Raw genomic sequence first — 113,390 nt, 5'->3', positions numbered from 1 at the left:
TTGGTAGCAAAATCATTAACTAGTCCTGCAAAGCTTTTCCTCAGTCTGAGGATAGAGAATAAAATACCTTAAATCATTAATGACAAATAAGCTAAATCAATACAACATATGCTTTGGCGGCTACGTTAAACATATTGGTTCCAAAAATTTTCCGCCTTGTCTCATAAATGGTTATTAGCTAACCAACAAGTAATACAGACAACTTCTGTTTGACACGCTTGACGTGCCCAAAAGCGATTCGTTGAACATGATACTGTTCATTGTTCTGACACTGCTTGTTGGACGTTGTCTATCATTATCAGTTTGAGCACTAACTTTGATCAAATGATGGTGTAGTACAGGGATGTCCAACCTTTTATTATAGTGGGCCGCATTGTCACTTGAAATAATTCAATGGGCCGCAGAACCTATTAAATTTCAAGAAAAATGGGTACATAAAGAGCTGACTGGTACATTTTAATTAGGCTAAGATTCAAAGTTCAAAATACTACTTGGAGTGAAAATGACTAGCGGGCCGCACAAAAATCTCAGGTGGGCCGTAGGTTGGACATCCCTGGTGTAGTATATCACAAAGGGAGTTTGATATACTTTATTGAACTGTTAACTTTACGCTCGTTGGAACGAACGCGACTTCACATGGTTTGGAAAAAAATTGCCAACTTTAGTGACTTGGTGCACTTTCTTAGTCTGTGTAGGAGATGAAACGGGTTTATGGAATGGAGTAATTTAATTTCATTGACACATTAGTTTTTGGCAACCATTCTGTTCTAAAATTATTGACGGAATGACAAACGTGTTGATGGATGGATCGAATCAAGATGAAAACTTCATAACGTGACGTACATAGCCATCGGGTTTTTCAGGACTTCATCAGGGTAAAGTTGTTTCAGCTGGATTCATGAGAACTTGGAGTTAATTTCCAAGGACATGAGCAATTAACTTATTTTCCTATTCATATACAGTACACAGCTAAAGGATATTGGTAAACAAATTAACAACTCATAGGTGATATTGAATGTATTTATTTGAATGTACTCATCACAAGCTTAAAGAGTAAGATTTCGAAAAGCACTTTCCTGTCGGCACAAATGACCACTCATACAACCAAACAACTCACTACGCACTGAAACCGCATCCACAGCCAGCAATCGAAGAAAAAATGCATGACACACACAGGAATTCTACCCAAAGCATTTCTACTATAACAAGGGTCAATATACGAAACGACCAAGAAAAAGAATTGGGAATTTCTTAAGCAGAATGTCTAATCTAACGAAAGCAAACGAAGCATGTTTTTCGCCAATATACCACACAAGAAGATTGCTACAAGTGCTGTACCGCAAAATTAAATAATACAATGTAAACGCGACTGCGCTCAGCCCAATGGTCTTGGTTAGGGCCACAGTCAAAACGGGACGGGAACGCGCAATAAGCTCGCGAGGCTGGGGCCAAGCGGTTAAAACCAGTCTATGGGCTGCTTTAGATATATACAAATGCTAGGCTATCAGCAGTTGACAATACAACACAGAGATGGATTATTCCACTCTTCTCAGCTCCCCTTCACATCAAATTTTCTTCACAAAAAACATTGCAGATAAACCCTATGCCGCCTACCACCAGTTGGAGGCAGGTTGGGGCCAATCGGGGGCCACTTCACGGAGGAGACTTGTCGCGGGTCAGGTGATGCTGCTGTTGCTGCTGACGTATGAGCTGTTCAAGAGCTGACGGTCCAGATGGCACCATGGGTGACGTCCAGAAAGATTGTGACTGAATATCAGTTATGACTTCAGTTAATTTTATGTAAATATTATACAAGTATTATGACTGAGGGTTTTTTATTTGCAAATCTATGCAAAGTATTATGACAGGCAAAAGGTTGTTGTTGTGTGAGAATGGTGTTGAAAAGAGCGAGTTAATATGAAGTCAAAATGCTACAGCCAGCGTCGATGCAAACATTTAAATTTAATTGCAGGCATTTGTTGTGTTAACTTAACACATTATCAATGCAGAAAAAACGTTCAGTTCTTGTGGCAATGATGAGTTTAGCAATTTACTTGATATTTTTGTAGTATACTTATCACTCAATCAGATATATTATACAGGTTATATCCAAAGCGTGCTAATTTTTACACAAAAATAACAACAACTTTGCTCATGATATCCCTTCTAATGCAAACTATTAAATATCACGACTTTATGCAACTAAACGATAATCTCCTACAACAACATCATACAAAAGGGACCCCTTTCTTACCCCAGGAAATCCTTCCGATCGCCGTGGATTCATCTCGGCCTGTTTCTGAAGAGATCTTTCCAGTTTGTTGGGCAAGCTGGTCATCACTGAGGTGGGGGGCTGATTTAAGGGCGGCCCACCCCACGGTGAATTGTAGCGTTGGCTGTTTTGGGCCGCGGCCCTCTCACTGCCAATTGGAACCAAACCTGGCACACATTTTAGAGATTTAGATTGCAGCATTTGTTTGTTAGCTTTGAGAATTTATATTTACATTTGATGGCCGAATTTAGCTTGGATAGAAAAAAATGGGTTCATGAAAAAATAATTACAGCTAAACTTGAATTGAATTGAATACTGAGCATAACATTTAGTAATAAGTCGTAAAACAAGTGCGATTGAAATTGAGGTTGCATACTGTTGTATGATCTACTTCAAAAGTATCTTTGCTCATTGCTAGAGGACACGCTATTGTACGAGAATACCTCTGCTTGAATGGGACGGAATGCCCCAAGAACTGTCTGTGTCAGGAAAGAGTTTGTAAGAGTCCTTGTCTTCCTTGCTTAACAACGAGTCATGAAACTAAAGTGAAAGTGAGTCGTTAGAGCTGTTGAACATGGTTCATGAATAATATTGGTTGGTTTAACTCCATACCTTATCTACAGATGACTGGCTAACTTGCAAAGAATCCATTGGACTTTTTCGCACTTGGGTAAAACTTTTGTCCGTGTTTGGGTCTTCAAATATTGCCTAGAATGTAGTAACATTTATTTATACTGAAAGTGGAATGGTATGTACTGTTGTACTTGTAGTTCCAAGATGCAATAACATGTGATAAGGCAGCAAATGAAAAAATACCAAAATCGGAGAGTTGACGATGTAATGTGATGTTAAGGCACACATTTTTATAAATATTTCATAAAAAAAAAAACTCAGTTGGAAAACTGGCTGCTAATTAAGGCAAAAATAAAATCTTGTTTACCTTAACCCTATCCTGCGGCATAGTGTAAGTTGAGAAATTATCAGCAGTGGGAGATTGATTCACAGATTGCTGGCCAAGTTGCATCAGATCATCATTCTACAATAAATTAATTAATAAAACTATAATTAGTAATTAAAAGTAACTTTTAATTAATTAAACTTAAAGCAGCACGAGAAAGAGACAGACATACCAGGTGAGAAGAGCTGCTTGGTGATATCCCAAACATGGATGCAGTAGAAAGAGTGTTGCCTTCCCTTGAGTAGTCACTCTCTGGCTGCTGCTCCAGATGAGCAAATGTACCAAGGCCGGTTGGAGTTAACTGCGAAGTACAAGTAAGAGTTATGTTTTCAAGACGTTTTATACTGGACAAGAGCTGTGGCTTACAGACCAAGATAATTACCTTTTGACCAGGTGAATCAGAAAAGCCAACAATGTTGCCATGCTGCATAAGTGATTGGTTTGGGAGTGTGTTGGGCCTTCTTTGCATGTTAAGCTCAGAGTTAATACCTGCCTGATCCTTGAGCATTGATGAAAAACCATGGCTGAGCATGTTACTGACACCTGTTAAAATTTACATTGTTAGAAAGATAACAAGGTAAATCATTACTATTGTAAAGATTCAGCTGTGACAAGTGAATGCTAATTACACGACAAGTGCAATACTTAATATTAAATCTAAACCTAATCTCACGAAAAGTTACTGGTGGCATACATTAACAATCAGTCCTGGATGTTAAGCAAAATAGCTATTCATCAGAAATTCTATGCTATTAAGCAAAAACTCATTGGGCTAAATACAAGTGACCTCAGAAGAAAAAAATTGCGATAATCAAAGCAACATTAAATACCTCCGTAACTGATATTACTAGCATTTCCAGCTTGCGAAGAAGAGTTAGAAAGGGAAGCCAGCTGGTTATTTAGGGTTCCTGGAGTAGGAGAAGATGTAGAAGAAGTATTATTACTTCCTCCAGTTGCATTGGTAGAAGGTGGGCCCATGAAGTTTCGTTGGAAATAACTTCGAGCCAACTCCGACGGTGTACGAGCGAACTCACTTTCCATTGTTTGGAGATGACCAGACGGAGGAAAAGTGCTTTGTCGGGATATTTCTTCTGCTTGCTGCCTCATGATCATCTGTGCCTGATGCTGATTCCCACCGAATGCTGAAAAATCTGGCCCCGAACCTTGCTGCATGCTCTTCATCATATTCGAAGCTTGAAATCCGATCCCAGGATTGCTGGATGGATCCATTCTTGGCTTGTTACCAGACTCTGGCATCATTCCTGATGCATTTCGGGCCATCTCTTGCAAGCGGATCTGCTGCATTGTGGATATATTCATGGCAGGAGGTCGATTAAAATGTGCTGCCATGGTTGGTCCAATAGGTCGTTGCGTAGGGCTGGCATCTTGACTTATGGGAGACATCCCACCGACATTTTGGGCTTGATTCTGAAGAAGTTGGAAATAGCCGATGTCGTTTGGACGAGACATCTTCCCGATTTGATCAACATTGGCATCAACGCCAGAAGGGCCGGTTAGCTGTGTGTTTGTAGCTCTTGGCCTGTAGCTTTCGGATGCCCCAACTGGGTTATAGAGAGACCCCTGGAACACTGGTTTGGGGAGATCAGCAGGATGAGGTGGGGTGTTGCTTGGGTGCATATGCTGAAATGGGGGGATCGGGACATGGGGCCTAGTTATCACGTTGTGAGTGTAAGGGTATGGGCCCATCCCTCGTCTTGCATAAGGACCTGTTAAAATAGGGCTACCTACAGGTGGGTGACGATAGATTGGCCCCATCTGCTGAGAAACAACATGTATATTGGGCAGGTAAGCGGGTTGCACCAACTGTGACCCAGCATCCTGGTACATTGGGTTGCCTTGAATCAAAACATTTCCCTGCTCCATGTAACCGGGAGCGACAGCTGGTGGGGGTGTATCCTCCTTAAGATATTGTGTCGGGGACATCTGTTGGGCAGCAAAGGTCACACGATGACCGCTGCGGGTATGAGTACCAGCTGCAGGGGATATATCACTTTGTGATGATTCTGTGCTGGCTGCTGACTCTGACTCAACACCAGCTAAAGCATTATCACCACACGAACCATCTTCCTCTTTTATAGCCTGTTTGAAACACAACAGCTCCAGTGAAAAACCTTTCATAAAAATGCAAACCATCCATAACCTCGCACAATATTTAGTGACATGCCACATTGATAATAATATATATAAATGCTTTTCCTACTGGCGAAAAATTTCAATTGTAAAATGGCTTTGAACTTTATGTTTAATTACTGCAGTAGTACTAAGTACAAACTACCTTAAGTTTATTCTCAGGCTTTATTTGCACAGCAACATTCTGCATCCGTGGAGCTCGATTCTTTTTCCTCAGTGCGCTGGGATGTTCATCAGTGGCAACTTTCAGGACACCCTTTGTACGTGGCTCTCTTTTTGTTGAGCTCAACTGGGTTTCCGGAACAGCTGTTTCCTGTTGCTTTGCTGCAGACGGACTCGATGATGCTGACAAATTCTGCGCAAGAAGTGAAAAGATCAATTGTTTGTCTTAAAACTAAGTATATAAGGTTTAAGAACAAAGTGAAAACACAACATCATTGTCAGGGAAAGACTCACATTGTTTTCCTGATCTTCATCTTCCTCCTCCATTTCTTCCTCGCTCATTTCTTCCACCCCGTTCATGTTTGCTCCATGCTGAGGAGAGGGAGATATGCTGCTACTGAACAGTGTGCCGGAGTTATCCTCAACAAATGACAGGAGGTCACTGTTTGTGTTCGAAATACTCACGCCAAGACGATACAGCCTGTCAGGAGAAAAACAATCTTTTAAGTGCAAGTGTAGTGCACAGCAAGTTGGTTTGGATACAAAGTATACATTATTGTAAAATATCCACACATACTTCAACTTAAAACTCACTCAGCTGAGAAAGAAACATCGCCAAACATGGAATTTTTTACCTTATAAAGTGCTCATTTAAAACCACAGCGTTTGAACTTCATGTTAAAACATGGTTGAACATATTAACTGAACATAACACAAATAAACCTCATTTCCATTAGGACAAACTTTTTTTAACCGTGCACTTAAAATTAGGAAAGACCATTGAAAAATCAACTGGACATATGGTCACAGTTAATTAAAACAATTTATGACACAAAACAGCCAACTCAATAAATATACTGCTGTGAATTTTTGTCAATAAACTGTGTATCTATTATCTATATTTTCTGTATTCACACGATTTTATCAGAGTTGGTCATGTGTCAGAGAAAGTAGCACCTGATGCAAATATGGATTTAAATACACTTACACACAAACGGAATACTGCACCTGTAACAACGACATGCGTGTTTCATGTCAGCTGGTATCCCTGATTCAGCCTCAGTTATAAAATCCAACTTAGACAGGGCAACCTTCAACCCAATAAAACCACGCACATCTAAATCTTCAGGTAAATATCGATCTGAACGACAAAAGAAATATAATAAATATCAATTTACAATAAAGATAATAGGTATACTGTAGATAATATGTTTATGTGTAGTTAGCAAACTTCAAACCGCATTGAATGTTGCTTTAAAAGCACTCACTGTCCATGTTGTTGGCTTTGTCTTGATTGCCAAGCGCATTTAAAACTTTTGCCAACCTTGGCCAAACTCTAAATCAATAAAAATGTTGGAGATTCATAAAATCCAGTAAGCTACATACTGTAAGTAAGTACATTATAAATAAACCAAGAAGTGGAAATGACTTTAACACACATTTTTTAAATTTGTTTCCACTATGTTCATCTACCTTGAATTTTGTGCCACCTCTACACGATGTAGAGCCGCAACATTTGAAGAAAGCCAGTCTAATGTGAGTTTAATAGAAGGTAAAACAGGGTGCTCCAAATCGGATATGTCATCACTATGCACTGGTACACAAGCCAACAGTCCACCAAGCATATGCACTAAACAAAGGTATTTCTGTCATGATATATAATTATTTCTATTAAAAGTGATTAACAGCATACGATATGTCAAAAATCACAGTCAGTATACTGCAATGATTACTTGTAAAATTGAGCATGCTGCCCCATGTTATGTTTTCAAATGGGGGGGATTTCTTGGCTGGTGAATTTTCCGAATCGTCGCTCTTTCCTCTTCCGGAATCAGTTGAGGCATCCAATGGGTCACCCGCATCTTTGGAAAATTTAGTCAGATCACATTTTGTAAATTTAACTACCAATATGCTGTAAGATATTGTCCCATGAACAATAAATCTAACTTGTTTGATTTAGCTGACAATACACACCCAGCAGGTACAAGGACGTGTTTAATTGGCTTACCAGTCAGGCCGTTTGGTGATAAGTGATGTAACGAGAAGAGGTTAAGAAAAGTCATATATGTTATTTGTTGACGTGACAAAGAACCAGCTCTTAAGTGGGCACGAATATATCCAGATAACTTCTCTACCAACCCTTTAAGTTCTTGTTCATCTGAACAGATGTACATTGGATATGTACAAGAATTTTCAATAATTGTCATTTCATGTTTGACATAAAACCAGTGTGCTTTAGTATTACAATTGTATTCAGACATTTAATACAGGCAAATTCCTATCTTACTTTTCTTTAAGTAAATGCATCCATGGAATTTCAGGCAAAATTTTACTAGTTCACTTGTGGAAATTTTGGTATGCCTTGGGTCATCTCTGTAACATACTACCATTTAATGCATATTTCTTCTGATAAAAATATATAACCATACTAGATTGTAGCACAAATAAAGCAGATATACAATTACGCATTTGTACACTAAAAGATAATTAAATATATTACTAGTTACAACAATAACCAGTAAAAAGCACTTTTGTTATATTTTTGCAACTAAGGTTATGTACTTACAGTTGCAAAAGCAATGCACATTACATTTATTATCAAGCAGTTTAATTTCCTTTATAGAATTTAAGTCTGATATCAAAAAACTACAAACATATCCAAAAAGGAGTAATTTACAAACATACATTATATATATAAACAACCTGAAACAACATACGATCAAAAACTTTTAAGTAAAAGCTTTAGGACTGGCCATTATTATGACCGGATAACATTGGAAGGAAGCTTACCCAGCCATTATTTTGTTTAATTGTTTTCGTAAATTTGTATCAGAGCCAGGGAAAGGACACTTCACAGCAAGACTACGGCAGTAGTAAAATGCTGTGCTCAGAACATCACCACTTGCTGAGGCCAATATCGCAAGCTGATTGTATGGCTGGCCATTGCTGGGAACAAGATGGGCTGCGTAACGATAGTACGATTCCGCCTGTGACAGAGTAATCATGAATATAAACAATAGGAATTGATCTTTGCAACAATTAACCAAAGTACGTCAATAATCTCACTTGGGTGATCTGGTTTCTGTAGCGAGCAATATCTCCAAGATGCACCAAACAGTGCTGGCACATGTACTGACAGGATGGGCGTTCTGGTTGGGTAACAGAGCTTCGTTTGACAGATGCAGACTCTTAAAATCAGATCTTAAATTATTTCTAGTGTCAATCACATTTAAAGTTTAAGAGAAGTGAAATTTTAAACTGTGTCAGTGGTAGTAAGGTAATAAGCTGCTGTACATGGGTATTGGTGGCTCTATCTCATTCATTTTAAGCCAGCTACACTTAACCCTGATAATTTATTTTTGACTATGACACATATTATTTTGCACTGGGTGAAGAAGCAGAAAACATTTTAATAAGCTGTTTAAAAATCAATCAGCAATTTTTAGAAAAAATTAAAAACCTGTAATTGGCATAACACAGTTACCTTTGAGAAAAATTAGTTTGGATGAGGACACTCTATAAGGGATATTAACATGAAAGGTTTGACAAAGATCATCCAAAAGATGCAGGTAGAAGCCACTAGCAGCATCCAGAAAAGAAGTCAGCTGACTCTGAGCTTCAGCACGATAAGTGTTCTTAAATAACAGAACACAGCAATAGAAATTAAGTAAGTAGTCACACTGTACAAAGCATGGGTAATCACAAAAAATGTGGAATTTATTAATTACATTCAGCACCCATTTGTTGCAGTTGGGATTAAGTGGCTAACATTTTTATTTGTAGGTGACAAGGAATATAATATATGCATGGAAAAGCTAACCACTGATGTTTTTATTGATCATTGTACTTTCTAATTCAAATACTATGCTATGCGCCACGCAACTGCATTTGAACATTGTATAAGAGCAAGTCTCACGTAAAGACTCAGTTTAAATTCCTTGATTAAACTTCCATAAGCATGCTGTTCTAAAAGATTAAATGTTTCAAAATATATACAAATGTGTATGAAAGTGCAGTGCTTTCTATTGTGTAAGGAGATTATGCTGGAGTAGGATGTACCATAAAAGTACGTGGTCAAGGGCAAATTTTTTACTGCTTGTTTGCACATGATCAATTCTAATAAAACAATAGATCATCAAAACAAAGTACCAGACAGTTTTCATGTAAGAACATCATACAAAACAAATACTTATGTTTAAACACAGGTAATTACAGATTTGTCTTTGACTTGTTGCTGAAGAGCAGTAATATGATTCTTGAAAGCGAAATTCCACCTAAAAAGACAATACAGGCAGTGCAGTTTATAAAAATAAGTCTTTTCTGGAAAAAATTTCAAGGCCTAAGATCAAGAAATAAACATATTATGAAACAACTGACTGAGACAGCATGTTATATTAACCAATCCCTTTCAACTCTAATTTCACCGAACATGTTTTCGTATGAAACGTTGTTCTTTTACTGCAATTAGTGGGTACAAATTCATACAGAAGTTTCCAATCACTTACAAATCTTGTTCTATTTTTTTATCCAAAGCATATTCAAGATTTGTGATTAAAAGCTGACGATAAACATCTTGCAAAGAAGTACGACTTGACACCCATTCCCCTTTCCCCGATCCATCACTGCTCAACCCATTTCGGCTGTTACTCAATTCTTTTTTTAAACTTTCTGCTTTCCTAGAACAAGAACTCTTCGGTGTGAAAAAGTATGTTTAACATTAAAACTGATGAAATACATACAATGGTACATATGATATGTGTTTTTTTAACCAAAACATAACGTACACTAATTTTATCAGCCTTAACCTCAAATGCACAATGTATAATCAGTATATATATATATATATATATAAATACTTACTCTAACAACTGATTGCAACTATTCATTATACAAAACGTTGACTTCAGTAAATTTCTTCGTCATTTCTTAGCAATGTAGCCACTACTTCCAAGTTTCACCAATGGCACAAGTTGCACTAAAACATGTCTACAAAAGCAAACCAACAGTTGAGTTAGAAGTGTTAGCCTACTAGTTTTCACAGTGCAAAAGTTCAATAAAGACTCTGAAAATGAAAAAAACAGATTTACTTTTTCAAACCTGATTAATATTCATTAAAATCAGTTAAACAAGATTTATAGGGTATTAGGTCAAAAATACGATCCCAACTTGATTAACTGAGACTTTTACACCTATTTAAAAGATTTTCAAGTGAAATTAAACTCCTATATTCTACTTAGAGGATCCTTAAGGATGAAAAAGTAACCAATATCAGCACTTAGCTATACATATATAAATGTAACTTGCTGAATTATCGTAGCCTGCTATTATATCACAGCTACAGTCATTCAACCTCCGCAGGAATGTGCAGTACATTCAACTAAATCTAAAAGTAATTCCACAAAATGTTTTGGGTTATAGTCAGATGATAATTCTTAAGAACGGGTGGATAAATGAGATATCTCTCTGTACATTAGAGCTAAAATAATGATAGCCACCCAAAGACATATAAACAGCATAATGCTTAGTCTTAAGAATCATACCAATGTGAAAATCACACAATTAGTTTCACACAAAAGATTTTCAACCTTACTGGCTAATATAACTATCTTATTTGCATGAACATGCACCATTTATTTTACTCGTGCTTATCCAGGATGGCTCCAGGATATACCATCTGACAATTGTGACTCCGTGACAATCTACATTCTACTTTTTCGCCACATATTAAAGTAAATTACAAGACAAATATCACAGAACCCTGATTAGATATCAAGGAATAAATGATTTCCTTACATTTCAAAGTATACATGATCCAAAATATGTAACTTGCTGCCATTGCTGTAATGTTAACCTCTTTCTACAAATAGGCATAATACCTAATCAATCCACAAATAGCCATAATACATTATTAATCCACAAATAGCCATAATACCCAGTATAATATTCAATTAGATACAGACTATATGTATGATTCTTGTATAATGTCTATACCTCTACTTTCTATAAACTTGTTTTCTTTGCTTAACTGAAGGCTGCAGCTTAGTTTATCAGATTTTTTAGTTGGATCATATAGCACTACAACGAAAGATGCTTATTAAAACAATTAATTCTCACAACATCTGCTGTAGTAAAATGCACAAAAAATTCTTGAAGAGACTGCAGTAAATTACGATTAAAACTAGGTAAGGTTTATGATAACAAAAGCTGTTAGTATTCCCAATTCTGGATGGAATTACACAAATCAGAGTTTTTATTGGCAAAATAACAATCCAAATTACCATTTATTAGTTAGTAAACACATACATACAAGTGCTATTAATTGATCTTGGAATCTGCAAAGCTGTCACTATTCTTATGCTTAATGCAAGACAAGTAATGTTGAATGGGTAAGCTCTATAGCAAAGATGTTGTAAGCAAATGGTAACACACGTTGGCCAAAACTGGGAGGTATTTATTTCAGCAGGCACTATCTATTGACATGTAAACTAACTATAATTAAACTGATATCTACACATTACCCCGTAGACTAAAACACCTCTTTGAGTACAGTAGCAATGCATTTACACTAATCCTTTTTCATTGTAAGAGCAAAAACGCATTCAATTATAATTATGTTGGTAAAAATAAAACTGCCACGCACAAGTAGTCAAATTTTCAAAAACTGAAAGCCACAAATTGTCGTCCAGTGCCAAAAAAATTCACCCTGTTCACCCATGTTCATGGGTGAAGGCTGACTTTGTTCAATGTGATAAGCTTAATATACGTTAACTTAGCTGACCTTATTTGCTATTACACATTGTGGGCTGACTTTGTTTGTTTTTCCCGAATGAGAACCAACTTTATTTTCATGTAATGCAAAAGGACTGACTCCATTTTTGTATTACATGAGGGTTAATATTAATAGGGTTAATATTTTCATATTACAGTGCCAAATTACATAAAAGAACAAATGGAATGAGATGAGTAAAGCAATCAGTCTTCATTGCCCATAATATGAACAAGTCAATCTAAGTGCACTACGCAACGAAAAAAACTTTGCTTTGGCAGTTTTAACAAATGAAGAACGTAAGCCTAATCCCAACTGCCACTTTTCCCGTTCGTTGATTATTTGCGAGGGTATTCTTGTTTGATCAGTCTACAAGGTTAGCAGTTAGCACTATACTTTTCGCACCCCATAGTCAATGGCGAATTCAATAATACAAATAATAGTCACATATTCACCTGCACTTCAGTGATGTGCGACTTATACAGAGCTGCATCTAATGTAATGCATTTGAATCAAACCTAGTTGTATTTTGTTAACACCTGCGGTTGTTGCTTTAAAAAAATACGGTGTTCTATCGAAAATGCTTGCGAACTGCATGCCAGGGTTTGGGCTACACTGTATTTCATGGCACAGGATTCACTGAGATCTTGAGTGTGGTATCCACTGACTCAGGTGAGCAGGTGCGAAATGGCTTGCTACGTGTGCAACTATTCAATCTTTCTCCAGTGCATGACTAATGCTTGGGTTATATAAATTTATCTAATAGCTCATCAAAAAAACCTGTGGGCTGGATAGTTCTTATCAAAATTTGGCTTATCAATAAGGCTAAATTGATTAAGCTAACCTTGCTCATTTGTCAGACTTCTATAATTCTAAACATTTTCGTAGTTCGTTTTACATTTTCACTGCTATGATTATGCCTTTACTTTGTATTTTGTTCAAATGGTTTTTGGTAAGGATTACTGTGCACAAAATGTGTATTCAAAATTTAGGTCTAGTATACAAGTGTACAACCACAGAATGCCTTTGTGTACTAGACCACAACTACTCAAATTGTGACGTTATCTGGTTGTACACTTTTATAACTACACCCCAAAATTTATTTCAGGTATGTAGCTGACACAGATCGGACACTCGGCTTTACATAAGCCTTATTTTTGGGGCTAAAGAAATATCCACTTAATAGTCTAAATTTGCCCATTCGTAAGATTTTGTATTAAGGGCAAACTCATCAACTATTCTTGTGAGTTGTGAGCAGTATGTTATTTATTAAAAATGCTACATAAACAAAACACAAAGTAAGGACAAAGGCTAATCACTGCAGCAACAAGTCAAAAACAAATTGAAGTTGTTTAGAACCATCAAACATGATGAATGAGTAAGGAAGACTGCATCCATAGCATTTAGCTATAATGATTAGCCAAATTTCAATAAAAATTGATGTAGGCTGTTACAAAAATCTATGTTTGAAAGTGTTAGCCTTGTAGGATGACTACATTATATACACTCTGGAGAAATTTTGAATAAATGCACACTCGATGTGCGAGTGAACTCCTGAGCCGGACTACAGAATATGGCAGTTTTCAGATTCCGGTGTGCACTGCGAATTTAGGCCCAAGCCTGCTGTCCAGCGTTTTGAGGTAGGTAAGGTACGGCTTGTTGATGAATATCGTGGTTGCATGCAGATATCATACTTCTACTATGGGGCTTATCCCTGTATTCCAAATGCCATACTTACAATCATTGATGAAAAAAAAATATTACTGTGTGCCTAATGCGAAAAGCACAGTGAATTTTTGTCTGTTTTTGATGAAAACTCTACTAGCCTATAGGCCTACTGCTATAAGCTAGTTATCAGTACATATGGGCAGACAGGACTCATTATGTTCTTATGCAGTTCGGTATACGGTCAGACGGTATTTTGGCTAAGCCACCGTTATGTAGCCAAGTATATATATCCCAACATGTTAGGGTATAGGTATCTGTCTGCCTGTTATAGGATATCTAAAATACATTTCAACACATAGTCACACACGTCCAATGGCTGAATGGACATAATTTATGACAAAATCAACTTTAGAAATTATTCTTTTTGGGTAAAGACAAAACAAACCATCTGACCTTGCACAGAGCTTTGGAAATAACAGCACTTATGCCTGTAAATGATTTTACCCTACTGCTTTAAGTCGCTTACCTACCACTGCCATACCAGTCTGGTCACTGGTGGTTCGCTTGGTCTTGGGCAGAAAACGGCTGTTGATTGGTAACCTTTGACCCATCTCCTCATCTACAGCAACACAGTGGCTTACTCAAAGAAATTATAGTGTTTTAATCTCTTTAAGTGTGTTTAATATTAATGTGTGTTTTAACCTCTTTAGGCCTACTTGTCGGTCATAAATATTTTCCAGTGGTTTTATGGTGGAAATACGATAAATGACAATTTTGTTTGAAATTTTTACCTCAAGTTTAGTTTGTTGTTAAATTCTATTCACATGGCAATGGGGGGTAAATTCTAATGAGATATTTCTATAGTATCGTATTGTTTATTTCCGCCATCATATGACACAATGCCATACGACACATTCGCATTCTTTTGGGCTTTGGGTTTTCTTTTTAATTGATTTTAAGATAAAATAAATTATAGTAGATCCTGCCTTGGAGGACTCATTTACCGATCCGGAATTGGAATATTTTAGTGTCCCTTTTTTATGAAGGTGTCTGTGTCCAATCATCCGCAGTAGAACTGGACACCCTCCATTTCACTTGTACATTTGTAACTTTAACACCTTGCGGTTTTGTTCTGTTGAAAGCAAAAATCAAGCCACGAGGATTGTTATCTGATGAGTGAATGAAGCAAAATATTTGATATAGATTCAAAGCAGACAACGTTTTTTTTTCAACCTAGCTTAATCTGTAGGCTGCGCAGAGATCTGAACAGAAGAGTAACAAAGGTACCAGTACCTAAAACCTTTCACTTTTGTTTCGTGTACGTTTGTGACAAATTACTTCCGTCAACATCAATGTTGCAAATGCAACCAAGTCTAACTTCAGTCAAGTCGGATCTATTTGAGTTGCTTCTTGAGTCAATTTAAACGGAGAACCGAGTCAAGCCAAATCTGTGCATTAACTTAAAAACTTTCCTGACGTCGCACTATGCGTTAATGTTGTATCATGTCATGGCTGTCTCCAAATGTGTCCAAGTTCATATTTTTTTTCAGAAAAGTGTTATTTTATAGAAAAAAAATGATTTTGATACCTTACGCTTCTTTTGTTGCCACCACTACTGTCATAATGCGACTCGAGTCAAGTCAAATTATTCCAGATGTTTGACTCGAATCAGATTTACAATGACTCGAACCTTTACAACACTGGTCAATATCGACATTCTTTCTTCATTAACTGAAAAAAAAAATTTGTCCTAGAGAAGACACAAGGTAGTAAGATTTTTGACCTATTGAACGCCAAAAAATCCAACCAAGTTCCTACTTCAAGTCAAACTCAAACTTTACTTTAGTTTACAATCATATAACACGCCATTTATTGTTTACGCCGAACGTAATACAGTTGCATGGATCAAGTAGCACAGAATATATTCCAAAAAAGTATAGATATCAGTTAGTGCCGCGAGCGGTCCAGCGTACAGATCAAATATTAAAGATTAAAAATTATTCCGGTCACTTCACGGCATTGACTGGTCCGTTTCATATTGATTTCACAAGCAGAAAGTACTTGACACTCACAAGGTGCGATACGTTGACACAACAAGACGAAATATAAACGCCACTGATATGCAGGACACGATATGAGGGCCCTTAAGAATCAACACATTTAGTTGGCGAGTAAGTGCTATAGGCAAATTATTTAAATCTGCGGGATGAAGGTGTGAAAGGACGAATACGTTCGATATACAAAGCAAATTGTAATATGTATAAATTGAGAATTAGATATTGTACATACGTTTTGCTGGTGTGCTTATTAAGCTTTTTACCAACTGTATCCTACAAGTGCGAAAATAAATCATGACCAGTGTGAGAATACTGGGCAAAATATGGGCCAATACTGTTTGGTTTCAATTTAGGCACAAACTCAATAGTTTTAGCACTGAGAACAAAAATCAACTGAATGCAGTTATCCAACGACAGTACGCCAAGACTCTATACAAAAAAGGATAGTTATGTACCGATGTTGCATGATTAACAGCAGCAGCAGAAAGCTAGTTCCAATCAAGTTTATGAATCCACATGACAATGTTTATTTTAGTTGCACCTGTGAGGCCAACATGCCACAAGAAAAACATGACCTTTCCTGATGAAAATTTTTCACTATTTTACTGTCACAGCAACACATACTACTATCGTGTATTTATTGATATTTACATGATTCTAACTGTTAAGATTTTTAACTTGTTACATATTATAACATACGCGAAATTAAAGAATGGATAACTGCTGCAACAAATTGCTTCATGTTTTAAAGCATTTCATGGCTATCAGCATCACAGCAGCAGTAAACCTGTGAAATTGGTGAGCGTAAAATTACAACAACATTAACCATACTATCTAAACTGGTTGATTACTAAAATAATTGGCAAAGCAAAAGCTTTGGCCTGATGCCATCTGGATTTCATAACAGTGGAACTTTAAGACAAGCAATTGCACTTCATAATCTGACCGTGTTAAAACTGTCTATAATTAGCTTTATTGGTTGGTAAGAATTGACCAAAATTTAGAGGATTCATTAATAAAATTATTCTTTATCATAAATTGATGAATAGCGAATACCCAGTCTAGCCACAATATCTGGCAGAAAAATTAAAATTTGAACAATGACGACAAAATAGATACACTACGGAGATAAATTTGGTTTAAAACAAGAATCAAATTCCTCTACAGAATAGAAGAGAGAACACAGAGAATATTAAATATATATATGTAACGTTTAACAACGTTGCCTAACTATGCCTGACACACAGGCAAATAACATTGCGCTTTTAGGATCCATTCGGGCCCTGTACGCATAGTCTTTGGACTTGCAAAACCAAAAAGCACCAAGCGGTCAGCAACTACAGTTATTGTCTTTAGGAGGTTGATCATTGGAGATAGTTTGTCCTGGCTTAGCGGATGGTTTATGCTGGACACCTGATTCTGCAGCATTCAAGTCCAAGCTGTAAACAAAATTATATCATCATTATCAGTTTTAAATCTTTTTTTTTTGTGCTAATTAAGCAAAGTAAAGTTTTGATATATTGTTGAAATTGCACATTAAATCTAAACAGCAGAATGAATGTACAATACCTTCCGTCTTGAATATTCTGATATATTTTCTTTGCCGTTTCCAAAAACACATCTTCAACATTATCACCACTAAAATACACAAGTAATATATTAGGTGCTTCCCCAAAAAATAACAATAATTTATAAAAATCATTAAAGTGTGGATTTAATTAAAGTATTCCTGATAAAACTTCTATGCACTTAAGTTCACTTTAAACGAAGCTCCGTTATTACAGATTGACAGTACATTACCAGTAACCTGGTAACGGTGTGTACACAAAATCACCAGATTACTTAAAGACAAACAACAATCTAGGAAAAAGATGGACGAGGAGGTGTGTACACAATTGCTTTATTTCCAATATAATTATTGAGGCTAGCTACATAACCATAAGACTGACTGTTCAGAAGTAAGTGTAAGGAAACACAACGTTTAATGATAAAACTTTAATAATTTGGTGATTCAGGGAGGCTATGTTATATAATATTCCAAAGATAATATTTATAGGTATATATCAGTGGTCGGCAAACTTTTATTATGATGGCCCAAATTTTCACTTTATTAGTAAATGAAGGCCCAGCATTACATGAGAAATATACTTAATGCAGTAAATATTACTAGCTTACTAATAATTTTAATGTGCTTTTCTCTTTTTCGCAGTAGACAAAATTTTTAAGCTATTACTATTAGGATAAGTTCAGTTAAATTTTAATCTAGTTATGTGTTTTCCACAGGTTTTAGTAACATACGGTAACCTGCAATTAACAGACAGTTAGCAAATGAAAATACACTCGCATCACTAATGTTTAGTTGTATTGTGGCCTAAAAACTAAACTGTGCATTGGTTTGTGCGAGCGTAGGTTGAAGTTCCGCTAGCTGAATGTAGCAGTCAGTTCTCACTACCCTAAATTTAACAGTTTAATTATGAAATATGAAATTTAGATTCAGCTTTTACATTTTGTTGGAGATTATCTGGCTGATAGAAAAAAGCTCTGAAACTATCACTGAGCCCACATTTACTTGGTTACAGGGTACGTTTACTTGGTTACTTGGTATGCGGCCCATTATATTTTGCTTGAAGGCCCACAGTTTGCCGACCACTGGTATATGTAATTAAATGCTATATGTCACTGCATGATCTATAATGACTTCACAAAGTATATGAAATAACTATAATTATTGCTATGGTTGTCTGAAACCATTTAAATCAAGTAATACAGCCACACATGGTTGTAAGAAAAAAAATATACCAAATATTTCACAGCTTTTCTACAATACCAGTAATTTGCTTAAATTACAAAAAATCAACAAATTAATACAACAAAACCCCAATTAATTTCATTTTAACATTTTACTGACGTTTTAGCACTTGCTTCAAGAAATAACAACCCATTTTCATCGGCAAATTGCTTTGCTTCTTCATATGTGACATCACGTTGTGCATCCAGATCACCTTTGTTGCCAATTAAGAAAATAACCTGGAGAGTAAGCAAGATTAAATTTCACCTAATTTACGTCACATAGACATAGGTTGATAAAAAGCATATTAGTACATTATTAAAACAACACCTATGTTTTTTACACCAATAATATACTGGGAAAATGTATATACTAATATTAAAAGCCCAGAAACTTAGCAAAGAGACTCAGCAAATTGTACAACTCAACAGGAAGTTACCTGATTACTTTAATAATTAATTACATTCCATCTACCAGTTTGCATGAATTACTTTCAGGACCAACTTACCAAATTATACCAGTACTACTGGCACTTAATGCAAAGTTAGTATTTGTTGTTAGCTTTATTTAAATAACTCAATGTGACTGACTGTTGAAACAGTCACATAGTTAACAAGAAACACGATTCGCAAAGTTTTAAGTAAATAAATAGGCAGTAAAGGAAAGTTAAAATACAATTCCCACAATATTTGTAGTTTCAAAGTACCTGAGCACCTTCATGTGAACAAAACATTACATTTTCTACTTTTCAAATCATACATTTACGAAAAACAGCTTAATTACAACTTAGCATGCAACTTGAATCAAAAAGATAGTTGTGACAAAAAAATTATAGTAAAATTTGCACTCACAGTATTAGGATTTGTTAAGTTCCTTGCATCTGTAAGCCAGCTGCTTAAGTGATTATAAGTGCTACGTCTTGTGATGTCATAAACCATTAAGGCTCCTGCTGCCCCTCTGTAGTAACTTCGAGTCACAGCTCTAGGCATGAAAAAGTATCATGAATCTTGATCATACATAAACTTTTCATTTCCTATCTAAACTAGCTTAGACCGTACAAAAAAACACATCAAACCTGAAACGTTCTTGTCCAGCAGTATCCCATATCTGCAGTTTTATCTTTTGACCGGACACCTCGATAATTCGGGTCCCGAATTCCACACCAATAGTGTGAGGACAATCGGCCATGACTGCGATACAATTTTATTTCAATTCATCTTTGCTAAATGTATACATAGGGGGAAATGATAACACATGATGCCTGGTGGGTAGGATCACAACACAAAAACATCTAATCTAAAGATATAGGATTTCAACAATTTCGCAATGAAATATTAACAATTCTTACACTTTTTCTCGGTAAACTGATGCAAAAGACATGACTTTCCAACACCCATGTCACCTAAAGAAAAAATATATATTTTAATATATATATATATATATATATATATACACATTATAACTTAAACACAGTGCCCATCATATGAATATATGTCATTAAAAAAGGATTAATTGGTCACAGAAGAAAATTTAAACAATAGCATCAGTCTACTAAAATAAAACATGCCACAATTGGAAACATAATGGTGATTTAATAACTTAACATCACACGTCACAACTTTTGATACTTAAGTAATTAGCTAGTCTATGATTCATACCACCATGAGTACACAGCTATCACTTGCAGTACTATTACTAAACATAGGATAAGATACACACAGTTGGTGAACACTTGCCAGGTACTACATATGTATTACAATCTGCACTTACCAATAATGATATACTTGAAAATGTAGGAGTAGTTGTATGGACCAGCTGCCATTATCCCTGTACAGCAAAGTATTTTAACAGATAAACAAACTAGGAACTACAGTTTATACACCAAAACATTATTCAGGAAATTATGTCTTTGAATGACCCAATAACAGCAACATTACAGATTTTGACAAAATAGAAATGGTGGCATGCTAGTAGTTCTCTCTATATATCAATTAAGTGAAATCAAGTTTGCATTAAAATCAGTTTTAATAAAGCTGATGCCTGTTATTTGGCAATGTTTTAAAAATCTGAATAAAGCATCTTGCCAAACTTACCTTCTTTGATGTTTCTAATCAAAAAATAGATGTACTTTGTATTGATTTCAAAATGAAAGATTGGAAACGCCAAGCACTAACTGCACCTTACACATTAAACATCAAATAATACCTGGAGTAATAGCAAAACATGGAATTCTTTAATGAGCTCAAGTTTTTCCAACAAAATGCTCTAAACAGAACTATTGACTAAGGTAGCAAAAATTCAAGTTATGCATCAAGGGACAATTTACAAACCAGAGAATGGCCGGGAAAACAAGTAGTGACCAAGTAAAATGTCTAACAATGCAAAACTAGGCAGTGAGTAGAAAATGAATGTAGTAGGTCGAAGTGTAGAATAGGCTATGTTTGTTATTAAGGGTATAACAACGCAGGAAATGTACAAAGCACAAATTATCATTTATACCATTACCTATGGATAAAAACAGGCTTAAGTTTAAACAAAGCACTTCAAAAAATGTTTAGACCTAATTACAGAAAGCATAAACTTGTACTGTTGAATCCCATAACCTCAGTTTTCACAGCACAACTAAGGATGCAAGTGACCTAAGTATTTTTATTGTGGATATAAGCACACTACACACACAACACATTAATATGCACAGGCCTATACAAACTTGAGTACTAATTATTTCTGTGAAAGTTGAACATTACAGAAACGTACTTTTTGGGTTACTATACAATAATGTATATATACACTATATATATATATATACAGTCGAATCCGCTTAATTCAGACACCGGATAACCCGGACAACCGCTTTATTCGGCCAAAATGCTCGGGAACGGAACAAAAGTAAAAATTGAACGTAAAAAACTCCCGTTAATTCGGACAATTCTCCGCTTAATTCGGACACAGGTTCGCAATTCCATCGTTAGGTTATTAGTTATTACACAATAAACAGTACTTCCTTCGTTTTAACACAAGATGCAATTGCATTATGAGTGATTATGGTGAAACAATGACGATTGATGCGGTAACAATCGACAATGAACTCATATAAGGCCATGCCAGCTTCATAGTCGCTTTTACTTCGGTACAATTGCGTCCATCTTGTAGAACAGAATGGTACAGAAAAGTTTAGCAGAGAAAGTGAAATTGCTCACTAAAGTAAACAAAGACGTTTTATGCGATTAATGCCAATTACTGCAGTATAGCGCAGCTGCAATTCATTTATTACGCAACAGTACAGTATTTTAAATGCGTTTTCTGCCTTTATGCATGACCATGAAACGAACAATTGATTTTCCGCTTAATTCGGCCAAAAGTGAGCGGAACCAAAGTGTCCGAATTAAGCGGAGTCGACTGTACATGTAGCGCAGTTCATTATTTTACACTCTCAAGATGTAATATTGTTCCCAACTCAGACAATTTATATGTTGCTTTTTTCGCATTGCACTGATAAAAGCAGGGTGAAGTGACAAAACAATGCTTTCAATTTCATAAATATACATTGTGGTGCACAATGGGGTTAATGTTACATCAGCGAAAATCCTGAACAGCTAGGCTAAACAAAAACACTATCTATAGTGTATGCGAAGCAGATTAAAAGTTTAAATTATAATCACGAAGGAAAATTTTTGGGTGCCACAATCGACAAATTATTTTCCTCGTAGTCAGCAAAATTGGTGACGAGCTAGACGGAGACAACTTAGTGCCTTGGCCAACTTGATGAAATAGAAAACCTTACAATCACAGCTGGGATGAAGCATTATTTGGCGACTTAAGCGAGTTTTGCTGTACAACAGATAGCCTAAAATTGTGGTGAGTAGGCCGGTACGACTTTTTCCATCTTTTTGTTTAGTTTAGTTATGAACTAGAGCGGTATGGCTGAAACAACCTATTGTGAGTTTATTGTACAATGCTAATATTTTTATAACACCTACATTTAAGTTTTCAAAGAGTGTACAGTTTGCAAAACCACCAATGCTAAAAAGTTTAAAGTTAGTTGTATGCGAGCTCCACTTTTCAACCATGACAGAGGAGAGGACCCCAACTCGCGACCTTGCCACAGGCCACAGGTGACTTGTGAGACAAATTTGTTAGGGGCAAACTGTGACATTGAGCTCATAGGCGCCTACTTCTGAAAATATCTGGAGGAGCAAAGCATTAATAATATCAAGTTAGTGACTAGTTTTAAAGTAAATTCTTTATGAGTGAATTTTAAGAATTGAAAGACTGTCAGTTTGCAAACCATAACTTATCATAACAAGCTGATTTATGGTTGACATAAACTGTCTTCATTTAGTCATATAAGCCAAGAATATGCTTGCATTGTTCAGCTTATGTCTCAAACGATTATGACGTCATATCAGGCATTGTTCGTTCCCTTCTGCTTTCCTAAAACAGTAGTTTTGAAATTGTTATTAAACGTCTGGTTTGTTGCACTTAGTTACATCCTTGACATTTTTAAAACGTCAAGATCACATTTATATGTATATCTTAACCTCCAGCATTCATTTGTAAATTAATACTCCAAGCAAAATCAAAAATGCTACTATGTATATCATATGGAACTATCGGGCTATATAACATTAAACAAGGGTAAAATGAAACATGCTTCATTAAAAACATTTTTTTTCTGGTAAAGGTCTAATGATTGCCATAAAAAAACACAATTTATTGGATTTGATGGCCACCTTGGGTCTGGTTGCCTTCCTAACCTTCCTTCGTTATAGCACAACTGTATATAGTTAACCACTCACATTTTCAGCTTTTTCCCATTTGTTGATTGTCTGTGAGCATATTGTCTGTTATGTTTTGCTAGAACAAGGTTAACACCAATCTATCCACTCTCCACAATCAATGGCGAAAAATTAAAATAAATTATGTAATATGGAAATTCAATATTGAGTAATTACTTGGGTAAGAGTAATTATTTAGTAATTACCAAAGCAGCTTTGCTAATAAACAACAATGATACTACAATATTGTCATAAAACAATGCCTGAGGTTAAATGGAAAAAAAATGTAATTACTTATGGCAGCGTGATACAACTATAGGCCATTTGTATGTACAACTGTGAGCCATTCTGCTTTGCTCGCGAGCGTTTGTATCATTCAAAGAAAAACTTGAATATAGCCAGCAAAGTTTGTAATAATGAGGACAGTGTAACTGTTACCTGATTTTGAGTTGCTGCTTAAGCATATAGATAGGCATAACATAACAGCAACACATAGATAAAACAGAAAATTGGCACCGGCAATCAATCAACTGCAATCTCAGATAGGGGTATTGTTTCTTCTCATTTGAAAAAATGTAGAAGTGCATTAAAAATAATTATGTATTCACGATGAACCGTTTATTCTTTTAGTTTAGCAAAACGTTTGCAAGTGTTTATCAAACCCACAGTTTTCAAAATATGTATTCTAACTTCCGTCATTCTTTTTTTGTGGTGGCTGGATTAATTACCGTTTTATTTAAAATAATTTAAATAGAGAGATCCCTCTTCTCCTGCTAAAAAAACGGACATGTCATTCTAGCCTACTGGTGTGCGATACTGTTTCGGTTGAAAAATCTTTGGTGTGCTCTTGCCACACGGTGCAGTCTGGCCGAGCTGGCATGGACCTAAATATATACAACTAAAGATTAAACAGCTATCATAGCTATGAAGCTATGATTATATCATTTTTTGATGCTATTGCTATTTATTTGACAAATTACGACTTAGGCTATGTCGAGTCAAATGTACCAAAACTGTATTTAAATATTGTGTTGGATGTGCAGCGAGCAAGCAGCTACCCCAAAATTTGACTAGCAAACTACTACTACAAAAATTATGGTACTGTGTAAGCCTAAGATGGTTTCAAATGTTTCAGTGCTGTAAGATTAGCCTATAGGTGAAATTCTATGTGTGTTTATGGAATTGTGGAAAGCCTACTGATTTAAGTCCAGTAATTCTTTATAGAAAAAGGCTGGGTTGTGAGCATCTAAACTGAAAATGAGTTGACTGTTAAGTCACATTAAAAAAGGTTGAAACCTCGGGTCTACTATACAAGTGCACAACCAGATGATGTTATAATTTGAGCAGCTGGGGTCTAGTGTGCAAAGGCATTCTGTGGTGGTTCACTTGTATACTAGACCAAAAACTCCTGCTGTAAGTCCTTACAGTCTTATAGTGTTATATGCACTTTGAGAGCCAACGTACAGTTTATCCTATCATAAGTAAAAAAAAGGAATTGAGACTTCAAAGACATTTCAACATGTGTCATTGCCTGTACGAATTCTCGTCGAAAACTGACCTATGATGTATGGTTGGGCAAGCCTACTTTCCACTTTGCCAGTTGCATAGTCAGGGGAGTAATTGTGAAACTAATTGACGTCGGCCCATACTGTAGAGAATGGCAGTTTTTACTGAGATCTCGGGGGGTCTAGAAACAAATTCAAGTGTGCAAGAAAGCAGCAGGTGTGCACTGTGACTCGTGGTCCAAGGCTGTCCAGCGTTTGTGGTAAGTAGGCCTAAGGTACGGCCTTTTTACAATAGAAAACGGAGAATAAAATTAGTGTTTCCTATTTTTAGTAAGATCGCTTTTGTCCTAATACCGGTACCATACCATAATCTTTATTCTTAGAGTGAGGAAAGTTTTTGCACAACTTAAACAATTTAGCGGCTCGGTAGCCGAGTGATGGCCTCACAATGAATGCGACTTAAGTTCCGAGTTCGATACCCAGTGGCGACATACCGTCGTAAAACCCTTGGCCAAAGCATTTACCACACTTGCTCCTGTTCAGTGGACATGGTGGACAGTTTTAAATTCGGGCAGTACTATAAAAAAAATCAAGAAACCAAAATAAGAAATGTGGCAATCGGATCTTACAAAGACTAGCTTGGATCCAGAGCTTGAGCGATGAGGATTCAACGCCAAGTTTAAGTCGTTCAAAGATTCCCCGTGTCTAGAACACAACAGGAGCAATTGCACAACCTTATGTCGTCACTATTTGAGTAGCTTGGGTTTAGCATACAAAGGCATCCTGTGGTTGTGCACTTGCATACTAGACCCGATTTTCTTCAGTCCGAAGAAAAACATTACATGTATCATACTGTGATAATATTGTGATAATAACCAAAGTTAATATACAGATTATGTAGGATTTACAATTCTAATACTAATATGTTGTTTTAGCAAAGAGTAACACGAGACACAATCATTTCCTGTACTATTGTTGTGACGTAATATTTGTACCTTTCTCGCATGCGTTCAGTTTGTCGAAAATAAGTTTGTTAGCGTATAGCAGTACGAGTTAACAAGTCTGGGAATAATCAGCAATCAGCAATTTAATGCAGTTGTATATAGTTAAGCCAAAATGCTATTACATTGACTGTTGAATGAAGTGCTGTTGATGTGCCAATGTTCTGTCAATTTGTAATCGTATAACGAAGAAACAATATAACCAGTTTATACAATCAACAAATTTGTGCAAACTACTGAACAGTACAACTTAAGATAAGCTCAGTGTTAAGTCAGACAACTTTGCTTGTCGTCTTCACAAGACAATCAGCTTTTAGCTGAACAATCGAGTCTAGGATTGATTAAGCAAACAACGACCTTGAGGCTCATTATATCGAAGACAATAAACATTCAGACAATCAAAGATTGTATTGGAGTGACTGGTACAGTCAAGTTCAACAACAATAACCAATCATTTCATTACAATACCATCATCATACCAAACCAAATGATGATTCCTCATCGATCGAGCTCCGGACTCGCTTTGCAATTAGCCGAATGGATCTGGCAGTACCTATAGTAACTATAAAAGACGTTACTGTTTTCCGCTTCATTCAAATCGTCGAGGCTAGTATAAGCTTGATTTCTTGTGGTCAAAGACTCTGCATTTGGTTAAGCTCCACCACCCACAAACCTTTGGTAAGATTTCGATGAGCAAATTTATTAATCTCAAAGCAGAATATTGTCACGTGATAAAGCTAAATTTCAGTGGTCATTACGGAGCTGAAGTCGAAAATATGGGTGCTCCGCCACTCCGGCTGGAGTTTGCATGTTTTACCAGAGCCGGAGTTGAAAATATGGATGTGGGCATTAAGTAATTGGTAGAGAGGTTGGTAGAAACTAGTTTGCAGGTGCAAAAAAATTATAAATGACTATTATTTCATAGTAAAATAATGTTTTAAGCTGGTAAACGCTACAGATGAACGTCTAGTTTGGAAGTTCAAGTAAAAGTTGGATAAGAAGCTATCATAATTTTTCGGAGTAAAATTAGGAAGCGGAGTTAAGTTAATTGAATCTGGAGTTGAAGCAGGAGTCGGAGCAGGAGCAGGAGTCGGAGATCACCTCCAAATTCTGTAAGATGAGTCTTTTCAAGTTATCAGATAATGGAAAAATTAATGAGATACAATGACAATCGGATTGAATTTCTCACAAACGAACGAAAACGTTTGATGTTAAGCCTTTATATATAATTGATAAAACGTTTTTCGAAGTCAATATTTCTTTGAAAGATTTGTCTGTGTGTGATGGGATGGTCGGTTTGGAGAAATGAGACAATGGGCGGTAAGGAAAATGACAGTAGCCTACTTGAAAATAACGGCAATCAGTGTTTCAACATACTGTATATGTAAATAAAAACATCAACTTTTGTTCAGACTTGTGGAAAGTTTCTCTATTTCATGGTGGTGTAACTTCTGTAAATACTAACATGAAGGAAATTCAGAGGAGCAATAAAAGCTATTGCTTATAAAGTTATGCAGGCAAATATGGTAATTAACGGTTTTGCCTGACTCAGATGAGTCCAACTATAGGCCTATACTTAATGATTATTTCCTTTATATTGAAGATCAAAACTGCTTGTGGTAAAACAAAAAAAATCATCAAACTGAATGTATATCAACAAGCCCGCATTCTCACGTTGACACCTGACGGTTACATATGGTGGTTACACTATCATTGTTAGTCATCCCTCATCAGGCATATTCTTTCTATTATTAGCGTAGGTGGGCAGTAACGCGGTACTTTTTTCATTAACGATACCGGTACCGTCGGTACTTTTAAAGAAAAGTACCAAACCTCTGTACCGAATTACTTTTTTCAAGAAATTTCAGTCGGTCCCGGTACTTGGTACTTTTCACGTGATAATTTCAAACTTTTAACAAGTATGTTTTCAAAAATACATATTAATTAATCCTTAATACTAATTTTAGCAACTGCTGATCTTTTTTTAATCTAAAATTGTCAAGTAAAATTGCAAGCGATTAACGTCACATATGTTTTGACCTGGAGTAACAGTTACCTGGGGCATAATAGCGGCAAAAATTGCATTTGCCGCAAAATTTTTTACACAAAAAGTACCGGTAGGCTACTGAGTACCAACAAAGTACCGAACTACTTTTTGAAAATAGTACCGAATACCGGAACCGTCTGTACACTTTCAAAGTACCGATTGCCCACCTCCGATTATTAGGTTACGGTATTACATTCCGTTGGTTTGTTATTCTTATTTCAACAATGAACACTATCCAATATTGCAATGGATTACTTCTAATTAACGATTTCTCAAACACAGGCTTATGCAGAAAATATTGATTCTCGATATTTCATCGGATTAAGTGTAAAAAAAACATAGTGCCTTTAAGGTGGAGTGTTACGTTAAACATCTTGTTAAAAAACCTATTTACATTTCCAAGGTTTTAAAAAGTTTTGGAAATGGCTATATAAGTAATGCCCATCCGTCTACTTTAAAATCTTGCCTTCATCTTAAAATCATAACCAATAAAAAGAGCATAATCGCGATAAGTTTTTTTAAGTAACTTACTCAATCCACGAGTTTGCGTAGTAAAGAAATTGCCGTAAGTTTCCCTAGGCATCAAATTAGTGAACACAATAATAATAAAAAATACCTTCTCGGTAGAAATAAGTTAGAAGGATATCCTTGCTCATTAAGAAAGAATCTATTGACAACAACTAAACACATTGCTAACCGTGGTACACTTCGGCTAAAGATATTTATTTTCAGTAAAGCAATTTCGTGCAAGGTCGCTACTTTTCACGCAGTAGGCGGTGACGTAATTAAACTTAAAACTTTATGCAATAGAGTGATGTTAAACATGATACGAATCAAAAAGTAATAATTCTATTGAACAGTGCAGGACGCAACAGGCATATTATCTTTGGCAACCATGCAGTAATCTCTAAGCATGTGCAGTGGTAGGCATATGGTATAAGTATATGGGCAAACAGTGCGTTGACAAAGGAATAGCAATTAAACAGTGACGCAAGCTTGATTTCAACTGTAAACAAACAGAGCAAAATATACAGCTTTAAAGGCCATTGCCGCAAGGAAATTTTTTGGAACTACTCTTTAAATTAATGACAAAAACACGATAATAAATTTTGTATGCATCAGCATCACGAGATGAAGAAACGACCAATTGATTTAAGCGGTTAAGTTTTCCCCTTCCATCACCCAGCGGTAGTTACCACGACGTCTTCGCAACCGCACAATAGCGCTATCTATACTTGAAGCCACTCGTTTATCTCTGATGTCGTCACCCAAACGAAGTCGAGCAAGGTGGAGAAGAGCAACGTTTCGACTAGTTGCTCTAAGTGACTGTGCCAGACCCACGTTTCCCTATAACACACAAAGTGATGCAAAAGAATATTTTCCGGTTAAATATTTATTGCAAATATCCGTGAAAGCGTCTTTAAATAAGACTGACACACCACAGTTTCGAAGTGTAATAGTGTTTTGTTAAAAATGCAATTTTTGTTAAAATGCATTTTCATCATCAACCTAGCACATATAGACCTACGGAATGATCTTTATGGTTATTATTTATGTAATAATGATCACACGTGTACCATGCAGTGTAAGTAGTAAAACAAAGAGACTCACTTCAATAAGATTATGAGCTTCCGGAAGCTGCGTCCCAGGGTGGCGTTGATAGACTTTGACAATTGGCCTGTTCAGTCGCTCCCTAGTGGTCAGATCGTTGTAGGAAACAGGGCCAAGCGTGTAGCCTTGAGCTTTCTCTGTTAGATCATAATGACGTTGTGATCTGTGGATCGCCGCACGATTTTCTCCATGGTTTACTTGCAAGTGTTGCTGCAAGTGCAGAAAAATGATATACAGTCAGTAGAAATACTTCTACTTTACAGTTACAGCTTTGGAGTAGTTATTCACATTTCTAACGTCGTTGAATACATTGAATGTTTTGAATTGTTAACTCTGAAATAACTTTATTGATATAACAATAATTGTTTCTATATATAGGCCTACCGTTAATGTGACGGTCTCCGCTATCTTTTGCGTCATTCCATTGTTAACAGTCATATGGGCCATTTTTTGTTCTGACTGGCATCTAAAGTATTTTCAAAACGGACTAATATTATCACAGCTCCGATCTGTGAAACAACAATTACCTACGTGGATAGTTTGACCTTTGACTCTGCAAACACTCACTTGTCTATACACTCCTTAATTTCACGACGCAAGGACGCTGAACTTTGCCTGGCATCCGAAGCTGATTGGACGGCTTCTGCCGCTTCCGGTGTGTACGGGCCAATAGGATCTGGTTCCGGCGTCTCTGGAGGTTCGTACATTCTATAAAATGAAAACAAAAACTTTTTAAAAAATCTTTCTACCAATTTGCAATACAGAAACACCTATACTCGTGTGTGATTCTAGGGCGTTTGACAACACCGGATTTAAATGTTTTAAAACTATTTAGCAGCTGTATTTCTTTTTTACTAAATGATGACGTTATCAGATGAACGACTATGAATAATTCAAATTTAATTTTATAGGAAAAGCGGTTGTTGGCATTCTTTGTACAGACCACAATAAAAACGTATAAAAGCCATACATTTGCCTTTAGCGTTACTATAGGAAAGGCACTTGGCGCAATTGTCTGCATGAAAGCTTCAGTCGTTTAGACAAGTACACTTAAGTACAGCTGAAAGAGGCGTCTCTTTATTGTAATCAATAGAGGCTTAATCGTTTACGCTGTTGAATCATACAAACGAATATAACGACGTTAAATCATACACAGCAACAGCATTCATTAGCTTCTATGTTTAAAATTTAATTTAAATTTATGAATATGAGCATTACCCTGTAGAATTCCTTCCATTAGCGCTTGGTGGTCTGGGAACAGACTGGCGTCCGGATGAAGGTCGCGCTGAGGACATAGCGTGGGTGACAAGATCTAAGACTCGGTTTCTTTCCTGCAAGTTTTCCGAAAGTCTTTTCCTGGCATTGGCCAAGACCTACAAAAATACAAAATTACAATAGTCAATGTTTGACAAAATGATAATCGTTTTGACATACTTGTGAGTTGACACCTAATTAACAACATAAAACAGCAAAATACTTTTCCCGTTTAAAGTCAACTACGAGTATTAAAACTGAATAAGCTTAAAGTTTTTCTAAATTCCAATAAAACTCATACTTGAAGTTGTTTTTGCGTGGCTCGAAGTTCGCCTTCCAAAGTTCGTTTTATTCTAAGTAAACTAAGTTTTTCCGTATTGAGTAAATTGTCTGCTCCATCGGCTACCTGTTAATCAGAAGGCACAATTACAAACATTACGCGGTCACTTGTAAAGAGCGTGGCATTAAAATAATATTTTCATCCAGCATGCACAAAATAGTGGTTACTTACAAAAAAATGTAAGGTAAAGGAATAATATTTGATTTGTTTTTTTCATAAATTATGTCTTTTAATAAAAAAAAAGTTTCTTTCAACAGCGCTTCGTCAAAAGTTATGTTGAATCTTGTACCAGTCTGACGATTACATCTGACATAAAAGAAAAGTACATGTTTGTAGCACGAAACAATGTCATCCTTTAAACTCTGTTTTATGTATATTCTCGTAATCTATCTTCTACTTTGTATCATTGAGAAGTTTTATAATGTTATTCCAAAGCAACCATGGGTGATCGGTCGTGTTACTCGATTAAAAGATTAAACCAAAGCAATGTCCTTTGATTTTGTGACCTCAAAATAATTTCACCGCGCCAGTAAACAATAAAGTGTGCCATCAGAGTCGGATAATTTAGCGTAAGGAAATATAGGTAACAATGCCATTTAAAACTATACAGGTAATTTGAGCATGAAATACAGTTTGCTAAAGAGGATACACAAAAGGCAAATTTTAAGTATAGAGACTAAGTAAAGAAAGCAATAGATTACGAAGCTACATTCAGATAAAATGGTATAAAATCTTGATCGAGGTAAAGAATGTATGAAACGACGTCCTTATTGGCGCATGAAGAATACTTACGGTATAATTACAAAATAAAATCACATTGAGACAAAAACGTTCAAATAAACTGCAAATTTTTATGTAAACTTAAAACGTTTTCGAACTTTTTGCTTATTTCAAGCATAGACATATGACGTGTTCAAACTTGACATGTGGCAATATCCTCAAATACAAAAATTGACATACCTTTTCTCTGGATGGTCTTGATGATCTAATAAACACGCTTTGCTTATTAAGAAGAACGTCTTTTCTGATGTGTTCCAAAGTCTTCTCCAGTGCTTCTTTTCCTCTAATGAGGGATTTTATTTCATCGTTGGTGTCCAGGAGGTTTTCTCGAAGTTTCATTACAACCAGTCGGGTCTGACGCACGTAACTGTGAATTTTTGCATTGCTCTGTTGCGCACAATTATCACGCAAGGTAGGAAGGGGATCTAGTTGTTTTCCAAGATCAGTTCCCTTGTCACTTTTGTGAATGACATTTTGGGAAACTTTGATATTTTTTACTGTAGCGTCTCGCCATGATTCAGGTCCTATTGTTGCCGTGGCAAGGGGGAGAGTGGCCCACGTTCCAGTTGCCATGTATGAGAGTTACTGAAAGTAAGGGTTTGCAAAAAACATGTAAACAAGAAACGATGACGAACTAAAATGTTTGATGCTGGTACGGTACTGACACCGTAGGTTAGGCTAGCTACGGTTAATATGCAAAATTACCGCAGTAAACTTTATAGGATTTCAGTCCATTCAGTGATCTGGTCTATATGGAAACACGTTCAGCATGACAAGTAACTTCCTGCTATGCACCTGTACGATTACCAGTTTAGGCTAGCAAGCACTCACTATACCCTAGGCCTAATTTAAAGGCCAGATCACGGCAGTCAAGGCTTTGTAAACATAAGAACTTATTAAATTAAACTAAGCTACACATAAGCAAACATTCAACAAAGAAAACACCAATAAAATAAAACGTTAAAATGTTGTAGGTTTCTCCAACTTTTGAACAAATAATTTCACCAGTATATTATATATGCTTTCATCAGCTGATGTGAAAGCGTCTGGGGCGGTTGCTAAGAAACGTTCTGAGCGATTCGCTTCAATAACTTTGCGAATTTTATTTGTCATAGACACATGCTATTTTTAAATTTATTAACATTTTTTTCTGCACTGTCAAGGGTCATAACAACTGCATTACAAAAGTTTGTAAAAAAATAATAAACGATTTATTTAAACTGCAAAAAAAGTTTTAAAAGAGCAAACTTCACAAAATAACTTTTCGAGTGTTGCACAGTTTTCCTTGCGAAGAAGAGCGTAACTCAACTTCTAAGCATCCATGCAGCGCAACAGGAATGACTAACAGGATTCAAAAACGGACTCAATTCATTCTAAAAGCCGGAAACACAAACCCGCCAGTAGAATAACCAACAAGTTAAAAAAAAATTTTGCTTTAAAAAATCTCGCAACCCAAAAAAATGGCGTTGATGCCTTGGAAAGGATCTATTTGGCCTACCGCCAAATACCATTTTAACGCTATACATAAAACAAATTCTGCGCCAGTAAACGCGTTAATCTATTCTTCCCAAATACAGTAACATTCGCATTGAGCAAATACCCAAATGAAACTGTAAATGAAAATCTAAACAAACAGATTACTGTACCAAGAATGATCGACAGTTGTGTGGTTACGTCATAACAATATTGTTGTAGCGATACTTCCAGACTTGCGAGAATGAGTTATTAGAGTGTTTTGTTTTATCTCCACGCTATAGCCTAATGCAGCTTTTCCCAAACATTTTGATTATAATTATCGGTACCCTTCAGGCTCAGGCCTTCTCATTTCTTTGGCGAGGAGAAAAACAAAATAGGCTATTTAAATGAGTTGTATTTTTAGCAAACGTATTGCCATACTAAATTTTAATCATTTTTATCCATGCACAAAGGTTCTTAGGCTACAATATTTATTAATAATAGTCAACATCTTCCCTGCATAAGCACAATGGCGTCATATTCATTATTTCACGCAAATAATTTCCACACAAGAGATTTTGCAGAAATAAACGTTGTAATTTCTGTCTTTTATGCTCTTTGCTGTGACAACACACAATAACAATTTAAGCAACTTAATTGGGCCATTTAGTTCAAAGCTGTAAAGTTTATTCAGGTTTAGTAAGGTACTTTTTTTATGCAACAAGATATTTTACCACTGCGCCTTTCGTTTTTTTTTTCACTTCGCCGTTTCGCTTTATCACTGCACAAAACGGTGATCACTGCAATCTAAAATTCGGTATGCGTACTATCGGCCTATACTCAGGGCCGGTTTTTAGCCATTTTCACCAATTTTCTAGAATTAAGCCCCGCACACTCACTCAAGCGTAAAATGAAACGATTCTAACTTGCCCTTTTTATATCAGAGAACTTTATTTGTCATTGCAAATCACATGATAAACGAGTTCTACGGCGTTATCGACTTGTTGCATACGGCGTTTCAAAATTGTATGCCATTAATTAGGAACTTCCTTGCCTGACTTTGGTATGATTTATTACACTAATCCAATTGTTTGAAACGTGGTAAAATAGAGTCAAGACGTGTTACTTAGTTTATTTTGTCACTTTAAGAAAGATTAGATTAAACTTTTTTTTACACAGGCAGCAGTCAGGACGTCATCATCGTGACTTAACAAAGCGAAGTTATTCCACTTTTTTCAGTTATGTAATGACATAAAAAGTGAATACTAGGGCAAATCAACATGCCAAATGCTAACACAGGAAAACATTACTGTATACCGTTGCGTAAATTGCGATTTGACAAAGAAAATAGCCCAGTATTATAAAATTTTCCGTTCACGTTTAACTATGAAGTTTAATTTCAAGACGTTTATAAGCAGCTTTTGGGGCGTAAAATTACAGCATGTTTGGACTTCGTTTCTCAACGTAATCCTAGCTAAGGTGGTTTAGCGTATTTTACACCATAGTAAAAATAAAATAAAACACCAATCTTCGTCTATTTTAATGTGGCATGCAGCTGATGGTTACGAAATTGGGACCTGCACTGAGCAGCGCTGGCTCTCGTCGTCTGTACTGAATGGATTCAGTGCCAGGATGTCGTTTAGTATCTTAGTATGTTGATGCGTACTGCGAACCAAACTAAACCGAACTAACTAACTAACCAAACCTATCAAACTATGCCTGAAAATATATCTGGTATTTTTGCTTCCATTTATTCGATCTTCCCCACATTTAGCTCCCATTCCTTAAAACACGAACTTCAAAGAACTCCAACTTTTTTCGGATGGGGCCAAGCCCACGTAATTATATGGGTCTGTAAACCAGTGGTTTTCAGCATATTTACCACAAGTATATTTTTATAGTTCAGCGAAGCTCAGCATAAAATTTTCCTTAAAACACTCTTTCATTATTCTTTCACATATACATACACCCAGTGCATTTATACATACCGGTACACACATACAAACCAGTTTTGTAATGATTCGAGTCACGTTTTTAAATTACCTGACTTGACTCGAGTCAATGCTTGAAATGACTTGACTTGACTTGACTCTCAGAAAGTAATTTGACGCAAGACATTAAATCTCAGTTGTTAATTTATTGACCAACTGAATGACAGACATTTGGTTTCGTGCCAATGACTTGACTCGATTTGACTAGCGTAATATTTTAACATGACTTGACTTGACTTGACTTGACTTGATCCAATTAGTAATTTGACTCGACTTGACTTAAGTCAACATCCCAGATGACTTGACTTGACTTGAGTCTTAAAAAATGATTTGGTAGCAGCATTTATACAAACTAACGTGTATAATGTACATCTTACAAACTTAGTCAACTTTCAAGCTTTTTCTCATTTGATCGTAAAATGCGATTTTCATCGGTATTAAGCTACATATCAACACTGGGCTTTAATCGTACAAATATAATCCTAAAAAGAAGTTCATGTTTTTTTTTTAATTAATTTTAGATATTTAGGGTTTAATTGTGAAGTCAGACTTGGATTAGAAGGTAAATTTAGGTTTACGTTGTTATGTTTCTTATAACATATAAGTTAGGTAATTAACAAGTAACTGTGAAAAATAGCTTTTAACGTAGAGCTTTTTCCCCGGTAAAATAGTGACTGCCTATTCTTTAGCGTCCGCTAAAATGCCGATTGGTTTTGGCCATACCTGCCTATTTTGGCCCTATTTGATTGCCAATGCCAAGTGATACAAAATTGTCTTGGCAAACTGAATAGTAGTTTGAGTAATGGTCAGATACGCATTTACTTGTATCCCGCGTTTATTGCACTAATTGTATTGTATTGTTTATTTTTCGCCATTAACTGTGTGGAGCGAAAGTTACGATGCTAACCGATGTAGTTATAGCACAATAAAACACATGCTCACGAACAATTAACGAGCGGGAAAAGTGGCTAAGTCCAAGGGCTTAAAACATGCGATATAGTAATACATTCCTCCCAATGATATGTCTAGTGTTTTCTAAATTTTTCGTCAACAATATGCAGTTGACAAGGGTGAATGCAGAATTTCAAGAAACAAAGAAGCAGTGGGTCACTGGTCTTGCATGCATGTAATTTATTTGGAATTGCGTGGAAATAAAAACAATAGCTTGGTGCCAATATTTGCTCAATGAGATATAGGCCTAACGCAGAAATAATCGTTGAGCCAAGTTAATATATTAATTGCCCAACAAAGGCGTGTTCTATGACACTAAATTCGTTGTTGAAAAATAGGCTAATGTTTTGTGTTATGTATTTTAACCGGAATAGGGAACTTTGCAATACGCTAAAGGGGTTAAAAGGCTATAACTTACTTGCCCGGCACAAAATCAAGTTTCAGGAGCCTGGTCTACCGTAAAAAGCCTTGGAGTGTTGTGTATTAATTTGTAACGTTTATCTCTAGGTTAGAAATTGGAACAATTTCTAGGTCAACAATCAGACCAATGTATGTGAACAGCCACTTGACATAGTTTTACTTATAAAGAGGTGAATGGATTAAAAAGGGTGAATCGATCTGAAAAAAGTTAAAAAGTACTGATGTAGATTAAATAGTGCACACTGCAGAAATTGGAGGAACCGGTTTATACACAGAAATAGGTGTCTTGCAAGAAAATTTAATTTAAGTCAGTTTTTAAGATGTGAAAAAAGTTGCTTACGTTTCTTCCACACTTCCGCTCGCCGTATTGAAATAAGTTAGTTCTCTTTAATCTAACTCTCGCCTATCGTGAACTAAGAAGTGCTGCAAAATATTTTGACATTTATATCAATGGCAAAACGTTTAAGGCTTAAACTACAAATGTTTTTAACTTGATCTGTAACTCAGGGCTTCTGGAAGACAGTTGAAAACACTGTAATTTATTTTATCCTCTAGTTTATAGGCCTACTGTGCTTTTAATTCACCTTACCCAACATTGCGTTAATTGTCGCCAAAGGCATCATTAAAAGGTAAAGGCAAAAAAACGTCATAAAGTATAACGGTAATTGTTGTAACGAACATTGGGTGTTTAAAAACATGTTTATGATGTCAGGTACGGCATATTTTTTCCTCTCTCTCTTGGGCATGAAGCACTATAAAAACAAAACTAGTCGATCAAAATAAATACCTTTTCTTTGAGTGTGTTTCAGAAACCCTACGCTATCTACTGAGTAAATTGCATTTGTAATTTGACCTTGATATTTTTGCATTTGGCAAAAATGTTGCGGTTGCATCTTGTAGTGTTTCGTTGTTTAAATAAGCGAGCGAGAGCCAGATCAGCCCAGCTATAACAAATAGCCTAGGTGCGGCTATAACACCTAGAACAATTTCGGCAGTGCAAAAAATGAAATCTGTTGTTAGATTCTTCTATTGTAGGTAAGCATTTTTAAGCTCGCTAACCAGAAGGTCAACTAATTGTTTGTGATGTAATAAAACGACAAGCACGTGACGCAGCTCCCGAAAGAGAGCTTTTTGTTTACGAGTTTTATGGAAGTGGTAAATGTGATACGAGGACATGGAGATGCAAGCGCACATGTGGTATTTGTGGTTAAAGCTGGGCGACTTTGAAAGGACGGAAAACAACATCATGAGATGTGCAGTGTGCGCATTTCTTTTGATTTTTTATGTGTGCTTTTGTAATGGCAACCTGTTGAGATGGCATTTACATGAACAACATTCGTTGTGAACGTGCTTTGAAGCATTTAAAGAAATGTTGAGCACATTGCAGTAAATAATGACATAGACCTAGTTACGATATTCAATGTTTACGCATGATTACCACCAAGGATAATCAATACAACCAGGTAAAGAAGTTTATGCTTTGCAAGTTGCAACGAAAGTCAGTTTAGCTTATGCAAGTCAATATTATGCAAAACCTTGGATAGGCCTAGTTGCATAAAGTAAAAACTAAAAGGCAGTTTCACTTCACACGAGGGTTATCGTTTGCTGACCTAAATTACATGGCATTAATTTTTTAAACTAATCCGTTATAACCCCTACAACCTAAAGAAATTTAACTTTTGTGTATAGACTATAGTTTCCATGTATTTCGACCCCTTCCCTACACCTCCATTTTTTACTGCCTTGTCATATGGTATGACAGTTACCACAAGTTTGACCCCCTAATTGAAAATATACGTGTAACTTTGTTAATTTGAAATTTATTAAACAAAATACCCGTTTAATCTGCTACACATAACACACGACACGAACTCATGCCAAAAAGTTACCAAGTTATGTCAAATGATCCTTGGAAGATAATTTATGTTGATCTTGATTATTATAAATCTGTATTCTTCACAATATTGAATCCATGTATATTTTTCAGGGTTTTGCTATTGAGTTGCTTTTTTTTATTGTTAGATCAGTATTATGTCTCACTTGTACATTCTCATATTCTTTCTCTCTTTGCTGATATGTATGAGTTGTAAATCTGTCACATTTAACAAAAATGTCCCATTGGAGCCAACTTTTGAAGAACACCACTTTGACCAGCGCATTGACCACTTCAACTTTCAAACTGTAGGTGAACAAAAGTACAAGCAAAGATATCTCATTACAGGTAAATAGATTTGGCTTAAATATGTGAATAATATTTCTGAGTAAGATTTATTGATATGGTGGTTTAGGTTTTTTATGTTGACGTTTTCAAATTTTGGGAAACTGTTTGATGAATAGTTGTCGCATGGGCTGTATTGTGTAGGTCAGGGGTCGGCAACCTGCGGCTCCGGAGCCGCATGCGGCTCTTTCATCCTTCTGATGCGGCTCTTATTAATTTTATTGCTACAGTAGAAACAAACAGAAGAACACTCGCGTCTTTATCTTACTGAGCACATTATAGTAAATGAAAGCATAATCATTCTGGTTGTGACGTCATAATTAGTCGATTAACATAAAGGTTGTTTTTAGCAGTCTACTAGCAGCAGTTAGACTAGTTATTATATTTTCGTTTTATTGTGAAAATAGTTTTGCGGCTCCCAGTGATTTTTATTTTGTGGAATATCGGTTAAAATGGCTCTTTAAGTGCAAAAGGTTGCCGACCCCTGGTGTAGGTGTTAAAGAGCAGATGACGTGAAGCTGTTTCTTTGCTACTAACTTTGTTTTGTCTTGAAAGGTGATATATAACTTAATTAGTTGTATATACATACCCGACATGTACCGGTAGTAGACTTGCAATATAGTAAATCAGTAGAAACATTACATTGAGTATGGCACTTGGCATGTTGTATGAGGCTTTGTAGAAATTTCCTGTCAAGATGTATGAACACCTCTGGTGGGCAAAATGCTGTGTTTTTGTTAAGCATATTTTTCTACAACTTTCGCAAACTCTTTGACCTATTTTGTAGTTAAAGTCAGTTGCTTTTTACTACTGTATGACTTGAAGTTTTCTGCCGATTTCATGCATTTAAGCCTACTTGCTTATCGAAAATTATACTTTGCTTTTTACGTAACAGGCCCGCTTCACAAAGCTGAGAATAAAAAATGCCATAGTTTTGATTTTTGAACCCAGTGTCTGTGACACATTTTTCAATGAGTGGTGCACATGTTTGTCCCTTTGTCTCAATTATTTTCTTTTAAAATCATTTTTGTTTTTGGACCTTTTAACATGTGTCCTGCAGTATGTCAGGCATTGATTGCAGTCTATCAACTGGAGCAAGACATTTTGCTATCTAGGTTGCTCTAAATGAATATTATGTTTTTAACTAATACACCTTATTTAAATTCTGTAATTTTTATTAGACGTTACTCATGTTTCACAGAACTGGGTACTAATATAATGTCACGATAGAAAAGCAATGTAGATAGTTGATAACAATGAAATAACTTAAACTTGAAATAGCAAATTAGCTGATCCATGCTGTGTTTCAAAATATTTTTTGCTGCGTTAATCATTTATCACTTTAACCGGATTAATGCTCAAGTTCAAATATGTGCTAGCTCTTGTGTAAGACAATAATGAGTTACTTCATGTAAAAGAGTTATTGTCTTTATTGCTACTTGAATGAAAAACTTTAAATTGAGCTTACCATTGATATTCCGCCTGGGATTTTTCCACATCGGCCAAATCAAATTGTGGAAGAGTTTGGGTGGTTGCAAAAAAAAAAATTTTTGGTGGAAACACTGGCAAGGCGGCTAGCTTTGATATACGTATCCCCGATATACAGTTTCATGGAATACTTCTTTAAAGCTTTTCTTTCTTTTTTGTCGGCTTAATTTTAATCGAATATGTTTTCGATAACATTAAAAGTGATTTGATACAATCTATATCATACAATAACTTAGTATATAACTTTATAATTAATTTTAGTTAAAGGGTTTTGATGCATTATATTTATGCTGTTGTATCACTTGTTAGTTCAGTACTGGAAAAAGTCAGAGGGTCCTATATTCTTTTACACTGGCAATGAAGGAGATATTTATGGGTTCCAAAAAGCTTCTGGTTTTCTCACTGACTTGGCATCCCAAATGCACGCCATGGTTGTATTTGCTGAACATGTAAGTCCATAATAGTTCTAACATTAAATGCTTAGTTTGGAAAATTATTTTACTGTCTTATCGTAAAAGATTTGAATGCAGGATTGGTTATTTATTATTCACCGATTCTTGAAAATTGAATCGAATTCATATATACAGTAAGCTGTTTTTATAGTAAGTGGAATCCTAAAGTAAACAGAATCAAATTTACACTAAGCTAATATGCTTACCCAGTAGCTGGTACGTAGATAGGTTAACAAGTCATAAACTTACAAATACTTTTCAGTCTCGGTTGCACTGATTAGTTGACAGATAGTCGGTTTAGGCTTTGTAGTTGCTTAATTAGTTTTAACAAGTAATCGACCACTTGTAAAAGCGATAGAACTCATATTTTGTATAACGTTTGTCGTTCATTTCTATAGCTAACAAGACATATTTAATAGTAGTCTGTAGCAACCGCACACACATTATGGATAAAATGCAGCAGGCATTGTTATAATTATGCACACATTTAATTACAGGTCGGCTTCCATATAAGTATTTTTGCGTGATCACTCAAGTACTTGTTAAAACTTGTTAAAAAGGACGCTTTCTACCACAGAATCCAGCTCTAAATAATCATCAGCCAATTGATTGCTATCGGCCAATAGCACAAGGCTTACTTTAAGATTCAGCTAATTTACTTATATTGATATAACTCTGTCTCACTCATTGATGTTTGATATACTCGTTACAGAGATATTATGGCACATCCCTACCATTTGGTAACGATTCTTTTACTGACGATCATGTTGGATTTCTAACAGTTGAGCAAGCTTTGGCTGATTATGCTTATCTTATAAAATACCTCAAGCAACAATATGATGCTTTGAATTCACCAGTTATAGCATTTGGCGGAAGGTAAGAAAAATATACATTTGTGAAGACTTTCAACTTGGATTATTTGCTAAACCAGATGATGTTGTCTCAGCTATGGTGGACAATTAGCAGCTTACATAAGGATAAAATATCCAAATCTGGTCGCTGGCTCACTTGCTGCAAGTGCTCCTCTATATTGGATAACAGGCTTTGGGGACAGACATGGGTTTTGGAAGTCTGTGACAGAACAGTTCGGAAAACATAGTGATGCTTGCGTAAATAGAATCAAGGAAGGATTCGCCGAAACTGCAAGGTATGCTTAAACATGTTTCATTACAACGTTACTTTAACTACATTCATTTTATCCAAGTAAGTACCAATTTATTAACGGCAATATAAATTGATTTATTGTTATGACATGTTAACTAGTGTTTAATCAATAAACACATTAGTGTCACGCTTTCTAAACACATGGAATTTTTGCTGTTTAATGGAAGTTATTATAATTTATACAGTCATGCCAGCATGAACAAGTTTGCTGAAATTAGCCAAGCCTTTAAAACTTGCCAACCAGTCACAAGCAAATCACTTAATCACTTGTATGGGTGGGTTAGGAATTCTTTTACTGATCTTGCCATGATGAATTACCCTTATCCAACAAGCTTACTTGCTCCTTTACCTGGATATCCTGTCAATGTGAGTTAACAATTAAGAAGCATTTTCTATCAAGCACTTGCATTTATTTTAACAATCATCTTAATCCCAGATAATTACCTTCGCCCAGAAGGCTATGTTTTGTTGTATACATTGTTGTTTGTTTGGGTGTCTGTCTGTTAACAATTTAAATCAAACTTAAATATCTCTTATCCAATTTTGATCAGTTATGTAGGAGATCTTGGAATGATGCAAAAAAAATTGATTAAATCTTGGGATTAAATCAGGGGCCGCGCTTAGTGCAAAAAAAACAGTCCCAACCTCCCAGGCCATGTTTACTTATCTTTACTTAAACTAAGGAAAATCCAACCCTGTGAAAACAATGCGAGTAAAAAGAACATGTAGATATGTGAGGGAAGTGTTGTGTGAATGATAATATGGTTGTAAAATATGTGGTCACTCATGACAGGTTTATTCATTTCATTTTTAAAAGGTTTTTAAAAAATGTTTTATCCCTTAAGTTTGGAAAACATAAAATATTTTTACTATCTATTTGGTTTTATGCTGACTACCGGGTTAAAGAAATACAATTATAATATACCATTTTCCTCTTGATAAAAGTTAGTGTAGCAAACAATTATTAGTGTAATATAATGCATTTTTGTGATAATATATGTCGTTTTAGTTTGTAGGCCAGCCGAAAAAAGATGACACAAATAATTATGGGCCCCACTTAAATATCAGTCAATCCAAGAAATTAATGAATGTAAATATGACGTGACTATATCCATATTTCACCAATTTTACACCAAACAGATTGTTAAGGATAGGCATGTATCTTTGGGAAAAGATCTATTGGTAACTTGGATTCGAAACTTAGTCGACATTAGATTTTTCATTATTCGATTAAGTGTACGTTAAAAAACAGACATTGCTATAATTGTTAGCCATGAAATCAAGTCACAGACTGTGGTGAATAAATGCTGCATTATATGACAAATACCGCTAAGGAGTATTCTGCTACCTTGCTATGCACTTTGACTTTTTTCCTTCAGGGTTCCTTCGTTTCCAACTTCTGTCTAGTTTTAACATTTTGTGGTACGAATTCTTAGTCTGTGATACTTTTTAAGACTGCTTGTGACATGATAAATGCTGGAAAAACTGCAATGGAAGGCTTGGCTGCTGGTGCAAGTTTGTTCTACAATGGCAGTGCATCCGCCGAAAACTCCAATGCAGTTCAGTGCTTTGACATATACAAAGAATACATTGAATGTGCTGACCCAACAGGATGTGGTTTAGGCAATGATGCCAAAGCTTGGAATTATCAGGTGACTTGTCATTTGTTTGTGGTAGTATTTCAAAGCCTTGACTTCGGCTCCAGACTGCTACATTGTATTACTGATGTTTCTAATGCATTTTGAAGGAAGCGCAAAGATTAGAGGAATTGTAGAATATACAAATTGTTGTATTGAATGTGTATTTAATCTTTACTGTCTATAAAAGTAGCTTTTGAAATGAACCATGATAAGTCAGTTATGATCTGTCTGATATATATTGATCCATAGGCATGCACAGAAATAATTCTTCCTGGTGGCAGTAACAATGAAACAGACATGTTTCCTTCTTTGCCATTTACACTTGAGATGAGAGACCAATACTGCAAAGAAAATGTGCACACGACACCACGAAATGACTGGCTGGCTATAAATGTAAGTATATTAAAGATAATTTTTCAATCTCTTTTGAAACTCACACGTAAACGTTGTTATTGAAATAATGTGTTAATTTTTCTGTAATTAAAAATTGCTTAGTACTGGACAGAGAACCTTAAACTTGCTTCAAACATAATCTTCTCCAATGGGGACTTGGATCCCTGGGGTAATGGTGGAATCCTTCAAGATCTTTCACCAACTTTGCAAGCAATCACTGTTGTAGGTGGAGCCCATCATCTTGATTTGAGGTGCCATTTTGCTTTTTTGCTCTTGCTTAGAAAAACAGTTACGTTTTTGACATATCTTTGACATTGGTTTTATTTGTTCCAGAGGGTCCAACCCGAAAGACCCAGAGTCTGTTATTGCAGTTCGACAGAAGGAAGCTGCGATTATTTCAGAATGGGTGCAGCAACACTGGCAGCGACTGTCGAAGAAACTTGAGCTGTAAATAGCACGAGTAAAACATGATTTGTTTGTGCAATTTTTATCACCTTTTTACTCTTACTAATTTTGCATGTAAAGCCAAAGCATTTATCCTTATATTTTGGTGACCACTGTGCTTAACTAGTCACAAGATTTAAACATTTGTGCATTTGTTGTGCAGTAGATATTGACTGATGTAATATGTTGCCTTTCATAATTACCAAGAAAATGTGTTTTGTTACACACAGGATACCTCCAAACTAAATGATCGTGCTGTTATATGGTGTGGTGGCTTGACCATAAATTTTCCATTGTCATTTTTCATATGTCATATTATATTCGATGTTATTATGCAAATTATACTGGATTAAAAAGCTATATTCAAAATTATGCCAGGCATGAAGACATCATTATTGTTTCATACATCTAGAAAAATGCTTTCATGAATAACCTTAACGTCTTAAACTCACTAATCAGTATAGACAGGCGTTTGATTCAGCACATGATTGTGGTGTTTGTTTTTAAAATTTCATGGAAATGGTGACGCAAACAGAGGCAGTTGAGTTATTTTAATGGAGTTGTCAGAAATACTTGATTGATGTTGAATTCATGATGCATTGATTGCACATACCAAAGGTGGGCAAACTGCAGCTTGACATGTTTTTTGTGACGCTTCTAGCTGAATAGTAATATCCCAAATTGACTTCTAATAATATGTTACATTATTATAACCAAACTGACAAACACTACTGATTTTGCGGCTCGTTGGTGTTTGTAGATTTTTTGCAAGTGACTCTTTCGTTGAACAAGTTTGCCCACCCCTGGCATATACGATCAGATAATCGTAAGCAACTGTTCCAGATGACAGGCCCTTGTTGTTTAGTTTTGTTAATGAAGCCAAATAGAACTAGGTCATAACCTACTTTCTTTTCAATTTATTAAGCAAATATTAGAGTTGGAGGTTCGTCCTCCTTTCCTTTGCATCTGATGTGCAGTGGTAAGGTTGGTACACTTACTTGTACTCTTAACATTTAGGTTGTAGTAATTAAAGTTGTTTTTATATTACCAGGTTTTAGCTATTTTTTGGGTCATTAAAATGCCTCGCCTGTTGTATATTTTATGTTATTTTCCTTTACTGATGTTTATTAATTGTAAATCTGTCACATTTAACAAAAATGTCCCATTGGAGCCAACTTTTGAAGAACACCACTTTGATCAGCGCATTGACCACTTCAACTTTCAAACTGTAGGTGAACAAAAATACAAGCAAAGATATCTCATTACAGGTAAATTTAGCATGTTAATTTGTGAATAAAACTTTAATGATAACTGGAAAGCTTGAAACATTAATACTGTACTTGTATTTTTTGGAGTAGATCAGTACTGGAAAAAGTCCGATGGTCCCATATTCTTTTACACTGGCAATGAAGGGGATATTTATGGTCTCAAAAAAGCTAGTGGTTTTCTCACAGACTTGGCATTTAAAATGCAAGCCCTTGTTGTATTTGCTGAACATGTAAGCCCATTCTTATGTAATAAAATAATTTGCTGTTATAAAATTGGTGTGTTCATTGCACACAGTGTGTGTAGATAGTTACCAAGTAGATTAATTATCAGGTAAAATAACATAACTACTGCTTCTCTTATGGACTTAATTCGTATGATATTTTACAGAGATATTATGGCACATCCCTACCATTTGGTAACGATTCTTTTACTGACGATCATGTTGGATTTCTAACAATTGAGCAAGCTTTGGCTGATTATGCTTATCTTATAAAATACCTCAAGCAACAGTATGCTGCTTTGAATTCACCAGTTATAGCATTTGGCGGAAGGTAAGAAAAAAACATACATTTGTGAAGACTTTTAACTTGGATTACTAAAACCAGATGTTTTGTTTCAGCTATGGTGGACAATTAGCAGCTTATATAAGGATAAAATATCCAAATCTGGTCGCTGGCTCACTTGCTGCAAGTGCTCCTCTGTATTGGTTAACAGGCTTTGGGGACAGACATGGGTTTTGGAAGTCTGTGACAGAACAGTTCGGAAAACATACCGATGCTTGCGTAAATAAAATCAAGAAAGGATTCGCAGAAACTGCAAGGTATATACAAATGCTTCATGACAGTTTTTCAATAAGCATGTTAATTGGTTGTGATTAATTAGATGTTAATTTTTGATAACACATTGATTTGTGAAAAATCATTAATTTTCCATTAATCCTATGTTGTTTTAGCTTATTGAAGTCTTATTCACAATAGACAGAATTTGATTACTATTTAATTGTATAGACATGCCACTACGGGCAACTTTGCTGAAATTAGCCAAGCTTTTACAACTTGCCATCCGTTAACAATTGAATCACTTAATCACTTGTACGGGTGGGTTAGAAATGCTTTTGCACAACTTGCCATGCGGAATTATCCTTATCCTACAAACTCTCGTGCTTCTTTTCCTGGATATCCTGTCAATGTGAGTTGAAAACAAGAAAGTGTTGTGAAATATCGGTAATTATTAAAAACGTTAAAACTAGCTCTAGCTCTTTATGATGGTAGGAAAGCATTATACTTCAAAACCTCTTAATTTAATTGTTATTTAATTGTAATTGTTATTTAGTTGTTTATTTTTTGTGTGATATGGTCAGCATTTGGCTTACAAAATATTTCAAGCTAGCATAACTTATACAACAATATGCATTATGATGTCATGTCAATTGTTACGTAATTCATGCTGGGCAAAAATACCATTTAATGATTAAGCAATGATGTAACTCGAGTATACAGTCAGTTGTTACATGAATATTGTTGTCTATTAAGCAGCATTAACCTTCCACATTAATTATTTTAATCAATACTGCCTCTCCTTTATTTCAAATCCAATTTTTTTGATATAGAACATTTCAAGACGTATTACTGTAACTAAGACAAATTATAAATTGTCGGGACAGTCTTAGTTAAACCCTGATAAACGGTAAGCTTAGGTCAGAAGATAATACTCCGTATTTCTAGGTTGCCTGTCAAATTATCTTGGCTAAAGAAACTGCAATGGAAGGCTTGGCTGCGGGTGCAGGATTTTTCTATAACAGAACTTCATCTTCTAAAAACCCCAATGCTATTCAATGCTTTGACATATACAAAGAATACATTGAATGTGCTGACCCAACAGGATGTGGTTTTGGCAATGAAGCTAAAGCTTGGAATTATCAGGTGACTTGTTTGTTAGCGTGATGTTGAGTGTAAACTGTGATACTGTATCTTGTGATTTTGTGATGTGACCACAAAATCATTTGTGGTCATTTAATGTCATTTTATTTTGCAGGCATGCACTGAGGTAATTCTTCCTGGTGGCAGTAACAACGAAACAGACATGTTTCCTTCTTTGCCATTTACGCTTGAGATGAGGGACAAATACTGTAAAGAAAATGTGCACACGACACCACGAAATGATTGGCTGGCAATAAATGTAAGGAATATAAAGGAAATGTAAGGTTTCTTGCCAAATGCACAGGTGAAGCTTTGATTGGAAATACAATAAAAAGTATTTAATATGACCATCTTGGGACTATGTGTGGCTGTGGTATTTGGATCAAGTAAGAAGATAATGTCTCCTAAACGAGACAAGAAATAATTACACAGTAGTTTATGTGTTACTTGTTAATCGGTGTTGTATGGTACGATAATTTAATCTTTATCTTTGCACGACTTAAACCCAGTGATGATTCTTTACTGCTTGAGTCACAATTTTCGAGTTGGTCTTTGAGCAAGTTTTGATAGACACACACATTTTTACTTGTTTTTTTTTTGATATTATGTTTCTCGAATTTGAAGCTGCTCACCAGGAACACTAAACCGAGCAAGCATCGTTTCTGCCTTGCCCAAGGGTATTACATCGGTAACTTGACTTTTGGTCCATATTTATTGTAAAGACACGATAGCTCAATCAGTAGCTTATATGTACTGCAACTTATGATATTTATATGCTAAAAACAGAATTTCACTTGCATATAAACGCAAAGTTATGAGGCCGTATACAATCCAATTGCATTAGCTACTGCCTAAACCAGGGGTGACGAACCTATTCGATGACGCGGGCCACTTTGTCAGTTACGGCTGAGCAAGCGGGCCGCACAATTTTTTTAACATTTTGCATAATAATTAGCATTCAAGCACAACCGCTTCATTTGGCAGATTTTTAGCTGCTCCCGCGGCCGCAAAAAATACATCCATTGAGTGCGGCAATCTATTGAAGACATACTGCTGCGACTCAATTGTGCTATCAGCTTTTGATATCGCATTGCGCAAAGATTAGAAACAGGTGAAAGAAAGTTCAAGACTGCTGGTCTCACCGGAGGCTTCGTTCAAGACTGCTGGTCTCCCGGACGCAAAATTTAACCCTAAATTCCGGACATGTCCGGAATTTTCCGGACGGTATGGCAACCCTAATTCCTATAAGTCCTATATGCCTTGCATGTATGGGCGTTTGTCAAATCGTTTGGTGGGCCGCACAAAATTGTTTGGCGGGCCGCAGGTTCGTCACCTCTGGCCTAAACCTTCGTTTATACTTAATTCAAATGCCAGTTGTTTCCTTTGATTTCGCATTGTGATGTCATAATTGCTGCCTTCTCCACCAGAATTAGTGAAAAATTTGCGATGCGTTTTTAAAAAGAATGGCATAACTGCTAAATATTATGGAAATATTTTTTAGTTGAAGGTTAATTGGCCTTACTTGCCTTTCTTGCTTTCACTTTAAGTAGCTTCTGCTGAAATATACTTATTAACTCATGTTTAATGCTTTCTAGTACTGGGCTGAGAACCTTAAACTTGCTTCAAACATAATTTTCTCCAATGGTGACTTGGATCCCTGGGGTAATGGTGGAATCCTTCAAGATCTTTCACCAACTTTGCAAGCAATCATTGTTGTAGGTGGAGCCCATCATCTTGATTTAAGGTACCATTTTGCTTTTTTGTTCTTGCTTAGAAAAACAGTTACATTTTTGACATATCTTTGACATTGGTTTTATTTGTTCCAGAGGGTCCAACCCGAAAGACCCAGAGTCTGTTATTGCAGTTCGACAGAAGGAAGCTGCGATTATTTCAGAATGGGTGCAGCAACACTGGCAGCGACTGTCGAAGAAACTTGAACTGTAAATTGCAACAACATAAACATGAGAAATGTTGTTGGTGCAATCTCAGTTATCAGTTATTTTGCCATAAGTTTTTATTCAGGACCAAGGCATCTATCTCATTGTATTGGCACCCACTATTTGTATAATTAGTTACAAGAAATTATACATTTTAAATGATGATGTACAGGAGGTAATACACTGCTACTTAGATGTATCAAAAGTTATTTATGTGTGTAACATGCACGTAAACTTTGAACTATAAATGATGGCACAATTGTACGATGTGGTGGCTTTTTCTCATTTTATTTTTCATGTCGAAATTGATATAGTGTTGAAATATATGTCCTTGATCAGGAAAAAGGTTCTTGCACGACTTAAATTCATTGAAAAATCTTTAATATGTTCTTGTTGAAACCCTAGTAAATAAACTTGTTTTGCATTTTTGTTTTATATTGATCTTTTTTGAAAATGCCATTGTTTGCTAGAAGCATTGAGCAGCAGCAAGTATCAATATTGTTTAACACAAAGCATTACATGGACAATATAGCATGACCAAGTATCAAATCCATGTCACAAAGTTAGGAGTTTGTTACTTTAAATTTGGTTAACACGGTTCAGACAACATCAACAGCTTTTATGTAATCTTTATGCAATTTTTCAGGTTTGAGTTATCTTTTAGTCATTATAATATGTCCCGACTGTTGTATGCTATTTATATGTTTTTCCCTTTTATTGATGTTTATTCATTGTAATTCTGTCACATGTATCAAAAATGTACCATTGAAGCCAACTTTTGAAGAGCAACTCTTTGACCAGCTCGTTAACCAACTTCCAGACAGTACGCGAACAGAAATACAAGCAAAGATATCTCATTACAGATAAATAGGTTTTGTGAGTTTAAGTTGTTATTAAATTTTATTTTTTTTCTAATAGCTAGTTTACAATTTTCCTACTTTATAAATTTGTAGAACTTATTCATGTTGTTTTTTCACTATTAAATCAGTACTGGAAAAAATCTAAGGGTCCTATATTCTTTTACACTGGCAATGAAAAAGCATAACATCATTCATTACCTAAGTCTCCATAAATTTTTGTTCAAGGGCAGATAGTTTCTATTTTTTCACATTGGTAAACGCTTTGCTTAACTGGTCACAAGAGATAATTATTTTGGTCTGCTTGCTGTGCAGTAGATTTTGAATGATGGTAAATGTAATATTGTATGCTACTACTAAATTTACTCAGTAAGGATATCTCTGTGTATATCACATGATGGGGTTGTTTACTAGATTTTTAGTCTCGTTTTTCATATCTTATTTAAAATTATTCTGTAATAAACAAGTTATCATGCTGGAGTGGTATGTTTGTGGCTACTAAACACACACAGAGCTTATGTATCTTTTAAGTCTATTGACCTGATGGTACTAAACTAGGGTTGCCATACGTCAGGATTTTCCCGGACATGTCAGGGATTTTAATGTTCAAACATGCGTCAGGGATAAATGTTAAAAAGTGCTTAAATGTCCGGGTTTTTGAATATTGTATTTTATGAAATTTAACTGGCAATATTTTCACCATAAGAATTTGTTTAGTGCGAAAGATTAAACTTTGTTATTGTTTTACTGTTGAAAATGTAAATTGACTGACGAGATGCAGGCAAGATCTGAAGAAATCTTTTTGACTTATGAGGGTATCTTAACTTAATTTACCTGTTGAATTATTTGACTCTATTGTTGTGTGCGGTTAGAATACTCTAAGCTTTTGCCGGCCGAAAGGTTTTGGTATTACATCAGAAATAGCTTACAAGAAAAGGTTTTTATTATAGGTGCTGTACACTTTCTCAATATAACGAATAACCAAGAACATAAGTAATGCTACTGCTAATAAGCTGGCTATTGTCTATTAAACAGAAAGTTGTTGGACTAAGCAAAAATAAGCGTTTGGATTGGTAGGATGTACGAACATACTGTAAAATGTCGTGTAGCGCTTGTTTGGTGTCGCAAAAGTTGGTCATTGAGACAGTGAGGAATTTGGCTTTTTCTAATATGGTAACCCTATACTATACATCTTTGGTACATTGAATGTTTGACATGAGAAAATAAAATATTTTTCTGCAGAAACTATTCCGGGGTTTACCATTAGATTATAAGCACATTTAACTTTACTGAAAGCAAAACATCAGATAATTCTCAACTGCTAGCAAATGAAATGCCTGAATATAGCAGACGTCAGCACCAGCGATGTGCAGAATCCATTCATTAAATCCGAAATGCATGTAACACATACTGCAAGGCAGGGTATTCAAAATGCACAGTTAGGAGTAACTTTAGAACAGCTGAAATTTCTCAACTAAAATTGTTTGTAAAACAGTTACCTGCAGTTGTTAGTTACTACCGCAGGCATAATTGCAACTCAAATTTCGGTTGCGACCCATGGTATCTATCAGCCTACCAGGTATGGTTAAAAACGACAGTACCATAACATTATTGTCATTTAACTGAATGAATGAACCTAAACACTGGGGAAAGGACGTATACAGCAGGATGACCAATCGCAGGTTCGGAACCATGCTGAGGTATTTTAGTTCAACAATAAAAGTTGAAGGCGCTTAATACCGCTGCCGGACATTTTCACTCACAACAATTAAATTATGCTGTAAGATATACTCTCCTCAATAGCGAGTGCACTTAGTATTACATAACATACTGTAATACAATAATGAATAGATCTGTTATAGACAACATATCTTTCATTGTGATGTTAAGGAGGGATGAGGGAATTTATCTGTTGTAGGCAAAAACGAATCCATTATGTCTGCACTGGAATGCATTAAATAGGATAAGAAACCATCCAGAAAGACTCCATGCAGTATTGTACACACATCCACTTTATGCAAGGTATATTTTAATATCATCAACATCAATAACTTCGGATAACTCAAATCTATAGATGATAGATTACTTCAGCTTATCATACAGACAGAACAGAAGCAAGCTTTCATATTGACAGTTTAATGAGTATCTTGGTCACAACGAAGACTCCTTACAAAAAAACTAACCACAAGTGCGCATGAATGCAAAAATTATAACCAGTTGACAGTAGCAAGAAATAACAAAAACTTTAAAAACAAACATAATCAGCAATGGTTGTAGCTACTGTATGATTTCACATTTATGAATGAAGTAGGTTACAATGTGAGGATGAAAGATATTGCCCACTACACCACTGACCGTTTACAGTTTATTGCATTTTGATGTTATTTGGCATCATTGCTATTACTCTTATTACATCCTTACATGTAGCAGTTTCCTTGAGGCAATAGTTCTTGGCTGAACTAAAATGGGAGAAGCACCGACGATAATAAGCATCCAATGTTTTAAGAATGCTGATGGGGATGGCACTCTCAAACGTTTCGATCATTATTCACCTAATTTAAAAGTTTTAAAAGTCACTTTTCCATAACTTTATACTTCTATCATTTTCTAATGAGCCGGTTACAATGATGTTTTCTGTTGGATGGCAGGCATTACAGAGAACTACATCTAAAAAAGAAACAGAAACCAATCAACACCATAGATGGTAAATAAAATCAAAGTCTGCTGCAATAATAAGAGAATACTATATCGTGTTGCAAGTACCTGTGTGTCCTTGGAGGGTTTGCACAATTTCTTTTGTTTGAAGGTTCCATATGTAGACCATGTGATCTTCAGAACCACTAACAATCCACTTTCCACCAGTGACAGAGAAGTTGGCAAAAATGCAATACTTTTCATTCACATGTCCTGTGTATGTTTTCAAGCACTGGCAATGATTGCAGTAAAATAAATATTTAATTTCATAAATTTATATCATGAAAACTCATATCATGAAAAAGTATAAAATGCATTGGGTTCAATACCAATTTAAGAAAATCTTTCAAATTTTAACAAAACATGTAAGAAATTCAAATTAGCCTTCTTACTTTGGCTTTGGTGTAATCCCACAACTTCAGTGTGCTGAAAACAAAAAGAAATGGTTATAAAGACGCGCAAAAGGAAAGATTTAAACGAAAATTTAACAAATGCCCATCCAATTTCCTAAAATACAACATGAAGATTTGAAATGACAGTTAGTAAGAAGACCTACTTGTCTAAAGTGGCAGCAAGGATATATTTTCCATTTGGGGAAAATTTTACGAAAGAAACAGGTGGGTTGTCGTCATCTATTAAAGTTTTCAGACACTGCCCTGATGCGGTATCCCAAATACGACACAACCCATCATAACTACTTGAAACAATTAAAGCACCATCTCGATTGAAGTGTACCTAAGTGGAAATTATGCAAATTCATCATTACCAAAATTGTTTATTACTTCCAACATTACTTTTTCCACGGTGAATTTTGATCCATTTTAAAGTCACCTATGGCAGTATATTTATCCATACAATACTACAATGCAACATGAGACATACTGCAGATACAGGATCTGAGTGAGCTGGTAGTGTTTTTAAGCACTTCCCTGTTCGAACATCCCATATACGTACACTTTCATCAAACTGCAAAAAAAAGATAAATGTTGGACTGAATAATGGAGTTTGTATCGCATTCAGTTATAGTTATAGTTAAGAAACCAAACAAAGTATTTTTAGAACAGATTTTTAACTACGTGTTTTAAAATACTTACAGATCCTGAGACAATTAGGTTCGACTGTGGATTGAAATTGCAACAGAATACGTAATTGCTGTGCCCTTTTAAAGTCTTTAAACATTTTCCCGTGGCTACTTCCCAGATTTTTAAGGTTTTGTCATCTGAAGCTGAGCATAGTAAATGAGAATCCGAAGACCAAGCGACATCAGATATTCCCTAGAACATTGTATTGCTTGCTATTACACAGAGCAGAAAAGTTTTCACTTTACTAAGAAGCACAGAGTTATAAAATCTCAATTGGTAGGTTTGAAGTAAGTTAGTGCGTACAGGTTTACATTGCAAATCTTTTGTTCTTACCAATTTATGCCCAGATATGGTTTTCTCATATTTTCCATCATATGCACCCCAGATTTTTATCAATTTGTCTGCCGCTACAGTGAAAACATAATGACATGTTTATTGAGAAACTATATTTAATTTCGTATATCTTATACACTATGAATCAGCAGGCCCCGACAAAAAATTTAAAACCACAATAAATACACAGTTATATAAAGTTAGAATTGCAGAAGCATTATACATCTAACTTTGTAGTTTATGTTAAAAAATTAAAGAAAATAAAAAATCTTAAGACAACTTTACTGACATGAACTTGCCAGCCATTGTCCATCTGGACTAAACTTGACAGAAGATACTGCTTTGGTGTGTCCAGCCATGGTAAACTTAAGCGTATAGTTTGGTTTATGTTGCTGTGATTTTGTGACTGTGGTGCTTTTCGGTACTGACTTCATTGACACAGTATTTGCAGCATTTGTTGTTGCAGGTGGTGCAGGTTGTTCATTCACTTGCTTGAACTTGTCTTCAGTTTTGTTCGATTTATCTCCAATATTTGCTCCATTCTCAGTCATTTTTAAGTCTCTCAGTGACAAAGAAAATACTATATATCCCTAACATGTGCAGCAATTTTACTTTTAGTCTTTCAGAAAAAAAGTGACACTAAAGCTCCTATTTTGCTGGTATAGTTTAAGTTAAATCCTAGCCTTGGTACTTGGTTAAGTACTAGCACACTTGTACTGCTTGAAACTCAGCCTCATCCATGATTATGCATGAGCAAACACTAAACTCTTTGATTAGGCCTAATTCAATAACCTTTTTCACAGCCTTTAATGGCACATAGTTGTTTAGGTTTGTTAATTTTAGTACAGTTATCTTTATCATCACAATTATATGCAGGATGTTTCAAAAATATGGTGCTATAAAATCCACTAATAGTAATAAACATAAACCAATCAATTAAGACAATAAATCAAGTGATTGGCAAAAGTTTTCTTCAAGGATTCATGAATACCACACATTCCTTATAGACCTCGTCATTTGCACCTGAAGCAGTCTTCCTATAGCGACTGAAGTACCTTCCTTGTTCTAGCCTAGATGTTAAACAAATAGAATAAAATACATTGATAGCATTTTGACCTCCTAAGGAGTTGTTCAGTTGCAGTTTTGGGAAAGGCAGTTATTTCACCCACCACTTGTTACATCCAACATTGACTGGTCACTAGGCGGATGTATTAACTGAATTCTACTGTAACATATAACTTTCTGACACGACTACAATTTGCATTCAAACAGTAAACACCAATAAAGTAGTAGCCATAAATCGAACAAAGTAGCCATAAATCGAACTGCCAGTTATTGCCTTCTAGGATTATATGACAATGTTCTGCTCTTTACAACAGTACTTCCAATCCAATATTCTTCATTGATTAAATGCAAAATCCCTATGTATATGTTGCTGCCCTGAAGAAGTGCCGCCACCAATGACATTGCACTGTCAAAACTATTGACTTTAACCTTTGAACTAAATGAATAACTTTAATTAGGCCCGCTTACTTTGACGCATTGATAAAGTGTGATGTCACCATTGCATTGTGCATCAATAGATCATGTCTGTATGGCATACTGTGTTAAGCCTATTATAGCATGCACTGCAGGATTGTAAAAAAAATTTTTCCATACGAATGGGACAGATCAAATCAGCTTTTGTGTGCAGGAATTATCTGCAGACACATGCAAAAAGGAAGTCAAGCTTCATGCTTTATCACTGTACAGTCAGGTTAAGTGATAAATCACTAAAGCATCCTAATGGTTTAATGCTGCAACAATGAGGTTAAGCATCAAAAATCAATATGTTTCATGCAAAATATGTTGCAAACTTTCTGATATCAAAAAATATATCCAACTTTCCACTACATTCAAGTACGACAAACACTTGAAGCAAAATGTTTCCTATAGGTAGAGCAAATGGTACACTAAGTATTAAACACCTTTTTCCTGACTTTATGGACAACGTTAAAGCAAAAAAAGATATATTATACTCTTTATATAAAAAGTATATGTAGACTTATATTTAATCATTGATTCAGATCAGCTGATGTCTGGCTTTATCTTCATAGCTCTATCAAGAGTCTATCATAACTACAATGTGTGCTTCTAGAGGAGGCACAAAAGCCTTTTCAAGTGCGCTTTAAGCATTTTACAAGTTAAGTTATTTCACTGGTAAAATAAAGCGATTAAATGAGGTTAAGCTTGAATATCACACCGAGAAAAGACATAGAAATAAACTATTAAAACAAATCCTCTGAAAAAAAAACGCTTTATGGAAGTTTATGTTGCTTCATGGTGTTGTTAAAGCTTTAATAGCAACAGTGAACACTGAAAAGAGTATTTGATTTGTTTCCTATGTGAACACATGCAGACAAATCAGAGCACATTTTCTAAACAGCGATAAGCTAACTTAATTCTAATCAATAAATTTTAAATTCAAAAGTCAGGGTATGTTTGCATTCCTAAAATTTAGCCTGTGAAAGCAGAATTTCTTATCAAAAGTGTAAGGTCACGGCAAATTGAATTTGTGCAAAACCGGCACATGCCACACATGTTCAATTTCAAGACTCGTGAAGTTGATGGTTGAAAATTGTTTCGTTAAACTCTAGTTTTCACTCGTTGGCCTTATGGTACTCTTCAGTTTCAATAGCTTTGCCAAAACATCTTTTTAAGTATGATATATCATAGGTTTATTTATCTTAGTACTTGCCCCTCACTGCCTGTATTATAGGAAAAGGTGCCTGATGTTATCACTAGCCTACAAAGGTCAAAATAAACTACACAGTGAAGTATCAGTTGGCAATATCATTACCCTTCTACCATTCCATTCTTCACCTTCTGTAATCTAATGTGATATGTTCAAAAGTGTAAAATTGTTTGTTCTAAATGTAGTATAAAGGTGAGTAAGTTCTATTCACAGTGTGATCTTACCACTTTATGACCTTAATCTTATAAGTTCACCCCAGAAATCCATGTGGGTTATAATGGTCAAATCTGCTGGATACGTCATGCCCACAGAGCGGTAGGCCTATCAATCTGAGGTGGTTTAATGACACTCAATCATGTCAAGGGAGATAAATATCAAGAGGAAGGGTGGGACAGAAGAGATGGCAAACAGGTCAAGGCAAGAGTAATATTGGGTGTGACACCCAAGCATCAACATGTTAAAGTGGGCAACCTTGAGTTTTTGCTGCATGCTTCATAAATGGGTGTTGAGACTAGGGATGGTAAGCGCTGCTTTCTCAAAGTCATTCCTGCAGTAGAGGGACCCTTTATGGTAGTAAACAAATGTTGCTCTTTATCTGCTATTATGCAGCTTTTGTGACACAGGAAAAGATATATTTACAGAATATGTAAGTTATAAAGATGCTAGGTGAATTGCAGAATGCAATTTTCTGTAATGCACAAGTTTTCTTTTCCCTGAACAGGACAAAATCAAAAAAAATTACAATTGACTAAAGCGACTTGGAGCTTGCGCGATGAGTCACCAAGTTTAATTCGTGCAAAGACTCTCTTCTCGGATAAAGATTGTAATACTGTAGGACCATAGACCATGGTACTGAAAGATTGCTACCAGTATTCCACTGTGTGCAAATGACATAGGCTATCCAGCAGGGCTTACCATGGCCACATGGCACAAGAGTGGACTTCCTGATCATGTAAACCCACTAGCCTAGATTAGGGTGGCAATTACCCGCTGGGCCTGTGCTAAATAAAGACATCTGCCAACATGAACAGCTGTCACCTATTTAGTGCATGGTATGGTACATTACAGAGGGCCAGTGGCCCATTGTATTGTATTGTTGTTTTATTCTGTTGTAATGAATGAATGCTAACCGTTGTAGTAACAGCACAACAAAACCCATGCTCACGAACAATAGGGTTATCAGTGGCTTATACAGTAGTTTTTTTTTAGTTTGATACAGCTCTAGTTTGAGAGGAGAGTTGCCTTATTGCCTACTGCAACTAAACGGCCAGTCAAAAACAATCCAATATTTTACATATTCTTCAGTTCTTTAGTCGTTGTTATCAAGTTCGCCGAAACTTGCAGTGCCATGCTTGCATCCAGCCTAACAAGTGCCTATATATCTATAATCAAAAATTTGCCTAAAAAATATACACGGCTATATACTGGTATAGGCTTATACGTATAAGCTATACGCCAAGCCTAAGATAGTAAGACGTTGGTCATGGCTCATGCTGGTGCAAACAGTTTGATATCAACAAAGCAATTAATCATTACCGGTACTTTTCCAACGTTGAATTGAACCTGTCTAAATTTTCCTATCATGCGAAATCTCGTGTCATTCTTTTTATAACTGGCGATTCCTCGCCAAGTATCTACCGGCTAACATGCTTGGCTAAAAGTAAATAAACTGAAACCTACTTCATTCGCAGTTTCGCACCATGCTCGCACGAGTAACAAAAATGCACACATTTCACGCTCCAGCTACTATGTGTTGAGTCATAACTGCGTGAGAGAGCGTTCTACCCATAATGCTTTTCGGCGTCAACTCCATGAATATTTCTCTCCGACAGAACAAGAAAGACAAAGAGCTGGATAGGTGTGGTTCAGGCTGTGAGCAGTTTTTCGATTTTCTAGTGATTGCTGATCAACAGCCTTATTCAATAGTTACATTAAGTGCCTATGACAAAATAGGATTCGGTTGACACAAAAAACAGTCTGCATGTATTTTGCACTACTTAATTTATAGTGTGTGAAACTTGTTGTAGTTATCTGAACTAGCTGGTCTAAAATCAATTCAAGCGTGACGTCATGCATAATGGCGGAAAAGTTTAATTTCAAAATATTTTTGATAATAACATTTCCTCCTTTTTCTGGACAGCTACAAAGATAAAATCACAAAACCTCAAGAACATGATTTACATATGCCAAACACTTCACATTTGTCTTGTTTTGATTTAAAACACGTTCTGATTTTACGCAATAAATAATGACGTAAAACCTTCTTTTGTCACGTGATAGATCTTGGCCAATGAGAAGCAGCGAGGCTGGCATACCGTATAAAAACGCCGCATCTTCACCTTTTCCGCGGTAGAGTGCGCAGAGAAACTTTGGGAGTAGGTCTGTATCAAATCGATCCGGTAATATTTATATGTGTTCAAAAGAGGTGTAACGTGAGACTAGTAAGACAAAGCATATTATTTGTTCTGATGTAATTATTAACTCATTTCATTGCATAGATTTGATATTGTTACAGCCGAATCCGTACTGTTATTTTCAGTATGTAAAATGTTAGCATAATCTCACATGAAACAACTGCTGGATTTATGTAATGCATGCTACTTTGGACACCGACTACAGCTTTAATATGTGTATATAAGCCTCTAGCTTGCACCAGCATGTACCGATTGTTTCCAGTTTGAAGATGTGGTTGCATTTTGTGTGGTTAAATGTAGATGCAGTTGTAGCACCCAGTTTCAATTTACTGGATTCCTCTTCTAATTCGCTTTTATCTTCTGCTTTTATTTATCTGCAGTGTACTTGGGTTTACAACGATGTTATTAAATTTCACTATCAGTCTTTGTGGTTTGTATTTCAGTTGTGAGATGCACATTGAATATTTGCACTTTTACAGAAGCTGCACTTCACAAAGCAATTATGACAGTAGGAAGTCACCGTTGAAGTATAGATCATAGGCTTCCCGCTTGGTATTCTGTATGTGCGATGGAACTTCTCTGCCAAATCCTGTGATAAACTTTTGGTTTTTCAAGAATTTCTTTTCCCCCTGAAAACTGGTTAAAGTTTCGTTATGGAGCACTATTTATTGTTACCTACCAAGTGTCACATTAATCCTTGCAGGATTAGTCCAGCTAGTTTAACCCCATGCTCCAGTCATTTCACAAACTGCCAGTTCCTATTGTAACTAAGCAGATGCAAACAATTGATAACCGAGAAGGCATTTGAAAAATCAAAAGATAGTCTCCCAATTTACTTATGAACAACTAAACATTAACTTGCTTGCCAGGTTACAACCTTTGCAGCTACAAGAAAATTTGAGATAATTTTAGACACAAGGTTTACATATTTGTTAGAATTCAGCAGTAAATTAGTTTTCGTTTAGTCAAGCAAGAAATTGAGCATTACTTTGTGACATTATATTGAGCAAGCTGTCGTAGCATTGTTATATCTTTATTCCATTTCCTTAGTTGATAAAGGCTGTTATGGTCTGAAATTTGGTTATAATTTTTAATTTTAACAAACCTTAGTCCCTTGCATAGCATTTTTGTGTCTTATACCACAAATATGGGCTTGGTGGTCGTGCTAACCTTGTATTATTATAGCATCATTGTAGTTACTGTCTGCGGCTTGTCCTCATTTATTTCTTGTAAGTATACTCCTTGATTTGTTTTTTTCTACAGCAGATGGCGAAAATAAATGATGCAATATCAATGTTGTTAACGTAATGTGAGTGGAAATATTGTTGGATGAATAACATGTTAAAACTTGCTTTCCTTTTGACAGTTTTGTCCATACACTAAAGACACAATATTGTTCACCAGGGAGAGTTGCAGGGTTAAATTTCTCTGTTTCATTGACACATTACATGTAAAAAGTGCTGTCATTAAATGTGTCATGTGGCCTCCCCATGAAAATTTTCATGTACGCCAATAAAAGAAAGACAAGACTTGATCACAACACTCGAATTAGTTGGCTTACTTTTTAAACTGCTCTTTCCCTGGCGCAGAATAAACCTTGTACAAAATGGTGTCATGGAAAACTTTGCCGTTTTGCTGCAGATGATTGTATGCCAAAATTCAAATTTTTCACAATTGAATGGCCAATAAATACAATGTTTATGTGACTTTTCTTCAAAAAGAGGAATAGTGAGCTATTTCTATATAAGAAACTACCTTCAATCTTATTTCACAGGCCATTTCTATCAATATTGCTAAGACTTTTCTCATAAAACTGTGGTAAAAGAAACTGGCTGCATTTACTATTCTTCACTTTTGTAGTCTTGGCCGTGTTGGCAAAAGTGTTGTGTGATTTTCCCTGCTGCATCTGTCACCATGGTAAGTGTCTGTACAGTTGTAAAATAATATATTTTTCCGTTGTGTAAATTGATGATAACTTGTATTTTGCAATTTCTAGTCTGGCACAACTTCTCCCATTGATGCATTGGGTGCTGGCGCCGGTGCAGGAGAAAAACCAAAATCAGGTAGGATGACCAATCAACTACAATATCTTAAAAGGGTTGTCTTACCTGCTCTTTGGAAGCATCACTTTGCTTGGCCATTCCATGCTCCAGTTGATCCGGTTAAACTGGGCTTACCTGTGAGTAGCAGAATGTAAAAGGGTATTGCTTAGAAACCATTTGTCTATTTTTACTCTAGTCTTGAAATCACCTAACTAGCAATGATTATTTTGACTCAGTCAGATGTCAGCGTTATTTGCTTTTTGAGTTGGTAAATAAGCTTTTTTATTCTGTTGATTTGAAATAACGTAATTACCAGGGAAATTGTTTAGGACTATTTTGATATAATCAAGCATCCAATGGATATGGCACTTATTAAGAAGAAACTCGAAACCTTGCAGTATTACTCAGCAAAAGAATGTCTGCAAGATTTCAACCTGATGTTTTCTAATTGCTATATCTATAATAAAGTAAGTCTACATTAATATTGCTGTAATCAGGACCAAGGTAAAAAAGCAGATGTTATTATATTGAGATGCTGATACTCCTTAATGAATATTGTAAAAAAATATATGTATACCCTCTGTTTTGTTTTCAAGCCCAACTGTTATTGACTGATCTTACTTCTATGTTTCCATGTTAGCCGACAGATGATGTGGTTTTGATGGCACAGACTCTGGAAAAAAATTTCTTGCAAAAGATTAGAGACATGCCCAGCGACGAAATAGAAATACAACCCCCGTCAAAGGCAAAAGGAAAGAAAGGCTCTAAAAGAGTGGGTGGAGCAACTATGACTAGAAAACAGACAATGGATGCTCAGGTTATAACCTGCAAGTGTTGCAACTGTAGGCAGTGTAATGTGTTTACATGTGTTATCAAGCTTATAAACTAACTCAAAAACTAATGCCTTCAACAGCCGACCCAGTCACAAACAGCTCATAGTGTTACCTCGAGCAATGATGTTGTGCCAATGCCACATCCTGCTTACAAAACAGAACAGCAAACAACAATACTTCCTCACTCCAATGGCCAAAAGAGCCTCCCTTCTTCTGGTGTTACGTCTGATCCAGTGGCACAAATTAACAATTCTCATATGCAGGTTTGTACTTACATTGTAATGTAACGCACTATGAAACATCACATCGCATAACTTAAGAAGTAAATAAGTTTTGAAAAAAGTGTAGGTCATAATTATAAGCGCTTCCATCTCATGCAGAGTGCCCCTGCTGCTCCTACCTTGCCTTCCAGAGCGAAGAAGGGAGTGAAACGAAAAGCAGACACTACAACTCCAGTTATCACAACAGTTGCAGGGAAAATACCCACTGCCGCTTCCCCTGAACATGAAACCTCACACAACGAAGACTCTTCAATTGGAATGGATGATGTGATAGATCCAACCGAAACAACAACCCGGGTACCTGGCCGTGTTCAATCTTTAGGACGTCGAGAAAGTTCTGGAAGAACTATACGTCCACCACGCTCGCGCGACCTCGACTCTGAAGAGGGCGTAAGTGGCCACTGTTTAAATTTGCTATAATAAGCAGTATTTAAGCAGAAGGTGGTGTAAGAGAGCAAAAGTGATGGCATTTTTCAGTATGTGTGTTTTATTGACAAGGAACAAACAAGTGCATGTTTTACTGCATTATTGTTAATGTGAAGACTGGAGGGTTGTTGTGTATTACTAACATTGTGTCTAATTAACAGCTGGAAGCACACACTAAAAGACCAAAGATGACCAAATTGACTGAACAAATGAAGTATTGCAATAACATTTTAAAGGATTTTTTCTCAAAGAAACACGCGGTAAGTTTAAAAAACCACAAATGTTGCATGACGTAAGTTTGAGCTGGACATTGTAGACATAGGTTATAATAAAAATTTTATGTAGGTTAGCAAAGGGCTATGGTGATGGTTTTTGCTCTTTAATGAATAATTAACACTACTAAAAGTGAGAGTAACAAATGTTACAATCTCATACTTTAACAGACAGCACTTTTTGATATTACGAGTTATAACACTATTTCAGTTATGTGTCAGCATGCATTCTTAAACCAAACGTTTAGGAAAATCATCAAGAAAACATGCAATAGTGACACATTGAAAATAAGTTCACAATAGTGGGTATGATCACCTGGACAACTGTGTAGTTTAAGAATATTTATAATTTGTAACAGGGTTGTTAACTTTTATCACAGAGTTTTTCTTGGCCATTCTACAAGCAAGTGGATGCAGAACTTCTCGGTTTGCATGATTACTACGATATGATCAAGCAGCCTATGGACCTTGGCACCATGAGAAAGAAAATGGATGCTAGGTTTGTACCATTTTAAATGTATCGGCATGAGTTAAAGATTAGGTCTAATTACTGTATATTAATTGCACCATACTTGTCATTGCAGGGAATACCTCTCGCCAGATGAGTTTGCATATGACATAAGGCTAATAGTTACCAATTGTTTAAAGTACAACCCGCCTGACCATGATGTTGTTGCGATGGCAAAGAAACTTTCCGAAGTGTTTGAAACTAAGTAAGCATCCTAGCACATTTTGAATGACTGATGAAAGGCCTTAGCCCAGTGGTTTCTATACTTGGTCCATGGCATCCCTTTCCAGTAAAAAAATTCTTAGTACTCTAAATTGCATATAAATTTTGCATTGCTTATGAACAAGCTGGTTATTTGTTACGTGAAAAGGGTCTACATTGGCGCTTTTAAAACTTAACACAATTGCTTGTAATGAAGAGTGTGCTTGTCATCCCTTGTCATTCCCGAAACGTCATTGCATCCTTCTGTGCCTTGGCATCCCGGTTGGGAAACAATGCCTAAAGTTTTTCAATTCATGCAAAATAGACCAGCACTTGCTTGATTGCTTCAACATATGTGATATCTTAATAGGTTTGCAAAAATGCCAGATGAACCTAAAGTTGCTTCTCATTCTCCTACACCTCACCACGTACCAGTTAGCAAACCTGCACCTGTTATCTCAGAAAAATCTAAGAAAGATAAACGCAGGAAAAAACATCGGCACCCATCTCCAGCTGAACCTGACTCATCATCTGATTCCAGCTCTTCTTCATCTTCTGAAAGTGACGATGATGAAAAAACAAAAAAGCTTGCAGTATTACAGGAACAAGTAAATAAATCGTTGCAGATTACAAGATTTTATTGAAGCTAGTGAAATAAAATGTTTTTTCTCTATGCATTACAGCTCCGACTTGTTCATTCACAACTGTCTCAGCTAACTGAACAGCAACAGACATTATTAGACGGTAACCAGAAGAAGAAAAAGAAGAAGGATAAATCTAAGAAACACAGACAGGTAACGAACTACTAATGTTTAACTACTAGTAAATGATCAGGTTGCTACATGCCAACTCAAGTCATTTGTTTCAAAGCATGTCTTCAAACAAAGCTTTCTTTTTGCAATTTAGGAAACTTTGGAAAAACCCAAAAAGAAGAGTAAATCCATTAAAAGTGAAAAGAACATGGCTTCAAGCACTGTGGCTGCCTCAATGTCAACAACAACGTCTGCTTCTGTGTCATCAAGTAAACCTACACCTAAAGCTCAAGAAGCAATAAAGAAAGGGAAAAGGGGGTTTGTAAATTTTTATTTTGAAATTTTAATTATTTTACATATACTTTCCAAACGTTTACTCACATATTTGTTTTCAGCAAACCTGCAAAAAAAGGAAGTTCAGCGGCCCAGGGTGATGTCTATCAATATGAAAGTGATGCTTCTGAAAATGAAGATGCGAAGCCCATGACATATGACGAAAAGCGCCAACTCTCATTGGATATTAACAAACTTCCTGGTGATAAACTTGGCAGAGTGGTGCATATCATTCAGGTGTTACATTATGATCATTGTTCAAATTGACATACTGCTGTAAATTTTTTCAAGTGCGTTGCATGACTTTCTAAATTCAATTCATGTATAACCAGTCTCGGGAGCCATCACTAAAAGACTCCAACCCAGATGAAATAGAAATTGATTTTGAAACATTGAAACCATCAACATTACGTGAACTTGAAAAATATGTTATGACATGTCTAAGAAAGAAACCACGTAAACCATATAGTAAGTATCTCCTTTTAAGTAAACTACACTGAAAAATATCAGTTAATACATGATATTAGATATTTCTGTCTGTTTTTAAAATCATTTTTTTCATTATATTCTAGCCAAGAAGCAGCAACCTGCAAACAAGGAACAAATGACCCAGAAGAAAAAGGAAGAGCTTGAGAAGCGGCTAGAAGACGTCAGTGATAAACTTGGCATGCCAAAGAAAGCAAAGAAAAGTAAGTTTGCTATCTATGAAGCTATGTTTATTGTTTGAAAAGTTTAAAGGTTTTCACCAATTCAGTTCTGAAGAACTGTACTTCTTTCAAAAGAACCACACCTTCTGATACGCTCTCATCAAAACTGAGTTGTTATGTTGTTTTTACTATGACCAGACGCCTACAGCAAATTTATGTTGTGGTTTTGCTTTATAGTCCAGAGTTTTGACCTCACACATTGATTTTCCCACAAAATTTCACAAACACGGTGTTTGACCTGACGTTAAAAAGTTCTGTTATAGCAACGGAATACAAATCTAAACCTGTAATTTTGTATGATTAAATGCAATAATATTGTGAAATGCAGGATTTCCCTACAGTTAACAGTGAATCTAGTGATCCACATCACGGTATATTTGAATAAAATTCAGCAATGTTTTTCAAATCTACCATACAGTTTTTGTTTTCTGAGAAATATATCTTTCGTCCTTTAATGGCACCTTCAATTATTTTTTCATACACTCTGTGCCAAAAATAAATAACACCATTCTTCAGTTTGGCATAAATTGGTGTTGCCTTGTTTAGTATTTTTAGCAACAGCCACAATATTCAAGAAATAGGAGTGATGTCTTACAATTATATTCTATTTATAGGCAAGTCAAATGCGGTCACGACTGGTGGAGGAAGCCGTTTGTCAGCAAGTTCTAGTAGTTCCTCGGATTCTGACGACTCCTCATCAACAAGTTCTTCCGATACTTCTGATTCGGAGTCAGGTAGCTGAAAATCTTGACAAGCAAGCTACTGTTGTTAAAATCCTCGCGAAAGGTTTGATTTAAATGTGGGGAATGTCACCATGTTGGGTCGTTGACCACTCATGTGTGGGTATATGGGGCTTGGCACCGTCGAATGTTTAGTGATTGTATGCTACACTAACGCTGATTCTAAATTGTGGTATATGTGAGTAAGGCATCTGGTTATTGCTATCTATATTTCGCAACGTACTACTGTACTAGTAGTCGGAGTGTAGCATATTTCTGTTACCTTGTACTGTACTATGTTACCTAAAAGAAGGACAGTTAGTGTAGTGAGGTAGACAGCAAAAGGCATGTAGCTTACAAGGGGCTCTTTGGCACACTCTGTTGGCACTTTGATACAGTTTACATACTTATGCAAATTTGTTCTCATTTCTGCACATTGTGACATTGTATATTTTACATGCATACTTCAAAGTAAATAATTCTTTTTGCTTTGAGTAGTAAAGTTATACAGTGTAATGAACATTTTGTTTATGTGAAGTATAACTTCCTGAATTTGTTTACTTGTTATGATGAGCTACTTGTCATACTGCAAAAATTTTCCTGGCGGCAATGTTGATTAACATTATGTGTATCCACGTGCAGCTGTAATTTTATTAAAACTTAACTTTATCTAACAAAACTACCATCAGGAGCTGTTTCTTAATGTAACTGTCATTATAGCTCTGTTCTGTTTGGATAAGCAAACGTTCACGCAGGAATGTCTTGCAGAAGAAATTTTCACAAAAAAGGACTTGTGCATCTGTATCAATTGCCAAGTAGTGTGCCCAGAGTCTCCAACAAGCTTTACACTAACATACAGCTGCTAACAGTGACTGATACCAACTTGGTCAAGTTTTAATTTATTCGGTCCACTGTCTAATATTTTGTTACCTCTTCACCAACTAGAATGCATTTACTGTAATGATTTACACTTGAAACCTGCAGTTACTCAAATTTCTAATGCATTTTATAAATGTGTTTTGTTACATTTTTAGTTGCTAAAGTCTCACATTTAATGACAGCTGTTAGTAATAATACCAGCTATCCTTGTTTACATAACCAATATCTTGTTTTTATACATAGCCTAAGTTTTATGTCGTTTTGTATTGGAAGCAAAATCTTTCTGTGTATAACTTTTCTTTTTTATTTGTTCATGAAATCCTTCTGTTTTGTCACAATGTGCATCAATTGTTTTGCAAATGCTTAGAATACATTGTTTCGTTAATCTTAAAATTGTGTGTGCTAAAGAGCCTTTGGATGCATATGTAGACTAAGGTGGTATTTAGCAATTAAGCAGCTAAGTGGTATTGTACTTAAGCATGAGCTATTGAGAAATCTCTAGGCTAGTTTGACCTTCAGTGAAACAATAATTGGTAGACCTTGCAAGAAGCCAATATTCTACACCTACAGTGTAATGCAATATGCTGCTATCATGCTTTTTCTGAAAAGTCTGAAGTTGCCATACTTTCTGATTGTCTGTAGACAAGTTGAGTCAAAATACAGGAAAGTTTTTTACAGCTGCAGATGTATTTGCAGTGGGTAGAAGCATTACAAATCAATTGGAGATAATATGGTACGGCAATGTCGGAATTTGTTTGCTGGGTGCTTGTGGCTAGTTATTATAGGTGCCAATTGTCAGGAGTGTTTTTCTAAATGGAATAAGGTAAGCGTTGCTTGTTTGAGTAAAACATGTCATCCCGGACAGTAAAATTTACAGGTCCTGCCTCCCTTATTCAAAGAACATACTACATAATCCTGATAAAATTCAATCTCGACTGTATTGTAACGATATTAAATCCTGAAAATTTAAAATCTCATAACAACATAATAAATCTGCAAAATCCCAAGCTGCTAACTAACAAAGTACCAGGGGTTTATTATGGGGGTAATTATAACAAAGGAATCCTGTTATTTGGGATTTTTTGTGTTGCATTTCATAAGAATCATATGCATTTGGGTTTCGGAATGGTTCTTACAATTTTTGGATAGTGTCGATGACGAAATGTTCATTATTTGTGTCCATAATAATGTCCAGTGCTTCACGGAAAAGTGTTGTAGACCAGAAATTGTTAAGAAGTCAAGATGTGAAAGCATATTAAAGTGTCACTATTGTAAAAGAGTAATGAAAATGCCATATATAATTAAGCTTATACCAAGGAGCTTCTTAAATGTATGCTTTTTATGGGAAATACCAAAATACAGTAATAATGTTAACTTTACTAAATCTGGGTGTTTCAAAGAGGAATGGACGAAAAAAAACAATTTTATAATCATGAACATTCAGGCAGAGTTATGATGCAGTCAGACTTCATTAATCTGGACTACTTTGTTTCGTCGAAAAATTTCAGTTTAACAAGCTATTCAGATAATCAAAATGGGAAGAATATCACAGTAAAATTGATCTATGTAAAATAGCATGCGTTTAGCACTACACTAGATTAAGACACGAAAGAAGAACTATATTGAATATCCAACTGCATCTAAAATGTATCATATAATTCAAGTGAAAGAAGTTAGAAAATTGATCAATGTGGGTGCCTAATACAAACATCGATATGTGACAAGTATGAAAAATTGACATAAAAATGTGTAAAATTTGTCATAATATGGGTCGGTGGGTGTTTTTCCTGTTGAGTTGGCATATCCACTTCAAATTTGCAATGTTTGAGTCAGATAATTAGGTTTCCAGATTAAAGGGGTAAAATGCATGGGAATAAATCTGTTCTTTGCAGTTTCTTATCGGGGATTCCGGATCGGATAAACGAGGTCTGACTGTACTTATACTTTTAATGGGCTCATATTATGCAAAGGGTATAGGATAGCAACTCTTACTCCATTTTGGATTCGATCATACTCTTTGACATCAACCTAATTTTTGCTTTATGCTGCAATTCGATATTGCGTGCTTTTGTCAATGATATTTCGTTGACGTTAGTGATTTATTTTAGCATGGCAGTCAAGAGAACAGTTCAGCTCTGCGTTTACCTCTATAACATAGCGCATGACACCTTATTATAAGTTTAAACTGTGTATTGACTACGGCACCCTCTGCTGCCTGAGAACATGCAAACTTATGAACCAAGTTAAAGGCAGATTACCTTGTCTTTTATTATGGACGTAAGGTAAAAAAAAACTTCACATCATTAAGTGTGAAAACTTCGTTGATTCTATGTGAAGCCGGATTCCATCAGTCGTCACCTTACAGCAGTATTCTCATCAAGGGCAATAAATCAATTTTTACTGTCAAGGTTCGCCAAAACGTAATTGTAAACTACAATGCAAATTCAACAAAAAAACTAGAAATACGAATCTTTCTGGCTAAACTAATATGCAAATGCTGGCAACAAATAAAACATTAAAATTTACTAGCTGGACCACAAAAAATTAGGTTTCTAATTGGGCTGTTGTTTGACATATCTAGTTCAACTCATGATTTCAAACGAGTCAAAGTAATTTAAGTAGTCTTGGCAAAGTGCTTATTAAAATACATGTTAACAAACTCTAAATTGTTAAGTTCAAAATTTTAATTAATACGATACTAAGCATTTTGTGAAACCCAGGGAATGAACAATGCTCATTATCTCAAAATTACCTTGAAAAATCACTTATCTTATCTAATCTTAACGAAGTGTATACAGCAATACTTTTGTGCATACAAAAATAGGGTTTAGTTGTTTCAATTGTAGTGGTACAAACTAAATGTCAGGTCACTAAATTTGTTTTTCCTGACATTTATTGCAATTTTAACTAAATTCAAATAACTAAAACTTTTCAATGATGTGAACTAATTTAAGCAAATTATTTTAAGGAACTAATTTCTTTTTAGTTTCTAATTAACACACTTTCACTGTTACCATCGCTAACAGCTATAAGTGAGATAAGTTTTTCCAGTCTTTGGTATGGTAATCAAACTAAATGTTCTACATATCATATTCGATTCCTGTAGAAATGTGGAATGTCAGTGTCATATCTGCAAATGATATTTGTAATAAATCAACAAAGTTCTATGTATTGCACTTTGATTTTTTTTATTTACTCACAAATCCTAAAAAACAGATTTTAATTCCAGTATCTTCTTGATACCAAAAAGGCATCGTAAGTCTAAGCAGATTGCAGAATCAATGTGACCAAAGTTAATGAGCTGAGAATACAAATTTGCGATATATTGTTATAGCATAACATCAGCATGTAGATAAACAACGGCAGCAATTTTAGGAAAAAAAATTGAAGAACATGTAGTTTGTAAACATATGTTGCGATTGTATGTTTAAGATGGGCGATTTTTCAGTTAGAATATTTATTTATCAGAAACAGAAAAACCAACTAAACCTGCTTCTTCCAAAATTCCATCAACACCTGCAGCACCACCAGCTACAGTGTCTGTAAGTACAATTCCATTTCTTTCCAAAGAATTTTATTATTGCAGTAATGTAACATAATTATCTTGACTGTAATTTTACATGGTTGGGTAATCTGGGTTTTGTATAGCTTTTTCTAGAATGTTTGGCTTTTTACTAAGTCAGGTGGTAATGAAATAGATTTTAATCTTTTGACTTTTTTGTTGACTTACTAATATTATTTGGTCTTATATTACAGATGACAACTGCACAACGTAACCTCCCTTTAGGCACCAAACCTACTGTGCCTGCACCAGAATACAATCTACCTGTACAAAAACAAGTACATAAAGCATGGAACAATATTTTCAACTTTATTTTAATTTTTTTGCATTAATTTTTACTTTTATTTTGTATAATAATAACATAACCCTCTTGATAACGTAACTTTTTTTTTATGAAAGTCCTTCTCAATCACGTAGATTGCTTCCATCCCTTCAATAAAACCCCCCAATCCTCAGCAGCATGAGGTGGCAATTTCATCTCGTCCTCCAGTGGATTCCAACAAGCCAATGATTCCCCAATCGGTGCTACCATCAGGTGGACAGGGGATGCCTCTTGTTCAAAAACAACTGAATATGAGTTCAACTGTTCATCACGAGCCACCACCAGGGAATCCTTCAGCCCAGACTGAAGTAAGTTATTTAATAGAGGCCTATTGGTGTGTTGATCGATACACAGCTACAACTTTGGTTGTGAATTTGTGGCTGTTGATCTTTTAATAAAGGTGATTCCTCAAGCTTCTCAAAACGTTAACAGCAACAATATGATTTCAAGTGGAATGGCTTCAAATCTGCCAACCTCCTCTAATGTGGTTCCGGAACCACAGATCGCCAAACCTCACCTCTCTACATCAGACTCTCAAAGTGCCTTGAAGAAGGTTTGATTTTTATTCTTTTCTGCTCTCTACAACTCAGATGCTTTTTTCTATATTTATTGGTAATTTTCTTGACTTGTTTGTTTCGTTTCATGGTGTGGTGCAACCATTGAACATGAATGAAAGAAACAATTTACCACATACTTGCCTGGTATGCCTTCCGTATAGTTTGTAGCTGCCTCAGTTTCATTTCAAACCATTTCTACTTGTAATGTATAATTCGATACTGTACCAGGAGGGAATAAAAATGAAGAATCGAAGTTCATGGAGCAGTCTTGCACAGTCATGGGGTGCCAAGCCTAACACTTCCAGCAATCAACAAGCATCGACTGGACTTGGCCAGCAAGCTGTTGCACAATTACCTCGTCCGACAAATGCTGCTGGAAGCTTCGAAACTTTCCGGAAGCAAGCAGAAGAGAGGAAGCACATGATGGATCTCTTAAAGCATCAGGAGGAGCAGCGGAGGATAGAGAAAGAGAAGGAAAGGACAAGGATGGACAGGGAAAAAGAGAGGTATTTGACAAGTTCTTGTATTGTTTGGTATATTAAAGCACAATAGAGTGACGTTGTTTGCGCACCTTTTTCGCTATAACTTCTCATTCATGTGCAATAGCAGACTTTGATACCTTAAGAAAGTTACTGAAACCAAGTGTTCCTGTGTTTTTAAGTATCATACAAGAAATTAGTGACCTTTTGTGACTTTCAGCTGTGTTAGTTAACCTTTTACCTAAACAACTTTTCATTCTCGATTCAGTCTTTTTATGTCACAAACCGTATAATATACAGCTCGTGTTGATATCATTAGTTTTTCTTTATAAACATCATGTCTGCTTGAATAGGGAAAGGGAAGAAACAGTGGAAAACACTCGCAGCCAACCTCCAGTCGTGCCTTCTCCATCTCCTGCAGCATCTGAAGCGTCACGTCAAAATCAAATTGCGAAGATGAGGGAACAACAAAGACTTCGACGAAAACAAATGGCCGGGCAAATAGACATGAATCAACAGTCAGATATCATGAAAAAGTTCGAAGAAAATCTGCTCTAGGATGAGAAAAATATTTCTGAACTCGTGTTATTTATGTTGCCTCTTCCCCCAAGTGAGTATGAGCCTCTTTTATTTCCAATTAAACACTGTACAGGAATGTGTAATTCATGTTGCAGTTGTTTGGTTCATTATCGTTCACCGTGAAGGGGAAAAATTCCTACCATTTTTGTCAAAAAATGTGCTTGTATATGTATAACCTACAAAGATACTCCAGATTGTTTGTTGACGAAACCAAGCTCAGTATGGCTGAATGAGAAACTGCAATTACAAGGGACGATTTTAACAGGTCTACGTGTAAACTAAGGCCCAAGTTGTCAATTAAACGTGTAAACGTATGCAAAAAATTATAGAAAATGTTTATCAGTCTCTCAATTACTAATACTACTGTGAATATTTGCCACCGCGTGCATTTGTTGCTTTCAAATTTCTCAGCTTGCTGTAATTCCAACATTTTGTGGTAAATCAATCACCATTGTTGCTAACATTGGGATATACATGGACTAAATACGGTACTTGGCAATGTGATGGTGACTGTGCAATATCCGCATTGAAACTCATAAGATTATTTCTGTAAAGTAAACGATGTAATGGCAATTGCAAACCAGAAGTCACCAGCTTCGAAGGAAAGCAAACTTGTTGTTTCGTGTTTGTTTGCGGTGTGACTGTCGTTCTCTACTACTGCCATTTATTTTCTTGAAAATTTTCTTACATCGGTTTGTCGTTTTCGGGCTTAATCAGTTTGACTTAAAAGTGTTCGAAATGGAAGTCGTCCAAATTTTGGCCGGTCTTCAAGAAAACCAATTTTTTACCGACCGCGCTGTTATGTGCTACCGTTACCACATCTCAAATTTCGCTCTATTTTTTAATTTTGCCTACGTCATTCACTTAGGCGCATGCGCACTATTTATTCCACATATTTGCAGTTGCTTGCAAAGTTTTTGTTTTTCCTTTTTTCCACCGAAGCGTTTTCCGTTTTATTTCTAAACGTTCGTTGCCAACCTATACGTTTTAGTTAAGACATTTCATTTTACAACCGATACGTTTTGAATATCTTTTTTCGGAAACGCAAGCGACCTTATAAACGTGATTGTCATTGTCAGCAGATTTAATTTGCAAGCTGCTTCACTTTAAATTGCAAATAACACGGCGAAAAACGAAGCGTGGGCAAAATTATGAAAGGCATGAAAGCGATTGATAAGAAAAAATAAACTAATGCATTTCCTTGACCATTGCTCGTTTTTCTGAGAGATCACGGTGTTGTTTGAGGTAGATTTTGCTGCAACAGAAAAGTTGGTTATGAAGGCTTACATAAGTGACACCATTTTGCTTCATACGAGGCAGAAGCTAACCATGAATGCTTTCCGTCATGGTGGCCAGCACTCAGCAGAGTTCAATTTTAGATCCGCTGTATGATATAAGTGGCTACCTTTATGCGCTGAATTAGGCGTGATTTCTCTATCTCGGAGCTCAATTCAGGAAGTACAACGATTGAATGACTTGAGGGATGCAGCTGAATACAGACGTCGACTTACTCTTCCCTTCTCAGATTTTGTTCTTTCGAATGGTCAATAATCAGACTAGATCTAAACGTTTTATGACAAAGACATGAGAATGATGAAATCAGAGTGAAGTTATACTGTTTCTAAACAAGGGATACTGACCTTGTAATCGAATATGCCTACTTGAAGTTTGTCTTGAACCATTTCCAACAGTAGCAAGACCTCAAATGGAATCCATTAAGCAACAGCGGAACATTTTTAATACGTACCTCTACTCCTGGATGTATCCACTTAATCCATTACGCCACGTAAGTCATGATGCTTATAATTTCCCGTTGACGTACGCAATAAGCAATCAAAACATCGAGTTGGAATTTAAAGTCTTTAGCTAATATTATTGTAGGCCTAACCTCATCTAACGCCTTTTTTGGAGTGTATACACGCCTGAAATCATTTCCGATCGGCCTAACTCTAAATATTACTGACATCAAAATGAGCTTATCAGACTAGCAGTGAAGCGAATATCCCATACTCTCATACGAACACATCCATACAAACCAGCTCAATGCTTTTTCACTTACTTCTGACATAGCGGTGGCAAAGCCAGTTTCAGATTGTCTCAGTAGGTTCGAACTGTTTTTCTTTGCTCCACCTTAAATTGTATAAGTACCTGGACATTACTTTTTCATATATACAAAGAATTATAACTTTATGTAATTAATTTTGCAGTAAGGATACCTTCAAGTACTCCGCTTATTGATAGCTGAAGAGAACCCACCACTTGATTAAGCTGATCATAGTCTGATTGTGTAAAGATCCGGTCGTTTGATCCAGTGATTATCTGTTATAGTCTTCGATTTAAATTGATAAAGAGGCTCTAGCGATGAGGAATCACCGCCTGGTTAAAGTCGTGCAAAAAATTTCCTCGGTCCGAGGATAAAGATTATCATACCATATCAAGCGCAACCCGATCTTTATAACCTGTATTTGTTATAACCGGATCTGTAATTGTACAAAAAAGCTGCCAATAGGAAATAACAATAGGCTCATGTAATAGCCTACCTCCAATTCTTCTCTGACAAAGTCTGCAACGCCTACAGCAAAGATAGTAATACCCAACGATCGTGCATAAGCTGCGCTTGCAGCCAAATCTTGACTGTCACTGGACCTGAAAAAAAATAAATAAAAAATTTTATGAAGCAGTGAAGATTTAACTACAGAATACATAGCCTAATAAAGTAAGCATGAAGATTTAATAAAGTAAAGAAAGTGTAAATTTGAGCAAGTTAAATTGTACCTTCCATCTGTTAATAGAATCATAACCTTTTGGTTTGATTTGTCACTATATCTACTTCCGCTCATAAAGTCGAGAACAGTCTTATTGATGGCATGGGCCGTAAAAGTCGTAAATGAATGATATGAAATGTTGTCAACAGCTTCCTAGTTCGAAACATAGCCTATGGTTGCATTGTTTGCATAAAAGTTCTATGAATCAAATTACTTGATCTCAATTTGGAATTAAGCAAATTTCTAAATAAAGTGGCTATTAATTAATTAAGTTTTAAACTCACATTAAATGCTGTCAAAGTGTGATATTTTCCAAGGCTAACTTCCGTTGTGATGTATGGCTGCATATCCAACGATCTAAAGTGTTAAGCAGACCTTTATAGGTTATTCATTACAAAAATTATAAGTTAAAGTATATTTTAAAGCAGGGCTTCTCAAACTATGGGTCGCGGCCCCGTTTGGGGTCGCAAAATGTAATTTTGGGGTCGTGAAGCAAATTCGACTTGTTTTTTGTTACTTTATTATTCGCTTTTCTGTATCCATTACGCGGTTCTTTTATTACTATACAGTTGCTTTCGTGGAATGTGTGCATTTGTATGATTTCGCCATAGGCAAAATTATCACTTCAGTTTTGTGATGAAACGCTTATTGTTTTAATATCATTAACTTGTAGGCTACCCATCAAGGGGTCACATAGAAATTTCTTTTTAAAATGGGATCGCAGAATAAAAAAGTTTGAGAAGCCCTGTTTTAAAGTATACACTTTAACACTTTTGCGTTAGTCAAATCACTACAAATCACTCTCTTATTATTATCTTAAACTCTTTAACAACGGTAACAAAACCTACTTTACAAATGAGAAACACCCCGACAACAAACCAACTGTTAGATTGGTTTCTAACGGTGGCCATTTTTGGGTGTCTAGGTGCTCTTTAAGCACAAGGAGAATGAATAGCCTATGTGTATGTGGTAGGGTTTATTTTGGTATTGGCTGTCATAAATTCACAGGAAAATCATATGCTTGAAGTATGATACTGCCTACATAGCCCTGTCAAGTTTTTTGTTAACCTAACTTTAACGTCAAACCAGAGGCCTACTCTACATAGCAACCTAAGCGTAAGCCGAACCTAACTAAATTTATCTTTTAACCGGAATTCAACTTCAGATTAATTCTAAACAACAAAGGTCACTTCTGTTCTTAGTAACTTAATCGTCCAACTTTACAAGGGGTTGCGTGACCTACTTTAGGGTAGGCTACATCACCCCATTCGTCTACTTTCCGCCCATTAAAATGGTCCAGAGTTCGGGAAATTTTTCCCAGTGTAATGGTTGAAAGTATGCTTTTCTTACCCTAGGAGTAAGACATATGCCTTTTGAATGGGGAGAATTTTACTTCGGCACAAGTATGGTTTGTGAACCCATTCGTTTATTTTTCCGCCCATTAAAATGGACCTGCTTTCAGCAATGGGGTTTCCCACAAACCATATTTCAGCCGAAGTAAACATCTCCCCATTCCAAATGCATATTTCTTACTCTAGGGTAAGAAAGGCATACTTCTTGCCATTCGAATGGGGAAATATTACCGCATTTCCACCCATTTCAATAGGCGGAAAGCAGACGAATCAGGTGGCTACATATATGTTTTGAAAAAAGTAACCTATAAAAGTTTCATTTTGTCTTCAGCCTTAGCCTATAGTTGGGCTACGATAACGCCGTTTTCGTTGTTATTGCACCTGTTTCGGAATGCATGGGAATATTGGATCACTCCCACATCTGTACTTGATGAAATATCGAACGAAGAAGTCACTGTTTTCACCCACTCCTTTACACGGTTAAAGTTTCCTTGGTCTTTTTCATTAACAGATCCCGAACCATCGATCAAAAAGATCAAGTCCAAAGTTTGACACTTTGTAGCTGAAGATATAAGCTGTAGTTTGTAAGCACGTACCGGTAGCTTAAATTCCACTTTTATTGCCGTATTTAGGTACAGTCTACCATTAAAGGATTTTTAATAGGCTTGAAATGTGATTGTCAACTATAAAATTGAGTAAATACAGGCTTATACGAATATGACTTTAATAATTAAGCCTATGTCATCTAAAAAAACAGTCTACTGGAGATTCCTCCTTGTGGGTTAGTCGCCCAAGTTTCACCAAAATTGTTCGAATTTCCGCAGGTACCATGAGTGAGATAACTGTACGTGCATTCCCGCATGCGCAATGGTGCACAAACCTGTCGATTGCAACAAAATGCCATAAGGTGTGCATCATATACATACTGTAGTGTGCAAAGCTAAAACATCTGTAGAGACAAGATTTTATTAAAAAGTAAAAAGTAGTGTTTTAGCATGGTAGCCTATTCATAAATCTTACTGTCACAACATCGGTGCCTGATTGCAGTGACAGGCTTAAGCCAAGAGATTCCCGATCTTCAATGATTTTGGAATCGTTTGTGAGTTTTAGAGGGCTTGTCCGGGTGCAGGACGGTGATACAGATGGGAAGGAAAATGGACAGTTATAGATAGCGCCGGGACCGCTTCTTTCTGTCGCTTGAGGTTTGATTGTTGGTGCAAATCCCTGATAACCGGTTATTGGTTGCCGTTCTTTTGGGGAACCGATTACAGCTCTGAAACAAGATATAAAAATTCAGGAATTTACGAAGATAGACTATTTCTCGGCCATACATAACTTAACTTACTATGGCGACGCATCACTCAACCTACATCCAACTGTACATCCTAGTTAAGACCAGGGCGTCACCAACTACAGCCTGCGAGATTAGTTTTTCAGACCCATAAGGGCTGCCTCACTGCCACAAATCAACTTATTGTGTTGTGGCCTATGAAACCAAGCGAAAGTGGTTAACCGGCCCGTGATCGTCAGTTCGCATGTTTATGTGGCTCTTTGTGAAAAAAAGATTGGTGATGCCCGGTGTAGAGTAGACCATAAAGTGTACATATAGTTCTAGAATCTAGCTGTTTTCTGTCAGCTGTCAGTTCTAGCCGTTTTCGTTAAAAACAAAATTCAACTTAGATATTTCGTGTATTTTTTCTTGTGATATCCCAATCTTTTGCAATAGTTAATTTGTTTCATTTATCGTAAGATTTGTGAAGTATCATAGTTCTTTGCGTTGGTTTAACCTTACTAATTTCCTCGGCAAATAAAAACAACCTGAAAAAGTGGCAGCGGTGGGATTCGAACCCACGCCATCGAAATGACTGGTGCCTAAAACCAGCGCCTTAGACCACTCGGCCACGCTACCTCTGCACGCTGCATGCTTAACATTACATATTACACAAAATACACGCGTCTGGCTTGGTTACAACGTCTTGTCATAAATGAAGTTCAATTAATTAATCAACCATTTCATTTTTGGTTATCAGCGCGGTGAGAACTACAAAATCAATGCCAGTTGTTATTAGCATGCGCCAATGCACGGAAAAAGTAACAATACCGAAAGAGCTTAAAACGTGCATGAAAGTAATAAATAATAATAGGCGACTGTAGTAATAATTTGCTGATAACAATTAGCAGGACCACTAAATCCAATTTAGTTGTTCATTAATGCTTTGTTTCATGGTATTTTCTGAAATAAACTTACATAAAACATGAACTCACGTCCACGAAGTTTATCTGAATTTCATATTGCCATTTTCAAACGTTTTTTTTTTTTTAGGGATGGATTTAATTGTTTAATAAGCAGTGCTTTTTGCCTTTTCTTTTGCAATCGGTTTTGCAAGTTTGTAACAAAGCCTATTTTAACGTTTTCTACAAGATTTTTAATATTTGCATATCCATTGCGGTTTAAAACATGGTCCTTTAATGCCCGATTTGTTGTATTCTTAAATTTGTCAAAACGCATTTTTTTCCACAACTTTTGTATCTAAGTGGCGTGTGATCTTATGCCAATGTAAGAAAGGAGATTTAACTTACTTACTTTGCTCTGCAGACCTATATTGTCAGCGTTTCATGTAAAATAAATGTTTTTTTTATATAATTATCTGTAACTGCTTTAGTTGTTGTAAATATTAACAAGACAAAAATAAAGCATGATATATAGGCCTAGCACTCTTAAGGTTAACTTTAATTTATCATCAAGAACTTTCACAAGCTTAAGCATGTGTCTTTCGGTATTGTAATACAAATGTTATCTTTTTATATTGTCCGATTTGGAACTATTTTCACCGCTACCATTGGACAGGAATAAGCATCTTTTAGTAATGAATAAGATAAATGTGCAATCTAAATAAGCAACATCGTTTATTCGTTCATTCAATATCGTTCATAGGTTTTTTATAGTTTCATTAAATCAAAACTTTGACACAAAAAATGTTATTTGGCGATAAATTATACAGTCTTGTAAAATATCTCGTATAGTAAATAGATTTTTGAACAAAATTCAAACTTTATACCTTACGATACCATTAACAGAGCGACGTAATGCAAGGCTGTATCCAAAATAATTAGAACTGTTCCATACGCTGTAGTTGTTTGGATTGTTGATAGAAGTTGATGGTAATGGCTCAATGTTGAAGCCATATGTTATGTTGTCACAGATTAGAGTGATTATCGAAAGCAAAAGGCAAATAAGATAAAAAAATCTCTTTCGGTTGATGAGCTTTGCCATAACTAGAAGCTAAGTATAGCCTAGTTTCCATTAATTGCAAAAAAATGAATAAATATTATTAAAGTTTAGCAATTAACCTAATGTAGAATATTAGGTATTTGGGAAAAAGTAATCAAAGCTGTCAAATCGACATGGTTACCAAATTACGCATAATTAATGATGATTTTAACAAAGTTTATGCAACTGAAATATTCCTCAATTTTAAAAATCAAACATTACTAATCTATCCGCTATTCTATTTAGCCGTCATAATTGTTTTTCACGTGATTTGCTTTCAACTTACAATATATCGGCTGATCTCCTATACTGCATACACGAGCCAATTATATCGTCACCTCATAAGCGAACATAGAGTTTATCAAGCTTTTATAATAAACAATTTCTGCACCATGCGATCGAGATTTATAATTCGCTTTCAAGCCGGTATATAGCCTATTACCAGTTACAAGCTAAAGCAAATCCTTTTCCTCATATAAATGTTATTACAATATGAATCAGAATTATTTGAATGATATCAAAGAACTTTTCATATCACGTTCAGTCGTACACAAACGTCTGATGTCTCATAATTGTCAGGCTATCTCATCAATAAACAATAAACACCTTCTATTTTCTTTCCAAATTGAACAATTAAATTAAATTTTAATGATGTTGGTAACGAAGTTATCCAACAGCCTTTTCCACCAGCTTTTGTTAGCGAGGTTTTACGCAAATACTCATTGATATGAAACAGTTATTGTTCAAATTATTTTTTAGAGAGTGTTCGTTTTACCAATTGTGAAACGCTTGCATGACTACAATAACGTTTGCAGCGCTGTCACCGGGGCATGACCGCTGCATAAGAGTTTAATTAATTCCACACATTCGAGTTTTATTAAATTGTTTTAGTTGATTTTAACGTATAATGTAGACTACATAACCTATATACAGGGCAAGATAGTTCATAGGTGACGCTGTAACGTTCACGCTGTAATAATATTTTCTTGACGTACATACGCACGTGTGGCGCAACTTTTTTTAATGTCATAACAATGCATGTAAGGCTAATAAGTTATACGTTCCACACGACTGTTGGATCATATTTATGCAACCATTTACCGACATGTCAAAATTTGAAAATCGTTTATCAATTTTGTATACACAATAAAAGAATTGAAGACACGTTTTTGGAAAAAAAATGTCTATAAGACACAAAAATCGAGATGAAAGGTATAGTGAGTTGTGACAGAAAATAACATATAATGATTTTTACCCTTTAAATTATTGTATATCATATAGTAATGAGCTTGTGCATCAAATGCCAAGAAAACGTCTAAACAAATAAGTGTACATTTAGCAAGCAAAAGTAATTACGAAACTACTCGTAATCTTGATACCCAAGCCTTGGATGCGGTTACTGGATCCGAACCGCTACCCCCCATGCAAGGGGGGAGTATGGTTGGGCTGACCTCGTCGTAAATTTCGCTGTACTTCTTTCCGTGTAGTTTCAGATGCTTTGTTAGGCGTCTCTTCATGAAAGGTTTCGCAAGAGTAAACAGCAGATCAAAAGCAGTACCCTCATTGAAAAGATGTATTGACTGCAGCCGAGCAGGAGTTGCTTCCTGCAGGAGGTTAGTGATCTTCTTAATATGCTTAACCGGTATTGCCTTAACACTATTTGTGTCGAAATGCTCAAAGTCATCTATCAGCACGTTGCCGCATATCTGGTATTCTTCCTTTTCCAAAAGATATTCTGTACAGACTTGTCCATAAGCGTAGACCATGTACTGGCTGGTATGCTTGGTATGCGGCTCTGGACGATATACGGTCACATACGCTCCGGATTTTGTCCTCTCTTCTGATACGTACATGATGCCACTTTCCATGACTTCTTCCAATTGGGAAGGATTGTCAACGAGATCGAAAACTTCTGGAAATTTTCTTCGGATGCCATGATATTTATGAAGGACCTTTAACGCCTTATTGTGGTCGAATTTTCGAGCACGAAGGAAACGCAAAAAGAAGAGGTCGTCCATTCTTTTGAACGGGCCGTACTTGTCACTGTTATAACTTTTCTTCAATCTATCGATTGCCTTCAGCCTTTCAGTGTTATCCCTCGGTTCGTTCAACTCTTTTACGGCCTTTTCCAGCAGCTCTGTAGAGAGTTTGCACACATATCTTTCACCTTCAGTTGCCATTAATCTACTCAGCTTGTCAATATTATACACTTAAAATTAAGTAAAGATAAGGAAGCCCTACGAACGAAAGCAAAACTTTATGAAAAATAAATGTGGCTGGTTACATAAGCATGCAGTTGTAAAGACCGTGATAATGATCGTTTGCCGCATTTTGAAAGTGAATCTATTCTGTTCCAAACTTTTATTAAAAGTCAATATACAGAAATTTATTTAGGGTCACTGACTAATTAAATTAAGGCGCCAATTGACTGTCCACTAATCCCACAAGCAAACAATAATTTTATACGAGACGTTTGCAACGTTATGAGTAAGGCGTTTGGACCATTCGGAGAACTATATATTATTAACTGAAACAGTTTTTTGATTAAACCTACTGTATATTCTTCAAATTACTTTTTTGACATAACGATGTCCGGCGTTTAATTTACTCAATGTAGGCCTAATTTTCGTTATCTCATGCGGCACTTGAAGTATTTGTTACACTTTGCAGTTTTGTGAGCATCGGCCTAAGGTAGTGTATAGAATATGTGCTTAAGTTAAGATCGTTGTACTTGTCAACAACCACAAAGGCAAAACGTAAAACAAAAGTGCATGGCTGAAACTAGTTAGCTAGCTAGTTCAGACTAGTATATGCTATTCTTGTACTATCTCTAACTAAATGTAGTTCATTTTTGGTTGCTCGGAAAAACTTATCTCCTATTTTCGCTGTAATGGTTATAGCATTTTCTTCTTCGCTCTCCCACAAGCAATGAAAACAAAAATAACACGATACGATTTATTGATGAAGCGAACGCCCCTGTATAGGCCTACCATACATTCAAAACTCAAACAAAAGACATGTGATCTAATCCGTCTGAACTTTAAACTGCGAAATGGTCTTTTGTTTACACAAAAACGTCTACCTTCTTCTATGACCTAAAAAACTATAGTATCGGCTTAGTTCTTCACATGTTATCGGTTTTTAGTTTGTTAAACCCAAGATATTTTCTTTTCTGACACGTTCTTATCTTCTTGTATTTGTTCTATTGTTGGCTCGATGGTGGAGCGCTCTGAGCTCCAGGCTCGCAATGGATTCGGCCTATAGATACTCAGCGGCGCTACCGTTGTCATGCCCTTGAGCAAAACACGAACGAACTTTGCTCCTATTCAGTGGTTCTGATGAACAATTTCAAATTCGAGCGATACTATGCAAGATGAAATACCCAAAATATTTATAGATATTTATTAATATTTTCACACACAAAACTGTTAACAGGCTTTTGACGATTTATTCACGTACAAAACTTTGAAGCCTTTCATCGTACAGGTGTGGTATAACGTCTCAGCGGTTTGTGTGGCGCAGAATTGGCTATATTGGAGAAACTCTCAGGAATCGCCTCATAAAAATAGACGAACACAAAACCGGCAAAATATGTTTTTTGCTGTTTTGTCTCTGGCGTTCGTGCCACGTATAAGTCGTAATTTCTACAACTTTATACCAAAATAAAAAGATATGGGTGTGTATCGGACCTTGCACAAAGACAAGCTTGATAACACATGACGATTCAAATCAGGACAACTAAACCAGGTCAAGATGACCCAACCATCGTCCATGGGTTAAATTTCCTTTGGGCTAAGTTACCCGTTGGTTTAATTGTCTTGGGTTTAATCGTTTGTATGTTGACTTCAGCCACCAACACTTTTCTCAGTTTGACGATAAAGATTCTGATACCATATCACCATTCTTTTTAAAACTTCCGGTTTTGGAGTGTCCAATTTGGTCAAACCCGATTTAGAATTACACAGCTTGGCCCTTTATTGTTTAGAAATACAGTATGTAGTTTTTAATTTCCCGTTTAATCATTTTCGTTGTGGACTTCCCTTATTAAAAAGTCCAATTTGTTTAACTCTGCACAGATATTTTATGTATTATGCGTTTTAATATTATGATATTATGCGCTTTAATTCCTGATTTAGATTTCCATGACGTTATTCATTTTGAGAATTCCCCGCCATCGAAACAGATGGCAATGATGGCACAACCAAATGAAGGCTGCAGCAATATACAGTATTTAGCAGGGTGTCGAACCGAATCTGAACCTGAACCTTTAAACCTGTTTGAGCGGATTTTTTATGAAAACCAAACCGGAACTAGAATCCAATATATTAAATTTGTCTGAACCTAAACCGAACCTGAACCATTGAAGACCACGAAAAAAAAATTTGAATCGGAATCGAACCTGCAGAGCACTTTCCTTATCTTAACTTATGTTATGACTCTTATGAGTATCTTAATTTAATTTACCTGTTGAATTATCTGACTCTATTGTTGCGTGCGGTTAGAATACTAATACCTTTTGTCAGCCGAAAGATTTTAATATTTCAACAGAAATAGTTTACAAGAAAAAGGTTTTTATTGTAGATGCTGTACACTTCCTCAATATTATGCATATCCAAGAACATTAGTAATACTACTGCTTATAAGATATCTAATACATGAGTTGCAATCACCATGACTAGCTCAGACAGCTCGTCTGTTGATTTCGCTGATTCACGCAGTTCACGCTTTTTTTCTTGGTGATTCACTCGACTAAATCTCGATCTCCGCTCGCTGGTAGAAATGCGAGCTAATATAATGTTAAAGCGATGGGAGTGAAAATGTTCGACAAGAAAAACGCAGCATTTCATAACATGTGCAGCGAGGAAAACAATGTGTTGACAATGTGAGATACATCTAGCTAAAGCTTACACATTGAGACATAGATAATATATAATAATCAGTGTTAAAGTTAAGAAGCGGGCATTTCCAGTAAAGACTTCTTATCAGCACAGATGCTGGAAAACAACCTAGGAACGTACTAAAAGCAGTGTTCACACAAAGTTATTCAGAGCAAGTTTCCAAATATCACGACGAATAACGAAAGTTGAAATGTTTATCAGAAAACAAGTTCATAAACTTCAATCAATAACTAGAAAACACTTTCCCCAGAAATGATGCAATGGTATTAAAAATACCACCCAGGCCGCTACAAATCTTTCTCAGTTGTAACTATGCCTTCTTCAGTACAATAATTTCATCCAATAGTTATAGAAAGCCTGTTTCTTTTGCTTACTTTAAAACGTTTAAAACCTTTACCCACTCATAATGAAATTCGTTGAGCTAACGAATTGCTACTTGGGCAGTGTAGTTGAAGAAATTAAAAAAAAATGATTACCTGGATAATGTCATCCGAACCAGGAGCGAACTGTATATTAGCAAGCTTGCTCAACCTACACCAGGAGAAGAACGAATGTGTGCACTCGATGCAAACCTGAACCGGAGTAGAACCGGTAAAATAAAATTTTGTAAAACCTGAACCAGAGTTGAACCGTTTTCCACTGCAGTTCGACTCCCTTGTATTTAGTGGACCGTGTGACATATGTCTAAGCTTACTGTAGGTCTACTCTATATGCTGAATGTAAAGCAAAGCTACGCCAATTTTGAAAAAGGTTTGGTTTGACTTTTGCACTTCCTCGTAAGACAGGACAAGTTTTATGTTTTAAACTTTCTGTTGTTCTGTTTGCATTGTAACATTATATCACAATAATAAAATACTGCTGTGCTATACTATAATTAGTGTACTGTATGTTTTAGTTTTCTGACATTGTTGACAATATTTTGATGATTGTTTAGTCACTTTTAAGTTTAAAAATTATTAATTAGGCTTCTGTTTAAACTGTTCAAGCTGAATGGTGTAGATTCTTGAAACATTTATAAAATTGTTGATTATGATTTGAAATGTCAACTTCAAGCTTTCAACCTCTTGCAGTTAATCAGTTACAGAAGGATCTGCTGATGATTATTGATCAAAATGTTAACCTTGAACAATTGGTTGAAGAACTTCAGGTATTTATATGTCTATTCTGTTATTACAGTGCTTGTCATTGTTGCATGCAATTATTTACATTTGGGATGGGGTTTCTACTCTTGCACTTTGACTTGAATGCTTGAATGGGAAGGAGTTATGGGGTAATAGAAAAGAAATTATGACTTAATAATTCTTCAACACTCGATCCTGATATGGAAATGCAAAAGTAAAAGAGACTTAAGGTGTATAAACTATCATCTATTGTGTTACATGTAACTAAAACTGTGTTTGGTAACTTATAAGGATGAATTTTGATAAATAACAATTGGTCTAAATTGTATTTCTACTGCAAGGTGGGTTAACATGTTGACTGCCAAACACGAGTTTTCTTGTAAAAAGAGGATTAGCGTATGCTTCCAACCACGGATTTTGCCGTTTTGATTTTATTGTGTTTTGTATGAATTTACACCAAATGGCCAAAAAAGATTCCCTATGACGGCCAAAAAACTTTAAATTATTACATGGTACATCTGTTGGGAAATGCACTCAGACTAGTTTGGTAACTATAGATATCATGTGTTATGAAAAATCTTTGTGCAAAGATTAATTTGTGCAAACATTTTCATTAGATATGGTATCATAGATCTGCTTAAATTTTACAGGTTATCGGGGATAAAGAGTTGTGCCAAGAAAGCACAAAAGAGAATGCCGGAACCGGTAGGGGTAACATTTTCCACTTCTTGGCCTTGTCATTCATCCTAAAACTAGTCTCTATTGCTGAAACCTACCTGAGAATTATAACAAAAGTTTGAAAAATTATTTATTGAATTGATTTTTTCAGACTTAGCTATAGATGATTACACAAACCTGTATTCTGATCTGACTGGAATTAAAATGGAGCAATCTTTTATAAATATATTTGTCAATCAACTTTGTCACCTGACATCGGGTTTCTATTTTTCCTGTTTAGAGAATACCAAATTGGTGATACTTTTGTAAAATTTTACCGAATAGATTTTCTTTTAAGTAGCTATTTTTATTCTTTTCATGTTTTATGATTAAGATATCAGACTTTATGCATCTAATATGCCAGTTGCCAAACCTCTGTTATTCTTTATCGTTGGATGTTTATGATCTTTTTATGTGTATCAGAACTACATTTATACCCTAATCCGTAAGTCTCCAAAGTACAAAGATCTTTCAAAAAGTGTCCAAGAAGCCGCGATACACTTTGAGGTATGCTTAACTACTATGACCAGCGTGTGAAAATACCCATAGGCCATATGTAAACTTATTTACGTAGCTTTCCTTATTTGCCTTGTTCACTTTTGTATTGTTTTTCTCATCAACGTTTATTACTGTAAAGAAACTAAAGTGACTCAACTGAAGCTCACATGAAATTTTTTTAGCATTGCCTCTCTGTTGATGTTTTATGTGTTCTTCACAAATCGCAGATTTTGCCATTGGCTAACTTTTTGAAACTGTAAGTATTTTATGTATGAATATACTTGTTAATTTTCCATCAGTAGATTGCAAACTGTACACACTTAATATACCTATTATTATAAATGCTTACCCCAAAACACTTATTTCCATAATATTTTTATCCAAACGTTGTTACTACAATGAAAAAAGTTGTAAGGTTTTATTGGTCGCTTTGTTGCAGAAACATCAGTCGGAATCAAATCTTTAAGGAATTTGTCCATGGGCTACAGCGTTGCTTTTTACATGAAGAGATTACTGTCAAGGGTTATGCAACTGGTATTTGCCTAATCCGTCTTTTCACCTAACTTACAACTGTTTTTGCTAGCTATGAGCTGAATGATTCACCTAAGTCCTCATATCCCTGAACCCTCTTCCAGCATGATTACATTGCAAATTTTAATCTGCTATGGATACACCGTAACATAATTGTTTATGATCTGTACCTTGTACGATCGGACCTTGTTAATGTAAAATAACCTCATTGTGTATCATGATGTCCAGTTTCAGACCCGTTATTTTGTTACTTTACTGTTGCTACATTATGGACAAGTCACTTTCAATAGGCAATACCGTCAAAGATCCCAAATTTCTATAATATTTTGCCTTGAGAGTTTAAATGAGCACTTCATTTTTGTACAGCAATCCAACAAATGCTTTTTTGTTTGTATTTTTAATTTCTCAAATCTTCAGCTTTCACATATATAAAGGGTTCTCAAGTTTGTTTACTGTAGCCCTGTACATATTAATGTGTTATTTGCCTAAGTTATTACGTTTATTGTTCTCCTTAACTTGGCGATTTAATCAAGTTCTACGGTATTGTCTAATTTCTTTATATATGCTATTCTTTAATATTTCTTTACCTGCTAAAACTGGGAGAATATCCTGAAAATGCCAATATTGGGGTCGATCACTACTAGAGATATGCCAAATACAAAATGAATCTAAGCATGATAAGGTCTGTTATGGTACTTGACCTAGGTCAGGATTGGCCAAACCCTGACACACGGGGAGCATGTAGACCGCGGACAAATTTTGTGTGGCCCACTAATATCTACAAAGATTTGGTACACTGTGTTTTCCAGTGCAAACTCCGCAGTTGTTAAAATACACCTGCTTTTATTTAAATAGGTTGTACTAGCCAAAGCTTGAGATAAGTTGCATATCATTGCAAAGTGCAACACAATATGTGATTAATTTGGGGTGATAATGCCTTTTTATGGCTAACGTCACAGTATTGTGTGATGATACACACATGCTGTGAATTTAACTTTTTGTTGCAAGCACAGTCGCAAACAAGTAGAAGGTATCAAGGAGAGCGTTATTAGTTGTGCAGCAAAGCATCAAGTCGATTGGAACTGTAAACTCAGCCGTTTGCTGACATTAGAGCTCCCCATTTGCGGCCCGCAATGTTTTCCTTAAACCTTAATGTGGCCCTTCATGCTGGCAGTCTTGGACCACCCTGACCTAGTTAATTGACCAGCAACAAATTTATGCTTAAATTTGGCAACGTTTTTTGTTTGACAAACATACAAAAGTATGTCGAGTCATATTTATTCCACTACTTTTGAGTTGAAGCATAGGCGTGAAAACTTTCAAATTTTTTATGTCCTTCAAGAACAAAATATTATTTTGTCCAAGTGTGTCTACAAGATGTATGTTCAGCAAAGCTGTCAATATTAATGCATCATAATTAGATTTGTGATTAATTGGACACTTTCCTAATCAACCTTTGGGCGTTTTCTTTTGGCTACAGATATTTCATAAATTAAAAAACAACCAAAACAGTTGCTAAGAATCGCATATCGGTATATTTAGAATAATGTGCAATTTGTACTTTGTAGAATTGTTTTGTTTCCTAATTGAAATTGGCTACAAAGAAGACTCGTACCAACCGAAAGCAATGCTAAAGGTGTGTCAACTTATATTATTAGTAAATGATATTAATAATATTACTTATAAATGATGTTAATTGTTATGTTTCAGTTATCACAACATCTTCTGCATCTGATTTTTCGATGTAAGTCTTGAAAACTTGAAACAAATAGGTGTAGAAGTAAATAGATTTTTGTACAAACAGTTTAAATGATACAAAAACACTTGAAGAAAAACCTATTAATATGTTTTGTATGTTGGATCATTATTTTTATTAAATATGCTTGGGGAGATTTAATGTTTTTAATGTTACCTATTTGCTTGTTTTTTTGAATTAGTGTGGGTTTAGTCTTTGCTTTTCTTACTTAGCCCTTCTGTCAAAAATATCCGAACTAGACACAAAGAGTGCTACTTCTAACAGGCTCGGGTACGTAACTTTTTTAAGAATAATTATAATTAAATTCATAACGATACTTAGTAATTTTGGGTATTTTAAATAAAAAGTAATATTTCAACAAAGTGCTTTATTACTTGGTTGTAATTTCATACACTTATATACTTATTCCTGTTGGTCCTTTTGTGCCATATTTTTATGTTTCATATATGTACGTTTTATTTTTCAGTGTTTTCCACGGTGTTTGTATCAGTAGCGTCTGTGACATGAAAATTCTTACAACTTGTTTTACCCAACAACTTTCAGTGTGGATAACTAACTATCCTGTTTTAAAAAGTTTGGCAAGATTTTTATATTGTTTTATTGCACCTGCGATTGTTTTTTTGTATAAGCTGCTTCTCCAAAAGAACAATTATCATATATCTGTGTTTTTTATGATGTAGTAATTTATATTTATATTCAATAAATTTATAGAAAATCATACGGTCTTTCTACTACACAGATGCTGTTAAAATTCTAGAACCTTCTACTCCTGACATATCGCTTAATAGTCAAGCTAAATGTTTCATATGCCAGTCTCTATTTACTACAAACTATTACTAACGTTAGCCTCCACCATGATTTTAATTATTTACCATCAAGCTTGATAAACAGTTTGAGGGGTAAGCATCAAACACTGTGACCTTCATTGTAAGCTCTACACAGTTTCAGATGCAGTAACTCAACAATCTTCCTGGAGAAGTTGTAGCATGCCATCCATGTTATTAGAAACTTACAAGGATGTAAGTAACCTATCTAGCTATATATGGTATTATTTGTTATTTGTGTTATGTTATTTTGATGTTTTCTTCTGTTCGGCTGCAGAATCAAACAACAATTTGATTAGTTGTTTTATTCTGTCCACTAATTACACATTGTTTTTCAGATACTGCTCATTATTGGCTCTGATAATGCATTGGTTGCCATTAAGAAAGCACTGTCTAAACATGAGGTAACATCACGTTTATGGGAGACCTGACATAAATCTTATATTTGTTTTAACACTGGTTGTTATTCTGATAATATAAATTTTGGCGTAAACGATTGGTTTCTTACATAAATGAAATCTGCAGATAAACTGGAAATATCTCTTAACTTTTGTTTCATCAACTCTGACTTTTTGCAAAGATGCTGGAAACGCCCTTGATGGTATATTTGCACTAAAATACTTTCTAGGAAGGTTATTTTTCTCATCGATTTTGCTGAAATATTGTTTGCCATAAGTAATTGGTACTTTTCAATATTTTCTTTACCTGCAGCCTTAGTTTTGGAAGAATTGAAGAAAGGTTTTGAAAAAATGAACTATGACCACCTAGTGATAGGATTGTTGATTGCCCGTCAGTGTACATCTGAAGGAAATCATGTCTTTTATTCCTATTCAAATTGGTTTCAGGCATGATGACATAATAAATATTTCTTTCTTGCTATGTCATGTTTACTTATCTTGCTTTGGACAGCTCTTTTTTCCTGTCAAGATTTATCAATTATTTGTATTCAGAAATATTTTGGAAGTGGCTTGAACTGCCTTACCAGCACACCTCGCAGTTTTCGCTTTTTTATCAAGTTTTTAACATCGATTGTCCCCTGTGAGCCTCATTTATACTTGAAAGTGAGTATGCTCCATACATACATTTATGTCAGTTTCACTTTCTTTGGTGTTGAACTTTTAAACTGATATAATAGATGTCCAAAATGTCCTACAAAGTTATATTTAGTATGGTGACATGGCGATAAATTATAAAAAATGTAGAAGTGAATAAATAAAAACAGCTGGACTAACAATTCCAGAGTTCTTTCAGAGAAGGAGTATAAGATTATATTCTTTCCTTCAGAGCCACATTGCAAAACCTCCGTATGTGCCCAGCCCTACTCTTCGTGATGTTCTGCGTGAATACACAACATTGGCAAAAACAAGACTCGCTGATCTTAAACAAGAATATCCCCAGAAGGAAGTTGATGAAGCCGTTAGTCTGGAAGTCAGTCCAAAGCAGAAATTAAATGCTTACACTCTTGCTGTTTGTGAAACTAGATCAAACTGCCTTGGAAACTACTTAAAGTTTTTAAAAGTTTTTTTAATTAAAAAGGTCAGCAATGCAATCAGTACATTTGGGAGAAAAGGAAAAGTCCCAACTAGTCTGATAGAAATGAGGTAATACATCTAATAAAGTTTGTACGCATAATGTTATACCCCTGGCAGTTGTTATGATATAACTTCATTAACTAACTTTTTCTTTCAGTATTTTTCATAAATCTCATTACGTGGAAACATTTCTTCCTGCATTACTTCAAGCAAGACCGGTAATTTTGAATTTGTTTGTCATTAATGTTTACCACATGGTGTAATAATATAGGAAAATAATTTATTTTTTGAGCAAAAGTCTGAAACAAACTTTGTCAATGATTTGGTGTTTTTCAGTTGCCGGCCGTGGAAGATGAAAAAATGAAACTGATTTCTGCTCTCTTCAAGTGAGCAAGATTTTAGTTGGCATTTGCACATTTTTCATTTATGTGGATGAATAATTTTATCTTTGATGTAATGGTCTTTAGGGTAGGAACAGTGTAATAATCAAAAGCTTTATGTTGCTGTAGATTAGACAAGATCCCTAAACAATTACATGAAAAATACCTCACAGAATGCGCTGCCAAAAATGCAAGTCTTTATCAAGGTACTGTTAATTCACAGTGAAAGCTTCCACTGCATATTGTTACATTATGGCATGCCATTGCCAATGTTTTTAGTTTGAATTATGTTTGTATGCCTGTCTAGTTTATGTTTAATGGTTTTGTATTTTTAACTTTACAGAGATAATTGATTTGGATGACACTGCATTTGACACTGTTGACGATTTGATGGCAAGATTTAAATCTTATGTTTTTGCTCTTTTGCATGACAAAGCCACCACAGGTCTTGAACCATTCTTGACACTTATTTTCTGAGTGTCATAGGTTGTGAAATAACTCGTATTTTGAATGATTTTATAAAAACAAAATATTTTTCTAAAGATGATGTTGGTCAAGCCTTGAACAGATGTATACACAGCTTTTTACAAGCTACCGACACCGGTAAGTTCTTGGGAGATCTCTGAATTTCTATTATAACTTTGACTATAATCTTTTTTTTAGCATTGTAAATGTTTATTTCTAGTTGTTAGTTAGTTAGTTTTGTTAGTTTAGTTCTAGTTATTTATTCTACAGTTTAAAGCTCAACTTTCTTGCTTGCAGTTGAATTCAGCGCTGCTTGTGTGGATGAGGCTTCAGCAAACTTCGATGAAAAATGTCCAAAACCTTTACAGAAGGTTTTCTACATACCTATTTCTCTGAAGTATAGCTGTGTTATTTTGACAAGGCTTTTAGACTGCAAATCATTTTTAATCTGGTGACTTTTAATGAGAAAAAACCTAGTGCGAAATGAATATGGTTTAGTCGTATCATTTTTAATTGTTGGTTTAATTTTTGTTTAGCTTGTAGATATTTTCATCTCTGTCCTGTCAACATCCGAACAACATATAAACCACCATGTTATAAACTTCTTAATGTGTATCATTTCTTCCTATGCTTCGTTAAAAGATGCAGTCTGCTGCAAAATTTGGTCGGCTTGCGTACATAAGGTAGGTATAAAGTAGAATTATTTTTTACATCTCCACAAGGTATCTTCTTTAAGTGTTTTTCTTATAATTTTCAGGCCTGTAACTCTGTGTACAGCATTGATACGGGATTAATCTTACTGCTTTGTGGAACAATAAGTCAAGACCAGTGGACTGTCACATATTTTCCGAAGTGTTCAAGTGTTCATACGCAAACAACAGTTAATTCCAAAATGCATGTAATAGTTTAAAAAGTAGTCATCAGTTATTACTTGAATGCATAATTGCATATACTCAGAATGTGGTGTGGTGTTCCTTTGATTATATTACTAATATTTTTTCAAATGAACTTAGATTGTTATTTCTGGATGTATCTGATCTACAGGAATCAACATTATTGCATGCTGTGATAAGATCAATGCCGTTTAATGAGAGCTCAGCCCAGTTTCTAAATTGTGTCAAGTTTCACGTGCTGTTGTTGAGAGAGCTATTCTTTGCCACCAATCTTGATGATGCCTTCACCTCAGCTGTTACCATTTTAAACAGAAATATTAAATTTCAACAAGCAAGAATAGAAGCCTATGTCAAATACCACGAAGAAGGTCACATTGTGTTCCTTATCTAAATGTAACCTGTTTACTTTTCAAAAGAGTAACGTCTTTTATGAGCACTTTTATCAGACAAATTCTATTTCTAGATTTTTCTCAAGCAAAAAGACGGAAACTCAATGAAGACGGTAATATGTGTGTGCTTTAATAACTAGTGAGAGTATTCTAAACGTTTAAAGTATTGAGTACTATGCATGTTCCAAAATCAACATTTTACAACAATCCACTTCTACTTGCAGTAACTTTACTGAAAAGCAACTTGGATGAAAATTTAAAAGCTATCAGAGATGTTTCTCAAAACATCAAAAGCATTTGGCCACACTTGCATGCTGATTTGCATGTGAGTATAACATCAGTGCATACCACATACAATACATAGACATTATTTTTATATACTGGTAGTGTTTACAGTATTATATGAATAGTTACAAAGAGGATACGTGTTACAGTTGAAGGATTTTATCGAAATTGAGATTTGGATGGTTACTGACTGTGATCTCTTTAACCCTGGGTATGTAGTATATTGCAGGGATTATATTATTTTTCTTTTTGTATTGTGTTTGAAAACACCCAAGACAATCAACTTGTACTGTTTTCAATCTGTCCAGGGCAAGGAAATATATGTATCAACATATTTTCTTTCAAGAACCTCTAGATCTCAACTCACTCGAAGAAAGTTTATGCATGGTCTTAAGATGCTGGAGGATAATTTCTAATTTTGAGGTTGGAAAGGATTTAAAAATGTCATGTAATTGGGAACCACTTAATAGTATTTTCGAATTTCATTGTTTGAAATATATGTAGGTGGTGGACTTCATGGCATCGAACCTTTTGCTACTGTTTGATGGCTGTGAAAGTGGAGCATCTTCTGGTGAATGGTTGATGTCTGTATTTGAAAAACGGCTAAATATATCGACAAATGTTTCATCTGGTATGAATTCCATATACCTGTTTGCTCACTGTAATAAATATGGGAAGTGTACTTTTTAAAACAATTTTTACATGAACCAGCATCCTTAAAAGAAGAGATTTTTAAGAAAAACGAGGTCTCCAAAATATGCGACTTCCTCATCAAACTACCACCAAAATTTTTATTCCCTCAAAGCACGTCGTATTCCGCCTCGCCGTGGCCACAGCCTTACGACCTGGTAACCATTGTTTTCTGTTATGCAAATTATTTGTCACGGGCGCCCACCCGCAACCTTTCCAGTGGCGAACAAAAATCACGATTAAATTATCAATTAAACAAAAGCACTTAGAGGGCGTCATGAAATTTTCCTGGCCCAGGATTCCAGAGGGGTTGGACTCCCATGCCTCTGTTTCATTTGATGATTATCATAAGAGCATAACTTTGCAGAATGAAGATGATTGTAAAGCATTGGGACATTTTGTGCAGGATTGCTTAGTTAACTACGCGAACCCACTTGTCGAAAAGCGTTACGTTTGGGGCGTAGCGTCTCATTTACTTCAAGGTTATTTCCTAGTAAGTTCCATTTTATCTGCAGTCTATTGAAACTCTTAGGCGTAACGGAACATGCATTGCTTTGACGTCTGTTTTCTTCACGCTTTTGATTTCTCTTTTCACTCTTCGTACTGTGTAGTTTTACTATTTCGTAGTTACCATTTTTACCATATCGTATTTTTTCAGAGTGTTCGTGATGATACGTCTTTATTTCCTAGTTGGGTGAAAAACTTTCCGCTGCTGTTTGTAACACTTCTAACGTCTTGGGACGATTTACGAGATATCAGATGCCTCTGTAGGGTCAAGTAGGTTTCAAAATATTTAAGTTTGTCATGCTGCAATTATTCACATTTATCAGTGGCGATGTTCTTTACACAGCTTGTGATGGTTTCAATCATTATTTACAAGAATGATGTTTTTATTGTCAGGTGCCCAAACTCAATGGCAGTTTGGCAAAGTTTTCACGACCTATTTGCTGGAAAAGACAATTCAATTGATCGCTTTGATAGTGCTTATCAATGCTGCGCTTCAAACGCCTTTGACGTTTCAATCTGCTTCTGCCTGTCTCTAGTTGTACTTAAGCATAGCCTGAAGCACCACAATACCGTCGACGTGTTGGCAACGTTGTCGAAGTATTCGGAAAATGTAAGATTATTCCATGAATTACTCAATATAGGAGGTATCCATCCATCTATCTATAGAACATGGTGGATCTGTGGACCACGAACTTACGTTTCTTTGGTTTACAGGTATATGTTTCATATTTCATTTGTCTGGCAATCTATGAGGGTTGCTTCATGGAAATGAGTGACAAGTGTGAATTGAATTTATCCGATGACATTTTTCAATTACTTGCCTCTAAACTTCAGCCAACTATTCTGTTTGAGCAACTGATGAAGCCTCATGAAGCATTTCGATTGTTATTTCCCAAGTCTACATGCGATTTGTATTTTTATGCCGCGGCAGTTAGGTTGGAAAATTCAGTTTTTCTCTTGTCGTGTTCCTGAATCTTTTTTGCTTGATCACTTAAACCGAGCCGTATTAATTTTCAGGTTGTTGTCGGTGATAAAATTTTCGCCCAACTTTCTTGGCCACGAAAAATTTTTATCTATCATTATCCACTTGCAGAAAACAAGTACCACTCTGGCGGACGTAATTATATTATTATAATTAGCATGGATCAGTGCTTCCTAATTTGAGGTGCCCAGCATTGCCCGCGCTCCTTGGTGCTGAATAAATCTGTTGCTAGGTTGTGAGTTTTAACATGAAAAATTTGTCATGCGTCCCTGCAAACGAGGAGATGCAGGGTCGACATCGTTAGATCCCGGGTGTTCGAAGTGGAAAACGAATCGGGAAGCACTGATCTATAAATGTTCAATTATGTTTAAATTTGTTAAATATAAATGAGCAGTGGACTTTAATGCAGGTTATCAATGAGATGGAATTGGAGCTTGTTATAAAAGCTGCTAGGCACGCAAGCACAACTACTTTGAAAAACACTACAACGGTAACTCATTTCACAAACTTCTGAATGAAATTCTTTTAGTAGTTATGCTATAGCAGAACAAATTCTCCATGTTTTTCGGAATAGTTTACCTTAGATTTATTTCCATTTCAGAATCCCGACCTCAAAGCTGGAACAAAAAGTATTTTGAAAACTGAGCTTTACAGAAGGCTACGAAGTTGACCCACCACATGCTTATACCTACTCCACTACATATAGAGCTGTTGCTGCATTGTAGTAAATCGTGACATACTGTATTCTGCCGAATACCAACAGCTTTGTTGGTGTTATGGTTTTACTTTGACGTTAGTTGCATATTTAAAAATAAAGTAGACCTCAGCATCATTATACTGTTTTCCACCTTACAGTACAGTTTGCCGAACATACTTCGGTACGATTGCGCGAAACAAACGACAACGGTTTTTCCTATTATTGTCAACTAAATCGCAGAGTCTGCCAAAAAATTAATTTAAGTAGTCGTTGAAATTTATTAAATATGAACAACTGCAAACTGTAGGTAAGTAAGCCTAAATAGCATTTGCGCGATCTACGCAAGCGTACATGTGCCCAATCAAGTTTTCGACGATGGCTCGAAGTCATTTGCGGTAAAACCTCACCCATTTGAACGAAAGTAATTTGTTATCAAGCACAAAACGTGCAAAAAGTCATTGTTTTGAAATTAGTCGAGTGTAGCGGCATGGGTGCAGCAGTTCTCGTACAGGCTACTGCTATCAGTGCTGTGAAGGGATATTTGCTTCGTCACCTCGTGTAGATGATATGCTGTAGCAGAGCTAAAGATTTAAAAAGCAATCGCGGGTTAGCTGTATTGGCAATGTATAGGTTAGAAGTCAACTATTTCCTGTTGGCATGGTCTTAAGCTTAATAATGTGAAGTACAAGATGGAGAAAAAACATGTATCATACATGTTTTCTCAGTACGGTATGCAAAACAGTTGAGCAAAGGCAGACCAAAAGTAGTGTTAGTGACTTGCTGATGGACGAGAAAACATGGCAATCAAATATTTCGTTTACATTGCGTAAGATAATCATTATTAAGTAACAGTTGCCCAAGCGATATCAGAAAGAAAGAAAAAGAAAAATAAACGCGATGAGACATGGTCACGTTTGGCGAAGTTCCCATATTTGGTTTGTTGTAGGTTATTATTTGTAGACAGAGCAAAATTAATGAGTAACTACGGAAGTTTTAATACCTAATCGGATGTTTATACTTTCATTGCTTTAAGTTTCGTCCATACTGCATAATCACGAAACAGCATTCTAGTATAGGCCTGTTAGCTAATTTGGGCCTAAATTTCATTGGCGCTTATTCATCACACTCTGTTCGTATTCCTAATACGGTATTGGCAACTGATACATGTATACACAGCGTTTCTTATAAATGTTGCAGATCGTTTAACAAGTCGATCGTTTTGCATGCGATTATTTTGGTGTGGGTATATGTTTTTTGTAAACGTTTTGTGGTAATTCATAATTTCAGTCAGCAATCTTTTCCAGCACACGCATTTTATGTAGGCAAGCGCATATATACTAATTTGAGAAGCATTTGTAAGTATATTGTAAAATTTCCGTAGAACTAAGCACACATTTCTGACTAAGCACACAGTAGACTGTGAACTTCTGACAATGGAAAAGTTAACTGCTAAAATTCCTGATATATGTCGTGCTGAATGGGACGCGATGATTAACTTCGACTTCATGTCAGCCTTCCAACCCGGTATGAAGGCACAAATGAAGGAATGGAAAGAGCATATATTGATGCCTACATTTCCATCAGAAGGTATTGAATATGCCTACGACAACTGGAAGCCCCAAGAAAAAGATGTGCTAATCGCTTCATTCCCAAGGACAGGTGCAGTTTAACTTGTAATCGTAAACTATATACTAGCTGTTGTAGGTACAGCTTATAAACACTCGTAGTCCTTCAAAGCTATACCAGCTGTTTCTCGACTCTTGTTCATTTAAAAATGCAAAACCAATAGCTTAATCCAAACAGTTATTGAGTCGTAATTGTTCGTTTAAAGTGATACGTAACATCCGTTAACATCGAACCTGTATAGGTACAAACTGGACCACTGAGATCGTCCGTCAGATTTTATATGGTCACGATGAGGACTTACTTGAAATGGCTGGAAGCGTACCTTTACCTCTTATGCTCTTCGAGGGCGGAACAGGTAATGCTGCGTGAAACCCTCTGATCGATTCTAATCTTTGTAGGCCTATAGTGCATTGATGATCTATGGTTCACAGATTTAAAGGAGAGTTTATTTTGTTAAGTTCTGGTAATTTAACAATGAGCTCATATCATGTAACTTTTCCGTTTCTTAGTACTACAATAGACTTTGACCTAATGCTGTGTGCATAAGTACAACTTTGGGTAATGTTTATTACCTGTGCACAATTCAACACTGAAACCTATTTGGTATTGTACTGTGAGTTATACAGTAGCCTATAATAAAATATCACCAAAAGTAAAACACCGTCTTTGGTTTGTTGAAATATTCATACAACTTACGTTTTTTATTTGTCAAATTAAATATTTTCTTTTTTGCAGCTTCAAAATTTAAAATATACGATAATCTTCCACTTCCGCGGAGATGTGCGGCGTCTCATCTCCCGGCTACTTTAATTAACGTCGAACGGTTTAAGAAAGCGAACGCAAAGGTACAAACTGCACATGAAAGTTGGTGTAGGTTTTGCAAGTTGCTTAAATTTGTATGTATGTTAGGCCAAAGTCATACTGAGTGGAGTCAGTGACTCGACTTAGTCACTTTTTTCGAAGACTCGACTTGACTTGAGTCATTTCTTTTTGATTACGTTTCAGCATTAAAGTAAAACGAATCTCTATTCTTTAGTCACAATACATGATTAAAATATAGGCCTAATTTAAAATGATTTTTTTGTTTACGAATGCGTACGTTGCAGCCAAATAAATCAAATTTTGTAATACAGTGATCCTAAACGTTTGTGGTTGATGGAAAGGGTGTTTTTGCCTTTTGTTTTGCTTGGTTTCGAATATTAATAGATTTGCCTTGACTCGCCTTGGTCTTATTAACCAAAAGATTCGACTTCATTCGAGTCTTAAAAGGTAAATGACTTGACTTGACTTGCGACTCGATTTTGATGACTTGGTTACGACTCGGCGTTAGGCCATACATTATATGGGCTAAACATCCTCGACCTTGTGTCACGTGTAGGCTACAAATCGGTTTAATGGGCCAATGATATGTTATAACTTTCATAGATTATATGCGTGCTTCGTAACCCGAAGGATCAAGCATTATCCTGGTTCAATTTTGCTCCAAAGCTTCCGTACATGCACTTAGAACCAGTTAATCAATGGATCAAGTGTGACTGGCCGGAATTTTTTGAAAATTATACATCAGGTATGATGAGTTGTGTGGGCACATTTGTAATGTTTTTGTAACTTTATATAGTCATAACTAAGCCACTAATTTATAATATAGTTACATATTTTGATCAAAAATAGGATATACATTTCTCTGCAAACGGACTACATTCTACCTATTTTACAGTTGCAGTTCGAATCTGTATACGATATATGATATCGATATCTGTATATGGTGTATATTTTCTATTATAATTTTGTGGCGTATCTCATGGTACAGGAAAAATGCCAATGGGAATGAAGAATGGTCAATGGTATCTGGATCACATTTTAACGTGGTATCCACACAGAGATGATAAAAACGTGATGTTCATATATTATGAAGACATGAAAAAGGTGAAAACGTTTTCATCAGCGTTGATCTGCAAATTGTAAAACAAATATTTTTTGCAAAAAATTTAAGATTATGATGGTATTTATAGGCTACAGTTAGAGAACCTGTAGGAAGTATAACCGTACAAGTCCTCTTTTGAACAACTAAGTTAGGCCTATATCCTGCACACAACGTTTTGTTTTTCCATTTGTATCAGGATCTTGTTGCTGCCATTCGACGAATATCTTCTTATTTGAATGTTGAGTTGGGAGAAAAGCGAGTTCTAAAAATTGCTGAAAAATGTGGTTTCATAGAAATGAAAACTGCCACTGAAAATGAACTAGGTGAAGCTGAAAAAATAAGAAAGGCCCTTGGCGTTCTTCATAAAGGTATAATCTGTTCTATGTGTATTGTTCCAATATTATTGTCGTTTAAGCCATAACTTTCTAATTGGTTTAAAACCTTCTCAAGTTTACATAAGTACAGATTTGATCTTTATAAACAGGTCAATATAAAATTTTCTGTTTGATCTAGGAACCGTAGGAGCATGGAAAGAACGGTTTACTGTGGCGCAGTCAGAAGCTATCGACGAGCAAGTGGAGAAAAAATTATCCACAACCGATATAAAGTTTACATACGAGCTCTGATATTTGGATACCGAAAATTGCAATTCTAAATTTATTTGGAAATTTCAATCTAACATTTCTCGTTGTTAAGAAAAAGCACGAATAAAGCAAGCTTCTGTTTCTTTGTTTTTTTTTATCGCAGTTATAAAGTTATCTGCAGTTACTAGTTATGGTATTTACTTTGTCTCATTCTTTTGGAAATATTTTGCGTTTCTATAATAATGTTATGCGCGTCGCTTTGACGCACAGACAGAAGACCAACAAAAAAAACAAATCTAGCTTATTCAGCTCGAAGTTTCAATTTAAACTGCGATAGACTAACCTAACTGAAATACTGCACTCGAGTACTGTATCATCAAAAGAATAAACATCTAAACATGTTTTTCCAGCAGTAAAGATTTTTTGTCTGTTCCCAACACTATTTCAAATCATTGCTTTTCACTTAAAAGTGTTAGTTTAAAGCAAACTTTAGAAAAATGCCAAGTTTTGTGCTGGAGAGACAAAAGCCCGAAGACAATGGTGAATGACATCTATAGGTTGACATGTCTATTTCAATTCAGTAGCTTTTATGTAAATCAAATATGATTTTGGTGTTCTGTTTTAGATTACTTATTGCAGATAAAATGGTTGGATGTCTTTTTGTTTCATGTGACTACGCATAGGTTAGACTATAGGCCTACGCCCGTGGCTACTGCTCTTTTAATTTTGCTGTCACGTCTTTTGTTTTCTAAATTTCAAGGTCTTCGTAATCTAATTTAGAGAGATTGAAAGTACAGACTGGTTACACCAAAGTGCTGCAAATTGCATAACAAGAGCAGATGCATTCACGTTATATTTCACTTTGTAATTTGAAAAAAATCCTTCGAAATCAGCCTTTAATTGTCACTCCAGGTTACTTTCAGCATCGCATTTTTAAAACAGATGAAGAACAAATTCAACGGAAATTTATCAGATAAAAGCACTACAACTTTTGAAAATTAACTGTGTCGTAGTTCAGAGTTCGGTGTAGAAATGTTACATCGCAGTAAAGCATGCAAACAAACATTTACCGACTTAGCATTTAGCAGGCAACTATGAGCTTATGACAAATAGCTCCCTCACAATCATAGGCTACAACGATTCCTTGTCTCCTCAAGTAACTCTAAAGTCAAGTAGGTTACTCAGCTTTGGTGGGTCCAGATGAAGCCAAAAGAAAGAAAAATGAACCCATTTCATTTCTATAGAACATGACGTCGTCAATTTAACGTCATTCTTATCGCTTGTGCCTGCGGTGGTTACGTTATTTAAAACGAAAACTATGCCTTTTTGTAAAAAAATTTGGTTTTGGTTTGTTTGGATAACATATTGCGCCAGTTAGCGTTGATTATGTTTCAAAATTTTAACGCGAGCTAGCCCTGTGGTGGTGCTGTACATTTACAAAGCGATGTGCAACCGGTGCACTAGAAAACAGCATGTGGTGATAGAAATTGACGGTAATGATAATGGTAATGGTGTCCATTACCGCCAATGTCATTACCGTTATTCTCAGTGTCCCTGTGCAAACTGAATAAAGTCAACAGTTGTTGTCGTCAGTCGTGTGGTACGATTTTGCTGATGGCGTGTTTTTAGTCGAAGCGGAAGATCTGTAATGGCTAGCTCACTTTACGTGTTTAAATCAGGCCTAGGCTAACCAACTTTGGTTTGTGAAAAGTACCGTACGTATTTTTAGATATGCATGCAGGTAGCTAAAATTTACACGCTGTAGGCTAGCTATGCTCGGTTATCGTCGCAAAAATTTTCGAACTGATTAGTCTAGGCAAGTTTTTGTATATATGATACGATAATAACGCTGTCACATCACAGTACTTAAACTACTGGCCGGCTGGTAGGAAGTCCTATTGTCATCGGCTGTTTCTATACCAGTGGTGTACAGGATCTGGATTGTCGATGTCCAATCTGGCGGGATTTGTAAACTTTTGTTGGCATGCAGATCGTATCGTTTATAACTTAATTATTATTTGTATATATTTATTTCTTTCTATAATATTTTAGGCTGCCTCTGTTTCATCAGAAAAATTCGTGCGTTCAAAAATCTACTTTTGGTGAAATGTCACTTTCAATCTTTTATAACGCTTACATTCTTTATGTATATTTCTTGTTATATTAGCCTATGCTATAAGGTTAGCACAGTTCTTTTTGCTCCACATGGCCAATGGCAAAAAGTAAGAGATGCCATACAAACATTTACGCTCAGGTTTGTTTGTGTGGCCTATAATATGAATTTTATTACAAAAACGTTGTTTTTTATGAGATGATAGGTCATTATGATATAATAAGGTTTCTCAGACTGTCAAAGAATTTATATAGACTGTCTGACTGTATGGAAATAATTAAAGGACTTCTCGTTATTGTCTGTATTGTTGTGTTTGCTGCAATTGATTGTGATTTGATAGACTTTCAAAATCTTGAATTTTGTATTGTAAGGGATGTCATGGAGTAGACTAGATTGTTATTTTAATTTAGAATGAATGTTTTCATCACTCAAATTAAAGATTTCTTCCTTCCCTCCTCCCTGATTACTAGGTTATGGTAAAACAAAATGAATCATGCAGTTTGCAATCTCTTAAAACAATGAAATGTTCGTAACAATAATTCTATATTTTTCATCTTTCTCCATGTCTGTGTTGATAGAAGCTTACAGTTGTGTTTGAGTTTTTATCTTTGGTCTGAAAAAAGTCTTTGCATGACTTAAACTGGGCAGAAACTTTATCACTAAAACTTGCTTGTTTTGTGGTTTTGCCCAAATTTGGATTTTTGTACCATAAAGCAGAGCATCTTCTACTAAAAATATCTGGTTTGATCACATTAAAATTTTCGTTAAGAATGATCGTTTTTTATCATATTGATTGGGTCTGATTTGTTTTAAATTTAAAAATCAACTCCGTTTGATTGTTTTGTCTGTTGCATGTTTTACTTTAAACATTTGGTATAAACCGTATTTTTTCTTTATTATAGTTTATAAGATAGGCCTAGAGCAGTTTAACATTTAATAAAACAATGTAGGTATCTTAACTTATTTTGATGGTCTGCTTGTAAAGAAGTCATGGAAATGGAACTATTCCGCTTACTAGTTTTGGCATTGATGATTTTGGTATCTGTAACCGTAGAGGTGAGAAAAGTTTTGTTTAGAGTTGTCTAAAATAAAAATAGTTATGTTTGTTATATAAATGGTAGAATTTAACTTACAATGTATAATTTGCTTTCTGTAGGGTTTATCTATTTACATTAAATTTATTTTTATACCATAGTTATTAATATTATAACCATGTAAAACAAGTTGGTGTATGATCTTAACTGGGCATTTCCTTTGTAATTGTGCATACATTGGAACCACGGGTTGATGATTATGGTGTACAGCGTGTTTCAATTACTTCTTTAATGTTGAACATGATTAGTATGAATACGAATGTTATAAATAGGTTTATACATACTTGTTTGAAAGCTTCGTGTTTAAAGAAAACTATATTCATCTATAATCTTATTTTTTTCAATCACATAATTTCAAGTTGTCGATAGTTTTAAGAAAGACACCACGTTGCATATAAAATCAGATTTGTTTTAGAAAGAGAGTCCTAAGATTCATTTTGATGAGCGATGAACTTTGTTGTTAAATGGCATACTATTGATGAGATCACATCTAACTGGCAGTTGTAAAACATTGTCTCTTCTAAACATTGTCACACTTTCTTTGGCAACATTGTTTTAGCATACCTCAAACTTTATGTTTCATTTACAGTAAAACTTTGTTTTGCCTTGTATACATATGTTTGTGTAGATTAAAGGATAATTCTGTTTGGAGCATGGTAGAAGTTCTGCTCCACTGCAAATCTGTTAGTAGTTTGTGGAACTTTTGGTTTGGTATAAATTTGTGAATTAGTGTATTACCATCTTTTGTTAAATAATAATATGTAACGGCTTAAAAGAGCTGATTGGCCATCCATACACATAATATAAACGATAAAAGCTATGTCAGGTAATGTTTTATAGTACGAGATAGTCCACAGTAGCGTTTCTTTTTTAAATGAAGTGGATAAATTGGCCATTGAAAGTGATATTTGGGCGTATGATCCCCATACAGTCTTATAATGTAATGTGACACTGATTGTGATTAGTATCCTTTATCGCAAATTGACTGAAACTAATATGAAGGCTGTTGCTTTCGCCAAATTATGAGTCCAGCTTCAAGGTAACTAATTTGTCTCGTTCAATACAGTCTTTTATCTGGAAGCCTAAAAGCGTAGCAACCTACAGAGTTAATGTACCATCACTTTCTGCTGTTTAACTGTTTACCCAAGCATTGGTCAATTTTCAGCCCACTTAATGAATTGTTGAGTTTCCGAACTGTTCTTATGAATCACGCCAACGTTGTTGTTGTAATTCTTTGCAGAGTTTAATTTGATTTGAATTGTTCAAAGTGAATTTTGTAAGTGTACAGTCAAATTTTTAATTCATTCTCGTTCTCAAAATTTGTGAAATTTTAAATGGACAATTTTTTGGAAGCGTACGTCTTGAGATTCAGTCAAGTCAGAATAGATAATGCTATTAAATATTCATTTCGACTTTGCTCCGAATATGTGTGATTTTAGCATGTATTTCGCGTTTTGATTCAGTCTTGTAAACATTTTGAAAAAAGAAAGGTGAATGTTGTGTAAAAGGAGAGAGAGATAGCTTTGTGTGACACGCCAAATCCAAACAAGATTATTTCGCATGCACCCATCGGAAACCTCACTATACTCCTCTAATTGTAATAATGATACTTAAACGGAAATAGGGTGGTGCGCGCGATTGGGATTGAAGGTCGCTCAATTTGTTTTTCTACCTCGGTGTGCGTTCGACTGTAACGAAACTTACTTGAAAGCCTTTTGTTTGGCTATTACTGAACCACTTGAACCGCTCGTTGGTAACAAAAGGGAAGTGGAGTTTCCCTTTAAAGGAAAATGGTCCAACGCGTAACAAATATTTAGCGGTTTTATTTGAATTAATGCAGAGATTTAATTCGGTGGTAGTTTGCGGAAACCGTAACGTTTCTACTCGATAGCCGAAGTTTACATGTGGTTTTAGCAATCACAGTCAGTGCACGTTTTAGAACTATGATTTGTACGCTTTCGGTTTCCTTTAAGTGCCGATTCAAAAACATGTTGTCCGACACCCTGTGCTATTTACCTTGTTTTAACTGGACCATGAACGGTATTCTGGTCGTCACTTACGTTGATTTTATCTAATAGCAAAAATACCGCATAAACATTTCTACAACGTAATGATACCAGTAAGCAACGCAATCATGAAACCGCTTAAATCGAAATTTAAAACCCGATGTTTTGCGTAATACATTGAGTGTTTCAGTTTGTATAAAATATCTGCATCGAGTAAAGATGGGTACTTGTCCAAGATAGACGAGAGCTTTGTATGAAAATGAGATAATTCTTTTCTGTTTGTGCTGGGTAAATAAACCTCGTCGCATTATACGTTTTCTTCGAACTGTAAATGTTAAATGTCGCAGTGCCAGTTCAATATCCTCACTTCCTATTATGCTCTATTTACGCGGAACAAATGAACGTCCAATTCGTTTGCTTGTGAGGTGAGGTAAACATTCCAGAGCCATTAAAACGCAACTTGTTTGTTCGGTGGTGGTGCTCATCGTTCTGTGGTGCGTTGTGTTCAAGTACTCTGCTGCTTAAGTTTCCTATCGTCTCCGTCCTAATCTCCGATGTTTATAAAAAGAACGTGTTTTTACATCAAAAACGTAATGCATTCAATTTTGAAAGAAATCCTTCAGAAAAAACTGTAGATGCTGTTTTCTGGAAAACAACTTTAGTATTCGACCAGCCCAAAGTTTTGATACTTTTGCTACTTGCGCAATCGTTTGTTGGTTTTTTATGCAATTAGTATAAAAATTTTTGACTATTTTGAAAACTTTGCAGTAAACTGGGTTACTGCTTCTTTTTTAACTGAAAACGGTAAATCCTCGTATGAATTTTGTTGTAGACAGCAGCTGAATGAATTTTGGTATAAAACAAGTTCATGTCTTGATAAATTAATAAACTTTGTGGCAAACTTACACAATAAAATTCGTACCAGTATTATTTATTATCAACGGAAAAGCTTCGCAATGGCCTGAGTAAGTCCATTTAAGCAATACGGTCTTGGTCTTAATCTATTCGGTGATGGTTTTATTCTAATATTTTTTAAATTTTGTTACCATGTTTGTTATATGGGCGCCCGTTTATAACGTGTATCGTCATTAACGGCGCAGAAAGCGGGAATTGAAATTCTTAATTGTTTCATTTTAACAAAGATCTGGAATTTCAGTGTTGTATAGTGTCGGCGTATGATTCGGTGATACGTTTTACTACTTTGTATGAATTTTCTTTCAAAAGGTGGCCAGGCCAATTTCATTCTTCGGAGTTTGTGTACAAGTCACAATGTATGCTCCCTTGCGTGATCTGATTAATAGCATCCTGGTTGTATTTCATGCAACGTAACTTTCAAGTCCTTCCGCTTTGTGTTCGCTCTATTTGATCAGAATCCGATATAAACTTTACTTATCCTTTTAAAATTTTCTCATTTTTATTACTATGAGTTCAACAGAATATATAGTACAACAACAACAAGAAATATGTAATGCACAAATATACTGCACCCTTTACAAGGAAACAGTTTTTTTCTAAAAACTTGTTGGCCACGTTACCGGTAACCTAAACTAAACTGTCACTTCCATTTCAGGTTGCTGCCACACAACGACAAAGGGCAAAACACGAAGCAAATTTTTCCTGTCCGAAAGGGTACGTCGTAAATCGTCTGTTTGACATACTTTTTTTGGTAGAAATGGCCTTCAACTTTATTGTTTACGCTTTTTGTTTGTTGGTTTGCTTTGTAGATGGTACAATAATGCTATTAGGAACAGCTGTTGCCAGTGTAGCAAGTGTCCAGATTATGATCCTAGCGTGGTACAGGAGTGTTTGGATGCATTATCTGGGGGTTTTACCACTGAAAACGAAATTTGCATTGTTCGATACAAAGAGTAAGTGTTTCTATTATTTTATTCACTTGGCATACTATCACTGCTAGCGTTTGATTAAGTTATGTATTTAACGTTTTTTTTTTCTATACAAGGAGAGCCAGTAAATGCAAATCTCATAGACAAATAATTGCCGAAAATGTGACGACTACGACCAAGATACCGACTAAAACCACTGCGCCGAAAATAATTCTAAAAACTTTGGATATACCGACCGATAACAATATGCCAGAGATAAAGACGTTGGCAGCATCTGTACCATATGGTAATTATGTGTAAGAACAGTTGTTAAAGAAATTCCTTTGTAGTTAACTTCACATAAAAATATGGGTTAACAGATAAATCAACTTCTTAGCCTTGATAACGCTTTTAAGTCATTTCTACCAGATCCCAGTAAGAACGATTCCAAACTACTGGTCCCGGCAATGGCAATTGCAGCAGTGTTGTTAATTGCTGTTGGTGCTCTGGCGTACCTCTACTGCACCAAAAACGAAGTTCTACGTCAAAAAATAATCGGTAAATGTTTTTCACCCGACAAGCCAGCAAAAGAACCCCGCACCTCGACCAAGCGCTCAGGTTAACTATCATGAAACCTAAACGGTCGTGCAAAGAGTCACCATTTTTTTACGACTCACATTTTGGACTTTTCGTTGCAGAAGGTCCTGCTGGAATTTCCCTGACGTCATGCGACCGAAGAACGGAAGAAGAGATACGTTGTACGTTATATTTAGCTATCTAACGTGAAAAATTATTTCAATAAATTATGAACATTTTTCTAAAAGTTAGCCAAAGCGTCTTCCTTGATTATATTGCTATTTATAGGTTCAGCATCGGATGAAAATGATCCGAAAGTGTTTGAAGAAGAGAATCTTCGAACCTCACACTCCACAAGTATGTAAAGGAATTAATATTTTACCTGCGACTTTTAATCCATCATCATATCCTTTGGTGCTTGTTTGCAGAAATGGACGAAGTAAGCGAAGGAACAGATATAGAGGAAGCGCCTTACTTAAAAAATAAAGGAAGGATCGAGCACAGTCGTACGTCATGTTTCTCTGCCTCTTCCCACGTTTTAAATTGGCCGAAATTGTTGAAATATTCGTTTAATTTTTGAATCATTCTTTTAGGGAGTGACTCGCCTCCACGTTACAGTGATAACAGGGATCCTCCACAACAGTCATCCGTACATTTTGGGACCGTGACCAACTCTAACATTTATACCGGACCGGTTACAATTCACCAAGCACCTCACACCTGCAATAACCCGACTAATGTCCCAGAACGGTCTTATTCTTTACAAAGCAGTCAAAATATGCCTGCTGGAGCGGGGTCCTTTACTTCAAGTGACTTTGTCACGTCACCGGATAGCTCAACTCGTGCCTGTGATCCGCCTCAGCCTCAAAGAGGTAAGTGAAGTTATTCGCTTGATAGACTGGAACCTTGAACTTTTTATTCACAAGGCTGTCAAGAAAACAGATAATTGATAGGTGTCCGAAATACCATGTTTTATTATTTCTGTAGTAATTCTTCTTTAAAATTACAGGTGTTTCTGAAAGGGGTGTGTTTCTCATGAGGACTGACAGTGAGGACTCCTGTCAACAAAATCGGCAACATCAGCTAGGAAAAGGTCATGGAGCGACAAATCTCCCACATCCACGACCTAGTCCGCCTACTGAACACACATCTCTATGCACTGAACTGGATTCCTCCTCGTCCGCATTTGGCCAGTCTCCTCAGACCAATGTCAAAGGTTACAGCGGTTTTGATGAACATTCTGATGCCCAGAAATTGCCTTCCAACATCCGGACACATTCCTCCCGGTGTCCGGTGGAGAATGCTCAAGTGAGGTATAGTAGCCAGTTATCCAGTGATCGATGCCACACTCCCATCCAGGAAACAAACTATAGCAGCATCCAAGAAGATCTCTACTCCTCCTCGCATCCGAGCAGCGAGGCGAATGTTGAAATTCACAGGCCTCCATTCGATTCCATTTATCATACCACTAACCGAAAGGATAACTCCAGGAATTCCTAGACCTACGTCTAACACTGTTAACTTTGCCTGGCGTCCTGTTTTACCCCTGCTTCAAAAAATGCTTGATAGTCGTCGATCAGTGGCCGCATAGCTTAGTTTTAACCAACAGTATTTGCATGGAAATTACAGGTAGTTTTACTTTAATTGAAGTTGCATCGATCCATGAGACAATGTGCTTGCAAAGTAACTTCATTATGAAGTATTACAGAACTTACATCATGTGTAAAGTGACTACATTTCTGACAAACAAACGACTAACGCAAAACGGAATTACGTCATCTCGAAAGACTGTTTAGCTTGTATACGCTTCAGTGATTTTGTTTTGTTGAAAGCTGTATAACGTATAGGGGTTGTTCGCCAAACATTTCTGGGCGTTTCTCTTAACAAAAAATCAAGACTGAAGAACAAGCTATAGTTCGATCTAGATTGTAGAGAGCTACTACAACTTTTTGTGTCTTTCACTGTCTGTTGTTTGCGACTGTGGTCAATTTTTTTCTAAACAGTATTTGTATTTTGTCATGCTCGTCGAAGGTTTTTGCTGCTTCGTCATGTTACTTCAGAGCTTTGTCAATTTTCGTATGAACTCCACGTCGAAGGTATCATTTCGCCGCCATTTTTAAACGTTTCTGATGCGCATTTTTACCGAAACATGCGACACTTAATCGGCCCGGACATTCATTACCGCAACAGACAACCACGCCAACACATCCTCGCTTGTTTTAAATTGCGAAACTCTGCATGTCTGACGGCGCAAACCGCTTCCTGGACACAACGAGTGGATTACATCATTTTACAACATAGAAACAAGTTTAAGCAAAAGGCTGAATTGTGGCGTAAATTTCACCAAATCTTGTAATGTTTTTTAATTAACTTTTTTTGCCGCGAGTATTTCGCTGTTCCTCTCAAAATTTTCCCAGAATTTAGATATTGCCGCGTTGGCAAAAAAACAAAAAACACGCCTTCCAGCACAATTCATTTCCTGTTGGCGTGGAAGGCGAAGGTTGTGCGCTTTTATTGAAGCGTGTCGGTGACGTGCTTGTATCAAATGACGTCAGATCTAGACAACTCTATTAAATGTTTCTATGCCCCTCCTGCTTTCTTCAAGTGTTTAAATTTACCGCTCTAGCAACTTTTGGTTTTTGGTATTGTTCTTCCACAAAAGTATTTGCCTTTATCCTCTTACATTTTTATCTTTAACGCCATAAGAATTTCAAGGCCTTTGCTTCAAATATCATAACGTTGATTTGGAGAAGAACGCACCTTTCTCAATTTCAATTATTTTGAATTTGTGTATCAGTTAAATGACAAAAACAGTCATTATTTCTTTGTTTTTTTTTGTACTTATTTAGCAGAAGCGCATCTCGTTACCGTTAAAGTTGGGAAACCTTGCTAAGCCTTTAAAAAATTTAACTTGCGTTCTCCACTTTGTTCCCAGTCATTTGTAGGTCTTGGTGTTGTAAATCGGTTGCTCAAAAGTTTAGTGTTACGATTTACACAATTTACATGTGTGCACAGGCAAAGCCAATTCTTTATTGTTTTAACGAGATGTTTTTAAGGTCAGGCGTTTATTTTTTTAGTTCGAGTTACGTGCCAATATCTTTTATGTAAATGCTACATAAAGAGGCAGGATTTTTAATAAATAAGGTCATGGTTTTCAGTGACTAGTTTGCCATAGTATTTAAACACTTCAGTTAATCATGAAAGCTATAGATCATGAGACATACCCGTTATTTCATTATACTGGAACCTTTGATTTTAGCTCGGTAATATGGTTAAGTTTTACCCTGGATAAATATTTCGATACCACATCGCAGGAATTTATTCTAAAATGGCATTTACTCTTTTTACCAATCACCCTGCTAATGTTATTGTCAGAGTCGTAATCAAGTCAGTCACACTCGAGTCATTTACCGTATAAGACTCAGACCGAGTCTTTTGTTATAAGTGACTCGAACCACGTCGATTATTTGGTAAATAAGAGTCAATTGATATTGGATGCGAGATACTTACAACAAATACATGTATATTTGTATGGAGAAATATGGTGCAATGCGCAAATTATAAATTGCATGCACTGTGAGTTTTGCAGAGAAATGCTGTCAAAGTCAGCGAGAGGATAGGGTGGACTTAACACCGGGCAATCTTC

The 113,390-nt window shown here is 35.7% G+C and overlaps 11 protein-coding genes and 1 non-coding gene across 21 annotated transcripts; 5 read left to right on the top strand and 7 right to left on the bottom strand.

Moving 5' to 3' along the window:
- Window positions 1–1,006: 1,006 nt before the first annotated feature.
- LOC143468832 (uncharacterized) lies at window positions 1,007–12,144 on the bottom strand. The gene is made up of 23 exons (XM_076966259.1): window positions 11,535–12,144; window positions 10,404–10,529; window positions 10,049–10,219; window positions 9,757–9,817; window positions 9,028–9,178; window positions 8,610–8,731; window positions 8,334–8,530; window positions 7,831–7,916; window positions 7,552–7,701; window positions 7,277–7,405; window positions 7,017–7,173; window positions 6,812–6,879; window positions 6,552–6,684; window positions 5,838–6,024; window positions 5,527–5,736; window positions 4,061–5,330; window positions 3,613–3,773; window positions 3,403–3,531; window positions 3,213–3,308; window positions 2,885–2,980; window positions 2,716–2,812; window positions 2,255–2,439; window positions 1,007–1,767 (listed from the first exon to the last, which is right to left on the bottom strand). Exons 2-23 carry the CDS (start codon window positions 10,427–10,429, stop codon window positions 1,654–1,656), a joined length of 3,996 nt encoding a protein of 1,331 aa, XP_076822374.1. The 5' UTR covers window positions 10,430–10,529; window positions 11,535–12,144; the 3' UTR covers window positions 1,007–1,653.
- Window positions 12,145–15,830: 3,686 nt separating this feature from the next.
- On the bottom strand, window positions 15,831–26,717 carry LOC143468407 (ras-related protein Rab-14). The gene is made up of 8 exons (XM_076965598.1): window positions 20,916–26,717; window positions 20,593–20,649; window positions 20,171–20,224; window positions 19,898–20,012; window positions 19,674–19,803; window positions 18,943–19,061; window positions 17,604–17,672; window positions 15,831–17,473 (listed from the first exon to the last, which is right to left on the bottom strand). Exons 2-8 carry the CDS (start codon window positions 20,642–20,644, stop codon window positions 17,365–17,367), a joined length of 648 nt encoding a protein of 215 aa, XP_076821713.1. The 5' UTR covers window positions 20,645–20,649; window positions 20,916–26,717; the 3' UTR covers window positions 15,831–17,364.
- Window positions 26,718–28,855: 2,138 nt separating this feature from the next.
- LOC143469692 (tektin-like protein 1) lies at window positions 28,856–33,134 on the bottom strand. Its single transcript, XM_076967476.1, has 8 exons — window positions 32,844–33,134; window positions 32,319–32,723; window positions 31,320–31,424; window positions 30,983–31,137; window positions 30,332–30,472; window positions 30,149–30,230; window positions 29,765–29,974; window positions 28,856–29,500 (listed from the first exon to the last, which is right to left on the bottom strand). Exons 2-8 carry the CDS (start codon window positions 32,709–32,711, stop codon window positions 29,306–29,308), a joined length of 1,281 nt encoding a protein of 426 aa, XP_076823591.1. The 5' UTR covers window positions 32,712–32,723; window positions 32,844–33,134; the 3' UTR covers window positions 28,856–29,305.
- Window positions 33,135–38,923: 5,789 nt separating this feature from the next.
- LOC143468606 (dipeptidyl peptidase 2-like) lies at window positions 38,924–51,216 on the top strand. Of its 6 annotated transcripts, none has more exons than XM_076965936.1 (9): window positions 38,924–39,176; window positions 40,971–41,110; window positions 41,826–41,989; window positions 42,060–42,260; window positions 42,463–42,643; window positions 43,732–43,929; window positions 44,167–44,310; window positions 49,538–49,686; window positions 49,769–51,216. In XM_076965936.1, exons 1-9 carry the CDS (start codon window positions 38,987–38,989, stop codon window positions 49,884–49,886), a joined length of 1,485 nt encoding a protein of 494 aa, XP_076822051.1. In that variant the 5' UTR covers window positions 38,924–38,986; the 3' UTR covers window positions 49,887–51,216. The 6 variants fall into 6 exon arrangements, 5 of the variants coding, with proteins under 5 accessions (XP_076822051.1, XP_076822050.1, XP_076822052.1 ...); XM_076965935.1 differs by lacking the exons at window positions 49,538–49,686; window positions 49,769–51,216 and adding exons at window positions 44,413–44,561; window positions 44,644–45,126; XM_076965937.1 differs by lacking the exons at window positions 38,924–39,176; window positions 40,971–41,110; window positions 41,826–41,989; ... (2 more) ...; window positions 43,732–43,929; window positions 44,167–44,310 and adding exons at window positions 44,762–46,022; window positions 46,113–46,252; window positions 46,411–46,574; ... (2 more) ...; window positions 47,748–47,945; window positions 48,058–48,201.
- Window positions 51,217–52,745: 1,529 nt separating this feature from the next.
- On the bottom strand, window positions 52,746–59,220 carry LOC143469364 (WD repeat-containing protein 5-like). The gene is made up of 8 exons (XM_076967036.1): window positions 55,135–59,220; window positions 54,846–54,919; window positions 54,525–54,704; window positions 54,313–54,396; window positions 53,987–54,165; window positions 53,823–53,856; window positions 53,500–53,662; window positions 52,746–53,403 (listed from the first exon to the last, which is right to left on the bottom strand). Exons 1-8 carry the CDS (start codon window positions 55,394–55,396, stop codon window positions 53,303–53,305), a joined length of 1,077 nt encoding a protein of 358 aa, XP_076823151.1. The 5' UTR covers window positions 55,397–59,220; the 3' UTR covers window positions 52,746–53,302.
- Window positions 59,221–61,748: 2,528 nt separating this feature from the next.
- Window positions 61,749–74,650, top strand: LOC143469362 (bromodomain-containing protein 3-like). Of its 2 annotated transcripts, none has more exons than XM_076967032.1 (22): window positions 61,749–61,910; window positions 61,990–62,172; window positions 62,365–62,502; window positions 62,676–62,852; window positions 62,949–63,131; window positions 63,249–63,446; window positions 63,737–63,835; window positions 64,228–64,346; window positions 64,432–64,560; window positions 64,927–65,164; window positions 65,240–65,350; window positions 65,463–65,626; window positions 65,704–65,878; window positions 65,974–66,109; window positions 66,214–66,330; window positions 66,963–67,082; window positions 71,415–71,488; window positions 71,703–71,786; window positions 71,926–72,138; window positions 72,231–72,383; window positions 72,616–72,893; window positions 73,220–74,650. In XM_076967032.1, the coding sequence occupies exons 1-22, from the start codon at window positions 61,908–61,910 to the stop codon at window positions 73,422–73,424; spliced, it is 3,297 nt and encodes a 1,098-aa protein (XP_076823147.1). In that variant the 5' UTR covers window positions 61,749–61,907; the 3' UTR covers window positions 73,425–74,650. The 2 variants fall into 2 exon arrangements, with proteins under 2 accessions (XP_076823147.1, XP_076823146.1); XM_076967031.1 differs by having other exon boundaries at window positions 63,249–63,539.
- On the bottom strand, window positions 74,512–81,180 carry LOC143469363 (integrin alpha-D-like). 3 transcript variants are annotated; one of them, XM_076967035.1, is made up of 11 exons: window positions 80,622–81,180; window positions 78,583–78,835; window positions 78,325–78,442; window positions 77,944–78,124; window positions 76,495–76,567; window positions 76,221–76,363; window positions 75,986–76,091; window positions 75,662–75,764; window positions 75,505–75,575; window positions 74,851–75,394; window positions 74,512–74,700 (listed from the first exon to the last, which is right to left on the bottom strand). In XM_076967035.1, the coding sequence occupies exons 1-10, from the start codon at window positions 80,834–80,836 to the stop codon at window positions 75,389–75,391; spliced, it is 1,269 nt and encodes a 422-aa protein (XP_076823150.1). In that variant the 5' UTR covers window positions 80,837–81,180; the 3' UTR covers window positions 74,512–74,700; window positions 74,851–75,388. The 3 variants fall into 3 exon arrangements, with proteins under 3 accessions (XP_076823150.1, XP_076823149.1, XP_076823148.1); XM_076967034.1 differs by having other exon boundaries at window positions 74,851–75,007; window positions 75,086–75,575; window positions 80,622–81,178; XM_076967033.1 differs by having other exon boundaries at window positions 74,851–75,575; window positions 80,622–81,178.
- Window positions 79,390–79,471, bottom strand: Trnal-uag (transfer RNA leucine (anticodon UAG)). The gene has a single exon. It is a non-coding gene; the product is annotated as a tRNA-Leu (tRNA).
- A 612-nt stretch (window positions 81,181–81,792) lies between the features above and the next one.
- On the bottom strand, window positions 81,793–83,084 carry LOC143469122 (alpha-tocopherol transfer protein-like). Its single transcript, XM_076966692.1, has one exon. It carries the CDS (start codon window positions 83,011–83,013, stop codon window positions 82,186–82,188), a length of 828 nt encoding a protein of 275 aa, XP_076822807.1. The 5' UTR covers window positions 83,014–83,084; the 3' UTR covers window positions 81,793–82,185.
- Window positions 83,085–86,676: 3,592 nt separating this feature from the next.
- LOC143469151 (uncharacterized) lies at window positions 86,677–98,133 on the top strand. Of its 2 annotated transcripts, none has more exons than XM_076966731.1 (39): window positions 86,677–86,878; window positions 87,503–87,563; window positions 87,682–87,824; window positions 87,993–88,076; window positions 88,250–88,323; window positions 88,507–88,601; window positions 90,167–90,234; window positions 90,309–90,342; window positions 90,567–90,624; window positions 90,821–90,927; window positions 91,297–91,373; window positions 91,517–91,582; window positions 91,704–91,779; window positions 91,890–92,023; window positions 92,129–92,239; window positions 92,463–92,606; window positions 92,715–92,779; window positions 92,868–92,928; window positions 93,047–93,096; window positions 93,220–93,296; window positions 93,434–93,535; window positions 93,634–93,693; window positions 93,853–93,926; window positions 94,092–94,238; window positions 94,313–94,453; window positions 94,600–94,816; window positions 94,912–94,950; window positions 95,062–95,162; window positions 95,272–95,333; window positions 95,431–95,545; window positions 95,627–95,753; window positions 95,834–95,970; window positions 96,075–96,305; window positions 96,471–96,589; window positions 96,713–96,929; window positions 97,034–97,254; window positions 97,337–97,436; window positions 97,711–97,791; window positions 97,903–98,133. In XM_076966731.1, exons 1-39 carry the CDS (start codon window positions 86,771–86,773, stop codon window positions 97,969–97,971), a joined length of 4,053 nt encoding a protein of 1,350 aa, XP_076822846.1. In that variant the 5' UTR covers window positions 86,677–86,770; the 3' UTR covers window positions 97,972–98,133. The 2 variants fall into 2 exon arrangements, with proteins under 2 accessions (XP_076822846.1, XP_076822847.1); XM_076966732.1 differs by having other exon boundaries at window positions 95,248–95,333; window positions 96,180–96,305.
- Window positions 98,134–99,373: 1,240 nt separating this feature from the next.
- On the top strand, window positions 99,374–102,274 carry LOC143469772 (amine sulfotransferase-like). Its single transcript, XM_076967583.1, has 7 exons — window positions 99,374–99,657; window positions 99,866–99,979; window positions 100,360–100,469; window positions 101,050–101,191; window positions 101,435–101,550; window positions 101,745–101,916; window positions 102,062–102,274. Exons 1-7 carry the CDS (start codon window positions 99,432–99,434, stop codon window positions 102,172–102,174), a joined length of 993 nt encoding a protein of 330 aa, XP_076823698.1. The 5' UTR covers window positions 99,374–99,431; the 3' UTR covers window positions 102,175–102,274.
- A 1,398-nt stretch (window positions 102,275–103,672) lies between these two features.
- Window positions 103,673–112,901, top strand: LOC143469584 (uncharacterized). The gene is made up of 10 exons (XM_076967331.1): window positions 103,673–105,301; window positions 108,916–108,974; window positions 109,070–109,213; window positions 109,306–109,475; window positions 109,598–109,786; window positions 109,867–109,926; window positions 110,033–110,101; window positions 110,173–110,250; window positions 110,338–110,616; window positions 110,754–112,901. Exons 1-10 carry the CDS (start codon window positions 105,236–105,238, stop codon window positions 111,242–111,244), a joined length of 1,605 nt encoding a protein of 534 aa, XP_076823446.1. The 5' UTR covers window positions 103,673–105,235; the 3' UTR covers window positions 111,245–112,901.
- Window positions 112,902–113,390: the final 489 nt, after the last annotated feature.

The sequence above is a fragment of the Clavelina lepadiformis genome, chromosome 8 (assembly GCF_947623445.1).
Source record: "Clavelina lepadiformis chromosome 8, kaClaLepa1.1, whole genome shotgun sequence".
NCBI lineage: Eukaryota > Metazoa > Chordata > Ascidiacea > Aplousobranchia > Clavelinidae > Clavelina > Clavelina lepadiformis.
Note: the sequence above shows the minus strand (reverse complement) of the source record. Positions and strands in the feature narration are given on the sequence as shown.

What these genes read in the sequence shown, in the direction of transcription:
- LOC143468832 (XM_076966259.1), bottom strand. Translation starts at nt 10,429, where the DNA reads ATGAATAGTTGCAATCAGTTGTTAGA. An exon ending in TGCCGCAGGATAGGGTTAAG is followed by an intron (nt 2,981 to 3,212) that starts GTAAACAAGATT and finishes ACTACATTCTAG; the next exon opens with GCAATATTTGAAGACCCAAA. An exon ending in TCCGTCCCATTCAAGCAGAG is followed by an intron (nt 2,440 to 2,715) that starts GTATTCTCGTAC and finishes AATGTGTGCCAG; the next exon opens with GTTTGGTTCCAATTGGCAGT.
- LOC143468407 (XM_076965598.1), bottom strand. Translation starts at nt 20,644, where the DNA reads ATGGCAGCTGGTCCATACAACTACTCCTACATTTTCAAGTATATCATT. An exon ending in CTTGAAGCAAGTGCTAAAAC is followed by an intron (nt 17,673 to 18,942) that starts GTCAGTAAAATG and finishes TGTGTATTTTAG; the next exon opens with TGGTGATAATGTTGAAGATG. An exon ending in CAGAATATTCAAGACGGAAG is followed by an intron (nt 17,474 to 17,603) that starts GTATTGTACATT and finishes TTTTGTTTACAG; the next exon opens with CTTGGACTTGAATGCTGCAG.
- LOC143469692 (XM_076967476.1), bottom strand. Translation starts at nt 32,711, where the DNA reads ATGGCAACTGGAACGTGGGCCACTCTCCCCCTTGCCACGGCAACAATA. An exon ending in AATGGAAGGAATTCTACAGG is followed by an intron (nt 30,473 to 30,982) that starts GTAATGCTCATA and finishes TTCATTTTATAG; the next exon opens with AATGTACGAACCTCCAGAGA. An exon ending in CGGAGACCGTCACATTAACG is followed by an intron (nt 29,975 to 30,148) that starts GTAGGCCTATAT and finishes CTGCACTTGCAG; the next exon opens with CAACACTTGCAAGTAAACCA.
- LOC143468606 (XM_076965936.1), top strand. Translation starts at nt 38,987, where the DNA reads ATGTCTCACTTGTACATTCTCATATTCTTTCTCTCTTTGCTGATATGT. An exon ending in TGGTTGTATTTGCTGAACAT is followed by an intron (nt 41,111 to 41,825) that starts GTAAGTCCATAA and finishes TACTCGTTACAG; the next exon opens with AGATATTATGGCACATCCCT. An exon ending in GTTATAGCATTTGGCGGAAG is followed by an intron (nt 41,990 to 42,059) that starts GTAAGAAAAATA and finishes ATGTTGTCTCAG; the next exon opens with CTATGGTGGACAATTAGCAG.
- LOC143469364 (XM_076967036.1), bottom strand. Translation starts at nt 55,396, where the DNA reads ATGACTGAGAATGGAGCAAATATTGGAGATAAATCGAACAAAACTGAA. An exon ending in CCATATCTGGGCATAAATTG is followed by an intron (nt 54,705 to 54,845) that starts GTAAGAACAAAA and finishes ACAATGTTCTAG; the next exon opens with GGAATATCTGATGTCGCTTG. An exon ending in ACCTAATTGTCTCAGGATCT is followed by an intron (nt 54,397 to 54,524) that starts GTAAGTATTTTA and finishes TTTTTTTTGCAG; the next exon opens with TTTGATGAAAGTGTACGTAT.
- LOC143469362 (XM_076967031.1), top strand. An exon ending in AGAAAGAAAATGGATGCTAG is followed by an intron (nt 64,347 to 64,431) that starts GTTTGTACCATT and finishes TTGTCATTGCAG; the next exon opens with GGAATACCTCTCGCCAGATG. An exon ending in GAGTGGTGCATATCATTCAG is followed by an intron (nt 65,879 to 65,973) that starts GTGTTACATTAT and finishes ATGTATAACCAG; the next exon opens with TCTCGGGAGCCATCACTAAA.
- LOC143469363 (XM_076967033.1), bottom strand. Translation starts at nt 80,836, where the DNA reads ATGGCAAAGCTCATCAACCGAAAGAGATTTTTTTATCTTATTTGCCTT. An exon ending in CAGGCACCGATGTTGTGACA is followed by an intron (nt 78,443 to 78,582) that starts GTAAGATTTATG and finishes TGCAATCGACAG; the next exon opens with GTTTGTGCACCATTGCGCAT. An exon ending in ACACTTTGACAGCATTTAAT is followed by an intron (nt 76,364 to 76,494) that starts GTGAGTTTAAAA and finishes GTTTCGAACTAG; the next exon opens with GAAGCTGTTGACAACATTTC.
- LOC143469122 (XM_076966692.1), bottom strand. Translation starts at nt 83,013, where the DNA reads ATGGCAACTGAAGGTGAAAGATATGTGTGCAAACTCTCTACAGAGCTG.
- LOC143469151 (XM_076966731.1), top strand. Translation starts at nt 86,771, where the DNA reads ATGTCAACTTCAAGCTTTCAACCTCTTGCAGTTAATCAGTTACAGAAG. An exon ending in AATTGGTTGAAGAACTTCAG is followed by an intron (nt 86,879 to 87,502) that starts GTATTTATATGT and finishes TAAATTTTACAG; the next exon opens with GTTATCGGGGATAAAGAGTT. An exon ending in TGTCAAGGGTTATGCAACTG is followed by an intron (nt 88,602 to 90,166) that starts GTATTTGCCTAA and finishes TGTACTTTGTAG; the next exon opens with AATTGTTTTGTTTCCTAATT.
- LOC143469772 (XM_076967583.1), top strand. Translation starts at nt 99,432, where the DNA reads ATGGAAAAGTTAACTGCTAAAATTCCTGATATATGTCGTGCTGAATGG. An exon ending in TTAAGAAAGCGAACGCAAAG is followed by an intron (nt 100,470 to 101,049) that starts GTACAAACTGCA and finishes TAACTTTCATAG; the next exon opens with ATTATATGCGTGCTTCGTAA. An exon ending in ATTATGAAGACATGAAAAAG is followed by an intron (nt 101,551 to 101,744) that starts GTGAAAACGTTT and finishes CATTTGTATCAG; the next exon opens with GATCTTGTTGCTGCCATTCG.
- LOC143469584 (XM_076967331.1), top strand. Translation starts at nt 105,236, where the DNA reads ATGGAAATGGAACTATTCCGCTTACTAGTTTTGGCATTGATGATTTTG. An exon ending in GGCAGCATCTGTACCATATG is followed by an intron (nt 109,476 to 109,597) that starts GTAATTATGTGT and finishes CATTTCTACCAG; the next exon opens with ATCCCAGTAAGAACGATTCC. An exon ending in TCGAACCTCACACTCCACAA is followed by an intron (nt 110,102 to 110,172) that starts GTATGTAAAGGA and finishes GCTTGTTTGCAG; the next exon opens with AAATGGACGAAGTAAGCGAA.